Here is a 112,063-nt window from a genome sequence, read left to right on the forward strand (position 1 = left end):
TCACTGGATTGTGAAAAACTGGAACGGGAGCCGATCCGTTCATTCCTGACTAACTCCATCGTCGGTGCTAGTAGCTTGTTACATTTATTCTTTCGATGCAATAATATTTTGATACACAGTGCGAGCGATATAGGATATGTACACAAAACGTATACTACATTATACATAGCAATCTTGCAGGCAAATCGCTTATTATTTTCATCGTTTTTTTTATTATTTCGCTATATCAATACACCATGAGGATAATTTATATTACTTTGTACGAAATTTGCATAAAATGTATTGTTTTCTTTAACCTCGGAGGTCAGGTTGTCTTTGTGAAGAATAAAGAACAAAACCTTAAATTCCTTGTATGCGTTTCCATTACTGCAAACGAGTAGAGTATATTCGAAGTTAACAAAAGAGAACTTTGGGTTGTGTCACTAACAAAAACTTGAATGAACAAAGAACATTATTGTGCTGTCATTTTTCTTCAATGTAGGTAATCTTAGGGAAACAAAAATACCTCAAAAAACTGCACGTAGAATAAGTGTAGGAAAAATGTCCTCACGTATACACTAATTTTGTGTTGAACTAATTTTCTACACTATTCAATACAGCAGCTAACAATGTATCCCAAAAAACAGTAGTCGGCGAACTGAGATATACCTACTACCTATGGAGCGATATACAATTAGAGCGGTAATAGTACATTACTAGATACCAGTGAAGGAATTTGATGTTTCGTTTCCAGATGATTAAAAGTACCTCGGACTGAATACTTTTACTAATCGTGATACGAAATATGAAATTATTTTGCGGGATTCTTTTGAAAAGTGACAATCGAAATCGGACGCATCTTCCAGTGGATTTGTTTTTTAAGGTCTTTTTTCCATAGGAAAAATAGACCTATTGTGGGCACTTCATCTGTCATCTATGAGCAAACCAACACCAGGCAAATCAATTATTATTTGTTATCTGGTAATCGATCGCTCGTAGCAGACATTGCAATTTGAAAGTTTGGTAGTTGTTGGTAGTTGAACCCCCAAATAAGACGAAGCTGATGAACAACGTATACGGACCTATCTCTTCATCTCTCTTTAATTTCATTAAACAAGTGTGAGGATATGACTACACACAACATCAACAATACTATACTAATTGATAAAACCACTATAACACTCTCTCCGTAAATCTCTTCTTTTCCCTTTTTTCTTTGTTTAAAAAAAAAATTTTGTGCATATAGTCCAACATGAACAGAATATTCTAGAATTATATAATCATAGGCTAGGAATAGTAAATAACAAAATGTATAAAAGTAGGACACAGAAAGAATTTTAGTTAGTTACATACAAGCTGATGATGGCAAATATGCCGAAATGCATCCAATGCTAATAAACCAAATTTGTAAGATCAAAAAACGGTGTTTTTTGTAACCCTTCTATAACTAATGGTAGTTGACTACCAAAGTGGTAGTTGACTACCAAAGTGGTAGTTGACTACCAAAGTGGTAGTTGACTACCAAAGTGGTAGTTGACTACCAAAGTGGTAGTTGACTACCAAAGTTGTAGTTGACTACCAAAGTGGTAGTTGACTACCAAAGTGGTAGTTGACTACCAAAGTGGTAGTTGACTACCAAAGTGGTAGTTGACTACCAAAGTGGTAGTTGACTACCAAAGTGGTAGTTGACTATCAAAGTGGTAGTTGACTACCAAAGTGGTAGTTGACTACCAAAGTGGTAGTTGACTACCAAAGTGGTAGTTGACTACCAAAGTGGTAGTTGACTACCAAAGTGGTAGTTGACTACCAAAGTGGTAGTTGACTACCAAACTAATACGGATGTTGTAGAGATGTTTACTACTTGAGAGTTGCACACCGACTGATAAAAAAAGGCGGCTCGCTTGCCTATTTATAATTCGAGAATTTGGTAGTTGAATATCAAAGTGGTACTTGAATGAGTACCAAGCTAGTAGTAAACAGAAATTAAAAAAAAAATATGAAAAAAGACCTTCAGCCTGTCTATTCTTGTTAAATTCTTCGATGCTTGTGCGACCAGTGGCGGATGTAAGGAAACCGAAAACATGCAATTTTTTTATAGAGTTTTCTCGGGTTACATGCAATGTGCAGGGTCGAGTGGAGTGTCATTAGAAAGGTGATTGAACGTTCTTTCGGGGCAAATAGTCGATCATAGGGGGTAGAATTAACACCTGACGAGTTATGAGCAGTTGAAAGTATTGGTAAACGTTTGATTATTTCGGCGAACTTCTAACGGTTCCACCGCAATCAAAAAGAAACAAAAACAACAAAACACTGTCCCCTAATTGCTACTGATCTTAGCTTTCGAATGACACCAAACATGCATGGATGAATGTGGCTTTGAAGTGTAAATTATGAATATTATGAACAGTGGACAGATTTATTCTGGTTAAATTGTGGTGGCTCACGGTATGCTTCACTAAAAATATAGACAGATTCTGGTTGAATTGTGGTGGCTCACGGTATGCTTCACTAAAAATAGACAGATTTACGAAAATCTGTCTATTCTGGTTGAATTGTGGTGGCTCACGGTATGCTTCACTAAAAATAGACAGATTTTCGAAAATCTGTCTATTCTGGTTGAATTGTGGTGGCTCACGGTATGCTTCACTAAAAATAGACAGATTTACGAAAATCTGTCTATTCTGGTTGAATTGTGGTGGCTCACGGTATGCTTCACTAAAAATAGACATATTTTCGAAAATCTGTCTAGTGAACAGAATGTGTCAAACTGTCAAAAGACTAGTAATCTCTAATCAACTTAGATGTGAAAAAGCAAGCAGTTCGCAGTTATAAATTATAAATGGTATAACTAGCGAACTAAAAGATCCAACATTGAAGAATAAATCAAAGGAAGTAACAGATTTTATGACAATATATAAGATTGAAGTAAGGTCTACGTTTACAACAAAGAACATTGAGAAGAGCCAGAATTGCATTTAGGGCGCCCTGGGCCATTTTAAAACGATAAAGGACTCACACGACTTTCGAGATTCTTTGACCGAGCTATTAATCGGATTTAGTGATGGCAATATGATCAACAAAATGTTTTCCAGGTTATCAGTAAAATGCAATTTTTTCGAAAGTAATTCCTCTCAAGTCTAAATCGGTGAAACGTCCTCTATACCTATACGACTTCCATTAACCGTTTTAGAATGTGTACTCACGTCACCGTACCGTTTTTCCATGTTTGAAACGGTGATAACCATCAGTCAACCGAGATGCTTGACAAAAATCGTAAGACATTCACAATCGTTTCGCTTAGCATTTGAGTAATGTATTATGAATGAAAAATAAGCGGTTTGCATTGAAATGAATAAACCATCAGTTTTGCACCTGTGCGACATTCTCTCTTGTGGATTTTGTTGTGTTTTTTTATCAATGCAAAACAATCTTTTTTATCAACGCCAGAGTTTAAATCTTCTGTTGTGTTGCATTTCTAATATGGAATATGATGATGCTGCTGATGACCTACTTCAAAGGACAATGTGATTTGTCTCGATCGTAACATTGGGTTTAAAATGTTTATAAATACGAATACAAAATGCACACCCAGGGTCAATGCATATATACAATTTGTGTGTACCAGGCGCACATATGCTTCGATAAATTTATCGACGTTGCAATTAAATGTTTATACAAAAGCTAAGAATTCCGTTTCGCGTTATAACATTTGAACGAAATTTTTGCGGGTGTGTCTCAAAAATTGCATGGTTGATATGTGTGCTGAAGGGCAGAATTGAATATGATCGATGAAAATAATGTATTGTTCGGGATAGGGTATGCGTAACATATTTGCGCTTTTGGCTAAAATTAAATACAAAAGAATGTTGTGGGCCTCTCTTCTCTCAACATTATATGACCGCGAAATAGCTGTTAGCCCCTCTTCTACGTATAAGGTGTACGCGGAGCAAAATTTAACCGACAATTGTTGTTTGGTTAACAAAATCTTTAATTGAATATATATATGCACAAAGGGGGCGTGTTCATATAGCGAATTATAACAGAAATGAAATTTCATTGTATTAGCTTCATTACCAATAAGCTGACGATTTTATTTTTTTCTGAAGTATCAGTGTCAGTTTGTTGACTATTCGAAACAGAGTTAAAACTATTCACTAATTGGAAATGTTCACTTTCTGAGGGATTCTTTTGAAAAACAATATAAAAAATTCCACTAGAAAATGCGTCCGATTTCGGTAGGCGGTTTTTCAAAAGAATCCCTCATAGATAATGGATCGAGACTGGCGTAGTCCACAAAAAATTGTATCCAGTACAATCGATCCTTCATCCATCGCACACCCCTACTGGGCTTATGATTAGGCTTCGACTGTTGCAATTTTAGCATAGAGGACTGGAGACTCATTTCCATTTACCAGCAATCGACAACGAAAACTCAAATATAAATTGACCGCTGGATTTTGTTCTGTGTACACCTAACAAATATGGTGCCTACAGAAACCAAATACTCTATTAACGGTATGCAATAAATATCACGAAGAAATTTTCTGTTTTTTTTTCATCTTTTTATTCGGAATAAAATTTATGATTTTCTCGATTTTCCATTTAACACTTCCTTTTCCTAATAGCCTGCAAACAAAACTCATTACGAAAACATATTACGTTTCTATGCAAATCGACTGCAATGTTAACTTAACCGTATGGGTATGTTTCTCTGGATGATGCGTGTGGTTAAGTGAGTACGATCGTATGTTTAATGGTAGTTATAAAATGCTCTCATCGCATTAAGTTCTTACCTCCTTTAAATTCAGTTTCCACGCACTGTGTTGGGTGGAACAGGTCTACAAAGTTTCATGAGAGAGCGTTACAAATTACTATTTATTTTCTACCAACAGCAAACGATCTGTTATGACCTTTAAACTCTGTTACATGCTGTACAAAAGTTTCGAAAAGTAGGCTAGAGCTTGACACTAGATTGAATTTTATGCCCAAAGCATTTTACATCCCAAAGCACTTCAAGCAAAAGTTTTTCGAATGACAGCTGCCAAGTAGAGAACCATTACACTGCCAAATTTGGTTTGATACACTGTCCCGTTTCAGTACTCTTTTATAAGTATCATTCATGCTTGCAGTGCGTTGCACATACTCGAATTTTTGTTGTTGTTCGTTACAAAGCAGAGTAAACTAATGGCATTGGTAGGGTAATAGTAGGTACATCTATGTTTCATTCTAAAAATCACGTTATGATATTGTCTTTTAAATGTTAAAAGATGGCATACGATATTTGCCCCCTAGTTATGTAAGCGTGGTCAAATTATTATGTATGCGAACGAGATAAATACTATGGACCAACGACAATTTTAATCGTCTTCGATTATTAAAGTCATCGCAACAATCTTTGATTTGCCAATAGCGCCGTTTGTTTTTATTTTAATGCACCACATGCTTATAACAACAAATATACAAGCAATACACCACATAAAAATGTGTGGTGAGTGTATTGAGTGGTATATGTTCGAAAAAAGAAAAGACCGACAATGCATGTAATAAGATCGGCAACATTTGCAATATTGTAATGAATTTACGGAAATTAGGACAACATTAGAGTACACAGAGATCTTCCAGAGCCGGAGGCGAGTTCTGGATTCGAATTAGCCGAAATCGGATCTTTCACAGTCGATGCGTATTTATATACCGATAGCTAATGGCTATCAAAAAATTGAAAAGATAGTCAACTCGATGTGATTTTGCCCTTTAATTGAGTGATGTCAAGGTCAGCTTCGGTGCTTGAGAGTGCAATGGTCTTGATCGTTGGAAAAATACTTAAGATATTTTCTATCTGCCTTTGGTAGACAGTGCCAGGACTTCAAAAGCACTTCGAAATAAGCACTGTCAAAAGAATTGGACGGATTGAATTGAGATTTGCATTGCTACTAATAAACTAGAACTTAAATTCACGCCGTAAGTGTGCCTAAATTTTGAATTTCAAGTGAACGATTTGATGAAAAATTGAACCGAAAGGTTCAACGCTTCCTTGTATGAAAATGACGTTGCGTTAGAAAGCATTACGAACTTTCCATTTTGAATTTCGATCGCACTTACGGCGTCAATTTAAGCCTGTCAGTTGTTCCATTAGAAATTTATTCAGGCCTAAAAACAACAAACACTCAGAGAAACGATAACAGATCACTCAGAAAACAGAACCACCTGCATATCTCAGTAGTAAAATTTGCTTATTTAAATTTTCAAATTTTATTATTTTAGTAATCAAAATTTAATATTAATATTAAAAAATTATTACTTTAATAGACACAATTGATTACTTTAATAATCAAAATTAAATATTAATATTAAAAATTTACTATTTTCAAAATCGAACTCAATTATCGGAAAAATTAAATCTAATTGTTTTCAACGTAAAATTTGAATATTTCGTCATATATGATTTCGTTGAGTACCGAATGATAACATATTCAAACGATACGTTAATCCATATTCCACTTTATATTGCCGCCTCGGTGGCCCAGAGGGTAGGCGCGAAGAACTTAAGTTCATGAGATCACGAGTTCAAGCCCCCTCAAGAATTGAGTATACGTTAAGATCTTAATGTACACCCAATTCTTTTTTTTTTTAGCTATTGGAATTAGTAAAACTTTTTAAGTATTTACACAGCGCATTTTAAGCATGAGTGCTACTCTAAATAGGGTACTGAAACTCGACAGCGCGTCACACAACTGTATACACTGTGAAGAATCATTTCATACAAAATATAACGCTATTTGGCAGCTGTCGACTATGTTCTCTTTGAAGTGCGTTGATTTACAATATCAATTTCATTATTCAGATCTAAATATTAAAAAAGCCTTACACGCCATCAAAAATATGTTTATATGCATGCATACATGTGTATGATCCAATAGATAAACAACGAACGCGTATTTACGTTTCTGTCCATTTTTATACGAACAAGTACCAAAAATATGTGGTCATTTAGATCATTTAGCATGCATGTGTGCGTACGAAAAAAAGAGGCAAAACAAAAAGCGGTATCTACATTAGTACTCATAGTATATGTAAATTCACCTCAGCTTATTGTTCATGTGGCTTTGCGCTTTGGCTAAAAGTCCAAACTTCGACCTAATAGTAAAGTATTACGCACCTAAAGCGACGGAATTGATCTGATTTATATACGAAATATTTTTCCAAATTTTGTGTTGCATTTTGAGATCGTTGCTTGTTAATCTTTATTTCAAAAACGTTTACATCTGAATACATGTAAATTTTCTACATTGTAGACTAAAACTGGATGTTGGTGTAAAAGAAGATATTCGTTTACGTTTATAGTAGTAAGCAGTGGTTGCAATGAGCCAAGATCGATTGAATGACCTCCTGTATGGTCGTGAAAGTCAATTTTGTTATAAGTTTTGCATACCAAAAAAATTGAAGCGGCATCATCTTGTTTCGGAAACACAATGTCGCCAATTTTATGTATTTTTTTATCGTTATCTTTGATATCTGGTAGCCAAAATTGTTTTGCGAAAGTGATACCGTTGATTACTACTTTGTCAGCAAAATAGCAGGTTGACTCCACTAAACGATTTATATGAGTGCATGGTGCCAGATTTTCGAAATATGACTTGAAGCATACATTTAAATTAAAAACTATTGTTAGAATCATCCACCTAGTCATACCTTTTGTTTGATGGAACCGAGAGTCTCGTTAAATATCTTCAGATCATCATTTAAACCATTCTTAGAAATGAGGCGAAAAGCTGTTTTGTACTGTATTTTCTTCGCAAGCGAATACGACACATTGACTCTGCTGCAATTGTTTTTTGAATAAGTTTTCATTTCTTGATGCTTTGCTTCCAATCTGATGAAAATCGAAGATTGAATGAGTAAAATTATGTGTACAACTTTAATTTTAAAGCGAAAAAAAAGCTGCAATGCGCAACCAGTAAAAAACGATCTTTTCAAAAAACAAAGTTACAACAAAAAATAAAAATCATCAATTCTACAACGTCCCCAAAATGCAACTAGCGTTGAATTGCAATAGAAACCTTTTGTAATAGGTAATCCATTAAAATTTTAGTTAAGAAAACCGTAGGTTGATCTATTTTAGTGTGCGTCTGTGACGTACATAACTGAAGTACCTTATCGGTTAAGAACTATAAAACCCAGTTCTACCTGACAAAGATATAATACTAAAATTAAAAAATTTACAGAAATGTGGGCTGTTTTCCGAAGAACTTTTCTTTTTACAGCCAATTTTCTATTGTAGATAATTCTCGAGAAATATTGAAAAATTACATTTTTCGGCACTCCGATATTGAAGATTGGGTAGATTGGGTATCTCACAATTAACTGAATAGCCACATTAATTTACTTCTCTTAGTGAAGAGACAACCAATTCATCTCAAGTCATTGTGGGTTGTGGGATTACCCACACAAATTGTTTTTATGCTAGCGATACGAAAATCCTTGTTTTGTCAACTATGAAGCGTTGGTGAATAATCGTTTTCTCACCTAAAATGGGTGAAAACCAAACCACGCTATTTATTTTATTTTCTTCAAAGTGGACAAAAATGCGGATTTTGGCAAAACGCTAGCATGAAAAACGTTGTATTCACCTCGGGGAAAATATAGGAAATTTCACCTTGAGCTCTTGGTGAAATTTTCTATTTTCTCCACTTAGTTGACAAATAAATATTTTACAACGCATTCGAGAAAATAGTTATTTTCTCCCCTCCGCTGAAACTTCGGAAGTCTTTGTTGTGGAAAACATTCTCTTGTTTTCAAATCTACCAAAATATTTCCTCAAAAATAAGTGACCTGCATAGAGAGAGAGAGTGTATTACTCTTTTAGCATGACTTTCAGCTGATACACAAAAACAATCAAAACTGTTTATACGTTTTTATACGGTTTAACCAATACCACGCGCGTGTGTATAGCAGCTTCAACCGTATAAACAAGTAAAAATAGTTTTTTCTATTTACTGTGTTCTTACATCTGATTTAACATCTCTAGGTAAAGTTACAAACGTAAAGATTTAATCCTTTTACTTTTAAGGGACCTTAAACTGCATGACGAATACTTCTTACCTCATTGACTGAAAATATCGTAAAGGTCCATAATCTTCAATATTTGATGGAAAGTGAGTTGCAAAATGTTGCACTGGCTTTAATAAATTTTTAAACAGCTTCTTATAATCATGAAGCATAATTTGAATTGTATTCCTCAATTCCAATAAGTCATTGGGCTCAAACGAATGCAACGAACTTATATCCATAAACTTAATTGTTATGAGAACAAACTTCCACACTTCATAATCTAAATTTTTCGATTAAAATTAAAATTAGTTGAAATTAGATTTGAAACAAATGAAGTATTAAAATAGAAATATTTTAGAACAGATCTAAAATTCAAAAATATTTACCTTCATCACCCAATTGAGACACCAAATCTCCAATTAAGAATGGTAAATTATGAGCAAAATTATAAGTTTCAGAAGCGGTCATCTTAAATTTTTTTGACTTCTTTAAATTATGTTCTGTAATTTGAGCAGGCTTATTTCCACAATGAGGTTCATACGTGTGTTGCTGAATTCGTAGATTTAATTCTTGAAGGGTGAATACGCCACGTTCAATGAAACGTTTGATTGCAGGCTTCAATTGGTAATGTAAAATACCTATTAAGGAGTAGAGGATTCATCACTAACAAAGCGTTCTAGGGTATTTTTTCTTAGTTAGGTGTTGAATTTCACGATGTGATATAAATTCTAAATGCATTTTAAGCATCTTATTATGAAATTCATTAAAATTCGGATCTGTAATGGTTATCTATGACATCGAATACAAAATACTTTATTGGGATCAAGATGTGTAATTATGAAACGAGACCATGAGCCTAATAAAGTACTTTGCACATATATTCATACAACTATTTATGCAACAAAGACATCTAAAGTTTGCAATATTAATAGACCGATTACCTAATAAAACAACGTGCATCCAATCGTTGCCACAACTGGTAACAACATGGAAGCCGGGAAGGTTATTAAAGCACGACCACTCTTTCACTCCTGTTTTGGAATAATTTCTTTTCAAAACGTCCTCATTATAATTGTCGATTTTGCGTCTTTTCTCGGGAACTTCGGTCTCTTCAACCTGCATTCGTTTCCGTTTAAGTTGACAGAATCTACAGTAATAGTTTGCGACAAATGAACTGACGAAGCCGAGGCACCTATTTGCTTCTTTATTGTCTCCTAAGAAGTAATACTATGAAACTATACTTAGATTAAACAAATCCTTATCATTACCCAAAAATAGTCCACAGACAAAAAACACTCTAATTTCTCCTCCATTTATGTTAACAACTATTCCCTGCTCAGCTAGTTCAGTTAAACATTCAATGACATAAGAGAATATCTTTTCGAACCCAATTTTCTTCACATGAGTTTCTATATAAAATAAGAAAACGGTCAATACTCGAATGTTTTTCTGAGCACATGAGTTACTTGACGCATTTCGCGCATTTGTTTTGAACGGTTGATTATAGCGAAGTTTATTCAAATCAACACACCCCTTCCCCAGAAAATTCACTAAAATCAACCGTCTTAAACCGCCAATTATACATCTAGGACGAAACCGTAGAAATGCACTTGAAATAAATACGCAGCGTAACGCTACTTTACTCAAAATGCAAAACAAATTTTGACTGCATGATAGCATGCAAGTTCTACCTACCATGGAATAAAGAACCAACAAAAATATTTTCGAATCGACCTTGAAATTTTGTGGGAACTGTCGGAAGCATAATGTAATTAAAGTTCTCTAATCCTTTTTCAGTGTGAGGCCCTAATGGATTGTTAAGCTGTGCCCCGTCCACATAAAAATGATATGGAATCACAATGTCATCATCCTTATAGCTTTTGAGTTTTTCTTTCCATAATTTTCCGGTAATGAAATGATTCAGTTTGTTTTCTTTTAGTATGTCCTCAGTATTCTTTGTAATTTTTTGAAATACGTCAGGCAATTCTAAAAATGACTTCAAATTGAATGCTAGTGGCATAAGAATGGTTGTTAACGGTTTGTGAACATTTGGATGTGGGATCACGTCAACTTCATCATTAACATCTTCATCAGCATCACCAGATTCGTCATCTTGTTCCTGTTCGTCGTTGTCTACATCACTTTCATCACTTTCGTTATCGCCACTAGCAACGAAATCATCAATGTCAATATCATCAGCATCGGGAGTGACATCACAAGTCGCAAATTCATCTGTCAGACCCATCATTCGCAATACTTTCTTCAACTTATATTCCGTATTAATGTGACTGAATGCGGTTTCAACGACCGAGATGAACGCATTTAGAGTAGGTTTGTGGATGTCCGGTACGCATGGTGTGATGATTTCAATCATGGCTAATTTGGAAAGATATTTCGTTTCATATTTTTAAGCATGGTTTCCACTCAACAAAAAGTACTTCGTCAGAGAGAAAGAGAGCTGTTAAGTAATTAAAGCAAAAATTAAATTTTGTATCTCTCACGGAGTTCTTTTTTGATAAGTGGAAATCAAGCACTACTCACTCCAATCCCCCCGACAGTGTATTATTGTCACATAGAAATACTATAAAATGCTCAAACTAGAAACACAAAATTTTTACGACAAACGCTAACGGCACAGATGATCACAGTGATCTCAAATGCTATGCACCTTTAACAATTGTTCCAACAAATGCGGCGATATCCGAAACAGTTGAGTACACCTCAGACCGAGGAAAATTCATCTTTGCACCCATTTTGAGAACCAGGATAAGAGCGGCAGTGGTAAGGACTTCTTTAAAGCTTATTATGTTGACATCATTGTCTTGTCCATACAAAACGTCGTAAACTTCTTCCTCATGGGCAACATCAATCTGTCCATCACTGACCCTCACATTTCTTTGAGCAAAGCAATTTTTAACATGTCTTTTAAATCTACTTGAGTTTGTGAACGTATTGAAGCAAATAGAGCAAACATGTTCGGATGTACCACATATTCCGTGGAAATATTTCACATGAGAAAAAAAAACTTCTAAATCGGTAAAATCCTTTGGACATTTAAAACACTTCATTTTTAAGCTCAGCTCAGACATTGTAGACCAATATTTTCTCAGACTACTTGTACATAATTCGAAACAAAAATGACATAAATGTTAATCAATAAGAATATAAGAATAAGGTGCCCGCTGTACTGAGTAAATAAAAACAACGACATAACAACGCCCACATAAAGTTTTTCACACATACACCCACACTATTCACACACATTTGCTTTATCATTCAGATTCGTATAAATTCGAAATAATTTCGCCGCTTCGGTGGCGTAGAAATTGCACCACAGTCTGGTGTGTGAGAGGTCACCGGTTCGAAACTACTCCCGGTTAGACCCAAAGACCACGGGTGTGCATTAAGATCTTAATGCCTCAAAACCTTTTTTTTTTTTTATCCTGGCAATATTTTGTATGGTAGAGGTGTTAAAAATTATTTATTTTTTTACTGACTAGCGAAAATATCAAATTTGGCTTCAAAGGACGACTGTTTGTTTCTGCAATAACATATTAGGAAAATTCTCATTCCAATCAGGCACCAAATGCTATCGAGAGGTATTTTTCTCGGCACGTTTATAATCATTTAGTTTGTTTAGACGTTCAATCCACGGCACAGCAGATCTACAAACGCTCCGGTTTACTTAAAATTAGTACAGTAGCATGTGAAGAATGTATTGTTATGTTTGTTTAAGGACATTTTACTGATTTCAGTTATTTTCTCAGCTCAGTGCTTAATAAAACATTTACTGTCGGAGTCATACAACGTTTTTCTCAATAAATGCACCGAAAATTTTCTCGTATAAGTCAGTCACCAAAAATGTCGATTGAAAATAGGTTTGTTCCAAGGCCATATGAATTGTCAAATTTCATCCATAGAACCATAACCTCAATAATATCTCTGTGTAAATCGCGTAGGCGACGTTGCTCGATTTGTATGAAATATCAGAGAACGACGTTGCTGTGGATGAACTTGTCGTTGTTCGGGTTGTCAAAGTTCGTGTTTACAGTTACTTGGAACAAACATATATTCAAACCAAAGATGACTGACAGAATTGTGCAATTTGCTCCAAATTTTTACTCTAGCTAATCGTATGGGTTTCACGAACTTACATTACTAACTAACGAGCTAACTAACTTGAAACATATATTTTTGAGTGTAAGCGTTGGTTACCGGTTTTGCAGTGTTGATTAACAGAAATTGGATTCATGACTCATTAATTAAACGCACATCATCTTTCTTCAAAATCTGGCAACGTTACGCGTCAATGTTGCAAGTACCAATTACCAATGGATTTCATGCATAATTTCTGCACCGATGGAAATCTCACAATATTGTTGTTGCGTATCAGTCGCGAACAGCCTGTGGACATTTGAAAGCTAAAAGTCTGAATTTCGACCGCTCATTTACTTTGAGAAGAGTGAACTAAATTCCTACACATGCTTCCTCGATTGCCTCAGCACCATTTTCACTTTCAAGCAACCCTATGAAGCGCGTTTTTGAAAATTTTTGTTACATCAGTGGACGTCAGTGAAATTTAGAGATAAAACCTGTTATTTCAGCTGGTCCACTCAAAACAAATAAAACTGCTTATTCTTGTTTATACCAGTAGATGCAACCATGCGCGTGGTATTGGTAAAGCCGCGTAGAGCGTGAGCAGGTTTTGTGTTTATGAGAGTATACGTACAAATACGTCTTGGTACGTACAAATACGTCTTGGTACGTATGCATACGTCTTGGTACGTATGCATACGTCTTGGTACGTACAAATACGTCTTGGTACGTACAAATACGTCTTGGTACGTACAAATACGTCTTGGTACGTACAAATACGTCTTGGTACGTACAAATATGTCTTGGTACGTAGAAATATGTGTTGGTACGTACAAATACGTCTTGGTACGTACAAATACGTGTTGTTACGTACAAATACGTCTTGGTACGTAGAAATACGTCTTGATACGTACAAATACGTCTTCGTACATACAAATACGTCTTGGTACATACAAATACGTCTTGGTAAATACAAATACGTCTTGGTAAGTACCCACACGTATTGGTACGTAGAAATATGTGTTGGTATGTACGTATCAAGACGTATTTGTACGTACCAACACGTATTTGTACGTACCAAGACGTATTTGTACATAGCAAGACGTATTTGTACGTACCAAGACGTATGTGTACGTACCAAGACGTATTTGTACGTACCAAGACGTATGTGTACTTACCAATACATATTTGTATGTACCAAGACGTATTTGTACCAGTGCCTATTTTGAATCAAATTTAAATCAAACCAGTGCCTATTTTGAATCAAATTAAAATGAAACCAGGGCCTAGCTTGAATCAAATTTAAATCAAACCAGTGTCTATTTTGAATCAAATTTAAATCAAACCAGGGCCTAATTTGATTCAAATTTGAATCAAACCAGGGAATATTTTGAGTCAAAGTTAAAACAAACCAGGGCCTAATTCGATTCAAATTTGAATCAAACCAGGGAATACTTTGAATAAAGTTTAAAACAAACCAGTGCCTAATTTGATTCAAATTTGAATCAAACCAGGGCCTAATTTGAATCAAATTTAAATCAAACCAGGGAATATTTTGTATCAAATTTAAAACAAACGGGTCGTACAAATACGTCTTGGTACTTACAAATACGTCTTGGTACGTACAAATACGTCTTGGTACGTCCAAATACGTCTTGGGAAGTACAAATACGTCTTGGTACGTACACATACGTCTTGGTACGTACAATTACGTCTTGGTACGTACAAATACGCCTTGGTACGTACAAATACGCCTTGGTACGTACAAATACGTCTTGGTACGTACAAATACGTCTTGGGAAGTGCAAATACGTCTTGGTAAGTTCAAATACGTCTTGGTACGTACACATACGTCTTGGTACGTACACATACGTCTTGGTACGTACACATACGTCTTGGTACGTACAAATACGTCTTGGTACGTACAAATAAGTCTTTGTATGTACAAATACGTCTTGGTACGTACAAATAAGTCTTTGTATGTACAAATACGTCTTGGTACGTACAAATACGTCTTGGTACGTACAAATACGTCTTGGTATGTACAAATAAGTCTTTGTATGTACAAATACGTCTTGGTACGTACAAATACGTCTTGGTACGTACAAATACGTCTTGGTACGTACAAATACGTTTTGATACGTATCCTCTGTCTGAGGTGTACTCAACTGTTTCGGATATCGTCGCATTTGTTGGAACAATTGTTAAAGCTCCATAGTATTTGAGATCACTGTGATCATCTGCTAAGTTAGCGTTTGTCGCAAAAACTTTGTGTTTCTAGTTTGAGCATTTTATAGTATTTCTATGTGACAATAATACACTGTCGGGGGGATTGGAGTGAGTAATGCTTGATTTCCACTTACCAAAAAAGAACTCCGTGAGAGATACAAAATTTAATTTTTGCTTTAATTTCATAACAGCTCTCTTTCTCTCTGACGAAGTACTTTTTGTTGAGTGGAAACCATGCTTAAAAATATGAAACGAAATATCTTTCCAAATTAGCCAAAATAAATACAAATATGTCTAGGTACATACAAATACGTCTTGGTAAGTACAAATACGTCTTGGTAAGTACAAATACGTCTTGGTAAGTACAAACAGACGTATTTGTACGTACCAAGACGTATTTGTATGTACCAAGACGTATTTGTACGTACCAAGACGTATTTGTATGTACCAAGACGTATTTGTACGTACCAAGACGTATTTGTACGTACCAAGACGTATGTGTACGTACCAAGACGTATGTGTACGTACCAAGACGTATTTGAACTTACCAAGATGTATTTGTACTTCCCAAGACGTATTTGTACGTACCAAGACGTATGTGTACGTACCAAGACGTATGTGTACGTACCAAGACGTATTTGAACTTACCAAGACGTATTTGTACTTCCCAAGACGTATTTGTACGTACCAAGACGTATGTGTTTGTTTTAACTTTGACTCAAAATATTCCCTGGTTTGATTTAAATTTGATTTAAATTAGGCACTGGTACAAATACGTCTTGGTACATACAAATATGTAGGTACAATTTTTTTTTCTTGTTTTCTTGGTGAAATTAATCGAAGTCAAAAAGTTAGTCGAATTTTATCTGGCCATTTTTGTCAGTCAATTTTGCACTTCAGAGGTGTTAAAAAACAAAATAAAAAAAGTGACTGACGCTGGCACCGAACTCGGATCATCCGAGTGAAAGTAAAATACTTTGTAGCTGCGCCATTGAGTCAACTGAACCGGAGTTTTATTTCATAATTTGACATGTTAGAGTAGTAATCATAAAAGGTGAATGTTTTCAGCTGAAATCAATTTTTTATTTTCTGCAAATGAACATGGAAGTTTAAACCAAACTGTGAACTAATAAATTAAGACTGGCTCACCTAGTTTGTGTATATTACGTAGGTGGAAGCACGGGGTTTCAGGGGGTTTCGAACATTTAGTTTTTTCATGTTGCAGATATTGCAGTGTCAAATTCTGTCCAAGATGTGACATATTTGCAAGGTATTGGCCTTTTTCACAAAGTATAATCAGCGTAACCTTCGTAAAAAGAATCTTGAATCTGACAAGAGCACGTGTGCCAACGTGTAAAAAACAAATGTTCAAAACCTCCTGCTGAACCGTGGCGATCCTCTTGTCAAACGGACAGTACATAAACAAATTCCATCATTTATTTTCCCACAAAATTTTGTGAAAATTAAGCCTTGAAAATCGAAAAATTATTCTTTTGCCGACGGATTGACGAGTTTCATGAGCAAATTCATCATAGCCTTACTTTGTTCGGCTTCGGCCTCCGCCCTTATGCGTTGAACCTCAATCTCCTCTTTCCTAATTTTCAATTCTTCTTCCCGAACGCGAAGAATTTAAATTTAAATCAAACCAGGGCCTAATTCGATTCAAATTTGAATCAAACCAAGGCCTAATTCGATTCAAATTTAAATCAAACCAGTGCCTATTTTGAATCAAATTTAAATCCAACCAGGGCCTAATTCGATTCAAATTTGAATCAAACTAGGGCCTAATTCGATTCAAATTTAAATCAAACCAGTGCCTATTTTGAATCAAATTTAAATCAAACCAGGGCCTAATTCGATTCAAATTTGAATCAAACCAGTGCCTATTTTGAATCAAATTTAAATCAAACCAGGGCCTAATTCGATTCAAATTTAAATCAAACCAGGGCCTAATTCGATTCAAATTTAAATCAAACCAGGGCCTAATTTGAATCAAATTAAAATCAAACCAGGGCCTAATTCGATTCAAATTTGAATTAAACCAGTGCCTATTTTGAATCAAATTTAAATCAAACCAGGTCCTAATTCGATTCAAATTTAAATCAAACTAGGGCCTAATTCGATTCAAATTTAAATCAAACCAGGGCCTAATTTGAATCAAATTAAAATCAAACCAGGGCCTAATTCGATTCAAATTTGAATTAAACCAGTGCCTATTTTGAATCAAATTTAAATCAAACCAGGGCCTAATTCGATTCAAATTTAAATCAAACCAGGGCCTAATTTGAATCAAATTAAAATCAAACCAGGGCCTAATTCGATTCAAATTTGAATTAAACCAGTGCCTATTTTGAATCAAATTTAAATCAAACCAGGGCCTAATTCGATTCAAATTTAAATCAAACCAGGGCCTAATTCGATTCAAATTTAAATCAAACCAGGGCCTAATTTGAATCAAATTAAAATCAAACCAGGGCCTAATTCGATTCAAATTTGAATTAAACCAGTGCCTATTTTGAATCAAATTTAAATCAAACCAGGTCCTAATTCGATTCAAATTTAAATCAAACTAGGGCCTAATTCGATTCAAATTTAAATCAAACCAGGGCCTAATTCGATTCAAATTTAAATCAAACCAGGGCCTAATTCGATTCAAATTTGAATCAAACCAGTGCCTATTTTGAATCAAATTTAAATCAAACCAGGGCCTAATTCGATTCAAATTTAAATCAAACCAGAGCCTATTTTGAATCAAATTTAAATCAAATCAGGGCCTAATTCGATTCAAATTTAAATCAAACCAGGGCCTAATTTGAATCAAATTTAAATCAAACCAGGGCCTATTTTGAATCAAATTTAAATCAAACCAGGGCCTATTTTGAATCAAATTTAAATCAAATCAGGGCCTAATTCGATTCAAATTTAAATCAAACCAGGGCCTAATTCGATTCAACTTTAAATCAAATCAGGGCCTATTTTGAATCAAATTTAAATCAAACCAGGGCCTATTTTGAATCAAATTTAAATCAAACCAGGGCCTAATTCGATTCAAATTTAAATCAAACCAGGGCCTATTTTGAATCAAATTTAAATCAAACCAGGGCCTATTTTGAATCAAATTTAAATCAAATCAGGGTCTAATTCGTTTCAAATTTAAATCAAACCAGGGCCTAATTCGATTCAAATTTAAATCAAACCAGGGCCTAATTTGAATCAAATTAAAATCAAACCAAGGCCTAATTCGATTCAAATTTGAATCAAACCAGGGCCTAATTTGAATCAAATTTAAATCAAATCAGGGCCTAATTCGATTCAAATTTAAATCAAACCAGGGCCTATTTTGAATCAAATTTAAATCAAATCAGGGCCTAATTCGATTCAAATTTAAATCAAACCAGGGCCTAATTCGATTCAAATTTAAATCAAACCAGGGCCTATTTTGAATCAAATTTAAATCAAATCAGGGCCTAATTCGATTCAAATTTAAATCAAACCAGGGCCTAATTCGATTCAAATTTAAATCAAACCAGAGCCTAATTTGAATCAAATTAAAATCAAACCAGGTCCTAATTCGATTCAAATTTAAATCAAACCAGGGCCTAATTCGATTCAAATTTAAATCAAACCAGGGCCTATTTTGAATCAAATTTAAATCAAATCAGGGCCTAATTCGATTCAAATTTAAATCAAACCAGGGCCTAATTCGATTCAAATTTAAATCAAACCAGGGCCTAATTCGATTCAAATTTAAATCAAACCAGGGCCTAATTCGATTCAAATTTAAATCAAACCAGAGCCTAATTTGAATCAAATTAAAATCAAACCAGGTCCTAATTCGATTCAAATTTAAATCAAACCAGGGCCTAATTCGATTCAAATTTAAATCAAACCAGGGCCTATTTTGAATCAAATTTAAATCAAATCAGGGCCTAATTCGATTCAAATTTAAATCAAACCAGGGCCTAATTCGATTCAAATTTAAATCAAACCAGGGCCTAATTTGAATCAAATTTAAATCAAATCAGGGCCTAATTCGATTCAAATTTAAATCAAACCAGGGCCTAATTCGATTCAAATTTAAATCAAACCAGGGCCTATTTTGAATCAAATTTAAATCAAATCAGGGCCTAATTCGATTCAAATTTAAATCAAACCAGGGCCTAATTCGATTCAAATTTAAATCAAACCAGGGCCTATTTTGAATCAAATTTAAATCAAATCAGGGCCTAATTCGATTCAAATTTAAATCAAACCAGGGCCTAATTCGATTCAAATTTAAATCAAACCAGAGCCTAATTTGAATCAAATTAAAATCAAACCAGGTCCTAATTCGATTCAAATTTAAATCAAACCAGGGCCTAATTCGATTCAAATTTAAATCAAACCAGGGCCTATTTTGAATCAAATTTAAATCAAACCAGGGCCTAATTCGATTCAAATTTAAATCAAACCAGGGCCTAATTCGATTCAAATTTAAATCAAACCAGAGCCTAATTTGAATCAAATTAAAATCAAACCAGGTCCTAATTCGATTCAAATTTAAATCAAACCAGGGCCTAATTCGATTCAAATTTAAATCAAACCAGGGCCTATTTTGAATCAAATTTAAATCAAATCAGGGCCTAATTCGATTCAAATTTAAATCAAACCAGGGCCTAATTCGATTCAAATTTAAATCAAACCAGGGCCTAATTTGAATCAAATTTAAATCAAATCAGGGCCTAATTCGATTCAAATTTAAATCAAACCAGGGCCTAATTCGATTCAAATTTAAATCAAACCAGGGCCTATTTTGAATCAAATTTAAATCAAATCAGGGCCTAATTCGATTCAAATTTAAATCAAACCAGGGCCTAATTCGATTCAAATTTAAATCAAACCAGGGCCTATTTTGAATCAAATTTAAATCAAATCAGGGCCTAATTCGATTCAAATTTAAATCAAACCAGGGCCTAATTCGATTCAAATTTAAATCAAACCAGGGCCTAATTTGAATCAAATTTAAATCAAATCAGGGCCTAATTCGATTCAAATTTAAATCAAACCAGGGCCTAATTCGATTCAAATTTAAATCAAACCAGGGCCTATTTTGAATCAAATTTAAATCAAATCAGGGCCTAATTCGATTCAAATTTAAATCAAACCAGGGCCTAATTCGATTCAAATTTAAATCAAACCAGGGCCTAATTTGAATCAAATTTAAATCAAACCAGGTCCTAATTCGATTCAAATTTAAATCAAACTAGGGCCTAATTCGATTCAAATTTGAATCAAACCAGGGCCTAATTCGATTCAAATTTAAATCAAACCAGTGCCGATTTTGAATCAAATTTAAATAAAACCAGGGCCTAATTTGAATCAAATTAAAATCAAACCAGGGCCTAATTCGATTCAAATTTAAATCAAACCAGGGCCTATTTTGAATCAAATTTAAATCAAATCAGGGTCTAATTCGTTTCAAATTTAAATCAAACCAGGGCCTAATTCGATTCAAATTTAAATCAAACCAGGGCCTAATTTGAATCAAATTAAAATCAAACCAGGGCCTAATTCGATTCAAATTTGAATCAAACCAGGGCCTAATTTGAATCAAATTTAAATCAAATCAGGGTCTAATTCGTTTCAAATTTAAATCAAACCAGGGCCTAATTCGATTCAAATTTAAATCAAACCAGGGCCTATTTTGAATCAAATTTAAATCAAATCAGGGCCTAATTCGATTCAAATTTAAATCAAACCAGGGCCTAATTCGATTCAAATTTAAATCAAACCAGGGCCTATTTTGAATCAAATTTAAATCAAACCAGGGCCTAATTCGATTCAAATTTCAATCAAACCAGGGCATATTTTGAATCAAATTTAAATCAAATCAGGGCCTAATTCGATTCAAATTTAAATCAAACCAGGGCCTAATTCGATTCAAATTTAAATCAAACCAGGGCCTATTTTGAATCAAATTTAAATCAAACCAGTGCCTAATTTGATTCAAATTTGAATCAAACCAGTGTCTATTTTGAATCAAATTTAAATCAAACCAGGGCCTAATTTGAATCAAATTAAAATCAAACCATGGTTAATTCGATTCAAATTTGAATCAAACCAGTGCCTATTTTGAATCAAATTTAAATCAAACCAGTGCCTAATTTGATTCAAATTTGAATCAAACCAGTGCCTAATTTGAATCAAATTTAAAACAAACCAGGGCCTAATTTGAATCAAATTTAAATCAAACCAGGGCCTAACTCGATTCAAATTTGAATAAACCCAGTGCCTATTTTAAATCAAATTTAAATCAAACCAGGGCCTAATTCGATTCAAATTTAAATCAAACCAGGGCCTAATTCGATTCAAATTTGAATCAAACCAGTGTCTATTTTGAATCAAATTTAAATCAAACCAGGGCCTAATTCGATTCAAATTTGAATCAAACCAGTGCCTATTTTGAATCAAATTTAAATCAAACCAGGGCCTAATTCGATTCAAATTTGAATCAAACCAGGGCCTAATTTGAATCAAATTTAAATCAAACCAGTGCCGATTTTGAATCAAATTTAAATCAAACCAGGGCCTAATTTGAATCAAATTAAAATCAAACCATGGTTAATTCGATTCAAATTTGAATCAAACCAGTGCCTATTTTGAATCAAATTTAAATCAAACCAGTGCCTAATTTGATTCAAATTTGAATCAAACCAGTGCCTATTTTGAATCAAATTTAAATCAAACCAGGGCCTAATTTGAATCAAATTTAAAACAAACCAGGGCCTAATTTGAATCAAATTTAAATCAAACCAGGGCCTAACTCGATTCAAATTTGAATAAACCCAGTGCCTATTTTAAATCAAATTTAAATCAAACCAGGGCCTAATTCGATTCAAATTTAAATCAAACCAGGGCCTAATTCGATTCAAATTTGAATCAAACCAGGGCCTAATTTGAATCAAATTTAAATCAAACCAGTGCCGATTTTGAATCAAATTTAAATCAAACCAGGGCCTAATTTGAATCAAATTAAAATCAAACCATGGTTAATTCGATTCAAATTTGAATCAAACCAGTGCCTTGGTACGTACAAATACGTCTTGGTACGTACAAATACGTCTTGGTACGTACAAATACGTCTTGGTACGTACAAATACGTCTTGGTACGTACAAATACGTGGTGGTATAAATACGGACACTTTTTGTGTTTAAAAGTGGCAAAGTATGTAATCGATGAGTATTTGTTTGATAATTTGATTTTCTACCGTTTAATTTGCTAAAAAAAAGCTAATAAAACCGAATATATCGTATCTTGTAAAACAGCATCATTTTACCTTTGGCGATGAAACAAAGCGTTAATATACACCTTCAAGTGATAAAGGGTACATCATATATACTCAAACACGTTGTGATACGAAAGAATGAATGTGTATGTACGTTATGATTTAAAGTTGTGTTTATGCTTTGTTTTGGCGACAAGCGTAAAATCATATGATCGAATATTTGTTCTCTATCTACAAATGTAGAGGTGAAAATGTTTGTAGACAGTCTTATGATAGAACTATAAACCGAGTAATGACATCGATCCCAGTGGATCGGTGTGATAGTCGGTGGATCGAACATTAAAAATGGACTTCGTGAGCCAGGTTCGAATCCGGTCTTCGTAATTATTCAGTACTGAGTAATTACGAGGACTTTTTTTTCTATACAGTAATTTACACAGCACATTTTATTACATACAATAGTCCAGTATCCATCTAGTTTTAACAGAAAAGTAATGATAGAATCTTGCAGAAAAAAGTGTACGCTTTGAATCTTTAACAAAAATTTACAACTGTTGTGATAAGGTTATAGGCGCTGGTCTGGTGGTATGTCTGGTCTAATTTTATTTGAATTGAACCGAGGCTCTTTAGCTGAGGTTGGCGTTCGTCGTTTTGTATTTTACAAGAACAGTTTGTCTATCAGTCTGTAACTTTATTCTTGTTACATCTAAAGCCGAAAAATAAAACGAAGCACTCGTCTGAACTGTGTTCGATCTGACTAAAGCAAAGTATGTTCATTGATTAATTGATTCATTGATTTTTAAGGGCGTAGGCCGAAGCCGAACAAAGTAAGGCTATGATGAATTTGCTCATGAAACTCGTCAATCCGTCGGCAAAAGAATAATTTTTCGATTTTCAAGGCTTAATTTTCACAAAATTTTGTGGGAAAATTAGTTCACAGTTTGGTTTAAACTTCCATGTTCTTTTGCAGAAAATAAAAAATTGATTTCAGCTGAAAACATTCACCTTTTATGATTACTACTCTAACATGTCAAATTATGAAATAAAACTCTCCGGTTCAGTTGACTCAATGGCGCAGCTACAAAGTATTTTACTTTCACTCGGATGATCCGAGTTCGGTGCCAGCGTCAGTCACTTTTTTATTTTGTTTTTTAACACCTCTGAAGTGCAAAATTGACTGACAAAAATGGCCAGATAAAATTCGACTAACTTTTTGACTTTGATTAATTTCACCAAGAAAACAAGAAAAAAAATTGTGCTTGATAACGAGTTTTTGTTTTTTTTTTTTAGTTTCAGTACTGAAAAATTACGAGGACAGTGGCCCTCAGCAGGCTCGAACATGGCACACGAAGTCCATTTTCATTGTTCGAAGTCTGCGATAAACACACAACGCCATCCAGTCGCATGAATGTATAACAGAAATAGCAGATTAGTGCGCGGAGAAATTTTCAAATAATACTCTCTCAAATTTACTCTCAGTAAGCATTAAGGTTTCCGTTAATGTAATTTGCTGACGCTTAGTACGTACAACTACGTCTTGGTACATACAAATACGTCTAAGTACGTACAAATACGTCTTGGTACATACAAATACGTCTTAGTACGTACAAATACGTCTTAGTACGTACAAATACGTCTTAGTACGTACAAATACGTCTTAGTACGCACAAGTACGTCTTGGTACGTACAAATACGTCTTGGTACGTATAAATACGTCTTGGTACGTACAAATACGTCTTGGTACGTACAAATACGTCTTGGTACGTACAAATACGTCTTGGTACGTACAAATACGTCTTGGTACGTACAAATACGTCTTGGTACGTACAAATACGTCTTGGTACGTACAAATACGTCTCGATACGTACAAATACGTCTTGGTGCGTACAAATACGTCTTGGTGCGTACAAATACGTCTTGGTGCGTACAAATACGTCTTGGTACGTACAAATACGTCTTGGTACGTACAAATACGTCTTGGTACGTACAAATACGTCTTGGTACGTACAAATACGTCTTGGTACGTACAAATACGTCTTGGTACGTACAAATACGTCTTGGTACGTACAAATACGTCTTGGTACGTACAAATACGTCTTGGTACGTACAAATACGTCTTGGTACGTACAAATACGTCTTGGTACGTACAAATACGTCTTGGTACGTACAAATACGTCTTGGTATGTGTATTTGTTACGTAGCAACACGTACGTACGTATCAACACGTACACATTGTACATATTTGTAGAAATACGTCTTGGTACGTACAAATACGTCTTGATACGTGTAATTGTACGTACCAACACGTACTTACGCATCAACACGTATATATTGTACATATTTGTAGAAATACGTCTTGGTACGTACAAAGACGTCTTGGTACTCTTATATTTTGCCTCGTATTTTGCCATTTCGATGCTGAGATTTTCGGATTCATTCACTTATGCTTTGTTCTATATCTTAACTTAAATGGAAACCTCAATGGAAAAGGAGTGAAGAATCATGTTCCCGATTAATGAAAGTAAAACCATTTTTTATAATGTCACTGTGCAACAGGCATATGAGTCACCACTCTTAATGTGAATAAAGTTTTCACTGAAATTACGTCAGGAATGGTGACTCAAATGCTTTTTTAGTTTGGGTTTTGTTTTTTTTTAGTTTTTTTTTTAGTTTTGCAGAATCTGGAGCATAATCGCTTTTCTTCTCCTTTGACATCTTTAGATACTTTTTAGAAACGTTAAGGAACAAAGTGTAAGTGAATATCACGAAAATCTCAGCATAGAAATGGAAACATAAATATATGGGACATTCTTAAGTTAGTTAAAAATGTCGTATATTATGAACCACTCAGAGGAAGCTGTTGACTAGGCCCGTTTTTGTTTCTTCAGAAAATAAAATAAATTTTAGCTTCATTTCCAATTGTTTACTCACCTGACCCACCCAAGAGGTGGACCTAGTCATGACATAATTGAGATATTATATGTATAAAATCAAAGACAAAATAATGAATAAAATCCTGACAAAATTGAGATATTATCCAGATAAAATTGAGATATCCGGATAAAACTGGGATCTTCTCAAAAGGAAGTGAAAGAAAGATTGGGCACTTTTGCGTTGTACCAACAATTAATGTCCATTGCTTAAGGCATTTTAAATGAATGGATTTTAGAGCAATTAATATTTGTCCCATAGATATTTGAAGTACTAGATTAAATTATTTTCTAAAAGTAACTTTACGTTTCTAAAAGCAACTTTACGCGTAACTTTATGTTTCTAAACGTAAATTTGCGTTTAGAGAAAATCCCAAATGCTCAATTAAAATTCATTCAACCGCACCGTCGATATTTTATTCTGTAATTTCAAATGTTAAGACTAAAATGGTACTATAAAAATCGATGCAAATCTACAGATTTCATTTTCTATCTGCTATCAAATAAAGCATAGTAAGAATTGTTTGTTCGTTAAGATCTTAGTGCGCACTCAATTTTTGAAACACACTGTTTATCTTGTATCGTTTTCACTTGGACTCATTATACTAGGATATTATACGGATAAATCTGGACTATTGTCATGACATAATTGATGTATTATCTGGATAAAATTAAGACAAAATATAAAGATATTAACTGAATAAAATCCTGATTGCTTTGATTTTTTCCGAAATACAATTTCGGGTCATCAGGTCATTTTGGGTTATTTCAGGTCAGGTCAAATTCAATTTCTATTTCAGGTCAACTTGACCTGACCTGTGGTAAGCCTAACTCAAGTTAGAGAATAGACAGACGTACATTTTTGTAATCGCTGATTTGGTATCTCTGGACAACCACAACAGGTCCACTTACTAAGGGAGTCGAACTCGACGCGTTACAAACGTTTTTACAAACCTATAGGTCCCCAGTACTTCGTACTCGAAATTGAATTTTCAACTTTTTTAAGAAAAATGAAAAAATCTAAAATTAGCGAATGGTTTCTGCCACTGTACAACACTCGTACGTGCTTTTGTTAAGAAAAAATCTAGGAAAAAATCATGTTTTTGAGTGAACAAAAAAAAAACTACTTTCCTTCATACATTTATCAAAAATTAGGAATTATCACATTTTCGTTTTTGTATGTTTTATCTATTGAAAATGGAAATGTGATAATTCCTAATTTTTGATAAAAGTATCTAAACTAGGTCCCACCTGTTGGGTGGGTCAGATCCCTTGACTGTTTGTCTGAGCTTCTCAATAGTATTTTTATAGGCAATGGTTTATTGATTTATTTCAATGAAATGTAATTTTGTATAGTATGTTGATGGCCACAAAAACGCATTTAGAAGAAGAACTACTAGAACGGTCTAATAAATCTCTCATTGATGATTTAATTCTGTTTAGTTTCCCTGAAAATCTTCGAAACTTTGTATATAAAATGACCTGGTAAAGAATGACGTACGTTTTCAATAAAATTTAAACTCTTTAATTTTGGTTCTGTTGATTCGGTTTTGTTTACAAGGCTTACAAGGTTTACAAGACTCCAGATCGTTTTAACAAAGAGTAGAAAAGGCTTCTTTTGAGAACTACTCCCAGATGGTTGAACCTATACCACACATTTTCGAACTTGACCTGGGGATTTCAATACTTCGTAAAATAAAAAAAAGTTTTTGAAAATCGGTTGAACTTTGCTCCATTTATCGTGTTAACAAGGAGCAGAAAGGGCTTCTTTCGAGAAGTACTACCAGATGGTTGAATCGATACCGCCCATTTTCGAACTTGACCTGAGGATTTCAATACTTCGTCGATTAAAAAAAAAAGTTTAAAAAAATCGGTTACTCAAGTTATCGTGTTAACAAAGGGCACAAAATTTTAACATTTAACGTTTTTTCATCACATTTCCATACATTTTTAATCCTAGTGAACGTGTTACGTACGATGTATTTTCTTTTGTCAAGGAAATAACTAGTAATTGAAAACTTAGCCTCAGTGACCTATGAATATTGCTTTAACTAGCAGTCTACCAAAACTGAAAAAAAAGAATTTTTTGAAAAAAATAAAACTGAAGGACAATATGGATCAATCTCGAGATAAACCATTGGTTGAATATTCCGACGACAGTGGGGAAGAGGTTGAAGATAATGATAATGGAAATTCCTCGGATGCACCCCCGGGCCTGATCACAAGCTTTAATTTACGGAATGTACTAAGATGCGAGGAAGGATCCGAAATCAAAGAATACTACTCAAAATACGAAGTGCTTAGTCCAAAAATGGCAAAAAGATTGTGTATGCTGACCGTGAATTATCTTTTCGATAACAAAATAACTGGAACCCGCCCACTTTTCAAGGAAATTTCAAACGAAATCAGCATGATTTTTTTGAAAGAGGATCCAGTATGTATTAGTTTTGATAATTTAAAACTTATCGTAAAAGTCTTTTATGCTAGCTAGGGATTCTTTTTTCTTTATCACATGTGACCATATAGGAAAATGGTTTAGCTTTCGAAAATGCGATTTTTCTAAAGTAATTTAAGAACCAAATTTTGCCGTTGCACAAAAAATTGTTTAAAAAAATTATCTTGGTTCGTTCTTACTATGTTCATAGACAACGTATTACCTCAAACAAAAGGGCGATAAAAATCCTAGTGGAATGCTTTATACAACTTATTACAATGAGAAAAGACAAAGAAAATTACGTTTAGAACGGAGAGAAGCTCAGAAAAGAGATTTACATGGAACCAGTGTCGAACCTATTCCTGATGAACCTGATGTAAATGTTAATTTAGCAGGTAATGTGTAGCTCTTCAACTGTTGATCGTATCAGGAAGTAAGTGTTTTAGATTTTACGGAGGAAATACAAGAAAGCGTTCGATACCTTTTTAACGATGAAACGGAACACTTATTGGATGAATCGACTGTCTGTGAACATTGGGAAATAAGTTACTCGTATCGCTGTAAAGTAATTAAAAAAGAAATGTACGGGGATGCCGATAAAATCCTTCAAGCTTGGCCTCATCTTTTTGAATCATTTGGAAGTTCATTGGTAATTAGAATTTCAATTAAGATCGATATAGTTATTTGAGCTGACGGAGGCTTACGTACAGATTAACATTGACTTTGAAACCGAGCACGGTAAACCCACTTCTACTTCTTTGGTCAACAATTGGAATTCATTTTTTGAAAAAAAGTTGAATGTGCTCATTGGACTTGTAAATAACCCGGAGAAAAGAAAAAGTCTGTCAAACGTTCTAGAGATTACTGGTACGAAATGTATATCTTAAACTTGATTATTGAGCAACATTTAATATGCACTTTGTCACATTATAGATGAAAATAACAAGAACATCGTCATTGAAAAATCTCTGCATTACTTGATAAGCCCTGGTTCGAAGGGACATACAAATAAATGGTTGCCATCTATGCCGTCTTCCGAGCGTACCATTTACAAATTTGTTCAGTATTCGAGTATGATTTCTGTAGAGTTGGACAAACGAGTGGTGGTATGTAAAGAAAGGAATTTGCAAGAGCATCCCTTAATTTTTGGAGTAGGAGAAAACACAGATTCCATTGATGAGTTTATCGTAGCCTTTAAGAATGTCCGATACGCATTTAACGATTTTTTGTTGGCCCTTGATGCTGCATTTAAAATGTACCATTTTTTTGGTATCGATTTCCCACATGAATCTACGAAAGTATGGGTCATTATCAATGAATTATTTTACAAACTGAACATGAAGGAAAAGGCAACTGGAAAATTAAATTCCATTGTTCGTAACCTGCTTCTTTAATGAAAGGGTCTTTCAATATTTTTTTTAAAAATTACTTTGTGTTCTCACCTGTGAATATTTAAAATAAAAAGGCTTTGAGTCATTACGATCTTAATGTTGCTCGTTGCTTATTTGTAATTTACTAGTGATAGACTTTGGCCGATAAGAGTCTTACAAGATATGCACGTAGTCATTACTATATTTCATCAATTGATAAAGTTACCAAAAACATCAAATTTATGGTTAATTACAGCGTTATTATTATTATTTTATTTTTTTTGAAAATCTTTGAACCTGTCTGACCTCAATCTGTAACTCTATATCTCATTATATAAATGATATGATTTGAACATAATAAATTATTGATTTTAACACCAGTTCCACTGAACCTAATTCGATAGGATATAAATTCAAAAAAGACTTGACGATATTTCTATGGTCAAACGTTTCAGAGCAAGAATCATTTTATCATATTTTTGTAGAGTGGAGGACTTTTTGATGAAAAGCGATTTGATTATTTTTTGTGGTTCCTGATTTTGAAGTATTTTGAAGCGAGGAACGGGTCGGGAGTTGTTTTGGTAGTGTAGTCGGACACTGGTCTCAAACACCTATCTATAAAAACCCAAAAAAATCAAGCGCCCTCAGACAATTTTTAGGCTACTCTGGAAGATAGGTGACCAATTGAAGTGGTTTGTTGAACTCATCGTGTCTGCCCACCCTACCACATTACCTCCGCCTCGATTCCGACAATTTTCGTTTTGTCAACCTGCCTGTCAGCCCAGACAGGGACCTATGCAGAAGTGATTCATCCTCATTACTCAAGGCACCAAACTCTATTCGTCAGCCGCGCATATTTGCCGTTTTGTGGTCTACTGGTTTTTCTTGTTTTCTCCGTACATGGAATTTATCCACAAACAAAAGTAAAACACAAATATGTCGGTTTCAGACTTCCATGACAATAACTGGAATATTTTACAAAAGTTGGATGTTTTGTGCCCAAACAAAAAATGTAACTATGAGCCCCTTTTTAGAAAGCTTAACTTAACTCTGGCGGATCCAGATAATTTCCTGACACAAATTTCGATCAGCGAAAGGATTGCCATTGATCAGTAATAATCCGCACGAATTCTAAAGTTTATAAAACCAATTTTTTGCTAGACTTAAAATAATAAAAGGTATAATTAGTATCCTCGAATCAAATGGATGAAGAACGTAAGAGTTTCATCTCGGTGGTGTAGTTTAGGTGCGTAATACTTTACTACTAAGTCGAAGTTTGGACTTCTAGCAAAATAAAAATAAATTCTGTCATACAAATTATAAAATAAAAATACTGAACAAATCCTGGAATTGAACCCGTGGTCTTCAGATTATTAACCCAGCACGCTATCCACAAAGCCACATGAACAATAAGCTGAGGTGAATTTACATATACTATGAGTACTAATGTAGATATCGCTTTTTGTTTTGCCTCTTTTTTTCGTACGCACACATGCATGCTAAATGATCTAAATGACCACATATTTTTGGTACTTGTTCGTATAAAAATGGACAGAAACGTAAATACGCGTTCGTTGTTTATCTATTGGATCATACACATGTATGCATGCATATAAACATATTTTTGATGGCGTGTAAGGCTTTTTTAATATTTAGATCTGAATAATGAAATTGATATTGTAAATCAACGCACTTCAAAGGTGACCATAGTCGACAGCTGCCAAATAGCGTTATATTTTGTATGAAATGATTCTTCACAGTGTATACAGTTGTGTGACGCGCTGTCGAGTTTCAGTACCCTATTTAGAGTAGCACTCATGCTTAAAATGCGCTGTGTAAATACTTAAAAAGTTTTACTAATTCCAATAGCTAAAAAAAAAGAATTGGGTGTACATTAAGATCTTAACGTATACTCAATTCTTGAGGGGGCTTGAACTCGTGATCTCATGAACTTAAGTTCTTCGCGCCTACCCTCTGGGCCACCGAGGCGGCAATATAAAGTGGAATATGGATTAACGTATCGTTTGAATATGTTATCATTCGGTACTCAACGAAATCATATATGACGAAATATTCAAATTTTACGTTGAAAACAATTAGATTTAATTTTTCCGATAATTGAGTTCGATTTTGAAAATAGTAAATTTTTAATATTAATATTTAATTTTGATTATTAAAGTAATCAATTGTGTCTATTAAAGTAATAATTTTTTAATATTAATATTAAATTTTGATTACTAAAATAATAAAATTTGAAAATTTAAATAAGCAAATTTTACTACTGAGATATGCAGGTGGTTCTGTTTTCTGAGTGATGGCTCTGCGCTGGCCCGGCCGGGCATATTCGTTAGTGTCAAACCCTGTTTTTTCAGCAACTACTTCAAACTGTTAAGCATAACGTTGAAAATATCGAATGAACTGACTGCTTAAGCGGCTTAAGCCATCGAGAAATGATCCTCTCACTTCTAGGAGGTGCAATGAGTACATCTATGCTAACTAGTCTTATCATTCATTACATATAAATAGAGCCAAACTCTATGATCGCACCGCCAGTGGTCAAACGAGAGATCTATTTACTTGTGTTTCACAAAATGTTGTGCCTATCACAAAACAGATGGTCTAGGTTTCTAAGCAATTTTGTGTTTTTGAAGAAAGTTAGAGATGCACATCAGATTCGGTTATATTACCTCCGCCCATATAATCTACCTTGCATTTTCCCTACATAAAGGTCTATTCAGAACCAAGTAAACATCGGGCTTCCTTATGCAGGCGGCTGATTATCACAGTCATTACACGAGTGTCATAGAACTGTTCGAACTGTTATACATTCGCACATGGCTCTGAAATGTCAATGTCAAAACTTTAAAACACATCGTGCTTTTGTTGCTGTTCAATTGGAGTACAAAAACATTGAGTAAACTTGACATTCGTGAAGTGAATTACCACAATCATTACAACAATGACCAGAATTTTCGTTGGTAATTTACCGACGGATATCGTCGAGAAGGATGTGGAAAATGAATTTGCGTCATACGGAACCGTTAACAAAGTCGAAGTGAAACATAAACGAGATCCGCTGTCCAATGACATCATGTCAACATTTGCCTTCGTTACGATCATCATAACGGACAGTCTTCTCAATCAATGTAACTAATTTCGCACGATTGTCACATGTCGCCAACTACAACGGCACCAAATATATATTTCTTCATTCAGGTTTGGAAGAGTTTAAAAACGAAAAGTTTCGCGGCCGATTTCTGACGGTCTCGGTGGCCCGGGAAAGTTTTATGGAAAAACTGAAACGAGAACGAGAAGAGTCAACGCAACGGCCATTGGAAACCGATAAATTGCCAGTCAATCCGAAGCCCATCGTTGTCAAAAATCCGTTTCGGCCGACTGTCCAGAACAGAACTGTGCGAACATTCGACTCTGATAACGTCGAGCCGAACACTAGTGTTACATCGACCATCGATCCGGAAGACTGCATCAAGAGAAAATCGAAATTGTTCACCGAAAATGGAAAGGTTAGGACGGCACCCGGTTGATACACAGGAAGTGCTGTCATTCCGATTGTTTTTCAGATTAAAATTCCATCGTTCAACGAGGTCGGTAATGCGGCAGTGCAGACGGCGACGAAGATTGAACGGAAAGTGTTTGATGAGAAATCAGAAAAAGCTGACAGGAAACGGGTGGAGTCTCTGATCAATATGAAGAACACGTACAATCAGCAGAAGAAGACGGTGCAGGAAGCGTTGGCCAACTTGGTAAGTTGAGATGCATTTTAGAGTTGCCAGTAACCTGTCAAGGGTAGAAGGTTTTGCTGCTCTTACAGTCAGTGCATCCATGACAGCTCTTACAGTCAGTGCATCCATGGCAGCTCTTACAGTCAGTGCATCCATGACAGCTCTTACAGTCAGTGCATCCATTGCACCCGTGGAAAGTGGAGATTCATAGTCACGTTTAATCATATTTGATTTCTGTTGTCCAGGGACCGGCAACAAACAAGAAAATCATTTTCGAAGAACCCGCAACTGAGATTGGCACGAAGCCACCGAAGAAATCCCAACCATTGTTCGACCAGGATGCCGATGACGACGACGATTTTGATTATGCGAAGAGTTTCGAAATGAAAAAGCAGTACGAAGGTGAGAGTGGAGCCCGTCTGCAAAAGCTTCAGTCTAGATTCCAGAACGATCAGCGATTCAAAATGAACGAAAACTTTCTGGACGAGAACGACGATGCGAACGAAGCGGAAGAAGTTGTGGAAGCTACCGATTCACCTTCGGACGAACGAAAGTGGCAATACGACATGTTGGAAAGTGTCATGGGGAAGAAACTGCAATCGGAGGCCAAGAAGAAGTAAATTTGAAATGAGAACACGCCCCCTCCATTGAATGTGTCCACTTCTAAACTCAAGTTCATTACAGATCCGACAATCTGATGCTGCGATATGATCCAACGAAAAACGACCACGAGAAATACGAAAAAGCTGCAAAGAGAAAGAGTCGCAACCGTGAAACCGACGCGGCACCAACGAAACAACAGAAATTGGAAGATGACAGCGGCGCATTCCAAGTATCCAAAGAGCAATTTTTCAATGTGACAAATCAACTGACTTCGGCACTGAAACCAACGTCTGAGGGATTCAGTCTACTTTCCATGTTCGGACGGGATAATGACATCGTCGACACGAAGCCCAAGAATCCGTACCAAGAAATTACCTTGTCGAAAGGTCAACAAAATATTCTACTAAACAGCAGTTCCGCCTTCCACGATGACTCGTCCGATGAGGATTCAGTGATCGGTAAAACGGAAAGTAGGTCGACGAACGAACCGAAGCAAAAGAATGCAAAGAAGAATTCTAAGGCGGAAATTTGGCACGAACCGTTTTTCATCTTCGGCAGTGATGTACGATTACAAGGTAAAGTTTCCACTTCCGTTGCTGGAGATTTCGTTTAACAAAATTTCTGAATTCCAGATGGACTCTCATTCTTCTTACCAAATTCGACGGGTGGTACTGGTGCGGAAGACTTCGAAAATAAGCAAAAAGAAATGCGAACGATTATCAAGAGGAAGATCAAGAAATCGATAAAACGTGTGCTACCGCGCGGTGCTAAGCCAAATAAAAGATTTGGAAGGCTTGTGAGGGATGTGGCCTAATAAATGTGTCGACAGTCTCGATGGAAATTTGAAATTTTATTTGAAGGAGAGCGACAAGTCAACGGGCTGCCGATAAAAGAAAAACCTTTGCCGTCCGAGTACTATTGAAGTGATATGTTAGTTCTTCATGGTCAACCGTCTTCTCAATTCTGGAACTTTGGGATTTTGAAGGATTTTTGAGATTTTTTTTGGGTATTTTTCTGGACTTTTGCTATTATTGAGGTAGGAGCATGTTGGTGCTCAATATTTTAGAACTCCTTATGGTCCACCATCTTCTCAGTTCTAGAATTCAAGGAATTTGACGGAATTTTGATAGTAGGTTGATTCTTAAGATGCCTGAATAGATTTAGGGTACCAAGTAGCCCAGTTCACGTCAAAAAAATGTGTGCAAAACTTTCAGCAGAATGTCGTTTCCGTTTCTTTTTCCAATAATAAACAATTTCCTAGAACATCAAAATCAATAAAAAAAATGTTTAGAGGTCGCGCAATGCCTTCGAAGTTTACATGTAAACGCATAGCAACCTCTAAACATTTTTTTATTCATTTTGATGTTCTAGGAAATTGTTTATTATTGGAAAAAGAAACGGAAACGACATTCTGCTGAAAGTTTTGCACACATTTTTTTGACGTGAACTGGGCTAGTACCAAGTGATTTTTTACTAATTTTCCATTTATTTGAAGGGTACTTCGTACGGGTTGTCATAATTGCGCTGTGTTCAATTCATAAGATGAACTGTTTCTGCAGGGTAGTTAAGCAGGCAATAGAGCTACTCACTTAGGATTACGGACACAATAGGTTTACGGGTCGTATGCGATTCAGTTGCCGCTTTTTTGGAATTATTTTCAAAGTTCCGAAGGTTACGCCACTTCTCATGGTCCATCTTCTCAGATATAGAGCTTTAGGATTTTGAAGAATTTCTGAGGTTTTTTTGAGTTCTCTTCTGGACGTGTGGTATTATGAAGGAATTAGCATGTTGGTTCACAAAATTCTCGTACTCTTCATGGTTCACCATCTTCTCATTTCTAGAATTTGGATGGATTTTAAGGGTTTTTTGGTGTTCTCCTCCGTTTTTTTTGGAATTGTTATGATGGCAAAAAATTGGTTCCTAAGACCGAAGTGTCCTATCGTTCTCTGCTCATTTCTTCCGTTAAAAGACTGTTTACTTGTAAAACTAAGATCTTCGCAAAAAACGCACAACAATTCACTTAAATTTTCTAAACACTCGAGGCACCCGGCACGGATTCGATAGATCTAGTACTTCACAGAATTCATTTATATTTGTCCGCATAAATGGCCACTTTTTTGGTGAGCCTCTTACATCCGGAAGTTGAGTAGAGCTTCTTGTAGTACGTCACATAGTTGTTGCTTATCTCTCTGCAATTACGAATTTCTGGGTAACAGACGTTCACCGTCTCAAACTCAAACCAAAAACTTACTCAATGTCATCGTGTGTTGGTCTGTCAACGCCGAACCGCATAAAATCCGATAGAATGCACCTTTCGATGTGACGCTTCTCCAGTGGCAGAAACGGTATGAAATGATCAATTAGGTTGGCTTCAATTATGCTGGTCTTGCGTAGTCCACCTGTGAGCGAGAATTTCGTTTAAAATTATTTTCGAATAAAATGTCAGGTCGACGTGACGTCACAAATTTTGACCTTGAACCTGGTCTTGAATTGTGTCAACTTCAGATGGCGTGAAACCTGATCCGTTCTCAGCTTTACATTTCTGCCAAAGAAGGTCTAATACATACCAACAATGTTGTAGGCGGCCAACTCTGCAATCTTTTCGAAATGATACAGTTGGGTCTCCTCCCGCAACATGCCATTTCCGGTTATTTCCAGCAGCTTGTCGGTTATTTCCGTTCCACCAGCATTTGACAGGAAGATGAATGTTGCGTGCCGCAAATTTACGCCATCGACATTGTGATGATGATCGAGAAGTGAGGTCAAAGCCTCGAAAACTCCGGAAGGAATTTTATCCACCTCGTCGAATATGAAGAGGGAGCGTGGACAGATTTTGATTGCATCCACCACAGCTGACCTTAGGGTTAACTGTGAAAGAATAAGTGGCGTAAGTACAGCAAGAACCGAGTATAGTCGCCACAAACATCTCTCTCTCTCTCTCTCTCTCTCTGAACTTTGTCCACTGCGACACTCACCCGGTAATAATTCACATCGGATTCCATTGGAAAATCCGTTCTTCCCATGAACCTTCGGATAAAACTACTGTTCGTACCATCCCTGTACAAATGCTTAGCAATATGATCGGCGACATAATTCTTTCCGGTTCCCGGCGTACCATGGAAACTTAACACCAACGGCTTCGTTGACTTATCTAATCCAGTGTAGTGCGATCGCAACGCAGACACCAGCTGTTTGTGCACAATGTGCTGACCGAAAACGTTTGCTTCAAGATCGAGCGATAGTTCTGAGTGGAAGGAATGAAATGTTAGAGGTTTACTGTTGAATGCGTTCATTCACCATCCATCCATTCACCTGTCATATCAGCTGGAATATGTGCATCGATGCAACATTCTGTGAATTTGCATACCGTTAGCTCTTTCACTACGTCCCGTTTGTACAGTGCAGATAGAACTGCTCCGCCAGCAATTACACTGAGCGAAATAGGGTCGAGCAAACTATGCGCAACATTGCAAAACGTCAAAATTGTCAACGAGGAAAGGATGAGACGAACAGAAGAGCGAGGCTTGCAAGGCATCGTTTGAATTAGTATCCAAAAAAAGTAAACAAAAATAAGGAGCAGAAATTATGTCAACATTGCGCTAAACAGACTCTGACAGTTCTAACCGGTATATGTCAAACTGTTCGAATCGAAAGCCATCTTTCGATGACAGCCGTCAAACTTTTTTGACATTCACATTTTACTCGAAGAAAGTGATACCAATGCCGGTAGGACACTTCAATTCGTACGGCAACACTGCTGGAATAACCGCATGCGGCATCGCTGAGATTTTGTTTTGGTAAAACGTAAAACGTGAATGTCAAACGAGTTGTGCGGAGTACTTTTGTCACCCGAGGAAAAACAAATCCAAACTTTATCGGTTCCGTTACAGCAATTTATTTCCCCAAAATTGGTGACGGTGCCACAACCGTCCCGCAAAAAACACTTCGTCAGAATTTAAATTTCGTTTACGTAACACATCGATCATCGATCATCTGCTGAATTTCATCATTTCGGGCAGATTTTGCACCACAGGATATACAACAGCACAATGGTAGGTCCTAGTTGGTAGGCTGACCGTTGATTGTCATCTCAAATCAAACTGCAATTTATCCACCAGAGTTCGGTCATTCTCACCGGTCTCGGTCTAGCCGCAATCGGTTTCGGCGGACGATACGTAATGCGAACGATGCCACAAATGTCTCAGAAAGTTGCCGAAGCAATGAAGTCCCTACCAAAATTCGATGCTGAATCAATGGCCTCGTCCAAGTACTATAAGGGAGGATTCGACCAGAAAATGAACAAACGAGAGGCGGCGTTGATTTTGGGTGTCAGTCCGTCAGCGTCGAAGGGCAAGGTAATTTTGTCCGAAATTATTGTACTGGATAACCGAGCACTGACTTTCGGCACTTTCACAGGTGAAAGACGCTCACAAAAAGGTCATGCTGCTGAATCATCCCGATCGGGGAGGATCACCGTACCTTGCATCGAAAATCAATGAAGCCAAGGACTTTATGGATAATGCGAAATGATTGGATGCCGTTGAATGGCTATGTAAATATGTTTCAGTGGAAAGCGCTCGATGAAGGTCGCAATAAATTAGTGATTTTGTTCAATTGTATACCGTCTTTCGTCTAGCTTACCAATCGAGACAAGTTTCAGCGCAAAATTTGTGTTAAAGTTTTAAGTTCTTAAAACTTCCCACTTTAGTTAGAAGGCGCTAGTAGCACTCAAAGAGCTAAAGTGCCCGAACGAACATTTTTGGACATAGCTAGTGAAACAATACGGATTTGTCCTGATACTTTTGAATCGATGACAAAATGTTCACTTCAACTACTTCAAATATACTAAGAAATGACATCCAATGAACGTCAACACAAGGTATGGTCGAATGTCAAACTTTATTAATAAAATTGTTGTATTGCTTGGTCAGTAATTCAACCTTGACAAAGTGTTGTATTGCTTTGACTTGACCAAAATTGTTGAAAAAATTTCTTTTATTCAACGAAGGGCGAACGAAACGTGTTACCGTTTACAATTCGTGACGAAACGTTTTACCGTTTACAATCATAATGCGGACGAACAACAGGACCAAACAATGCTGATTTCGGCGTATCACGCCATCATCAGACGTTTCGTTCGCCCTTCGTTGAATAAAAGAAATTTTTTCAATAATTTTGGTCAAGTCAAAGCACTACAACAGTCAATGTCAAACTTTGTATGGAGCGGAGGATATAGCGATTTCATTTAAACAAACTCACCTCTCATGAGAGTCGCCATGTCCTCTGGTTTGTATGAACAGACCATACCTGGTTTGTACATTCATCGATGACATCAGCCACTAAAGTACCCATGGCTTACGATTAAATGATTACAAAAGATTTTTGACAGCGCAGGCGAGAAAGTAGTCATTTCCTCACCTTTGCTGAAACTTTGTGAGCATTTTTTGTGATAACGAAGAGACACTTCAATTGCGAATATTGATCTGTAGAACGATATAGTTGGTCCAGAATTACCGAAGTAACAGCCAAGATGGTACTTTTTTAACACAGACGATTACAGCGTCATCTTTTTGTTGTTTTGTAATTAGGAAATATAATTTGCAGATCAGGCGTAGTTCAACGAAAATTTAGGATTTTTGTTTTCTTAAATCGGACTAAGAATGGATTTTTCAATAGGCTGTGAGGAAAATGCGTTTTCTTGACGACGTTCCGAATGACATTTCTAGTCCCGTGGGGAGAAAATAGAACTTTTCTCATTCGAACTGTCACTTTGTTTACGTTTTCGAAAATGGTATGATGAACTGATGAGGTCGTTTCGTGGAGAAAAACGGCAAACATACCATTCACGCATGAAAAACGTTGTGTTCACCTCTGGGAGAAATAGGAACTTCGAGTGAAATTACGGATCTCAATGGTAGTAGTAGTCATTTTTTCAGCATTTGTTGAGAATAACGTTGTGTGACATCGAGAAAAAAGTACTAATTTTAACTCTCTCGGGTGACAGCAACACACTCGAAATGAAATTTCCATTTTTTTTTCTTGGTGAACAAGAGTGTCATTTACATGACAAGAAATAAAACGTTGAAAAGTAGAGTTTTTGTGTGAACTTTGTTGACGCGAGTCGAAGCTGAGGTCAAAAAAACAAACGAAAACTAGACTTTTCACCTTTTCCCGAGTGTTGTAATGGAAAATTCATGCTGCGATTTCCCGAGCAAATTATCTTGTGATGTAATGTAATGTAATGATCAATTTTCGACCCTAGGGAAATGAAAAACATGTAAAGTTTATGAATTTCTTTGAATATCAACGGTACAATGAATTGTGTAAAGCACTTTTCAGTTTTCGACGTTATCTTGGACTACAGCGCCATCTGTCACTAGAAAACTTGAAGCAATGGTCCAAAATATTTGTCTGAGCAAAGCTTTGGTCTGAGTGGTCTGAGTCCATCTTATACAATATTCGATCAAAAAAATGATTTTAACAACCCGAAATGATAAAGACCCTCCAACAGAAAAAACGACCAGCTGGAAAATACTACTTCCTAATGGACAAAAAAAAAACCCAAAGGGCGCATAGTAATATTGGTCTGATTCGCCCATATAGCCAGTGCGGCACTGGAAGCAGTGATAACAGTCGATGATATTCCATAACACACCTTTCATAAAAACTATTATCCATTCCATCATTATACCATAACTTACCACGCAACGCATACATTATACAAACAAAAAACTCATCTTTTTTGATGACACGTCAGTTTGACGTTTTCATTTCAGTCTCGGAACTTCGCATACGTGTTTGGTGTGTTATCATTTCCTTTTGGGTTGATTTTTCAGTTTTTTGTTTTTAATTATTATTTTTTTCCTCATTCAGTTTAATCTGCTGGTAAGTCAATATCTGCATTGAATGAAAATTTATTGAGAATCGTATTTTCGGTGCAACATGCTAAGTTAACATTCACATCGGATCGATGTGGTGTGTAAACGATGTTCGATTTATTATTAGGACTCGAATATATAAGTTCCACTGTAGAAATACGGTACTAAACATATCAAGTCAATTTTGTCAATCTCTGCAGTAATTTTGGTTTCATCCGCTCAATTTTTAGATATAACCCATCCATCCAGTCACTATTAGAGGTGGTGGTTAAACGATTGATAGTGTAGGGTGCTCGCTTGAGCTACTGCTTTGTAAGAAGTTAACAAAGATTAATCAGAGACTTATAGCTCGGTACAGTCGTTAAATGTTGGTTTCGATGTAGAATCACACTATCAATGCCATGAGATGCTGGAAACTCGTTCTTGTGGAAGCTAGTTGTTAGATCCTTCCAACAAATAACTGGCTAGATTCTTCCTCAGTGGCACATCTCACAAGACTAAACTTTCAGCCTTCTGCAAATCGAGATTTTCTACTAAGGCCTGAGGGATTCTTTTGAAAAACATCCTACCGAAATCGGACGCACTTTCCAGTTGACTTTTTGTTATGTGCTTAGAATAGTAGTCGACCCAAGAAGCCAAAACCACTTTCAAAAAAAAATCTTCGAAGCTTGTGTGGCTAGTGGGAGGTGGTCAAAAACCAAAAACTTGCACTTTTCTTGCAAAAATTTCTCCAGTTACACGAGCCGTAGAGGGTCGTGTGGGATGTCATTAGAAAGGTAATCACAATAGAGACTTATTGGGTGTAAAACTCATTGACACTGAAATATGTGCAGTTAAAGTTTTCAACCGAAGACTTACACTGTTCTTACTGAAATTTCTCGAGGTACACTGAGAAAAAAGATTACGTCTGACACGTATAAAGTGTGGTAAGGTAGTTATACACCAGTCACGTATGCATACTTACACACGACACGTACTTCCATACATAGTCACTGTATAATATACGATGACTAACGTAAGAAACGTGACACACGTATTTTATACAAGACGTATGTATAACAATACGTGTCGTACGTTAGCACGCATACGTGTCTGGCGTATAACTTCCTTACCCCACTGTATACGTGTCAGACGTAATCTTTTTTCTCATCAGTGTGCACAAAACATACATGGTCGTTTGGGGTATCATTATTGAAACGTAATTTTATGTACTTTTGGGTTAAATAGGGTCTTATGGGGTTTGGATGCATATGCGATGAAATATGGGCGTTAGACATTTTAACTTCTATTTCGTTGTTAATGCATCCAAACCCCATAAGACCCTATTTGGGCCAAAAGCACATAAAATTACCTTTCAAATGACACCCTACACGACCACGTACGTCTTGTGTACCGTGAAGAATTTCTGTAAGAACAGTGTAAGTCTTCGGTAGAAAACTTCAACTGTACTTATTTCAGTGTCAATGAGTTTAAAACCCAATAAGTCCCTATTCGGCTCAATAGTACATGTGATTACCTTTCTAATGACACTCCACACGACCCTGTACGGCTCGTGTAACTGGAGAAATTTTTGTAAGAAAAGTGCAAGTTTTCGGTTTTTGATCACCTTTCACCAGCCAGACAAATTTAGAAGAATTTTTTTGAAAGTGGTTTTGGCTTCTAGGGTCGAACTTCTTTCTAGGCACATATAAAAAAGTTCACTGGAAAATGCACCCGATTTCGGTAGGCGGTTTTTCAAAAGAATCCCTGTATGCGCTTTAACTGGGGGTAGCGCCAAATTGTGTATCAATACTATAATTTTTGATGGCTTTGTTGGTAGGATCTCGAAGTAGTGTCAGTTCTCACTAGTTTAACCAAATCAAATAATGAAAAAAAACGAAAAATTTCTAAAAAAAACATTTGGTTCACGATTCGATTTCAGCAACAATGGCACGTCAATTGAAAGGAAAGCCGACCAAAACGTACAAACAGAAAAAGGAACGACGAGAGGAGAATCGTAAAATTCAAGAGCAATTGACCACTATCGTTCTGCCTATTGTCGGTGTGCTAGTGGCTGTTTTGGTTACATACGTTTTTTTCGCTTCGAGACCATCATAGAGATCCGATGATCTCGCGATCCCACATATTGACAATCGAATTTATTAATGGATGATCGATATATCTATGCAAGCGTTAAGATAAATATTGAACATAGTCTACACGGCCGGTCTATGTTTTTAATATCATAAATGGTCGTTTTCCGTCTATAAATAATTTAAAGAAAAATTAATTAATTAAAATGTAAATGCAACTTAAGAGAGTAATTATTTCCTGTTTCAATTTGAAATTGTGTACAAAATGGAATGTTATTTAGTGTTTTATTGAAATAAAAATTTATTGGATTCGTCAGAGTGTAAGTAGCGTTTTGTCTTATTATTCTGCCTTTGAATGTACAGCCGAGAAATGCGTTTTTTATCTTATCTGGTTCTTCTGCGTTGAATAAATTCTACAGAACCAATGACTGCCTGGAGTACAACAAACTTACCTTCACGTGCGATTGTATTTAGAGGTAAAGGTGTTCGTTCAGAAATATTGCAGTTTATAATGCATTATATTATCAACGACGCGAATATATGATATGTGTCTTTGAGGGCCATAGTTAGTGAAACAATAGCTATGGAACAAATCCACACCTTACGGTGAATCCGTGAATTAGGTATGGTTTCCACTCAACAAAAAGCACTCCGTGAGATAGTGAGGTATCAAAAATAAAACAAGAATAGACCGGCTATAAGCCTAGTGAGGTCTTTTTTCTTTCTCTCAATTTTCTCACTTCTCGAGATACCAACTACCAAATACGTGAGTTACAAATAGGCAAGCAGGAAGAATAGTTTCTTCAGTCGATATCCAGCTGTTGAACAGTAAACATCGCCACCATCGTTCTATCAGTTTCGTAGTCAACTACCAAACTCAACTATTCAACAGCCATTTTGGTATTCAACTACCAGTTTGGTAGTCAACTACCAAATTCTCGAATTATAAATAGGCAAGCAGCCTAAATAATTTCATCAATCGGTGTGCAGCTCTCAAACAGTTAACATCTCTACCCGCGTGTGAAAATTCACCCTATCCGCGGTATCCTAGATACCGGGAAATCGTTTGGCAAAAATTACAGATACCGGGAAATAAAACCACTGCCGAACAAACCCACCGGGAAATGTATGTACCGGGAAGTTCCCTTTAGCTTTTTGGCTACCGGGAAATTTTGACTCGGATACCGGGAAGAAAACATCATTTCCACACGCGTCTCTACCACCTCTCTATCAGTATGGTAGTCAACTACCAGTTTGGTAGTCAACTACCAGTTTGGTAGTCAACTACCAGTTTGGTAGTCAACTACCAGTTTGGTAGTCAACTACCAGTTTGGTAGTCAACTACCAAAAATTCAAGCTTTAAATAGGCAAGCAGGCAGAATAATTTTGTCAGTCGGTGCGCAGCTCTCGAATAGTAAACATCTATGCGAAAATTACGTTTGGTAGTCAATTATAATATTGTCAGTCAGCTACCAACTACCAAATTTTCGAATTGCAATGCTAACTATGAGCGATCGGTTATCAGATAACAAATAATTATTATTTGCCTGGTGTTGATTTGCTCATAGTGACATTGCATTATCAAATAATATGTTCCAAAATTTTCATAAAGTTGGAACACCCGACAGACAGACAGAGAGACAGACAGACAGACAAAGTGTCCACAATAGGGTATTTTTTCCTAAAAGACCTAAAAATTGTCGCCCACACATCGGCAAATTTCAATGACAGCTGCCATATAGAGCCCAATTTTTTATTAAGTAATTTGCACATTACAGCGCCAAAATTTGTTTGATGCACTGTCCATTTCCAGTACTCTATTCAATTCAATTATCTCTCAAATGAAACAAAAACTAGCAAAATCGGATGAGATTTACTCGATTTATGTGCAAAAAACACTTAGGGCCGAGTAGCGGCCTTAGACCAAGGGCCCAAATTTGAAACTTTTTTCGCCATCATTCTATTCGGCATTCAATTATCTCTCAAATGAAACAAAAACTAGCAAAATCGGATGAGATTTACTCGATTTATGTGCAAAAAACACTTAGGGCCGAGTAGCGGCCTTAGTCCAAGAGAGCAAATTTGAAACTTTTTTCGCCACGTTCTTTTCAGTATTCAATTACCTTCCATAAAAAACTAAATCTAGCAAAATCGGATGAGATTTACTCCATTTATGTGCAAAAAACACTTAGGGCCGAGTAACGACCTTTGGGCCCTCCCAACAAGCCCGCGTTGCATCCTACACAAAAACAATGTTCAGCAACTTTGCTCTACTCGTCAATACCTTTCATTTGTTATATCACAAGCAGCTATTGCGTGCGTATTTCGGTAGATATCATCGAAAGACTGAAAAACACCTATAGGGCCCTAGCTCTGGAAGGGCCGACCCTACCATGTCCATTTTCGAACTTCTTCTTCTTCTTCTTTTTCAGCCTGTTTCTATCCACTGCTGGATGTAGGCCTCTCCAACTTCTTTCCATTTCGTACGATCCATTGCCATTTGCTGCCAGTTTGTACCTGCAATATTCTTAATTCCGTTTGTCCATCTCTCTGGTGGTCTACCTATAGCTCGTCTTTTATATGGTCGCCAGTTCATGATCTTTTTGGTCCAACGTTCGTCTGTCCTTCTTGCAATATGTCCCGCCCAGCTCCATTTCAGAGATGCTATTCTTTCCATGACATCAACGACCCTGGTTTGTTGTCGAATCCATTGATTCGTCATTCTGTCTCTGAGTGTTATTCCAAGCATACTCCGTTCCATGGCTCTTTGTGTCACTCTCAATTTATCTTCGGATGCTTTTGTTAAAGTTAACGTTTCCGCTCCATAAGTGAGCACTGGAAGGACACAAGTGTCGAAAACTTTACGTTTCAGACAATTATTCATTTTGCTTTTGAAAATTAGTCTGAGTTTTCCGAACGCTGCCCATGCAAGACCAATCCTACGTCTTATTTCTGCAGTTTGGTTGTCCAGACCTAACTTCAGTTTATGTCCTAGATATACATAGCTGTCGACTCGTTCAATGACAGTGTCACCAATTTTGATTTCTCTATCGTCCCCGATGTTGGTCATGACTTTTGTTTTCGATAAGTTCATCTTGAGGCCAACTTTGCTCGCCTCTTCACTTAACTGTTGTAGCATAAGCTGAGCCTGACCTAGATTCGCTGCTATCGGTACAATGTCATCAGCGAAGCGGAGATTGCTCAGGTACTCTCCATTTATCTTTAATCCCATTTTACTCCAGTTTAACTTCCTAAAAATACTCTGCAGAATCGCCGTGAATAATTTCGGTGAAATGGTGTCACCCTGCCTTACACCTCGGCCAATTCTGAATTTCTCCGTGCTCTTATGAAGTTTTATACATGAAGTAGCATTTTTGTACACATATCGAATTGTGTTGGAGTACCTTGAGTCTACTCTACATTCGTCTAATGCGTCCAATATCGACCATGTTTCCACTGAATCGAAAGCTTTTTCGAAGTCTATGAATAGCAAGACTATGTCGATGTTGTATTCACGACACTTCTCAATAAGCGTTCTCATCACCTGCAAATGGTCGTTTGTGCTGAAACCAGATCTGAAAGCAGCTTGTTCAACAGGTTGGTAGAAGTCGAACTTGTTAGTGTTCCTCTTCGTAATGATTTTCATAAACAACTTGTAGAGTGTTGACAATAGGCTTATGGGTCGGTAATTTTCCAGCTTTGTTATGTCTCCTTTTTTATGCAGCAATGTAATTACCGCATTTTCCCAGGCTTCTGGTACTTCTTCCCATTGGAGACATTGATTAAACAAAGCCGTGATTGCCTTTAATAATGAGTCTCCACCTAGTTTAATGGCTTCCACTGGAACACCATCTTCTCCGGGAGACTTTTTGTTTTTCATCTCGGCTACTGCAGCTTTGACTTCATCAACAGTTATGTCGGGCATATCCTCCGATCCCACGTTTCTTATTATTGGTCTATCTTCGGTTTCTTCCGTTGGGCTCTGTCTTGCTGAAGAAAACAAATTCTCATAAAATTCTGTTGCAATGTTTAATATCGCATTTCGATCCGTTTGAATCGTTCCTGTTTTGTCTCGTAATTTGAAGATTTCTTTTTTGGCGTTTGTCATTTTTCTCCGTAGGACTTTCATATTGCAGTTAGCTTCAATTATGTTTTGAGCCAATTGGACATTATATTTTCTTTCATCTGATCTCCTTGCTTTGTTGATACTTTTAGACAGGTTCCGGTATTCCACCGAATCTCGTCCTCCGTTTTTTACCAACTCTGCTCTGCTTGCGATCAGGTCTAATGTTTCTCTGCTGAGTTTTGATTCTTTCCCTTGGACGGATTTGCATTTGGATTTCATGAAACCCATTATTGTATCGACGATTTTGGTATTCAATTCGTCCAATGTTTCACATTGATTGTTGACGTTATCTAATTCGGCAGTCATTTTCGTAGCAAATTCTTCATTTTGTGTGTAAAGCCGTTGTACGTCAATCCTTTCACTTTTCTGAACTAGTTGTGATCTTTGAAATCTGGTATTTAACGTGACTCTTGCACGAACCATTCGGTGATCACTACCGGTTGAAAAATTGTTTAGGACCGTAACGTTCTTAACGGTTGACTTACAGCCAGTTATGATGTAATCGATCTCATTTTTCGTTACACCATCTGCACTAGCCCAAGTCCATTTCCGTTGAGGCTTTCCTGCAAAAAATGAATTCATTGCGTACAAATTGTGTTGCTGTAAGAAGTTGAGTAAAGTATTTCCACGCTCATTTCTTCGAACTTGACCTTACTTTTGTCGATAGCAATTGGGGAAAAAAAGAATTTTGAAAAAAGGTTGTGATTTGCTCAAGCTAGAGGGGTCACGGACAGACGGACGGACGAATAATAAATAAATTCAATTTCCACTCCGTTTGCGTGACAGTTCTTTTGTTCTATTTTACAACTGTCATGTAAACGGAGGCTAAACGGAGTGCTCTTTTTAAGTGGAAACTATACTTTATGAATAAAATTCTGCAAAAGGTATCAACAAGTTTTCCTCACATTTTGTAGAAGGTACAAACAACCCTTTCCCGCAACACTTGCGAGAAGCGTTGAGTTGGAAGAAGAAAACGTAAAATTAGACCTTGTGTGGACTGCACAGTGTTAGAAAATAAATGAACATGAAAGTCTCAAAAGTAGGCATATTCAATTCCCTGTAAATTCACCACTGTGTTGTGTTGTCAACGATGGTTCGAATATTTGATATGAAATGCGAGATTTGTGTCTTTGCTAAACTTTGGGCTTTGCTGAAAGTTTTCCTTTTTTGAAATCAATCGATGGCACCATGCACTTTTTTCAAATTAGAAAATTCAACCGGAACTGTTCGAGCCCAAAGTATTCGATTTTGTAAAATTTTTGTCAAAGTTAGTTCAGCAAAATCCTCAGTAATGGCCTTGAACAAGAATATGAACAGCAAAATTATGGATCTCATGATGGACTTGGTGAACCAGCGAGATGGCAGTATAGGACCACAAAAGTATCTACCGCAAAATTTGTTGTTTTATTCATATTATGATATCTGACTGATTTGGTTCAAACTTCCTTCAAGTTTTACTGTTTATTTGGCAAAAACAACGACGGAGAACAAGAAGATAAACAACCGATCAATAGAATCTGAGAATGTGTCCCATCGACCTCAGAATTTAAGTGAACGATCTCCACAAAATTCGACTTCAGAAGCCAGAGGTAAAATTCCTCGCCTATCACGGAAGAGTACACATCAGCCAAACGAGCACCTCGTTCGTCAATTGAATGTAGCCAGGAATGCTACCACGCATTCATCACAATTACCACTCACCCTTGAACATCCAAATGATTTCGTGCCACCGAAAATTGTTCCCATTCGAAAAACTGATCCTAGACAAATTGCCGCTAAAATTGAATCACAGCGCTCTAACGTCCGGCTAACATCTGCTGAAAGGGAAGCGCTGATTTCGAGAATTCTGACTAATGAATTGGAGATCCAATCAAAGCTGGCTGCACAAGCAAAGGAAATTTTTTCATCGCCAAAAACTGAGCCTTTTCAACGGCAAACCGTACCATCGAAACAACGCAAAAATAACGATGAACCAGTGGCCTCGCTCATGGAAAAGCGATTACAAATTGAATCTATTCGCGCCGCTCAAGAACGATTACTATTCTCTCCGACATCCGCAGTTCAACGAGAAACTCGAGTTGTACCACCGACTTTCGATATCACTTCTGATAGCACAACACCTACAGAAAAGAATAGACTCAATCATGACACAAGTCGATCACGACCCAGACTGCCAGTTGGAAGTCAAACCAGACAGGCCCACCAAAACTTTGGAAGAGCGCTCACACCCATTCCAGAGACTAGGTAACAATTCAGCCCCTATTCATGTTTCATTGTTGATCAAAAAAATAAATAATTTACTCCAAAGTGAGCCTCGAGATTCTGCAAGGGATAAACGGAATTCTAAAGGTATTAAATGAATCCATAGACAGAGAGCCTACCTGATTTTTTGGTCAAAAAATTTCCACTGCTTTTCGAACTTCATTTAATTTTCACGTTGGCTCTCCGTCTACGGGAAAGAATAGAAAACTGAAATGAAATTTGATTCTCAGGGAACAATAGAAACGATATGGAGTCTATATTAGGCAAGGAAAAAAGGCGACAACAACATATGGAATCTAGACTGCCCAGCGAATTGATTCAGGACATTGAAACGAGTTTACTGCTCCAGTGCAGTGATGAATCAGATTCTCTAGAAGATCTAGTCATAAAAGATTTCGCCATTCGTATCGCAGCATCCGAAGCAGATCCTGCTACTAGTTCACTGCCAGTTACTGAACAAGTGATACTAGAAAGCAACAAACTAAAAGAAATGATCGAGTCGGTCAAAGACAGGTTTCAGATTAAAGTTGCCAGAGATAAATTTGCAGAACGAGACAAACAGAATAAACGGCCACCAGATACTCGAATGAAAGTTCCAGCTCAAGGCATAGTTGAACATAACGGAAACAAGTCACAAACGCTCAGTCCAACTCCTAAGAATGATAAAACACCTTCCACTCGTACGAAACCAGTCAACATTCTTGATTCGCATAATTGGGGAAATGTTGCATTGCCGCAACCGCTTTTTACCGATGATGTCTCCATTGGACCTAGTAACAGCGGCATGGACGAAACTGTCCTCAGTGAAAGAGACATGCAATTCGACGATCTTTTCGGTGTAGACAATGTGTCAGAACCTGTAAGTCTCAGGGACATACCGCAGCATCAACCACCGCTAAACAATGGCATAATTGGTCAGAGTCAACGAAACACCGAACCATTTCCTGATTCGATTGGAAATATTGAAGATCTGGAAAGTCCACGATTCAGTGACCTTCCATCGGATGTATCTGTTCCCAGCATTCGAGAGAAGTACGAGAGACTAGAAGATTTGGAAGATCCACAACATAGTCCTGACGAAACTACGAGAGGTAGATCAAATGCATTGAAACAACCTCAAATCAATATCGAAAGTCCGAAACATCGAAATGGAATAGAGTTAGCTGTTGTTGAAACGGAACATGAAAAGGACATTGCAAAATTGAAGGAACTGATCGATAGTGGCGCACTGACATCATCGATTATGAATGAGCGATTCGAAGAGGGTGTGTTGGATCTCTTGTTAAGACAAACCGATAGTTTGTGGGATCCCGTTGATGGCATTCCAATCATCTACTTCATTCCTAGCCGAAATTACGAGCGCGGGCTCTTAGACACATCAATTAAAGAGTCGAATCTGGGATCGCCTTTGATAAAGCAACCGGAGGATAAATTGCCGGAGTTTATGGCATCGCTGGAAAACGAGTGGACTACGAACATCGAAAAGAATGATGACGACGCTGGAATAGACGATAATAATATTGACTTTGTCGAAAACGACGAAAGCGTGCTACTTCCTGGAATACCCAAGTTTTCGTACAAACCAGCACCGGAATATCTTTACCGGAAAACGAATATCATGGACAGTAAAGACGAATCGGTGGATGATTATGACATACTTGACGACCAAGAAATGAATTTCGATGATTTGATCGACAATGCAGCCGAACCGACGTATGACTTTCAAAAGGCTAAAATTATGGACGATCTGGAAATCAAAATGAGAATAATTCGTCGAATGGCTGAAAAACGTACCGTAGCATCTGAGCATTTGAGACTGCCACGAAACGTTGGAATAGGAACAGATAAATCGTCACCAAACAATCCATCAGCCAAACAAAGCACTCAAAATCAATGGGAGCCGGTAAGAAATCCAGTTAAAATTCGTAAATCGGTTAGCTTTGCTAACAGTTTGCAAGATATTGAAGCTTCAAAGCATGATGAAAATGTAAGAGGCAATGATAAATCGGCTGCAGCATCACAGAAAAATATTCCTGAATCTAGTGAAATCAAAAGATGGACAACCCTTACCATGGCAGAAGTTAAGGATTTAATTGAACATGCTCGATTAGCTCAGGCTAAACGTGCGGCCACTAAAAACAGTCGTATCCAGTAAGTGATGAACAGGGAGTGAATAAAAATGCCATTAATAACTGTGATTGGTAACGATTGTTTGAAATTTTGTCTACTTGTCGATTCACCACCAAATGGCTGATAGAGGAAAAAGATCAGATTCCAATACTAGGTCGTCCGCTAACACAAAGGAGTGTGCAAATTGAAAAAGAATTGATTTTATGATCTGTATAGAATGCTGACCCAAAAAAACCCTAAGGGGTAAAAGTGTGACGCAAGTCCCTGTTTCTACTTACAAAATAACTGATATCGCTGAGGGTGACGCATTCTGCGCCTCAACGCAAAAGTGTTATCAACAAACAATTGATTGATTGAAACTATTTTAGAAAGAAATAAAAAAAAAATCGTCACAAAATTTAGGAACCAACCTCGGAACACCTCACTTATATCGAAAATAACCCAATTCCATCGAAAAATCCGACGGAAGTTAAGAAGTGCCAGAGGAATCATCTCTCATCCCAAAATTTAGGAACCAACCTCGGAACACCTCACTTATATCGAAAATAATCCGAATCCATCGAAAAATCCGATGGAAGTTAAGAAGTGCCAGAGGAATCATCTCTCATCCCAAAATTTAGGAACCAACCTTGGAACACCTCACTTATATCGAAAATAATCCAAATTCATCGAAAAATCCGATGGAAGTTAAGAAGTGCCAGAGGAATCATCTTCTTCTTCTTCTTCTTTTTCAGCCTGTTTCTATCCACTGCTGGATGTAGGCCTCTCCAACTTCTTTCCATTTCGTACGATCCATTGCCATTTGCTGCCAGTTTGTACCTGCAATATTCTTAATTCCGTTTGTCCATCTCTCTGGTGGTCTACCTATAGCTCGTCTTTTATATGGTCGCCAGTTCATGATCTTTTTGGTCCAACGTTCGAGGAATCATCTCTCATCCCAAAATTTAGGAACCAACCTTGGAACACCTCACTTATATCGAAAATAATCCAAATCCTTCGAAAAATCCGATGGAAGTTAAGAAATGCCAGAGGAATCATCTCTCATCCCAAAATTTAGGAACCAACCTCGGAACACCTCACTTATATCGAAAATAACCCAATTCCATCGAAAAATCCGACGGAAGTTAAGAAGTGCCAGAGGAATCATCTCTCATCCCAAAATTTAGGAACCAACCTTGGAACACCTCACTTATATCGAAAATAATCCAAATCCATCGAAAAATCCGATGGAAGTTAAGAAGTGCCAGTGGAATCATCTCTCATCCCAAAATTTAGGAACCAACCTTGGAACACCTCACTTATATCGAAAATAACCCAATTCCATCGAAAAATCCGATGGAAGTTAAGAAGTGCCAGAGGAATCATCTCTCATCCCAAAATTTAGGAACCAACCTTGGAACACCTCACTTATATCGAAAATAATCCAAATCCATCGAAAAATCCGATGGAAGTTAAGAAGTGCCAGAGGAATCATCTCTCATCCCAAAATTTAGGAACCAACCTTGGAACACCTCACTTATATCGAAAATAATCCAAATCCTTCGAAAAATCCGATGGAAGTTAAGAAGTGCCAGAGGAATCATCTCTCATCCCAAAATTTAGGAACCAACCTTGGAACACCTCACTTATATCGAAAATAATCCAAATCCATCGAAAAATCCGATGGAAGTTAAGAAATGCCAGAGGAATCATCTCTCATCCCAAAATTTAGGAACCAACCTCGGAACACCTCACTTATATCGAAAATAACCCAATTCCATCGAAAAATCCGACGGAAGTTAAGAAGTGCCAGAGGAATCATGTCTCATCCCAAAATTTAGGAACCAACCTTGGAACACCTCACTTATATCGAAAATAATCCAAATCCATCGAAAAATCCGATGGAAGTTAAGAAGTGCCAGAGGAATCATCTCTCATCCCAAAATTTAGGAACCAACCTTGGAACACCTCACTTATATCGAAAATAATCCAAATCCTTCGAAAAATCCGATGGAAGTTAAGAAGTGCCAGAGGAATCATCTCTCATCCCAAAATTTAGGAACCAACCTTGGAACACCTCACTTATATCGAAAATAATCCAAATCCATCGAAAAATCCGATGGAAGTTGAGAAGTGCCAGAGGAATCATCTGTCATCCCAAAATTTAGGAACCAACCTCGGAACACCTCACTTATATCGAAAATAACCCAATTCCATCGAAAAATCCGACGGAAGTTGAGAAGTGCCAGAGGAATCATCTCTCATCCCAAAATTTAGGAACCAACCTCGGAACACCTCACTTATATCGAAAATAACCCAATTCCATCGAAAAATCCGACGGAAGTTAAGAAGTGCAGAGGAATCATCTCTCATCCCAAAATTTAGGAACCAACCTTGGAACACATCATTCATGACGAATATAACCCAAATTCATCAAAACACTTTTTCCACTGTGCCGTCCTTGACAACTTTTTTCTTTTTCCTTCCAGCCCAAGCCACTTCTTTCCAAGCGATTCTCAGCATTTTTGAATAATAATGGCGTTTTCAGCGAAGATTAATGTTGAGGTGCTTTCTCCATTAGAGTACCGCGACTGTGGGTCGTGAACCTGAACAACCAAAAATTTAATTATTGTCCAAATATGCAAAGGTGGTGGTATACAGTTTCAGATACAAATTTTGGACAGGTTATGGGCCCAGACGACGTGGAATACTGGGAGAGAAAATTACAAAATAGTAAAGCACAAATTTGTGATAAATGACGGGATGGTGATTTACAAGTAGAAATGTACATTTGGAAGTTACAATTGGAATAGTCGATTGAAAAAAAAAATGCAGAATGCGAGGTTTCATTGGAATTTACGGGGGAAATAATGTTTTTGTACTTGAAGACTGAAATTCGACGGATTAGGACACGCATTCTACGATCGAAAAGTTTAATTTTTCTGTACGTCTCAGAGAGAGTTTTTTGCGGCCAAGAAAGTACTTTCTCGAACGCCCTCTCCGGCCGAAAATGGATTTTGTTGCTTTGTTGTTGAAATGGCTGTAGAGTGATCTCCATGTTAATGGTGTTGTGGTTTCGTCTCATTTCAGTTTTAAAGTCCAAAAATCGTCGTTTGTGACTCGTGATGAAAGCTGAATTTTTCAGTACACGTCGTAAGCTTGTCCTAACGAGGCGGAGCCGAGGACAAGCTTACGACTAGTACCGAAAAATTCTACTTTTCATCACTCGTAACAAAATGTACTATTATTGGGCAAGAATATGAAACAGAAATTAAGGAAAATTTTGGCACGTGCCAAATCGTAATACACGTGCTAGGAAGTCTTACAACGATAACGGTATTCCCTCATTACGATAGTTACAATCGATAAATTCAGAGAAGAATTAACATTTTATTATACGTATCAGAGCCTAATATTTGGGAATCGTTTTTGAGAATTTTTGGGAATTTAGGGAATTTTAGGGAATTTTGGGAATTAATTCCCAAAAATTCCCTAAAATTCCCAAAAAATTTCTTTTCTTTGCATTTTTATAATTAAATGATCGTAAAAGATCAGGAAAAGTTCAAAAACCTTTAAAAACGATGAACAAGCAAAAAAAATGGATTTTTTTTGAATTTTAGTGAACTTTTGAGAATTGGTTCCCAAATATTATGCTCTGAAGGATATAATTCTCGTCGATGTACTCGCACCAGCCAGGGCGTATACTCTACTTGTTGGTCTCTCCAAAGCCGACATTAGTACAACACTACAATAATTTAAGAGCAATCTACACTCCGACCTCCTATGAAATACATTTTTGATGATAACTTTTTATTCGAATTATTTTTGAAAAAAGTGGCCTCATCGTTTGGTGCCAGAACATATATGGTTTCGTTCGCTACTGGAATTGTCCAGATTGATGTAGTGTAGAGACGGAGAAATTCAGAATCGGCCGAGGTGTAAGGCAGGGTGTAGCTTATGCTACAACAGTTAAGTGAAAAGGCAAGCAAAGTTGGCCTCAAGATGAACTTATCGAAAACAAAAGTCATGACCAACATCGGGGACGATAGAGAGATCAAAATTGGTGACACTGTCATTGAACGAGTCGACAGCTATGTATATCTAGGACATAAACTGAAGTTAGGTCTGGACAACCAAACTGCAGAAATAAGACGTAGGATTGGTCTTGCATGGGCAGCGTTCGGAAAACTCAGACTAATTTTCAAATGCAAAATGAACAATAGTCTGAAACGCAAAGTTTCCGACACTTGTGTCCTTCCAGTGCTCACTTATGTAGCGGAAACGTTAACTTTAACAAAAGCATCCGAAGATAAATTGAGAGTGACACAAAGAGCCATGGAACGGAGTATGCTCGGAATAACACTCAGAGACAGAATGACGAATAAATGGATTCGACAACAAACCAGGGTCGTTGATGTCATGGAAAGAATATTGCAGGTACAAACTGGCAGCAAATGGCAACGGATCGTACAAAATGGAAAGAAGTTGGAGAGGCCTACATCCAGCAGTGGATAGAAACAGGCTGAAAAAGAAGAAGAAGAAGAAGAAGAAGACTGCATCAATTTTGACAATAAACCGCGAGCCTTAGTCCATATTATTTATATTTCAATGAACACATCAAAAACACACTGAAAATGTATATTGATATTGGAAAAGTGGAATTTGAAATTCTTAATTTCAGTTTAAAAAGCCGCTCCAATTTTCAAAAAATCTCGCGCTTTCGTGACTTAACAAATTGGGATGTTTTATTTGTTGACAGTTTGTTTTAATTGTGATCACCAACCAAAAAACCAACACTAACAAACAAAATATTCCTATCAGCTGACAGATACGTAATATCACATTTCGATTCTTTAGAGTTTCCGTACGTGAGTTCATCATGGCAGTGATTTTTTTAATTAATTTCTATGAAAAAATATAAAAAGTGTTCATAACAAAACTAAACTTTTATTAAAAAAGGCTCGCGGTTTATTCTGGTGGCTATCGAAACTTTATATGTTGTGGCACCAAACGATGAAACCACTTTTTTCAAAAAAATATTCTAATAAGAAGTTATCATCGAAAATGTTTTTCATAGAAGGTCGGAGTGTAGACTGCTCTTAAAATAATTATTTTTTAGTTATAGCCGCAAAAAGGTATTCGGTACCCTCTGACATGCCTTTGTACTTGTACACTTTAACCGAAAATTTAAAAAAATGTTCGAAAAAAATGAAAGATACGATTCTCTAGAATTGAAGACGAATCTATCACTCCTTAAAATCGGAGACCACTTGTTCCCCTATCACCATCACCTCCAGTTTTGGCGATATGCCGCTTAAGCTCAATTTACTGAATATATTGAATGTTCTGAAATATTTGTTGTATTTTTTGGGAATTTTATGGAATTTTTGGGAATTTAGGAAATTTTTGGGAATTTAGGGAGATTTTGGAAATTTAGGTCATTTTTGGGAATTTTTGAGAATTTTAGGGAATTTTGTGAATTTTGGGAATTTAGAGAATTAATTCCCAAATATTAGGCTCTGATACGTATGCACTGGAAGCAGTGAAAGGGTTGCAGGAATGTTTTAAATAATTGAGGAACGATACTAGTAGTCTTGGGTGTAGCTGAAGCTATAGTTTAGCTACTATCTGTGGTAGAAGAAGTAGGGTATTCGATCTGAACTAGTTATTAGAAAGTGGATCTGGAAGTTAGATCGGAAGCTATGTTGTTGTGTTGCTCGAGTTTTTCCCGTTGGAATTTTAAATCAATTCTCGTCAAAATATTTCACCAAAAACGTTTTCTCAATTTTTAATGTTTTTTTTTTGTCGTTTTTATTATTATTTAAAAAGAAAACAAACAATCAAATATCACTCACAGTTTCGTTTCATTTGTGGTTAAAAATTCTATAAATAATCACGAACGCTACGACTATCATGTTTTTCGTTTAGCTTCTAGGGTTTTATATGTACAACGTTTTGGGCATTACAAAATTTCTAATTTAATTCAAAAGAAAATCGTAACGCAATTTCAATTTTTTTTTTTTTTTTAAATATTATGTGACTAAGGATTGAAGCGGAATGACTTCGACCCCCAGATAGGTAAAAAATGATCCAACAGCTTCACGCCGAGATCTGACAAAATCATTCCATTTGACCCTCGAGTCACGTCGGCTATTTTTACATCCGGCCAATCCAATAAGGTAGATTTCGATCAAAAAATAAATATTTTTTTCATCAAAATTAATTAAAGAGAAGAAGGAGGTCTGAAATAGGCTCATTTCGTTTCTGGGTAAAAAAAAAACTATTTTTGCTCTAAGAGCAGTGGACAACGAGAAGCTGATTCCGCTCGAAGGGCAATAATAGATAGCCAATGAAAAGTGGGACGAAAAGAGCCGTTTTCATCACTACCTTCCGGGGGCGGGTGGAAATCTTACGTTTTTCGACCGACTGGATATAAAATAATCTTAAGACATAAGAACTAAACTAAAAGTTTTTTTCGATTTGGTGTCATTATTTTGAGCATAGTTACCACTGGTGCTTCGAAGGAAAGCGAAACGATGAACGAGAGAATATATGATGCGACCACTTGACCGAAGAATGTGATTACCTACGACAGAATTGCGTAAAATCGTTTTTAAGTTCTTTGATCATTGATTTGTCGAGATCTTTTTCATTTACCATGGAATCCGATCCAAGATGAAGCGGTGCATCACTGTTCAAAGCTAGCAATCGAATAACAATCGGATGGACTAGATACGCACAATAGGTGACTCTAGAAAATGGATATATGCATGGAGCCGACAGCAATGTATTTATGTATCCACCATAGCCCGTTGAGCATGCAACAACGATCCATGCCAATGCTGCTGCCCAAGCCGAATGGCTCAGTGAACTGAACGCTGCCGCGTAAAATTGCGGTAGTTCGGTGTTGTACAAACCATAAATTAGATACAATAAAGTGGCAGCAGACAATATCCATCCGGTGATGATTGTTGGCTAGAATGGGAACCGGAAGTTAATTTTTTTTTCTCATTCCGTTGGTATAACACAACGCGTTCTCCGCAACATTACCATTCTCATGCGAATCTTGCAATTCGTTTTGAACAACAACCAGCCGACACACATTCCAATTAGATATGGTCCCAATCGTGTCCACGGTTTGTCGTAGATTTTGTCGAACAAAGCAAGAGGATCGTCACTGTTCGGGCTGTGATTGTATGAAAATGCTATGTAGCCCGTTGTCGCCCATGACGATAGCATAAACACCACTAACATGCTCAAGGCTACTTTGAAGTGTCTGTAGAGGTCAGGGATTCAGTCACGAACAACGGATATATTGAGTGATTGCCTAACTTACCGAACTGCAACGATCAAAATAACCGCTCCTATCACATAGAACTGGGTGTCGTCAGAGAGGTACCAGCTCCATAACATGCACTGAAAACAATATTGGAGCGGTCATCACATAGAGCTTCTACTGAATTTCTTCTAGACTGACTACTGACTGTCAGCTTGAATAAAGGTTAACCTGTCACAGACGGCAAGCATATCAACCGTTTTACTATTCAAACTATTACTTCATTTGATCGAAGATTTTCAGAGATTGATTTCAAAAATCTTTTACTTCATTTGTTTTGAACATGATTTTTGCTATTTAAGACCTCATCAGTCAGAGAAGAAGACTCCGAAGTTTCTGTTGGTAGTTTTAGCAACGACCAAAGAAATGAGCGTGGAAATACTTTACTCAACTTCTTACAGCAACACAATTTGTACGCAATGAATTCATTTTTTGCAGGAAAGCCTCAACGGAAATGGACTTGGGCTAGTGCAGATGGTGTAACGAAAAATGAGATCGATTACATCATAACTGGCTGTAAGTCAACCGTTAAGAACGTTACGGTCCTAAACAATTTTTCAACCGGTAGTGATCACCGAATGGTTCGTGCAAGAGTCACGTTAAATACCAGATTTCAAAGATCACAACTAGTTCAGAAAAGTGAAAGGATTGACGTACAACGGCTTTACACACAAAATGAAGAATTTGCTACGAAAATGACTGCCGAATTAGATAACGTCAACAATCAATGTGAAACATTGGACGAATTGAATACCAAAATCGTCGATACAATAATGGGTTTCATGAAATCCAAATGCAAATCCGTCCAAGGGAAAGAATCAAAACTCAGCAGAGAAACATTAGACCTGATCGCAAGCAGAGCAGAGTTGGTAAAAAACGGAGGACGAGATTCGGTGGAATACCGGAACCTGTCTAAAAGTATCAACAAAGCAAGGAGATCAGATGAAAGAAAATATAATGTCCAATTGGCTCAAAACATAATTGAAGCTAACTGCAATATGAAAGTCCTACGAAGAAAAATGACAAACGCCAAAAAAGAAATCTTCAAATTACGAGACAAAACAGGAACGATCCAAACGGATCGAAATGCGATATTAAACATTGCAACAGAATTTTATGAGAATTTGTTTTCTTCAGCAAGACAGAGCCCAACGGAAGAAACCGAAGATAGACCAATAATAAGAAACGTGGGATCGGAGGATATGCCCGACATAACTGTTGATGAAGTCAAAGCTGCAGTAGCCGAGATGAAAAACAAAAAGTCTCCCGGAGAAGATGGTGTTCCAGTGGAAGCCATTAAACTAGGTGGAGACTCATTATTAAAGGCAATCACGGCTTTGTTTAATCAATGTCTCCAATGGGAAGAAGTACCAGAAGCCTGGGAAAATGCGGTAATTACATTGCTGCATAAAAAAGGAGACATAACAAAGCTGGAAAATTACCGACCCATAAGCCTATTGTCAACACTCTACAAGTTGTTTATGAAAATCATTACGAAGAGGAACACTAACAAGTTCGACTTCTACCAACCTGTTGAACAAGCTGCTTTCAGATCTGGTTTCAGCACAAACGACCATTTGCAGGTGATGAGAACGCTTATTGAGAAGTGTCGTGAATACAACATCGACATAGTCTTGCTATTCATAGACTTCGAAAAAGCTTTCGATTCAGTGGAAACATGGTCGATATTGGACGCATTAGACGAATGTAGAGTAGACTCAAGGTACTCCAACACAATTCGATATGTGTACAAAAATGCTACTTCATGTATAAAACTTCATAAGAGCACGGAGAAATTCAGAATTGGCCGAGGTGTAAGGCAGGGTGACACCATTTCACCGAAATTATTCACGGCGATTCTGCAGAGTATTTTTAGGAAGTTAAACTGGAGTAAAATGGGATTAAAGATAAATGGAGAGTACCTGAGCAATCTCCGCTTCGCTGATGACATTGTACCGATAGCAGCGAATCTAGGTCAGGCTCAGCTTATGCTACAACAGTTAAGTGAAGAGGCGAGCAAAGTTGGCCTCACGATGAACTTATCGAAAACAAAAGTCATGACCAACATCGGGGACGATAGAGAAATCAAAATTGGTGACACTGTCATTGAACGAGTCGACAGCTATGTATATCTAGGACATAAACTGAAGTTAGGTCTGGACAACCAAACTGCAGAAATAAGACGTAGGATTGGTCTTGCATGGGCAGCGTTCGGAAAACTCAGACTAATTTTCAAAAGCAAAATGAATAATAGTCTGAAACGCAAAGTTTTCGACACTTGTGTCCTTCCAGTGCTCACTTATGGAGCGGAAACGTTAACTTTAACAAAAGCATCCGAAGATAAATTGAGAGTGACACAAAGAGCCATGGAACGGAGTATGCTTGGAATAACACTCAGAGACAGAATGACGAATCAATGGATTCGACAACAAACCAGGGTCGTTGATGTCATGGAAAGAATAGCATCTCTGAAATGGAGCTGGGCGGGACATATTGCAAGAAGGACAGACGAACTTTGGACCAAAAAGATCATGAACTGGCGACCATATAAAAGACGAGCTATAGGTAGACCACCAGAGAGATGGACAAACGGAATTAAGAATATTGCAGGTACAAACTGGCAGCAAATGGCAATGGATCGTACGAAATGGAAAGAAGTTGGAGAGGCCTACATCCAGCAGTGGATAGAAACAGGCTGAAAAAGAAGAAGAAGAAGAAGTCAGAGCTTGCCGTTTATTCTTGCGGTCGTTGTCGATAACAGATGACAGCCGTCTGTAACAGGACAAACGATTTCCATTTCTCTTTTGTATATCGGAAACGTTGACTAAATACGTCAAGACAAGACTTAGGATGCTGGTCTTGACTGATGTTGTTTCTCGCAGATTTACAAAATAAAAACAAAAACCGAATGGAGGTCTGACGACCGTGTATGGATCTTATATGAATATTATTGATAACATACCATGTCTTCAACCGGAAACAGTGTATTGATGTAGAGTACGTTGCGCCACCAATATTGCGGACAATTGACATGATCCAATGTCGGCGGTTCGAACACGGAATGGTGTTCCGAGTATTTCATTGTCACTTCCACCACTCCCAGTACGAACATGTACGGTGCCGTTAATCTGTTGGCGGAATAAAATGAGGACAAATTGCATTAGCATCAAGAGATCCCAGTGTTTCATATCCATCAGACCTAATAAATCGGTAAAAGATCAATCCAAAGAAATGGTACGTTCCGGCGGTAACTTCGCTGACACCTTGCGACAATTTCTCAAGTTTGCCTTTGGCATTCGTGCGGAAGTAGATGTAGGACACCAGGAAGCCACTTTGGAGAGGAAAGAAAATGTTTTTTTTATCGTTTGAGTTTATAAGGAATGTTGCGCAGGGTTTTACCTGATGAAAAAGAAAGTATCGACACTGTACGCACCATTGGTTATGGTTTGGAATAGAAATTCCTTTTCCACAACTTTCCTCAGCTCCATGTTGTCAGAGTACTTGAATACGATAATGCAGGTGTGACCTTTAGATCAGAGAAAACAACATTGAACAATTGTCCTAAAAAGACGCGAGAGCAACTGTTGATGCCTCAGCCAATAATATTTTGTTAAGAGCAATAGACTCTTTGCAAATTTGTAGCCTACATTTAGGCGGAAAATATTCGTTTTTTGTTGATTTCTCTGAACCACTGTTTTTGAAAAAGCAAAACCATTCAAACTACCAAAAATGTGTTGCTTTTAAGAGGAATGAATCTATACACGGCTAAATAGTTGCCTACATTTTGGGGCAAAATTTTGATGATAATTTTGGACTCGCATCCTTTTTGGAAAAAGTACGACCATCGTTAAAATGTGTTAGCTTTTGATAAAAATTTAAATGTTTGTGGTTTGCGGCATATTCTTACAACGACTGACATTCATTCCGAAGTAACTACAATTACATACCTAATATAACCCAAGCCATAGAGATGGCTCTGAGACCATGAATAGATGGAATTGTATCGCTGCCAACTCGTCTATCACAAATTGCATTAAAATTGGTCACAATTGAAAACGACAGCAAAAGTTCCGACCAAACACCTGGAAAATGAGAACTGATTTCTGTTTGTTCAAAGAACAACAACCCAACTGTAAGCAATTTGGATCTCTTTATTGAGCCAAAGTCTTAGATCAGTAGGGCAGTAAACGCAAAATTTAAGTTTTGCAATGTTGCTGCACATTGGTGGTTGTCATGTGATCAACATTATCGATTTGTGCAACTTAACAATCACGAATTTTCGCGTTTCTGACGCATCATTATACTCACTCAATTTCACATCATCAGACTCAGAAATAACTGACGATTCGGCAGCCAAATTCTCGTCGGAATTATTGTTGTTCATATTTCGCGGTATAACAATGCCAATGGGAAGATCGTTCTTGTTGGGCACTGCATCTGTTAGATCGTACGTCGTACAATTGATTCCAGATGACGAATCCGATGCTATTTCCTTGGTCATTTTCTTCTTTCGTCTCAGCTTCAACTGATGCCTTAGCACCAATTCATAGACCGTTCCCCAAACCAATAGTGCGCCAACTATTGACGAGACCACACTTTATGATGCGAAAGAGAGAAATTAGTTTTAAAATGTTCCTCAGAGAACGAAGACCAACAATTATTACACCAAAATAATGAACGTGCGGTCCGCTGCATAGTTATAAGGAGTTTGTGTAGGCGATCGGACTGTCATTATGGTCACTTGTTGATTGGACTGCAATTTTTGTGAAAAGTGTCCCATGACTTTGACATCATTGTCGCTACATGTAGATGGTAGACATAAGCCTACGTAAACGATGCGAGACACTGGAACAACTGATGTTGCATTGACTAGCATTTTTAGGACGAAAAATCCGGGCAGAAATGGTGGATTTTCAAATGGAATCGAACTGGATGATGGATTGTATACGCCGCTATGGCTTAGACCATCTTTACGCATCTCATCTTTTTCTGAAATAAAGAAGAAGTTTACACCTTCCTAATTTGCAGTAGTGGCAATAACTCCAAGCAAACACGAGACGTAACGGAAGGTTACATTGGATGCTGCGAAAGTAATTCATTACATGAGGTAACAAGGTTGTGATAAAAAAAAACTCCCACTGGTGTTTTTGAGTAACAAGCTTCGGTAACTGTCTTTACGACACAAGTTGCTCAAAAACACACAAGTAAATTTGGGAGTATCAGAAAGTCGTTTCCGAAGTAATGAAGTATACGTAGCAGCATCCAATGTATTCTGGACTTTATTACTACCTGTCCCATGCGAAACACTGAAAATAGTCCATAAATAATGGATTATTTTCGCAGGGGTTAACTTGCTACGTAATGGTCACCTTTCGCATGGGATAGGTAGAAAACTTGTTTACTAGCAGGAGTTTCACTTGTAAACAATTTGAGATTTGCAGTGTTTTGCTACAGTTGGTTCCAGAGAAATGATAACAGATGGCGCTGCGCTCTATAGACACTTGTTGTCATTTCTCTGGTTGGTTCACAAGCACCCACTACTAGTGTACAATAATAGTTCACATTATGTGTTGAAAAGGCTGTGAACGTGAACAACTTACGAAAAGTGTCTTCATGGAAATCAGTCCGATGAATACTCATACACAATGATAATGATCCGGTAAAGTAGTTATTGCCGTAGAAGAATCCAGTACTATGCCGGCCAGATGCATCGTCCACTGAAAGTAGATAAACATTCTTAATAACTAATCGTCATTGCATCAACAATAATGTAAAGTGAAAAATTAATATTGATTCTAATATGCCACAGAATAAATAAAATCGTGCCGTGTGGGTGCGATAAAGAATTTTTTTTATTTTTTTTTTAAATTGATGTGCAATCTGCATTTAACGATTCCACTTTGCTAATAAAATAAGACAACATTCACTAGAAGAACGTTTAATAGATGTTTTACAGTGAGGGCATTTTTCGCATTTTGAAATACCTTCATATCCTCGAGCATATCGTTGTACCTCCTCTTGCGATACTAATTTTTTGGGACTGTTTACTATTGTCTATCAGTCGTTTCGGTTTGTGGACCAGCTGATGCTAAGATGTGGTTGCACATTTATAATCGGCCAATAACGTCAGATAATATCGTTATTAGACGATAATATCGTCAGATAATATCGTTATTAAACGATAATATCGTCAGATAATATCGTTATTAAACGATAATATCGTCAGATAATATCGTTATTAGACGATAATATCGTTCAAAAGCGATATCTAAATTGTAAAATTATAAAATATTGCTTCGACGATACGATCGTTTTCCGGACGATATTGTCGTTGAAAAAACGGTAGTATCGTTTTTGAGGCGATAAAAATGTCCGCTTAAAAAAAAACCCTCACAAATTGGATAGATTCACAAAATGCATCTCTCACGATCTTTTTGAACAAAATAAAAACGATTTGTTCTTTACTAGCAAAATGGATGAGGCGAAGGCTGCATAAATTACTTTTAAAATCTATTCAATTAAAAGACCACCACCAAATCATCACCAAATCATCACTCGCTCATCACATCCATTCAAAATAATTATGAGAGCCAATAACGCGTATTCGAGTCAATTATTAGAATTGAGTCAATTATTAGAATTGAGGTATGGCTACAATGCAACACAGCCATCAGAGTAATCAAAAATGTCTACTTCAAGCTATACAAATTGTCACAGGGTACGTAACAGATTCTCCAACTGTCCTAGTGATGATCTAGCCGTCTACGAAAGGTTAACCTGTTGCAGATGGCAAGCATATGACCACTATTATTATCGGGTCTGTTACTTCCATCGATCAAAGTATTTTTATTCTGTTGATTTCAAATCTTGTACTTCAATTTTTTTAACGTGCATTTTTCTATATAAAAGACTATATTACTCAAAGCTTGTCATTATTATTGTCGTCGTAATCGATAACAGATGAATAGCCGTATGTAACAGGTTAACAGAAATTTTTAGCTTGCACACAAAAAGATCATATTTTGTACACTTCTAATAATTTGCATACGAGGTTCTGAGGTTACGAGCGACCTTGTATTACTGTTAACTGATGTTGACTTTTGACTTGCCTACATCTTATTGATTTTTTTTTGTAAATTTGTAACACTTAAGAATAGAGTTAGTCTTATGACATTTAGATGGTCAGCAGAAGATGAACATAATTTTTTGAGTTCATTATTCAAACTGTCTGAATGGAATTTGCAGATAATTTTCTTGCAACTGTGTCATTATGCAAAATAATTAATTTTAATGAGCTGGAACATTAATATGATTCGAATTTTCATTAAATTATTTATGATAAATTCCAATGCAAATAGATATCGGTGTGGGATATACGCAGGCTGTATCATAGCCCTACGTCAGTGAAGGGCCGTGACACAAGTCCGTTCACACTGAAAAATTTGACAAAAATTTGTTTCCGTAGGACTGAGGAACATATATACACGAACTTTTTGACTTTTCCCCCTTTGCTCCTACTACCCCCCCCCCCAAAGTATTTTATTCGTAATATGGGCGTCCATACGAGTTCAACGAGCTATCACACGCCTCATAAGGTTAAGATTTGGCCGAGATATTAAATTTCAAAATTTGGAAATTCGTATGAAGAAATGGATTTCCATACATTCTGAAATAGATGAATTTTACCAACCTTTGTCACTTTGTCCCTTTGTTACAACGAAACTTTTGAATTTACCGGTGGATTTAGCTGAAATTTTCAGGGTATGTCAAGGACGTAATTCTAAGAAAGTAATTTGAAGGGATTGTCATAAACTTTTAACTTCGGAGCTATGAGCGTTTTAAGCTATTGAGTTATAGGACCCATAACTCAGAAAATATTCGTTTAAAAGACAAATTTAGAGTTTCAAATTTCAGTCAACACGTGTTTCAGTGTTTTCAACAAAAATCTACCATTTGGGAGCTATGAGCGTTTTAAGTGCGAGCTATGTCAGCCATAACTCGGAAAATGTGGCAGATAGAAACCTCGTATAAAAGACAAAGTTATAGAGTTTTAGATTCTAGTCGATGCGTGTTTCATGGTTTTCGTTTATTTGGGAGCTGTGAGCGTTTTAAGTGCGTCAAATTTTCCAATTTCATCAACTTATTGATTTTCGTCAAATTTTCAATTTTCGTTAAATTTTTAAATTTCGTCAAATTATCGAATTTCGTTAATTTTTTTTATTTTCGTCAAATTTTCGATTTTCGTCAAATTTTTGAATTTCGTAAAATTTTCGATTTTCGTCAGATGAAAGCTGGAAGGCTCAGATCAAAGAGAAAGTTATACACTTTTGTAAGAAGAATATTTTCGTTCGAACTGCACAATATAATTGTCTTTTATCTGCGACCAAATTCTAAAAAATCGCGACTTGCAAAAGAGCTGATTTCGCCGAAAACCACTTACAGTGGAGGTGTGACGCAAGTCCTGCTATCCACTTACAAAAGAACTGATATCGATGTAGGTGACGCTTACAGAGTCGACACGCAAAAAGATATGCGTCACAAATGGCAGCTGATGAGGATAGTACGCGAAAGTTTGATCAACAAAAATTTTACCAGAAAAATTTTAGGAAGAAAATTATAATAAAAACGTTTGCGTCACAAGTGGCAGATGTTGAGGAAGGAAAATTTTTATAATTGTGAAATATATTGCTTTAAAGAACGGAATTCAGACGGAAGAAAGCCGAAGCATCTGCCACTTGTTGACGCAAATTTTTTTGTTATAATTTTCTTTCTAAAATTTTTCGGGTAAAATTTTTGTTGATCAAGCTTTCGCGTGCTTTCCTCACCAGCTGCCATTTGTGACGCATATCTTTTTACGTGTCGAATCTGTAAGCGTCACCTACACCGATATCAGTTCTTTTGTAAGTGGATAGCAGGACTTGCGTCACACCTCCACTGTAAGTGGGTTTGGGCGATACACATCTGCCTGCAACTGAATTGTTTTTTCAACAAAGAGCTTTACCTACCCAGGAAAAATGACTCATTACTTCATTGACATTATGATTTTTAAAACTAATTTCCCGATGGCTTAGTAAGTATAATAACTTGTGTGGCTGCACCCCTCGCCTTCAGCTCGAGTTGCAAACGCCACACTTGGCAAAATAAAAAGTTCAAAACAAGGATGTAATCTACTTTAATTAACTGATTGAAGCAGGCGGAGGATCTCGAACAAAAAATGCGATATTAACACTTTGAAAGATCTTTGACTTGAGCGACATAAATCGGTATATGCAGTCTGTTTTGGACACGCAAAAAGCGCATTTATGTTTTGAAACAGAGGAAACTTGGATAGGTCTGTTTCAAGGTTATTTGAGCTGTCAGAACGTCATCCACAGTCATAACCAAAAAATTGTTGTTGACAAAATGTTTGCGAAAGATTTAAATTCCCTAAGATTCCCTGAAAAACAACTAAAAAAAGGCACACAAACTACGGACTAACAGATAAAGCGTGAAATAGGCCCTGAAGCGAAGCCAAGTGACTTCTAGGGTGGGACATATATCACCAAGACCAAAATTAACTCGTCTAATGCTCAATATTTTTTGTAGCTCAGTTCAACACCCAATAAAAATAATAAATTTCAGAATAGATCAGTTGCATCGCATGGACCGAAAAATCAAACAAATAAACCGAAATGAAACGGTTAATGTTTCCAATCAAAACTGTTACGGTGAAAGCATTACGTAAGCTGTAGAGAGTATACAATGTGTATGTAAAGGAAAACACATAACAAGTTTGGTGCTATGGTCTAGTCATATATGAACCTCAGGGCATACCTGTCTGCGATGAACGAAAACAAAACAGCTGGAAAAAGTTTTTACTTTTTACATGTCATCGTGCGGTAAAGTGCACTTTACATCACCGTTTGTAACTGTGAAGAAGTGCATACCGGACGCTAGCATGTAATAATATGATAAGCACTTGCAGGAAAATTTACTTATCCACTCTAGGGTTATGTACACACTTCCTTCTCATGAGTAAGCAAATTTTCCGGCCGGTGCGTAACATACTATTTCGTTCGCTCTCTGAATACAATGTGAAGAAAGAAAGAAAAAATTAGCAGAAAAAAATGTTACTCGTCAGATTAAACATTGAGTTGATGAAGTGATGAAGAGTTTTTCGAACTGGCGATTTGCGATGGTTTATGTATTTATGTAATGTCTGATCATGCGGCTCAAAGTCAACGAACAACGAAAGTGTGATAAAAAAAACTGATATTTGCTGAAGAAAGTGAAAACTCGTTGATATGGGCTTGGGTTAGGTGAGGTGAGTTTGGTATGAGTGTAGCTGGCATTCGGTTTTTTTCGTCATTCTTTGCAGTTTATTTAAAGAGATTGTTTCAATAATTTCTCTCACCTTGTAATTTATGTTAAAATAAAATTCAATTCAAAAGCCTCCTTCTTTTTTGATAATCCGAGAGCAACAGCAAAATAAGAGCGAATGAACAATTTGGTCGTATAACAGCAAAATGTATGCGATGGTAGGTTACATTGGATGCTGCGAAAGTAATTCATTACGTGCGGTAACGATTTTGTGATTAAAGCAAGATATCAAATGTGTTTTTGAGCCAGTAACTGTCTTTTCGACAACAAGTAAGAGATTCAACAATCCTGGTGGTGATATGCTTCAGTTTTTAGACTCACGTGCTGTGTGATGATCTTTCTCGACTGGCAATATCAATTTTTAATTTCGTATCTCAGGGTCGACAACAACAGATTCGTTCGAAGATCATTCCTCCTTTGAAACGAAACTCAAATTAATTGTATACAGACAGAATACAGAACGGAGATGCAAAAAACCAAAATTTTGCGACGAAACGAATTTTGTGAAAAAAAATTACTTTGAAGTAAAAACAGGTTACTCGAAGTATTTTTCCATTTGTAGTCATCCTATTCTTCTGCTTAAAATAAAATTGTCATGCAAAAAATTCTTCAGACTTTGTTAATACCTTTGGACATATTTGTTTACGTTTTTTTTGGAGGGACAGTCAGAATCAGAATTTATGAACTGTGTATCAGGTTAAGGTAATAAATTATTTGCTGGTGATTTATTGAAAGCAAAAAAGAGAGAACAAACGTTCCTAACGTTTCTGACCGCGGTTTCTTCTCTTTGTGAATTTTTTACGTTTATTTTCGAGCAATGATTTTTAGTATGTTACGTCACCGTTTGTAAATATTTGTTTAGGCAAGTGTGAGGTTTGTGGAACGAGCCGAAGGCGAGTGGAGTAATCACACGTGCCTAAACAAGCATTAAAAACCAGTGACGTAACACATTTTACATGTTTGTGACCGTTCCTCTCAACTAATTTTCTGCAATTTCGACACTGTCAATAATTAAATTAAGGACCCTGTATTTTCTACACAATAGCTTCTTTGGAAATTTTTGTTCAGAATTCAATTCTCTTTAACTTTCTAGAAGAAAGTTTTTTTTCTATCTCTCTCGATTCTCTTTATATAAGTGAAAATGTATGAAAAAACTCAGATTTTGAGATGGGAGCGGCCATTTCTCAAAATTGACCCATATTTCAGCTTGGCACCCGAACTATTCTTCATCTAGGAGTCGAACTTTACCGAAAACCGCTTTCAGATGCTCCGGACATATGTTTGCACACAGGATGTTCCATGGCTCCTATATTATGAGACATATGCAGTTGAAAATAAGGAAAAAAATTTGGCTAATTCGGCGAACCTGTAACTGTTCCTCTTGAAAAGCAAAAGAAACTCCAAAATTTTCTTGATTGCTACTAGCCTCAACTTTTAAACGACACCATGGGTAGTGAAGTGTAGATTTGAGATAAGGTTCCTGTGTGCGGAAAATGAGGTGATATCCGGTGTTGATATCTGGGAATGTTGAGAGTGTTTTTGAAAAAACATGTTCTAGTAGAATGTAGAACTTTGAAACTCTACGAAACCGCCAAAGGTTCCTATGCTCCAAAAGAAGTCGGTGGAGACACTGCAACAGGTGCTGTAGAGTTGAGACACCTTGGCCAGTAGATATATACACATTATTTCATGACAGTAACTGTACTCTTTTACAAACTATTTCTGATTTTTCATACTGTGAAATGTAATGATGAGGGTGGGAGAAGCGCATAGACATTCAGTTAAAGAAACGCACCAAATTTTGTATGTTTTGCTGGCTCACATAAATATCCCATTCATGGCATGACACATATCACGTCTGATATGACACAAAAATGGTTGTTTCAACCTCCAACAAGCTACATCAGCGTTGTATCCAGTCAACGTAAATGTTATTACGATAGGCCGAAAGATTCGTGATCAAACTCTTTAATTATTTATAATTTCTGCAATATTTTGCATAAAAAAACATTTTTCTTAGGAAAATGAAATTCAAAAATTAATTTTTACAGGTGTCTTTAGTCTTGCTCATTGCAGGCGATCGTTTGTAATTTCATATAAATGACCTTGTAACACTTTGACAAAGAAGTTGATGACTACGTAGTATTCACAAAAAAAAACAAACTCAACCGATTGCAATGATCGTTTATAAGTCATACACATCATCATCGTTTACCATACCTTCGGTGTCATCGTTGTGTATTGTTGAATTGTCATTGACTCAATTCGTGTAATATTGCACATCGAAACAATAAAGACGAGCATTTATCGTTTGATAGATCATAATCCAATGGATTGCATTGCAGGCTACATACCACTTTGGATGTCTTGAATGAGTAAATCAGCTGCTACTTGTTTGCCAATTATATGTATTACTCAATTAGTTGATACTCGCAAAAAACTGGCTATTCATCTGTTATCGATAACACCGACGAAAAAAATGGCAAGCTCAGGGTAATATGGTCCTTTATATGATAAAATGCATGTTAAAAATATTGTACAAGATCTGAAATTAACCGATTAAAAATACTTTTATCAATGGAAGTAATAGACCCGATAATAATACTGGCCATATGCTTGCCGTCTATAACCAGATTAACGACACAATTTCTAAAATGGTTTTCAAATTAAGTTTTTATAGTTGTGTAGTACATGTAGAGCAGGGCCTATTATCTGTAAATTTATTCAACGAATTTATTGAAATTTATCAAAAATTTATTTTAGGTGATTTTAGGTAGATCTTCGGTTTGGTTTGGTAAATTTCGATAAATATTATGTAAATTTCGCTAAATTTTGGTTAAATTTGGTAAATTTAGCTAAAATTTGATAAATTTTCGGTAAATGTCAGTAAGTTTTGGTAAATGGTTTGGTAAATTTCGGATTCGGTAAATTTCGAAAAATTGACGTAAATCTTTAATAAATTTCGGTAAGTTTTGGTAAATATTCGGTAAATTTTGCATTCTGTAAATTTTAGTAAATATTCGGTAAATTTCAGTAAGTTTTCGTAAGTTTTGGTAAATATTCGGTAAATTTCGCATTCGGTAAATTTTAGTAAATATTCTGTAAATTTCGCATTCGGTAAATTTCAGTAAGTTTTGGTAAATATTCGGTAAATTTGGCATTCGGTAAACTTCGGTACGTTTTGGTAAATATTCGGTAAATTTCGCTTTAGGTAGATTTCAGTAAGTTTTCGTAAGTTTTGATAAATATTCTGTAAACACATTCGGTAGATTTTGCAAATTTGTAAATTTCGGTAAACTTTGGTAAATTTATGTAAATATTCGGTAAATTTGGCATTCGGTAAACTTCAGTAAGTTTTGGTAAATTTCAGTAAGTTTTCGTAAGTTTTGATAAATATTCTGTAAACACATTCGATAGATTTCGCATTCGGTAAATTTCGGTAAACTTTAGTAAATATTCGATAAATTTGGCATTCGGTAAACTTCAGTAAGTTTTGGTAAATATTTGGTAAATTTCGCATTCGGTAAATTTCGGTAAGTTTTGGTAATTATTTGGTTTGGTAAATTTCGGATTCGGTATATTTGGAAAAATTGACGTAAATCTTTTATAAATTTCGGTAAATATTCGTTAAATATCAGCAAATTCGGTAATTCGGTAAATTCATCAATAATAGACCCGCTGTACAGGCATCTTCACGTACGTGAGATTTAAGGTATTTATTTTTAACAGATCCATGTGAATCATTTAAATTTCGTTACGATTATGACTATTGACTTCTCGACTATTTCTATCCTTCACGATTAATAAATTTTATTGCACCTTTCCCAAACAAATTCTCAACTTCTCGATAATTTGAAAACAAACATCACACCGACCGACCATCATAATTATGCGATACACAGTACGGTTTTGTTGTGACACTCACCAGAATTGTGTTGCAGCACTCAAATTTAACATAAAATTTAATTGTTTTTCTGCTGTGGCAATATTGTTAATGACCCGCTATTATTGTTCTAATTAAATCCGAAACCAAATAGTAAACAATGCAAAACGATGTGGGCTCTTTTTCAATCCGAAAATCGTTGGAAATCATTCCAAGTGAATTGAATTTACCTTGAACTTGAGAGAGTATACTTGCGACAGTTAGGTGAGTGTGTCATCTTTTATAGACTGTTACGGCAAAAGTAACCAGTGAGGTCTATGTTAGTGCTTAGAGCAAAATGTGTATTAACAACGCACTGCAAACCAAACACTAGAAGATAAATTAAAAATGGTCTGGTTCGACGCAGTAGTCAGAATTTCTCATATAAATACAGTTTCTAATGTTGGTGTTAAAGGGCTAAATGACCGTTAAAAAATTCTGTTCTGGTGGCTGATTTGTGGGCGGCAATATTAAATGTGACAGTTGGGATCAAAAGTCGGTCTATTCCATCTGTCAAAGTGACGTTTCAAATGTCAAACCAAAAAATTTTAGCCAAATAAACACAAAATCGTTTTTTTTTCTATGAGTCTATTCCACTGATAGAATTGAGGAAAAATAAGCGAGTTCGTAACTGCTTTGCATAAAAATTTTGGTTTGACGTTTAAAACGTCACTTTGACAGATGAAATAGACCGACTTTTGATCCCATCTGTCACAAATGAAGTAAAAGATGTGGTTTTAAATGATTCTGTTGAAAATATTTAGAACAAAGGTAGGTATAATGATTCAGGTTCTACGCCAAAGTGTGGAAAAATTTAAGAAAATTATTATTGAAAAACAAGCCCTGGCAGAGCCGACTTGATAAGAAGAAACTGACGTCGTTGAATAAAAATTCGAAGAGATCTCACCTAATTGATGAGCTACATACGATGTGAAATGTGAAAGCAAATGAATTTTGTTTAGGAAAATCCACAAGTCTCAAGTCTCAGTCTAAGACCAGGGCTAATTTTTTGGAATTTAACTCGTAACTCCTAAAAGTAGGGCCTGCCTAAGACTGAAATATTCTTCAAATTAGTTGCAACTTCACGTAATAGTATTACATCTGGTGAGACATTGGTTGGGCGGCTATTATGCACGACTTTCGATAAAATCTAGTACTTCTAGTAGCTCTGGGTGAAAGAAATCGAAAGACAAAATCAAGTCCAAATTAAGTGTCTTTCGATAATTTGGCTGGCTGTAACTTTGACAATTACCTCTGATGTTAATGATTGCCTTCTGTGGAAGGTTAATTACACGTCTGGTGTAGTGCCACAAATTGTCGAAATTCTTGTGGCGAATTTTTAACGTACCGTTTTAAGTTTCGATTTCATTCTCGTCGACTATAACCGTATCTGTTTAGATATATACATATGCAACACTTTCAGCGGTATAATGTACACACCGTATACCGACTATACCATTTATAGTCATTCCATTCCATCGAGCTGTTACAAAATCATTAGCAATTATTTTGATGTACCCACAAATAATGTACCTGACTGAAATGTTTGATGTTTTGTTTTCATGTCTACACATTTACCTAAATCATTTTTAAAAACAAAAATTTGTGAACTACTTCACATATAATGTACTATACGCCGTATAGTACACTCTAATTGCTATATTTATCATCGACCGACACAATAACCTGGCACACGAAAGAAAGAAAAAATCGTTTTTTTATTGTTAAACGATAAATACAATTAAGCGGACACACATGATTAACTTACAGTTCTTAAAATGAAATATTTTTTTGTCGTCGATGAATGCTTTTGTGGATAACATAACAAACATTACATCAGCGATATATTGTTACTCTCGGTACTTTTTATTGGCTCAATTGCCGCAAACATTCACTTTTGTTTACACAAATGCTAAGAGTTACACACATAACATATTGAAACGACGACGATCTATTTACCACTCTTCTCGCTTATTTGTCCAGTTCAGAGACAAAATAATTCATGTTCGCAGTACCTTTCATAGGTCTGGTAAGCCTCAACGCGAATGTTTGAAACTTGGTCAGTGTGAGGGTTCGATTCTAGTGTCAGACAATTCCACATGGCTAGCGCTGCTATCTCATTGGTAACGTATTAAAGTTCAAATTTAACGATTTTCTTACCAAAATTACCAAAATTTAAAGAAATTTTTTCAAAATTTACCGAATGAAGCTTCATAATTTGAGTAGTGTAGTGTGGGTAGTGTGACTGGTGGCTGCAACGATGTACACACTGAATGACTCATATGACGTCACCCAAATACGATAAATTTGTGTGCATGTCTCCAAAAACCGTTAATGGAATGGATTAGGAACAAACATTCGGAACGCAGGATGTACACATGCGAAGAAATTTTTCCCGAGGTCAGCTGCTAAATGGGCTGAGGATCTGCTTACCAGACGCTATGGGCTGAGGATCTGCTTACCAGACGCTATGGGCTGAAACGTCACCTAAGCAAGCTGCGGCTCTTGGAGACTCCTTGGTGTTATTGTGGACTGGATAAAGGGCCGGGCACATTATATGTAAAGGTCCCAAGTTCCTTAAGCTAAGACGATCACTCCTAGGAGATTATGTGGTAAAGCCTTCCGAAGTCTGTCATTTTAGATAGGTTCCTGGAGAGGAAGGCTGCTGTGTTTTAAATCATGATGGGGAAAGAAACAAAGGATCACAAGATCTGTGTTGTAAGATCAATAAGTTGATCGTCACACCCTGATAAATCTAAATCTAGCGCCCAACTTTCCTCAGAGAGTATTTGCATACTCAAACAAAACCTTTTTCCAATTTTTTTTCAGTGCCAAAACTATATGATACACTGTTAAGTTTCAGTACTCTGGCAAAGTACTAGAGGAACAGTGGACAGTGCTGCACACCAGGGACGCCGACTTGTGTTTGGGAGTAGTGGTGCTCATACAACAAGCGAATCTGGGAGTAGTGGTGCTCTTTCCAGTAAAACTGGAAAGATGTAGTGGTGCTCATCATTCGAGTAGTGGTGCCCGAGCCTCGCTTGTCCTTAGAAGTCGGCGCCCCTGCTGCACACAGCCCCAAGCATTTTGAATGGAAAACTTTTTTTTTCAATTCCGCGAACGAATCACATCTGAGATTTGAAAATTACCGTGAAGGTCTCTGGTTGTCGTATCACTTCGTCATATAGTTTACATTCATCTTTCGCAACAATCATCATGACAAATTCATTACTAAACACTTTCGCCGGATTATTTGATCTTCAACGGCGACATGATGTGTTATGCTATGTCCTCTAGATTTATTTGTAATTACTTAGTAAAATCGTATAATGCAAATGATTTTCCATTTATTAAGGGAAATTACACATTTGACTCAAGTCGATAGCGATTACAATGTTAGAGTAAATATAAATAAATGCGAGTGAACAGCATGCAAATACTTCAGATCACAATGTGTCGACAAGGTTTCCAAATAGAGGAGACAGAAAAAAAAGAAGGCTAACCAATTTAATAGTAATAATGAGATGTGAACGCTTTTTTTTCTTTCAGTTTCTATTAAAACATTATAACTTGATTAGACCGGTGATAATTGATCCGTCATGAGGTGTAATGTAGTCGCGGCCTTCGGTTAGATGTCTCGGCAATGTGGCGCAGGTCCGGGTTCTGATGAAATAACTTCACTCTGGTAAAAATATCCATGTAATGGCGTAGCAGTGAAGTTGGTTCACAAAAAATAGAACGCTGACATTACAGTGTGTTCATCTTTAGAAAACACAATTTAAGATTTTTTTAAAGAGTTCTAAGGGTCATCGATGGTTTCAATCAATTAATGCTTCTCAGTCTATGATATTTGGCGCAAAATTTAAATTCGCTTTAGCTAACTACAAAACGAAAACATGAGCGCTGTGATCGTTCGTCTTAAAAAAACTGTAACTTCAGTAATTCTGTAATTTTTGAATTATGTATATAGCCCACACAACCACATACATCCATTTTTCAAAAATGATGACGCCACAAGTTAAAATAGCAATAAAAATTAAAATGACATAAAATATCGGACATTACACTCATACTGAAACACTTCTAGAGAATTCAATTGCAAATATGTTAACCACCACAATTGGTCCAAAAATTATAGAAATCACAGCCGGAATGGTACTTTTGTTAAGACGGCCGATCTCAGCGCTTAAATTGGATTAAATAGAGATTTTGGAAAGCATTTTTTTGTTTTCGACGCCATCTTGAAACCATAGTCCAAAATATTTGTCTTAGTCCATACAACAAAATTGGATCATGAAATTGCTCGTAACAACCCGATCGTGAAAAGCGCGACCAGACTATATTACATTTGACATTTAGTTACCAATCAGCACTGCCCCGTGGGCCTTCTCGGTCTACATGACCAGTAAAATTATCGAGTCTATTACTTGATGACATTGAACACTGATTTTGTTGTTGATTGAACTAGTTATTTTCATACCTTGCGTCTGAATTTGCGGAGAAACCGTTATTTATACAACCGAGTGATAAACTACTACTACTACTACAGGCCGAGTGTGACAATATACATCGTGTGCCTAAAAAAGCATTTATCATTGAGTTGTATACAACGTTTTCGCAATAAAGGCAATGGAAAATCCTACTTTTCGTCACTTGTTGCGAAAAAGGTTTGTATTCCCTAGAAAATCCCTTTAGCATGCGTTAGGAAAAATGTATTTTTCTCACGTCAAAGGTGTGTCAACCTGAAGAACTTGCGTCACAGTATCATTGGAAAAATTAAAAATGGAATCAGATTGGGAACACCACATCAACTAGATTGGGTTTCCAAATTTTAATAAATTTTCATGTTCACGAAAATCTGAGGTGTAATTGAAACAAAAATCAATTGTAAACTGACTCTTCGTCGGAATCAAATTTTATTTTACTTTCACTTTAATTCCTTACAGTCGTTGCACTACATAAACCGATAAATTATTCTCTGTTCAATCATTATATTGAATGATCACCGTGTTCAGTTTTCGCATGAAACAATGAATTAGCAAATGCAATTTAAAATTACTTTCCGGCAACAACTTAGGTGATAGCTATCACTGTCGGAAGCATTTATTGCTAAAGCTGCAATGCGTATCGTAGAAGAAGCAAACATTTTGTTGAATTTTAATAATTTGCGGCGATGGTTGTACTCGGTATCAATCTGACCTTGCAACAGAAGGATAATTTCACTTTCAAGTAAAACTTATTTTACAAAACTAAACTTTCTACCATTTCAAGGCTCTTTTTTCGATTGATTGTTCGTGGACTTGCTTAACTCGCCTTAAATAAAATAATTGTAATTAACGTAAGACATGCTGGACATGTTAGTCCAGTCCCTTTTGTCATTCGGTTTACGTTTTATAATTATTTTCTTTTTCGTTGACTGCAGCCTTTACTTCTTCAACAAGTATGTGAGGCAGATCTTCTGATCCTACGTTCCTAACGACTGGTCTGTCTTCTTCTGTCGTAGAATTCGGGTTGGGACGTTTCGATGAAAACAAATCTTCGTAATATTCTTTGGCGATATCTAATATCGTATTTCGGTCCGATTGAATCGTTCCTGTTTTGTCTCGTAATTTGAAGATTTCTTTCTTCACATTCATCAGTTTGGATCGTAAGACTTTCATGTTGCAATTCGCTTGAATCGTATTTCGAGCCACGAAATGAAAAACAAAAAGTCACCTGGTGAAGATGGTGTTCCCATCGAAGCCATTAAACTAGTTGGAGACTCCCTATTAAGTGCAATAACGGCTTTGTTCAATCAGTGCCTCCAATGGGAAAAAATCCCAGAAGCATGGGAAAATGCAGAGATCACATTACTGCACAAAAAAGGGGACATAACAAAGCTAGAAAATTACCGGCCCATAAGTCTTTTATCAACACTGTACAAGCTATTCATGAAAATCATCACAAAAAGGAACACGAAAAAGTTCGACTTCTACCAACCAGTCGAACAAGGTGGATTTAGATCAGGTTTCAGCACGAACGATCATTTACAAGTGATGAGAACGTTGATTGAAAAATGCAACGAATACAAGATTAGCATAGTCTTGATATTCATTGACTTCGAAAAAGCATTTGATTCAGTCGATATGGGACTCATTGGACGAATGTAGAGTGGACTCAAGGTACTCCAAGGTGCTCCAATATGTGTACGAAAATGATACGTCATGTATTAAACTTCATGAGAACACGACGAAATTCAGGCTAGGTCGAGGTGTAAGACAGGGTGACACCATCTCACCGAAACTGTTCACATCAGTCCTGGAGAGTGTTTTCAAGAAATTAGACTGGAGCAAAAAGGGAATTGACATAAAAGGAGAATTCCTTAGTCATCTCCGTTTCGCAGATGACATTGTCCTAGTCGCACTAAATCTATACCAAGCACAAGTCATGTTAGAAGAGTTAAATGAAGAGGCTAACAAAGTTGGTCTCAAGATGAACTTATCTAAAACGAAAATCATGACAAACATTGACGACGACAGACAAATAAAAATTGGAGATACAGTTATTGAAAGAGTCGACAGCTATGTATACCTTGGTCACAAACTGAAATTAGGTCTAGACAACCAAACTGCAGAAATCAGGCGTAGAATTAGTCTTGGATGGGCAGCTTTCGGGAAACTCAGCCTGATTTTCAAAAGCAAAATGAATAATAGTCTAAAACGGAAAGTTTTCGATAGGTGTGTCCTTCCAGTGTTGACATATGGAGCAGAAACGTTAACATTAACCAAAGCATCTGAAAATAAGTTGAGAGTGGCACAAAGAGCCATGGAACGAAGTATGCTTGGAATTACACTCAGAGACAAAATGACAAACCAATGGATTCGCCAACAAACAAAAGTCGTTGATGTCATGGAAAGAATTGCGTCTCTAAAGTGGAGTTGGGCAGGACATATTGCAAGAAGGACAGATGACCGTTGGACCAAAGCCATCATGGACTGGAGACCCCCCACAACAAGACCTGTCGGAAGACCACCAGAGAGATGGACAAACGGAATAAAGAAATACATCAAAGGTACATATGGACACACGAACTGGCAACAAGTGGCAATGGATCGTACAACATGGAAAAATTTAGGGGAGGCCTACATCCAGCAGTGGATACAAACAGGCTAAAGAAGAAGAAGAAGAAGAAGAATTATTTTCTTTATCTCTTATTGGGCAAGGAAAACTGTGGAACAAACGAATAGACGAATAAAATTCAAATCAGTATCAGAGATTTTTTGAAAAGACTTTATTTTCGTGGAACGCCTGATCAAGTGTCAACATTTCGTGGATTTTTTTTTAGAGAAACAAAATGGCGTCGATGTAGCCATTTTCCTAAAAAAGTGACCCGGAAAATCCCAAAACTTTAAGGCCAATTCGAAACCAATTTCATCAGATGAAGGCTTTTTGGAAAGGTAACGTCAGCCTTTCGAATAGTACCCTAGTCGTTACCGTGAAGTTAAGATTTCTAGGTCAAAATATGACAGCTTATTCTACCAATATACTCAAAGAAACGTTTAGTCTCCTGTCACTATTTAGCTGAATGAAAGGCCGGAATAATATCAGAAAATCTTACTTCTAGGAAGCGTGGAAATCCTTGCCTGTATCTCAACAACCAGACAACAGAGTAAAGTTCGCTTCGAAGGCTTAACAAAAAGCTCTAACTTGATAAAGTCAGTTTCGAATTGGCGGTGTGAGGCTACCTCAAAGTTTTGGGATTTTACTGGCCATTTTTTGGGAAAATCCCTGTAGCGAAGCCATTTTGTTTCGCTCAAAAAAAGTTGTTCCACAAAATCTTGGTCAGACTTTCAAGGAAAAAAGAATCGAAAAGTTTGTCTCGTTCGATATTTGAATTTTAATTTTTTTTTTTCATATAAAACGCTTTTTCGGTCGGTAAAGCGATTATCTATTTTCCATGCCCAATCCCATATGGGATAAAGAAAAAATTTAAAAAAACCTAAAGCGATCGGATCTACTTTTTCCGACACAAGGGACTGGACTATGCAGTAAATTCGCTAAACTCTGTAAAAACTACACTCGAACCCACCCATACAATTACATTCACACGAAAACGACCAAACAAAAAAAAATTCGACAAATTACTCTTTTCTCAACAACTATAATGCTCCATCAATTTCGACATTAAAAATGCAACACTGCGAACAAAATGCATCTGCCCACACAATAAAGATAAAAGTTTGTTGATGATTTGCCATCTTAAAAGTTCATTTTCACATTACACATCTCGTTGCCTCATTGTGTAAGCACCGATGATATTTCAAATTAACTCAAGGGAATTCATCATTGAATTGGTATACTCATCTCTTAAACACCTGCTGCAATGATGGGTGAAATTTTCGCATTTACATAAATCAATTACGATTTTGCGATGCAGAGAGTATACGTAATGTTACAGCAGCTGGCTTTATATCATTTGGTTTCTTATACAATTGCGATTATTGCTTAAAAAATTCTCTAGTAAATGGCATGAAGTAAACTACAAAAGTGATGTCTTGAACAGTCTGGAACGTGCCCTATTATGGACTGTAGATCGGCAATTAATAATAATCAATTTAACGCGTCTTTTGTCGAGATGAATACGTCATTCAAAATACACGATGGCATTTGTACGAATGTACTGTAGTCATTTCACTACTGCTCTCATTCATCTTTTTTTTTTAGATCATACGAAGCTATGAGTCGCTATTTGTTTACATGAAGGAGACAACAAAACAGTATAGAAGATGCTGTTACCAATAAGTCTACTGGGTAAAAGAAAACACGTAATCACTTCGCTGTTGACTAAATAAAAGAAATTGAGAAATATTGAAAGACCGCGATATGCAATGCCATAATTCGTTGGTCTTTAGTTTCATACGGAGTTTTTAAACAAAATTGGTTGCTTATGCAGCTTTTAAAGGTTTTTCGATCATAACTGATGCCCCGAACCTTCAAGTCTTATGCAAAAAATTCGATTCGAGGGGTAAACCACCACCAGAATGAGTGGGACAGGTCCATAGAATTAAATTGGTACCGAGTGGAAAAAAAGTTGGAAATTTCATTTCGATGGTGTTGTTAGTGGCCAGAGCACAGCGAGGACGACAAGTCACCCGAGTATCGGTTATTCGTTTACCAAGTGGCGAAAATTTGAAATTCAAACAAGTGCTTCGCTTCGATTAACAACCACAATTCGCTCGAGAAGGAATTTATTATTTCTTCCCAAGGTGAACACATAATTTTTTTCCCGTGCGTGTCTCTCCACAAACAAACACATCAATTTGTTTCACCATTTTTCAAACCGAAACAAAGTGACAGTTGCAAAGCGAAAAAACTCTTGTTCACCCAATGGGAGAAAGAAGAGTTGAGAAAATGAAAAATTTTCCCACCCGAACTTTCATCAGGGAAAGCGTCAATAAAATGCCATCTTCTCACCGCATTTGAGTGGAGAAACTAAGGTTAATAAACTTTCCTATTTTTTTACAACGCAATCGGCTGAAACTTCGGGAACCTTTTTTGTAAAATAAATTGTGTTGACGTTGACCTCGAAAAAAAGTGGAAAATTTCATGTTCTCTGGTCTCTCGAAAAGAAATTGACAGAAATTTCCCCATCGGTGAACAAATAACTGTTTCCTATGTGCTGAGTGATTTATCTTATTTTCTCTACTCAAAAGGCCGTGAGAAAAACGCGTCTTGTTGCATTTCCAGTGAATTTCCCGTGGGGAGAAAATAGAAGTTATCTCACTTGAACTGTCAGTTTGTTTATGTTTTCAAAAGTAGTATGGCGAATTTTTTGTTTCGTGGTGAAAAACGGTAATCACACCTCGCACACATGAAAAACGTTGTCTTTACCTCTGGGAGAAATAGAAAATTCAAACTCGAGCAAATTTCATATTTTCTCCGCTCGGTATACAAATAACTATTTTGTATCCACCTCAGTTACTTCGACAAATCTTCTTCTTGTTGATAAATGCATTTGAACTCTGAAGCGACGAAACATTTTTGTCCATCTCATCAGGCCAGTGGGAAAAGAAAAACCAATTCAAATGTTTGGTGATTAACCGTTTTGAAAGTTTTCTTTCATTTCGTTATGATTTACCAAATGTGTGCTTCTACATTGAACATATACATCACGGTATTACTGACACGAATTCTCGTAATTTGATTGTAGAATTAGTGGCACAGTTTTTACCGACTGCATATTTCCCCTCTAAACGGTCTCAAAATATTTTATTATACGTTGTCCGCCGTGTAGTCACAGGAAATAACGTTGAACATTTGGATGATTTCTTATTTTTACAAAATGTTTACGTAATGTCTCTCATTTTAAATGTAACATGAATATTGCTGCGACAGGCTATGTTATGGTTATTTATGTCAATGTGACACTGGTTGACTGTTATTGCACATTATTTTTGTTATCATTTTTTTTATGAAATAATTTTTGTGAAAATGACCACGGATGTAAACGATGCACGTAATATTGCAAGCCGTAGATTTTAATAGTATTCAGAAGGTACACACGTCGTGTACTGCACGGTGTGTAACGATATTAATATACACAGAAATTCAATGCCTTATTGGTAAAAGTTGCAAGTTCATTGTTCCTTCAGTCGTACGACCCATATTTTATTATGACAAATTACATGATCGTTTAAATATTGAAAAGATCTTGATAACTAAAACCTTCGAAACCAATTTTTTTTTATTATAAGATAATTCCTGTTATTAAAAGCTTCCTCATTTCAAAAAAATTGTAATTAAAGACAAATGTAACTGACTCTGGCATGCATGGCGAATGATATCGATAAAAATTGGAAACAAAATCTGATTTCATTTGAATCAATTAAATAACATTCAGAGCTTTGTGACGCCTCATAACGCTGTGTGAATGTAGATAGAAGAAAATTAAGTTGACGTGACAAGCTATCTATAACATTCGGTTTAATGTTTGTTTGTCTCTCAATTTACGCCGTAAGAGCGGTCAAAATTCAAAATGGAAAGTGCAGAGGTCTTTTATAACGTAGCGTCATTTTCATATAAGAAAGCGTTGAAATAACTATTTAGGTTCACTTTTTCATCGAATCGTTCACTTAAAATTCAAATTTTAGGCACACTTACGGCGTGAATAGGAACCCAGATCCTAGAGACCTGGCATCATAGAGTTACACTCGAGAAGGTGCCAAGGTGGCGCTGTCATTATTTGAACATGTCTGGTTTACCATATATTTTTGTGGTTTCCTTTGATCGACAGCGCCACCATGCCACCTCTCTAGTGTAACTCTATGCTTGGCATACTCAGGAAAAGTTGGTAATAATTTCGCGCAATTTTTCTTTCAGTTCCATGCGTTGACGCGTGATTATTCGCGTTTGAACAGCGGAACATTTGACATTATTAAGATTCTTGAAATGTGAACATTGTTGACACGTGACACGGCAGAGTAAAAGTAACCCAGGCAGGAGCGCTCGTTTGACTAGGGACCTGAATAATCTAGTAGGCCTATGTTTTTTGCGAATTAAATTTTTCAACTTATGTCAGTGTTCATTTGAGTTCATTTCCATACAAAGGATTAGGTCCCTCATTTGACGTTTCCATAATGAACCGCTCCTGCCAAGGTTTACTTTTACTCTGCCGTGCACGTGAACATTGTTGACATATGAACATTGTTCGCATCTGAACATTGTTGACACATTGTTGACGCGTGAAGATGGTTGACATGTGAAGATTGTTGACGCATGAACATTTTTGCCGCGTGAACATTTTTGCGGCGTGAACATTTTTGACGCGTGAACATTTTTGACGCATGGACATTTTTGACATGTGAAGATGGTTGACACATGAGCACTGTCCCGAGCGAAGGCGGAGGTACTCCACTTGTCACTTATAAAAAGTAAAATTAAATAAAGCAAAAGAGAAAAAAAAAATTACGCCGATCTCAGTTTGTAATAGAAAATCAAATCGTATAAGCGAAAGCTTTTGAAATTCTGATTTCACAATTTGCATACGTTGGACATTTTGTTTTCTTAAAATTATTATTTTTTGCCAAAGTCTGTTATTGTGTGTAAACCAAAACAACACGTCTGGTTTAGCATATTTATTGTGACGAACCAAGTGATATTGAAAGATAATTTCAATAATTTATGAATATCTTATCAATATATACGAGAAAATCGTTTTGTTTCCTTTTGCTGTTCATGAATTCGATTTATTCGAAATCAATAATGACGAACCGAATGTAGGTATCTTGTGCACCAAGTGTGAAAATGTAGATTTTTCAGCCCTAGTGCAAACGAGCGCAGCGAGTGAGGAAAATTGAGGACGTGTGCTGAAGACAGGCATGTCACAACGGACAAAAAGAATTCATAAAATATTTTCGAATCCAGTGACGATGGAAGGTTTTTTTTTCAAATAAAACTACTTTTCAAGTAAAGTAACCACAACAGCGCGGGAATGAAAAAGCAGCGTGGAAATAAAAAACCTGCTCCGGTAAAATCTTACATTTACACACTCAAATGAGCTACCGAATATGTCGCATTGTGACACTCTGTTGGAGAAATATGTTGTCACACTCATCTTCACAACATTCAAAAGCAATTTTTAATATAGATCATTGTCAATGTCGTTTGAGCTGTCAAATGAGTTGTCATTTTCACAAAGCTAACCTCAAATCGAACAAAAAAGTATTGGATGGTGAGACGCCGTACAAATTTTCATACATTTCAAGGGGCGGCTCTGTGAAAGAAACATCTTTTGAGGTTAGCTTTGTGAAATTGACAACTCATTTGACACTTTTTGAGAGAAGAAACCGCTATTTGACACTGATCTTTCCATAAAATCAGAAGCTTGTATTGTTACGATGACAATATACGGCTATAGAAAGAATTCTCATCGTAATGATGAGAGAAATAGATTTCACACATAAACGACCTTGGATCATAAATCTTTAACAAAAGAAGTAAATGATTTAGTGATTGTCCAGTCATTATGCTAAATCGTTTGGAATACATTAATGAAAAAAAAAACGGATTCCACTAATAAAGGAAAAACACACATTTCACCAACTCAAATTTTCATTGAAATTCGGATTTTCAGAAGCATTGCGGAGCTTCAATAACATTTCAGAAACAGTTGACAAAATTAAACGGGAAAACAATACTAAGCTTCATTTACTCGGGCTACAACCATATCGAAATGAAATTTCCAATTTTTGTTCCCTCTTATAACTAAAAACTATTTACTGCCTACCCCATTTGAAAGTTGACCATTCCATAGCAATTTCCGCCATGCGAAAATGATCCATTACATGTGGACTATTTTCGGTGGTTTTTTTTTCTTCTCATGTGAAATTTAATGGCAGGGCTTATTATTATGAATTTCAATTCTGAGAAAATTTGGAAAAATTCGAATTCCAAATAATTCTGACAGAATTCCGAAGAAAACAGCATGTAAAATCCATCACATGACTAGAGAGAAAAAGATGAAAAGTCTCGTTTTCGTTTGTTTATTGATCTCGGCTATGTCTTGGATCGTCTTTTTATTCCTAGTCCTGCAAAATACTATGTGGTAAATCCTGACAAGTGTAAGTTCAAGCAGGAAGGAGCTTTTTCGGTCCCTCAATTGAAATGTGATAAACAGATCCAACAGCACCGAAGATTACCATGATGTATAGCTTTGGGGCTAGACAGAACATTGATCTCGTAAAACGTTCTTATGAAGCTTCTAGACATGCTATCAAATAACCAATGCCCTGATGATCACTCATTTGGTGATTGAATTACAAGAATGCTAATTCGCAACCACATGACATTCCTGCACTATAATTCTATCAAATTGTTTTTTTTGGCTGTCAGAACTGACCAGCCAATAACTAAATATACAATTTGTAAACAAATAATTTCGCAAAAAAAAACAAACAGAATTTATATAAAAAAGATTCGAGTTTGGTCGAACACAATGGTCACAACAAATTGAACAGGTTCGTTGGTTGAGACTTTTTGATAGGCTAGATTCGACAAGATTTCCTTGAGCTGTTGAGGTTTGCTTTTTTTATGTTTCTTCAAAATGATTGTTCGAACGCGTCATCATGGTTACGGTATGCGTTGATTCGATAACTTTGTTTTTATAGCATGGCTATCTGTTGAAAGGTCAATATCTTATAAATCTACGAAAATGAGAGGATGTCTACCATGAACTTGTTCAATAATTTATTTAAGGTTTTTTTAAAGCATTTTATGCTTTTAATGTGTAGGGAGACAATCGATAGTTGTTTCGATGCTTATGCTATGAGATAATCAAGGTAAAAAACAACAACAACACGAGAATCAAAAACGGTCATTTTAACATCTTCAGCCCTTGAATGTTGTAAACTTTTGTTTGATTAACTTTCAGAACGACTGCCTCCGAAATGAATTGAATTTTATTTTCAATTTTTTTTAAAAAAGTAAAATCGTCGGCAATTATCTCAATTTCTTCATAAATATTTATGAATTTTACGCAAATTGGAAATTCGAATTTTTCAATGAGCTGTGATGGTTCGATGGCTTGCTCAGTATTATTCGTAGTGTTTGTCGACATCGTGCAGGAGTATTTCCGTTGAATGAATATAGCAAACAAAAATGATGTAAAACGAATGGAAATTTGAATTTTGACCCTCTATGTTTTGAAAAATTGAAATACTGTAGCTTATTATTAGACCAACTGATCGCTCTTCGCAGTCCCTCTATTTACATATCTGTGTCCAAGTGACAAGCATATGCCGTGTACATAAAGGGTACACTATAATGTATAGGTTAGAAAATCATTTGGATTCCTTCCTAGCCACTCTAGCTTTGAGGGCAATGAAATAGCAGATGAATTAGTTAAAATTAGAGCTCTTAGTTCATTTACTGGCCCGGAACCAGTCATAGGCATTCATATGTGTTCCTGACTCTCTCATTAAAGCAAAAAATACGAAAATAAGAGAAAAAGCATTCACACAATATTGGCAGAATATTCCTGGGTGCCGTCAAACTAAACAGTGCATCAAGGATATGAAAGATTTTTGGATTCCCTCGGGAACAGTGTCCGCCATTTCAGGTTTCGACTAAACCATCAATGCCAAAAAATCGTAAAAATTTGCTACTTCGAAAACTAGTAGGTGACCCCTAGCGCCCTCGGCATCAATATGAATGCGAAAAACTCAAAGTATCTGATAAATTCGACTAAAATTATTCATTAGAGTGATGCAAGGACACTGTGGCTTCTAGGAACACTGGAAACATTGGAAAACGTATTGTTTCAAGCTGATTTTTCGGAGCATCTTCAATCGATGGACGAATTTCCAAATAATCGGCAAAATATTAATCAAATGTTTTATCGATAATCGACAAATATCAACTGATAATCGAATTATCAGTCAATATTTATCGAATTATTAGTCGATATTGATCGATTATAGATAAAACATTCGATCGATACTGATTTTTTTGAACAAATCGACAATCGATTCTAAGGGAAAAATCGATAATTTATCGATCGAATGCATTTGGTGCAACTTCCAGATATGCAGTAGGTTATACACAGAAAACGATTGTGTTTTATTATCTAACGATGTAATTAACCTAAAGGCTAAGAGCCTGGTGTTTATAGCGTTTCTTCGTTCAACAATAGTTTCATAGAATTTATGTTAATCACGCAAATGGTTACGTACACACCGACAACTCAATATGCGCAATAAAGATAAATTAAATGATGAAGTGGCTTCTTCTGATTGAATAGCTTTTTTTGCGGCTGAACAAACCATAATTTTCAATTATTTTTGACGATTTTTTTTTCCATATTTCAACGTCTGGTTTTAGTGTAAATAAATTCTGAACATTACGAACGCGTTCGTCGGTATCACGACAGACAGCCACTGCCACATCCGGATAATGAAATTCCGTTGAATTTGGAAATCTACGTCTGTTTGTCGCGAAACCGACGAAACGGCACAATACGTATGGAATCAAGAGAAAAACTTACTTTTAACAGCCCACATCTTGCCCCCTTCTAACCCTTTGATATAATCAAATAAATCATGCGAACAGTTTTGATTGACCCGATTCCGGAACGAGCTCCATGCCGCTCCAATATTCTCAATCCGGAACACATTCAAAATATCACCGATCCGAATCAAATTGGTTATGTTGTAATTGTTGTCGGTTGCGAATGAGTGGTCCATTTTCAAATTGACACCACCCTTACGCGTGTCGAACGTATTCGATGATGCGTTTGTGGTGACGATGGTGGTGGCATTGTGACCGATTCGTCGTATTTCAACGGATTCACCGTTGGATATTTCGCAGAGTATTGGTGAAATCAATACGATCGTTATTGTGGCTAGTGCACTAATTATCACTTTCATGTTGAGTTGTTGGAAAAATTTTGCGATTTATAAATTCAAAACACCGAATGTGCAGCGTGAAGGTTTGTTTAGTTTCGTCAACCACTTTTAATTGAAATATTAAAACTAACTAAAGTGTTGACGCGAACATTAATTTTTTTTTGTTGTTGTCTACAACAGCTTATCAAAGCTCTTGTTGTCCGTACAAATTTCCGTATTGCACCACATTTTTTGTTTTTTGTTGAATTTCTCGTGTTAATGGTGTGTAGACCTTTTTTATGTCAGTTAATGTCGCCGATAAAAACGAAATCACTTTCTTCTGCGATAATATTTTTTTGTCTGAATCCGGTGCGAAACCTTAATTTTGTTTAACTGGACAGCAACACAAAAAAAATTTAAAAAAAAATATTTTATTAAAAAAATAATTCAAACAAACACACCACATGCAATCCGTAACGGTCAACTAAGAACATAACCGATCAAATAAAAAAAAATTAATTTTCATTTCAAAGAGATTTAATTTATTGAGTAAAGGAAAAATAAATACATCGCGCGATTACCGCATTTTGAAATGTACCAATAGTTAAGCACACACAGGCCGCACAACGTAACCCGTTCACTTAGCGTTTTATTTTATAATAAATTTTAAAATGAAGAAAAAAAAAACAATTTTCTGTTTTACTCAGCAATAATTATTTAAAAAGTTGCGCTAAAATAACAATTTTGCACATAATATAATATGACTTAACTAAACGACGAATGAAAGCAGACTGTGACTGCAAATTTGGTCTTCTGTATGGTAAACCGATCCATCATACACGCATTCTTCTTACCATTTTTCTTTTCATTTTAATTCGAATGCGATATATATTAAAAGGTAGATTCAATTCGGTGCATGTCGTTGGGCCTCCCGATATTTTGCGTCAGACAATCGATATATATCGACTGATAAGAATCGAGTGCTAATCGATTGGTTTGTCGATAATCTATAAATGCCAATATCAATCGATTGTTTTATCGATATTAGGTGGTTCCGAAACCGTTCGGGAATGTTTGAATGAGAAAAGTGTTATACTAGTAAACTAACTGATAGGAGAGCTGATTATCGAATGGTTTGTCCGACAATCGATAAATATCGGCTGATAATCGAATGATTTTTCAATAATTGATAAATGTCAAAATCAATCGATTGTTTTATCACTCATCGATAAATATCGACTGATAATCGATAAATGTCATTATAAATGTTTGATCGATAATCAGTCAATATTTGTCGATTGTCGATAAACCAATCGCCTGAAATTGATTGTTTGAAACATCGATAATCGATTCCAAGGAAATAATCGATATTTTATCAATCGAACATGTCTACGTTTTAGTGGACCTAGCAGTTTAAATTCGAGAATGAGGCGATAGAAACGCATTATAAGATCCCAATGATCGTCATTGGAATACATATCGAACGTAGCGCGTTGTTCCGTCATGTAAATTTCAATTAGAGAACAGAGATGACATCGCGCACTCACTTGCGATATTGACAGATTTGTATGTCGCAAAGTTATGTATTGGATAGAGTTAGGCCGCATAATGTTTATACACTCGCGGAATTTTGAAAACCGACTCATTTTCTGTTTCTGTGTTTTACTTGAGCCTCTCCATATAAAAATGAATGTAAAATTTACAAAAAAAACAGTAAAACACAAAACGAAAAAAGTATCGACTAATAATCGATTGGTTTGTCGATAATCAATAAATGCCAATATCAATCGATTGTTTTATTGATATTCGGTGGTTCCGAAACCGTTCGGTAATGTTTGAATGGAAAAAGTGTCATAGTAGTAAACTAACTGATGGTAGAGCTGATTATCGACTGATTATCGAATGGTTTGTCGACAATCGATAAATATCGGCTGATAATTGAATAATTATTCAATAATTGATAAATGTCAAAATCAATCGATTGTTTTATCGACGATCGATAAATATCGACTAATAATCGAATGCTTTATCGATAATAGATAAATGTCAATATCAATCGATTGTTTTATCGACGATCGATAAATATCGACTGATAATAGAATGCTTTATCGATAATCGATAAATATCATTATCAGTCGAATGTTTGATCGATAATCAGTCGATATTTATCGATTGTCGATAAAACAATCGACTGAATTATCGAACATAACTAGCAGTTTAAATTCGTGAATGAGACGATAGCAACGCATTATTATCATCTCAATGATCGAGAACAGAGAAGGGATCGCACTCACTCTGCGATATTGACAGATTTGTATGTTGCAGACTCGCGGAGTTATGTATTGGATAGAGTTGGGCTGCATTCAAATGTTTATATTTATGGAGTTAATGACAGTTCAAATTTTAAGATGAGTAAGCCTTCATAGCCACAATATTTTTGTTCTATTTCTATAACTCGCCCGAGAAAAGCTCTCCGAGAACATCAACGTATCAACTGAAGATGTAATTGCGCCACATAATTTGAATGAGCAACGCACTTCAAGCAAAAGTGCTATTTATGACAGCTGCCAAATAGAGTACTTTTTGTATGAAATTTTATCCCCACTCTTTATACAGTGTAAAATTTTGTATGGAGCACTGTCAAGTTTCAGTACCCTATTTAGAGTATCACTTTTGCTTGAAGTGCGTTGGAATGAGGGAATTATCGTTTTCCAAAACACATTCGAATGCAGCACTAAATACCGAAGGGTATGACAACATGCACTGTATTGAATGGACTGTTAGCTTTATATCTACAAACTTGTAAGACACATTTATTGTGGTGTGCTGAACGAGAAATGAATTGAGAAATCATATTGTATTTATGCATGTGTATTACCTGGTTGTTTTTGATTAGAGTCTTTTACATAAAAATATGGGTTGCTCATGTGTAGCATGTTATGTTGTTAACACATACGACAAAAAATGTTTCGATTTTATTTGCCCACTTCCAGGACATAAAATCAGAGATAATATTTGAAGTAAATACGCTCTTCTGTCGAAAATGAGAGAGGTGATGGGTTGAACGAAAAATATAGGAAAAACCAGACTAAAAACCCCAAATCCGGAACAGCTTCACTCTGGTTATCTAATTCATGAAAATTCCGTCAGGAGAGGAATGACAATTTCTTTTTAATTAGATTATCCTCTTACTAAGCTAATGTACTCAGGGCGTGACCTAGGCAATCCTCAATAGGCTTGCTGGTGAGTCAGATGTGACATTCCACCTGGGCACCTCGGATGTTTTTACGAACATTTGGATTACCACATCTCATGTGGAAATGGCGACAGTGGCAAATAGGCAACAAATGGTATGCATACATTTTTGGATGTACTCATTTGGCGAATCTTAAGTCTTATGAAAAAAAAGAACTTTTCAACAACAACGAATGCAAATTACCAGGTATGGTGTAATGTCACCGCGGAGGGCGTAACGTCTTTGAAAACGGTCTCAAACGCAAAGTATATAAACACTGAAGGTAATGCAGACCCTCAGCGGATCAGAGAAATTACGGATCCAAACTTTCAGGTGAATTCATTTTCGTATGTTGTCTACCTTAGACTTGTGCAACATGACGGCCCTAAATCATTCCAATTCACCACTTAATACAACTTGACGCAAACGAATTGTATGTGTGTGCTACAAAACGCTGCTAAGTCGTTCCAAATTCACCACTAGATGCAATACGTGTGCAACATGACGGAGCTAAAATTCACCTAAAAGTTTGGATCAGTGTGTAACTGTGGATTTGCATCACCTTTAGTGTTTATATACTTTGCTCAAACGCACTTATTTTCATCATGTCCGGAACGACAGCGGAGGACTTGACGCAGTCTAATCCCCCAAAAAAAGAACGAAGAAAATTTTTGAGACGCCGCAACTATGTATATGCGAGAATTCTACTTTCGCCAAAATGTCCGTAACCAAATTATTTATAAAATATTCTCACTTGAAATACAAAGAAAATGAGCTATCATACGCCTATTAAAGTGCTCGGGAACCGGAGATATTGCGTTTTCCAAGTCGTCAGTACAAATACATGAAAAATGGCATTCTCCAAACAATTAAAATCTTTCAACTTACTCTGTATGTTTCTATCTATCTATCTGTCTGTCTATCTATCGATGGTCGATCTCGGAAAATCCGCAGCCAATCCCCATGAAACTTTGCAGGAACCTCAGTCAGGCCATTAGAACTTAAGTTTCAATCATCATTATCCCAGGAAAAATCACAATTTTATGGAATTAATTAATTAATTTCCGGGACAATTTCACTCATATAAAAATGTACAGCCATTTTGTGATGATAGTGTTGTGATGGTTGTTGTGAAGTTGGTTGTAATTTTGTAGAATATTTTTATTCAAAATTTTTGGAATATTATTTGAATATTATGGTTTACATGGTGGGCAATTAGAAAAATTTGATTACTTTCGGTGTATGTTGGGTAGCTGGAAATATTTGGTCACTTTCAGGGTAAGTTGGGCAGCTGGAGATATTTGGTCACTTTCGGGGTAGCTGACTTGCACCAAATTTTCGATTTTCGTCAAATTTTCGATTTTCGTCAAATTTTCGATTTTCGTCAAATTTTCGAATTTCGTCAAATTTCGATTTTCGAATTTTGGTCATGTTTTGTGAAATTTTCGAAAATTTTTCGATTTTCGTCAAATTTTTTAGCTTGAACTTCCAAAACGAGTGATATCCCAACAAAATCTCAACGACGCAGTCTTTGTAGTACAATTTCTAAAATGAATGATGTCACTAGCACACTACAAAATCTTGTACTTCATCTGTCTTAACAGAAATTATTAATTGTCTTCGTTCAACTCGGAACAAGCTACCAATTGTTCATTTCCACAATTGAAAAGTGTGGATAGAAGAAAGTTTTACAATGGAAATGGCTGTTCTGCCATGCTAAATGGTTTTATTAACAAAAAAAAGCCGTTTGAAACAATATGCCGAAAGCACTCAACAAAAATTTATCACACCTCAGTACCCGAAACACATAAACACATAAATGCAATTCGGTCTGTAACATTTATTATTATGCTAAATGAATGTTATACATTCCCTCCGCTTCGAGACATTATCTTTTATGTTAAATTTTCGCTTTTCTTATTAATTGGACTCCATCCACTCTCTGTCATATACTATAAATTGTGTTGGTTTATTCTATTATACACTACATTCCAAGCGTCTCGTATATTGATTTTAACAATAACCTTTTACAACCAAAATATTCGCAAAATTGTCGATTTCATTTCAAAAATTTACCATAAAAATCTCTTTGACCTTGTTTTGTAGACTAGTAGACCAGCAACGTGGTTTACACATTTTGCGCAAAGTAACTCTGATCGTAGACGGCATTAAACGTTCTGGAGCGATAACCGGCCTTGTCGAAAAGTAATTTCTTTTTGAGGGACAACCGTAACACTGTTGTGAGTACAAATGAAAGAACAGAAGGTTGTCGGAATGAAGCAAGTTCGATGAGCGAGATAACTTATGTTCGGATACGAGTCCCTCAAAGGTCCACGATTTTGAACCTGCGATATTGTTAAAAACAGACAGATATGAACAAACGCTTGAAACGACTCTCATCTCCGTTTAAACTTCTAATTTGTAGTTTTGAAGCGTTCAATGGGCAATTTAGGTGTAAGCTGGTATTCGATACATTATTCGCACTGTAGATGGCGTTAATTTTACATGAAGAAGCAAAGAGAGCAAAGATCACGAGCTGTCATCTCATTTCTCTATCTCTCTTTCTCTATAATTTTTCCATATATTTTTGACGTATCGTGATCTTTGCTAATAGTGTTGCCAGCTTACATCTAAAGTACCAATATGTGTCCAACATTGGCATTATGAGAGTTTGAGAGATTAATATACACATAGGCTCTCGGTCAACAATTCAAGTTTCAATAAATGTTGATGGTTATCCTTGGAGACATTCACATTTAATTTTATCTTTTCGCCTGTTCTCGGTCAGCATTATGCAGACACGAATGTTAATCTGTACAAATACCTATTGTCGACATAATGGTTCTTGATAATGGTGTGCGGAGACTTTCAGTCCAAATGTAGTAATGGGAAAGTGTGTATTCCATCTTCCAGCACAAAGTGAATCCACGATGAATCTCGGGCTATGTTCAAGAAAATCTCATATAGGACAGGTACGCGTACTCTTATTATTACTACGTACACACGAAGAAATGCATTAATCATGGACGGCAAAATTCATTTATAAAGTCCATGATCATGATGAGACGACAAATATAAAGCCAAAACTTATATAATCTGGTACACATCGTAAAATGCGATAATCAACTTTTTTTTTCCATCAGAAAAAAAACCGTCAAACCGAACTACACCTTGTTGAATGAGACTTTTTATTTGTGACATTACGAAGATCATGGTATATATATGAATGAGGCATAAAAATGTAGAAAGTGAAATGATTTTCTTTTCTGCTTTTTTTTAAATGTCCGGACTGTTTATAAGTTCCTATATGTCGTATGTATCGTATGCACACACGGTTATCGGTGTAATGTAATTGAGTAAAAAAAACGACAACATTTCGTATAATTGATCTTCGGACAAAAAGCACGTATGTAATTCATGTGTACCTATGGTACCTATGGAATTGAGTCATATACATTAATCTATTAGTAAACACTTGTTGTATCGGCAGGGACGGTTGCTTTTTTATTAATTAATTAATTTTGAGTCTTCTACAGCAAGACGATGTTTGACTATTTGAATGTACATATTAACTGGTTGATCAACACTTTTCAACCAATCTTTCCAGTGATATCGATCCTGATATCTTTGAGTGCGCTTCAGCCTTTTGATCCCTGGTACTTACACCTGCGCCACGTTAACAGGTTTTATTACGTACTAGGCCCCACTTTTTGGGTCAGGTCCCTTGACTGACCGCTTTTCTCAATAAATTTTTACGACTGTTACAAAAATATCACAAAACTGGTCCTCGATTCTAATGCGATCGTGGTTCAAAATATTCGTAACTTGGTAAAAATGCCCACAAAAACTGTCAAGTTACGAATTCTTAAAATTACGAACGTGCGTGAATCGAGGACCTGACTTAATTTCTGATAAATTTCGCATTCCTTTTTTAATTCAAAACAAAATTTCAGAAAAAAGTATGTCTTACATTTCAAACGATTGATTGTGTGGATTACGGCCCTCGCTTCGCTCTGGACGCAAAGTTCACACCCTTTAATGTTTTTATAATACAAACAACTACCACGAAATCACTCATAAAATTCTTTTCGGATTCCGTAATTTTGAATTAGATTATACTCCGACACTTTCCATTAAGGTCCTTGGTCATACATTCATGCATTTTCAATCATAGTATTGAACATTGTGTGATAAACATTTTAGAGTGTTTATTCCCTTCAGGGTCTTATGCCGGAAAATACCCTAAAATGTTTGTTCCAAAGGTTGTATGAAATGTTATGAAAAACGGAATATTTGTCCCAATATTTTGCTTGTATACACGATAACTTGAGTAATTATCAACCAATTATCAATTTTATTTTTTTAATCGACGCAGAATTCAATTCCTGAGGTTAAGTTCGAAGATGGGCTATGTGGGATTAAGGATCTGGAAGTTATTCCAGAAAAACAGTATTTTACACTGTTGGAAATTCAATCAATCGAAAAAGATTACTTTGATGAAATTTGATTTTGTCGGTTAGTTATATCCAGCTATCACGGCGTGATAATCACGCATAGTCAGCTATCACGGTGATAGTCAACTATCACGGTGATAGTCAGCTATCACGGTGATAGTCAGCTATCACGGTGATAGTCAGCTATCACGGTGATAGTCAGCTATCACGGTGATAGTCAGCTATCACGGTGATAGTCAGCTATCACGGTGATAGTCAGCTATCACGGTGATAGTCAGCTATCACGGTGATAGTCAGCTATCACGGTGATAGTCAGCTATCACGGTGATAGTCAGCTATCACGGCTGATAGTCAGCTATCACGGTGATAGTCAGCTATCACGGTGATAGTCAGCTATCACGGCGATAGTCAGCTATCACGGTGATAGTCAGCTATCACGGTGATAGTCAGCTATCACGGCGATAGTCAGCTATCACGGCGATAGTCAGCTATCACGGCGATAGTCAGCTATCACGGCGATAGTCAGCTATCACGGTGATAGTCAGCTATCACGGCGATAGTCAGCTATCACGGCGATAGTCAGCTATCACGGCGATAGTCAGCTATCACGGCGATAGTCAGCTATCACGGCGATAGTCAGCTATCACGGCGATAGTCAGCTATCACGGCGATAGTCAGCTATCACGGCGATAGTCAGCTATCACGGCGATAGTCAGCTATCACGGCGATAGTCAGCTATCACGGCGATAGTCAGCTATCACGGCGATAGTCAGCTATCACGGCGATAGTCAGCTATCACGGCGATAGTCAGCTATCACGGCGATAGTCAGCTATCACGGTGATAGTCAGCTATCACGGTGATAGTCAGCTACTTTAATGCTGAAAACAAACGAGGCATTCAAAACGTGTTTTAGTCCTTGTTTTCATGACGAAATTGTCACAACTGTCAAATAAAGTTAGCAATTTCTCTATCGAAAATTGCGATTGCTGCATTTGTTAATGAAAACTAGGACCAAAACACGTTTTTAATGTCTCGTTTGACGACTCGGACGAGTGAGAGGTTTGCGGCCAGAGTGAAGCGAGGGCCGTAATTCCCACGAGTTGTGATATTTCATTCATAATTGGAGTTGTGTGAATGTAGTAAGTATCGAGGGACTTCCTTTTCGTACATAAGTGTAAGAGAAGAACATCATATCGTACTTTTTTATTTTGTACTAAAGTGAAAGAGTTCTCTAATCGTTCTACATTCGCATCACTTACTTAACTTAGCGTTAACAATAAAACTATGTAACAGAATAATAGACAGCTCATACGAGTGGGAAGTTTGCGGCCAGAGCGGAGCGAGGGCCGTAATTCACACGAGTCGTTGTATTTAATTTATGATTTATGGTTGATTGAAATTGAGAATACAAAAAGTAATTTTCCAAAGAATTTGGACTCAGGCGGAGGTTTTTGTGATGCTTCGAAACAACGAAAAATAAAATGAAGTTGATTTAGAATATATTTATAAAATTGTCAGTCGAGGGACCCGACCCGCCCAAAAGGTGGGGCCTAGTCATCCGTAAGACCCATGACTTTCAGTCTAGGGAACAAGATAAATCAATTACTTCGACTTCGACCAATTCGCGAGCACAATTTTTGACAATGGTAAAACGAGCGATAAAACACCAGGTCATAAAGATCGGAGGACATATATGGAGTTTTCAGATTTTTCACATCAAGAAAGAGGAGAACAAAATGATCTTAGCTTAAACAGATAACGAACACCCTCTTTAGAGTATACAAAGAGATAGAAAACATTCTTTGCGAATATGTACGCAAATATAATATGATGAGTAAACACTAAACACATGCTTGTAGTCAAGTAAACATTTTCAACACAACAGATAGTTTATTTAGATGCTCGTGTTTTTCTGGTGTTCGTGTTCATTTTTTGCACATTCGTTAAATTTTCATTGTGTTGTTTTTCATCTTTTGAAAGAATTTTCGTTGATCGCTGAGGGAGCTGCGGGAATGGAACAACAAAACCACCTTTTAGACAATTTAGACCACGACAGAGTAAAGTTAACCAGGCAGGAGCGCTGATTTGACTAGGGACCTGAATAATCTAGTAGCCCTAAATTTTTTGCGAATAAAATTTTTCAATTTATGTCAGTGTTCATTTGAGTTCATTCTCATCCAGTGGATTAGGTCCCTTATTTGACGTTTCGAAAATGAGCCGCTCCTGCCTGGTTTATTTTACTCTGCCGTGTTTAGACACAAATATATTTTAGGAATTTAATTTAATTAACTTGAAGTGTACTGGAGAAACTAGATCATGTGTGTCCAAAATATAGTACACTGGCATCTCTTATCTTTTACAATGACAACATAGTAGGGTTGCATACGCAGACCCCTCTTGGAAAATCTGTTCTACTGCTTGGTTGCAGATGCAATGACCAGACCCATATTTGAATGTCTATTGTGCAGAGTTTCACTGAATTTTTTAAAACAAACTAGGCACGTCCCTGTTTGCACTGTCTGACTACATCACACCACAACGAGTTTTCAGATATATTCGTAGCGCTTCCTTAGCGAGCTATCCCATGTTATTCCCTTGGTTCCCTTGACTGAACGTCATGGGTCTTACAGCATAAAGTACACCTTAAGCAACACGATGATTAATCCACTTGGAGAAAGCTTTGCAGAATACATAAATTTACACAATCTGCAAAGATTTCTGCAAGTGGGTGAAGTTACGACCCACAAACCAATTTTTCGTTTAAAGGTAACACATTTTTGCGTGCTTGCGTGGTTTTAATTTTACAAAAGATTTTGGTTCAGAGAAATCATAAAAAACGAAAAAAAAATCGCCATAATGTAGGCTACGAAGCAAAGGGTTTATTATTTTTAAATATAAAACGATAACTTGAGTAATTCTCAACCGATTTTCAAAAAAAAAATTATTCTATGAAGTATTGAAATCCTCGGGTCAAGTTCAAAAATTGGTGTGTTCTGCTCATTATTACCACGACAACTGGAGGAATTCTAAACCGATTTAAAACTAATGGTTTGGTGAAGAAGGAGAATTTTAAAGGTTAGGTGGTTCCAAGATAGATTATATATTGGTCTAACGATGTAGCTTCTGTTGCTAAGTGAATTTTTGTATCTATTTCAATAGTATTTTTATTGTTATTTGATTTTTACTTGTTCACGAAATCGAAAAAAACGAAAAGAAATTAACGAGTTTGAAGTTTTCGACCAGAGCGTAGCGAGGGCCGTTCTTCACACGAGTTTAATTTTTATTGAAGACTTTTTTTAGCCGATGAATTTTAGAGACAATAGTGCTCGAATGAAGCTAAAATTAAGCTAACACATTCGTGTTCGTTATTGCGGTCGTACATTAAAAAAAGGATTCTGATGAAAAGATATCATCAAAAATATAACAGGAAACACAACAAGAATAGACCGGCTAAAGCCTGGTGAGGTCTTTTTTCTAATTTCTGTTTGGAACTACCAACTACCAACTATTGGACCTACCAAAACTACCAAATTTTCGAATTGCAATGTTAACTGTGAGCTATCGGTGATCAGATAACAAATAATTATTATTTGCCTGGTGTCGATATGCTCATGGTGGCTTTGCAATTTTGAATGTCAATCCAGCTCGAAACTACCAACCACCAAAAATACCAACTACCGACTGAGAGCTACCAAAACTACCAAATTTGTGGAACAGACAGACGGACAGACAGACAGACGGACAAGACAGACAGACAGACAGAAGAAAAAAGACCTAAAAATGTAGGCTACAATTTTCGCTAAGCATCCATGCCTAATGTGGTCCAATTTATTGTGTTGCACTAAGCACTGTCTATCTTTGTTTTCTGTGCCCGAAAAATGGGGTGATGCAGGAAAGAATTTCATTTATTGTAACCGCTATGATTCCTCTTTATCAATAGTAATGTCCTGGGAAGTGTAAGCAGTCGTTATTTGACATTTACAAGAGAAATTTATCATTCTCCTACGTCTGTTTTCTCCATAGATTGACGTTTTCACACGTAACCTCATTAAGTTTCGTTATTCGTTCATTCATTTTTGGGATTTTTTTTAACGTGGATGGCATTTCTTATCGTGGATGGCATTTCAAAACGGTCTTGAAGATGATATATAGGATGGGACCTTAGTAGACCTCGATGCTTCCCAATGTCCATAATCTACTAATAGTTCGGGCTACCGCTACAGATAAGACCTTGACAATTGCAGATAATGTTTCAATATACTATCAAACAGAATAAAATATTTTTTTTAATCCAAACATAAGGTTGCTTAAAAAAAAAATTCTCGAGATAATTAGCTTGGTTACTAATGAAACATTTGCACAGTTGGTAGACTTGTTTTTTTTTACTTTTGAATGTTTTCATACCAGTCGCTGTAGAATAACTTTTCAAAGCAAGACTACGCATTACATATTGTCTTTGAAATGTAGAGAACACCGTAGATTTAAAGTTAAAAAATACGAAAGAAAACTTTGAAATAAAGATTTGACTCCTTGTAGAGTGATGTAGACCAAAGAACCTGATCACTGTCCAACTTATGAAAAGTTTTTAGCCCCGTACGAAGTACATAGGGGCTTATAGGATTACGATGCCGTGTGTAATTGATGGAATTCGAAGCAGACGGTAAGGGCAAAGTGTTTGCCTATGTTCATAGATGACGAATCTGCAATAAAAATTTTGTCTGTCCGTCTGTCACGTCGATATCTTGAGTAATTCAAATCCGATTTCAAAATTTTTTTTCCCTGAAAGATAGTCGAAATAGTGAGGCTAAGTTCGAAGATGGGCATATTCGGGTCGGCCCTTCGTGTTCGTGAGTTAGGGCCACCTAAGTGATTTAAGGTCTTTTGGTGATATTTATGGTAAAATAAACGATGGAAATGTAAATGACACAGCAAATAATAGGTATTGTCAATACCAATCCAGGAAAAAAAAGTTTTTTAAAATCGGGTGAGTGGACCGTGAGTTAGGGCCTTAGAAGTGAAATGCTACTAGGGCCCTATGTGTATTTTACATAGAACTCGAGTAAATTTTATTCGTTTTTCGTAATTTTTGTTTGATTTGGAAGGTAATCGAATGCCGAATAGAATGTTGTTGAAAAAAAATTAAATTTGGGTCCTTGGCCTAAGGCCGCTACTAGGGCCCTATGTGTATTTTACATATAACTCGAGTATATTTCATCCGTTTTTCGTAATTTTTGTTTCATTTGGAAGGTAATCAAAGGCCGAATAGAATGTTGTTGAAAAAAAAATTAAATTTGGATCCTTGGACTAAGGCCACTACTAGGGCCCTTTGTGTATTTCACATATAACTCGAGTATATTTCATCCGTTTTTCGTAATTTTTGTTTCATTTGGGAGGTAATCAAAGGCCGAATAGAATGTAGTTGAAAAAAAAATTAAATTTGGGTCCTCGGACTGAGGCCGATACTAGGGCCCTATGTGTATTTTACATATAACTCGAGCAAATTTCATCCGTTTTTCGTAATTTTTGTTTCATTTGGGAGGTAATCAAAGGCCGAATAGAATGTAGTTGAAAAAAAAATTAAATTTGGGTCCTCGGACTGAGGCCGATACTAGGGCCCTATGTGTATTTTACATATAACTCGAGCAAATTTCATTCGTTTTTCGTAATTTTTGTTTCATTTGGAAGGTAATCAAAGGCCGAATAGAATGTTGTTGAAAAAAAAATTAAATTTGGGTCCTTGGCCTAAGGCCGCTACTAGGGCCCTATGTGTATTTCACATATAACTCGAGTATATTTCATCCGTTTTTAGTAATTTTTGTTTCATTTGGAAGGTAATCAAAGGCCGAATAGAATGTTGTTGAAAAAAAAATTAAATTTGGGTCCTTGGACTAAGGCCACTACTAGGGCCCTATGTGCATTTTACATATAACTCGAGCAAATTTCATCCGTTTTTCGTAATTTTTGTTTCATTTGGGAGGTAATCAAAGGCCGAATAGAATGTAGTTGAAAAAAAAATTAAATTTGGGTCCTCAGACTGAGGCCGATACTAGGGCCCTATGTGTATTTTACATATAACTCGAGCAAATTTCATTCGTTTTTCGTAATTTTTGTTTCATTTGGAAGGTAATCAAAAGCCGAATAGAATGTTGTTGAAAAAAAATTAAATTTGGGTCCTTGGACTAAGGCCACTACAAGGGCCCTATGTGTATTTTACATATAACTCGAGCAAATTTCATCCGTTTTTCGTATTTTTTGTTTCATTTGGGAGGTAATCAAAGGCCGAATAGAATGTAGTTGAAAAAAAAAATTAAATTTGGGTCCTCGGACTGAGGCCGATACTAGGGCCCTATGTGTATTTTACATATAACTCGAGCAAATTTCATTCATTTTTCGTAATTTTTGTTTCATTTGGAAGGTAATCAAAGGCCGAATATAATGTTGTTGAAAAAAAATTAAATTTGGGTCCTTGGACTAAGGCCGCTACTAGGGCCCTATGTGTATTTCACATATAACTCGAGTATATTTCATCCGTTTTTCGTAATTTTTGTTTCATTTGGAAGGTAATCAAAGGCCGAATAGAATGTTGTTGAAAAAAAATTAAATTTGGGTCCTTGGCCTAAGGCCGCTGCTAGGGCCCTATGTGTATTTCACATATAACTCGAGTATATTTCATCCGTTTTTCGTAATTTTTGTTTCATTTGGAAGGTAATCAAAGGCCGAATAGAATGTTGTTGAAAAAAAAATTAAATTTGGGTCCTTGGACTAAGGCCACTACTAGGGCCCTATGTGTATTTTACATATAACTCGAGCAAATTTCATTCGTTTTTCGTAATTTTTGTTTCATTTGGAAGGTAATCAAAGGCCGAATAGAATGTTGTTGAAAAAAATTTCAAATTTGGGTCCTCGGACTGAGGCCGATACTAGGCCCTTCAAAAAAATAAAATTTTAGGGCGATTTGAAATTTTTGTTTCATTTGAAAGGAACGTCGTACGGGGCTTCGTAATTGCGCTATGCGCAATTTGTAAGATGTACACATTACATAATAATTTTACTTTAACTACATTAACCGGCGCAATAGGCTTACGGTCAAAGTAGGGTGACAGACGCACTAGGGTAACGTACGCAATAGATATACGGGTTTGTACGGGGCTCAGTCGCAGCAAACGCTCCGACTGTTCTGATGGCTCGTTTTTTACTTACTTTGATCAGGATTTGAACTCGTTTTTTTTTACTAGTTGCGTAAATAGCTATTGTGTACACGTTTTAAATTGCTGTGTGAATATCTCGAATATTTGCACAGCTAAACTAATTTCTATTTTAGAAACAAACAGTTTCCAGCCTGAAAGTTTGGTTGCCTAAAAGTTTGGTTGGGTGCCTAAAATTTGAATTTCAAGTCAACGAGTTGATGAAAAAGTAAAGCGAAAAATTCATTTCAGCGCTTCCTTGTCTTGTATGAAAAGGACGCTGCGTTCGAAAGACTTGCGTGAGAAAGATTTTGACCGCACCTACGGCGTGAATTATGCTGCATTTTCCTGTGCTATCAAATATTCACCACAAACAATGGAAAACGCCGCATAATTGTCGATTCTATCTGTGAGTATCATTTTTGTGCCTGCATTTTTCTGAGTAAGTTGGCATATCATTCACTCATAGTGGTAATGATAAGGTGGTGGTTTCAAAACGTGGCCTCATGGTAAATGTCCGCAAAAATGTACAAAAAAATGTCCAAAATTAACGGATCCCAATTACAAGTTCTATTAATTTAGATTAATTTCGGTTTTTTACATTAAAAAAAACTTTAAAACACGCGCTTTCATGTTTGTGATGTAAAATTTTGATCACTTTTACCAAATCTCACGAAATAAATGGACAAAATGTTCAAACGCAATAATAATGGGTTTCTATAATTAATTAACAAATTTGAGATCATAAGAATTGTTGCGCGTGTCTTAAAGTTTAATTTAGAATTAAATCCGAATTAAATTGCTTTTAATTAAGCGACTAGTTAAGATTTCGATCAGATTCGACCTGATACCGCCCAGAATCGGTAGATTTGTTTACTTTTTGGTTCTTTGCATGTTGAACAGATTGATGTAGGCAAAGGCTCTCGGTGTATAAATCATTGCTCTCAGCGCATATTACAATAACTTTATGTGATTCAACGAAACATGTTCCATGTTACAGAAGTGCAAATAATTTATGCAAATTTTCGAAAATTATATCTCTCGGTTCATGTATCTTATTATGAATGTATGTAGACACCACTGAGCTTTCCATTTAATCTGCGAAAATCTGCACTCTCGAATGAAATTATGCAAGCGAGTACACTCAACACACACCATTTATGTGCATTTACTTATACAATGGTTGTGATCAGAAGTTTTTCACCTCGATGACTCATTAGAGTTTTTGTGGATTCGCAACCGAATAATGAGTGTCAGGTCAGTTTCTTCGAACCGAGTAGATCGTTATTACAACAATAGTTCTCACTGTTAAATGTACTTCAGTTGTACTTTCAAATGATATGCACTGGAAAAATCAGAATTTTTATTTCAATCACAAGTGATTTGTGAAAATAAGATTAGAAAGTATTCTGGAATTAAGGGGCATGAGTTGAATGGTAATCTGTGTATCGGCAAAACGTTTTCAATTTCACTAACAATCTGAAACTTTAAATTTACATGCAAGGATGTAAGGGTCTAGCTTATGAAAAATTCATGAGGATCGCACAGAATCTCAGATCTTTAAAAAGGGTTTTTAACTTCTTGGTAATAAAGGTTAAAGTCTGGCTATGAGACGAGTCCTAAACGATCAAGACGGTGACATTGCATCAGAAAAATGGATTCCATAAACGGTCTGACAATGGAATTTTTCGTCGAAAACAACCGACTATAGATCATTTTCATTATACGGTACTCGTCAACGTAACCCCACTTAATTTTTCGTCAAGTAGTCCTTAACCTCAATCAATTGACGGTAACTGCGTTCAATTTACTGGTTTTTGCATGAAAATCGTTCGTTCAATTCATTCGATATTTTTCGACATGTCTGACAGTTGGGATCTTGTCTGACGTTTACAAGGTCATGAAAATGATCTATTGAAGTAGTAGACTTTGTATTCTGTTTGAATCCATCGTTTCATAAACATCACGTTTTATTTATTGTACCTGCTTTTATTCCGCACCACAAATTGGATCTTCTAACGGGTTATGGGCGCAGATCGGGTATATGGTAGTGGAGAGTAAACGCTAAAGATGGAGTAACGGATCATGATTTGGAATGTGAAGCGAAAGAACATGAACGAAAGAAACTAAAGGAAAAGAGACGAGAACCGAATTCGAGGAACAGAGCTTGAGCGGAATGACAGTAATAGAGCTCGAGCAGAGAGCAATGGAAGTTGGAAGCAGATAAAGAAGTAGAAGATGATGATAAACATGAAAACGAACAAAAATAGAAGAATTTGATGATATACAGAAGAATACGATGATGATTCAGGAGAAGAAGAAGAGGGTGGTAAACAGAAGATGAAGGTGGAAGGCAATAGGATAAGGAATAGCAACGAAGGAAGTTTCATATGACAGAATTTAGGAGAATGAGAAGACGAAGAAGTAGTAGTAGACTTAGCATTCCGTTCCTTTGAATTCTGATTGACTATTCATTCTGTTTGAATCCGTCGTTGAATAAGCACCATCACATTTTCAACTTCAATCTTTTTCGTTCAAACTAGCCTAACAATTGTCTGATTCATCAGAAACAACTTCTTGTACAAAATGTCTTCACTTATTGAGAGAGGCCTTAATTGCCTGGATTTCTCATTCTATAGAACGATTTTCATTCTTATCGAAAGGGGCCTTCAGTGCCACTAATAGTTTTGTCAAAAGCAACATTTCCTTTTTCTTTTACTGGTCTAACCAATAAATAATAGATTCTACGGCTTGACTTACGACCCACTAAAAAAAACTCCACCTAATGATCCGGTTGAAACCATTTTTATAAACTATTTTCCCTCATTGTAATCGTCAAGCTAACAAAAGTTGGAAAATTGTCAAGGCAGCCGCACAAATAACTATTGATTTCCATTGGAGAAACGACCTTATATAGCGATACACTATATATGGAAGGCATTTCACTACATATATGCGTTATTGCTATATAATTTACCACTATATCGTATTGATAGAGAAAACGCACTCGTTTTCAATTTCATTACACTTATTACATCGTGGTGTAAGATGTTGTAATTTCGTCTGACGTACCAATATAATGCGTTAAGCAATTTTATTTCCTAGAAAATCTACACGCGAGAAAAAAAAATGAAACTCATAATTGACTGCGAGAATTTGGGTCACTTGAACCTGTTCCGAGTTTATTATACATTTTTATCGAATGTAGCTGCGAAAAAGTCAGTGAATTTTTGCATGGTGATGTGTGAGGTCTCAGGTCATCGTTTACTTATGGTTCGGTCGTATACATGCTGGATTTTCTTTTAAAATTTATTTAATTTTAATAACCTTTGATTAGACTTGTGACAGAAAATTAATTTCGTCATATTAAATCATAGTGTTGTTCATATCTACCAAGGTTCATTATGACGGCATTTTATGGCTGTCAAACCGAGACGAAGCTGAGGTTGGCAAGACATCTGGGCAAGATCGTTTCGTAGAGATGAAAAAATGAATTTACAGTGAGGGAAAGGTGAAATTCGACATGTTTTCTGTTTTGGGAGTTGTTGTGATTTGTAAATAGTTCCACGCAAAATTCGTTCAACAAATGAAAATCTAGATTTTTTATTTTAGTATTTCTTGTTGCGAGCTCCTTCCTAACCAGAATACCGAAAAAAGACTAGATTTTCATTTGTTCAACGAATTTCTTATGTATACAATTACAAACCACAGCAACTCTGAAATTAGGAAACGTGTCAAATTTCCCTTTTCTCTCGCAGGGAGATGCAGGAAAGGCGTTAAACTTCTTGATTTTTATAAACATTGCCGTGTAAAGTCGCACACATGAATCGGTCAAAGAAAATTAAAAAGAAATTAACGTCTTTCCTGCATCTACCTTTAGGTGTAGTAAGTTAAGAAGGAAAATTCCCTATGAAATGTAAAAAAATCGACGAAAAATCTAAATTTTAACTGATCAAATAAGATTAACGATCAAATGTGACATTTGGGATCAAAAGTCGGTCTATTCCATCTGTCAAAGTGACGTTTTAAACGTCAAACCAAAAAATTTTAGCCAAATAAACACAAAATCGTTTATTTTTCTATGAGTCTATTCCACTGATAGAATTGAAGAAAAATAAGCGAGTTCGTAACTATTTTGCATAAAAATTTTGGTTTGACGTTTAAAACGTCACTTTGACAGATGAAATAGACCGACTTTTGATCACATCTGTCACAAATAAGATTAGCGCTACATGAAACGCTACAAAAATGATAAATTTTAGCAAAAATTTCTTAAAACTTCATCTAAAAGCTATCAATTTCAATAAATGCGAGTTCTTTTGAAAGGTATCGACGAGCTCTGTGAAGTAGAATGAAATTCACGCTGTAAGTGCGGTCGAAATTCAAAATGGAAAGTGCGGAGGACTTTTTAACGTAGCGTCATTTTCATACAGTGAAGAGTTGAAATGTATTTTTTGGTTCACTTTTTCATCGAATCGTTCACTTAAAATTCAAATTTTATGGCGTTAATTAGTGATCAGTGAAGGAAAATATTTGCAAACGCGCTAAAAATGGCAAATATGTCAAAAATATCTCAAAATTCTTAAAATTTCATCTAAAAGTGTTCAGAGGACTAGTTAGAAAGACTTCGTCAAGGAAGATGGAAATATACAAAGCTTGAAGCGAAGCTAAATCGAAAATTTGACGATTTTTTAAATTATTATTATGAGTTACAGTGCCAAGGGCAGCGCTACAAAAATGCCTGAATCTTCGTTCTTGCTTCATGCATTTTGTTTTAATTAAGTCAGTGAAAGTATACACAAGACAGCCCCAGTGTAAGCATAGTCTTTGAATACCACACAGTCTTTTCGATGAAGGGAGAGTACCCCATACAAATAAAACACCTTTCACGTAGATTCTCCAGTACAATTCAAGTTGGAGGATTGATAAAAAATTGCAAAAATATGAAATTATTGGCTTACTTGTCCCGCAACTCCCTGACAATTTTTCATTATTACTGTTACTGTTAAAAGTGCAGAAATATGGCTGATAACGTTCAATCGATGACGAGCCGAATATTTGTCTTTATAATGTTTAAGGAGCTGTGGAGTGAGATTGGGGACGGTTGGAATATTTAGAGCTTTGTGTCAACGAATTTGCCAACACAAAAAGTGAAGTACATAATTCACATCAGTCTTTCACACGAGCAGCGACAGCAAGATGCGAGGTTATAAAAAAATGAAGTAAAAGATTTGGCATCAATGCACTCGATGTGATAAGATCCTTGGTCTTAAACTAACACAAACTGTTACAAGTGTATCCCTTTTCTGAGCAACAAGCTTCGGTAACTGTCTTTTCGCCAAATGTAGAGTTTGTGTATCCGAGCCGAAGGCGAGGTATCCAACTGCACTTGTGGAAAACAGGTTACCGAAGCAAGTTTCTCAAAAGCACATGGAAGTTTGCTTTTGTCGCAAAATTTTTACACATGCGACGGTTGAATTTCAAATGAAATTTCACGAAAAATGAATCGGAATATTCCACCATGTAATGGGTCGTTTTCGAAGGGGACATACTGCTATGTAATGATCAACTTTCGCATGGGACAAGTGGTAAAATTTTATTGCCTATAAAGTAGGTGAATTTATTATTCAATCAGTTTAATATGTCTATGGATTTTGGTGACTTTGCTGCAGATGTAAGCCCGAAAATTGAGTTAAGAATTAAAAATAGATTAACCCAAAATTGAGAGATGTAAAAAGTGGATTAAAAGTTATTTCAAATCAATATATAAAGTTGCGTATGTAGTCTAGCCGAAATAGTTAGTCATGCAAGTCATCATCTTTCATAAATCTACCGTGTGCAGGCACGGCAATAATTATGCCACTTATGAAATTACCGATATTTTTCTTCAATAAAACGAAAGGGAATCGATTATGTAAAGCTATAAAATTAATGAAAATGATCGTTTCCACATACAAATAGTCGCGCTCGGTCTAGTCGCTCCATAGTTTCCTTTCTTTATTTTCGTTTTAATTTTATTTTATTTTCTTGAAATGGCGTGTGCATATAAGTATACATATTTTGCAAGTACCTGCAATTATATTGTTCAACATAACTTAACGTTTGAACATTGAACAATCCAAATTTGTTCTTCGCTTATTTATGTATAGCTGCTGGTCGAGTAATATTTTTCGAACAGAAAAAGTAAAGTGTAAATCAAAAATTCTTGACGTGTTGCGTATGCATATTACTAGTTACAAATACCATTGACACTTCAGTCTAATTGAAGTTAGTAGCATCTCATGCTTTACCATTTTGACTACAATTTCAGGGACCATTCGCATAGAAGCACTGGTGGAAAGAAACTCTTCTCAGGTGGGAAAATTTTATTTACGTGATGCCAAGTTAGCACAAGAGAAATGCTGCTGAACTTTATTAGAAGACGCAAGACTGAAAAATAGGATTTTTTAGTACATCTAAACGTCAAAAGATCATAAGTCAATACCCTCTCTAGCAAACAAACTTCGTTTTGACGCTGTCAAAATACCACCTTATTTCTTTGTTTGTAGAATCGTACACTGTTGACTAATTTCTAATTTTACATGTAAATTTCGAAGGCTACGTTGCATTTTTACCACCTTAATAAATGTAGTTAGGTTGCTAGAGAGGGTATTGGATGAGAACATACATGGAAGCAAAATTGACTGAAGGGCCAAATAGGCAGTACACAAATCCCATTTAAATTAAGAGCAAGGTTGCGCTCGCTAACGACTTTTTTACCGAAGTTAAAGCAAATTAAAGAAAATGTTAGTGCTGCTTATCCGCAAATCAGAAAAAAAAACGTTAGCGCACTAGTAGATGCAACTTTAAGTAAAAGCACGCCAAATGTTATGCCATCATCATCGGTAGCACCATAGCACTGCCACTAGCATGAACACGGAATTAGCAAAGCGTCAAATTCAAAGGTTTTAGTGATGAGTGCTAAAGTTTTTAGATATACAAACAATCTTAAAGCGGTATGTTTCATACAACGAGAACAATGCAACTATCTTTACAACAGAAACATATAGGGCCTACCCGACTCTTTTATCAGCCTTCGAATATTTTCTATGTTGACGCTGGGAATGTGCACAGAATTTATAGACAAAAATATTTTTTTTACGACTTGTTCTATTACTGGTCATAGTCTCAGTGTTCGCCATTCGACTGAAATATTCATACGAAACGCATTTTTTCGTTAAAGAAAATATTGGAAACCCTCTTGGAATAACTTTTTTTTAAAACAATTGAGAAAATATCTTCGAACTTGTTTGATAGGTTTGTTCCAAATAACTGTAAACACGAACTTTGACAACCCGAACAACGACAATTTCATCCATAGCAACGTCGCCTACGTGATATTTCATACAAATCGACCAACGTCGCCTACGCGAACACAGAGGTATTATTGAGGTTATGGTTATATGGATGAAATTTGACAATTCATATGGCCTTGAAACAAACCTATAGATCTCTTCGTTTGGTGAAACTGATGACGGAAACGTGGGGAATGGTGGGGAAAAGTGTGCAAACTAATTGAAACCAACTTCACAATTTCACATAGTAATGAATAAGTGAGTGCGTCCAATTCTTTGAAATGAATGTAAATGAACTAAATACGGGGAATTCCCTTAGAAGCAAAGTTGGTTGTCATTAGTTTGCACACAAAACCGAACTGTCGATCGTCACGCCAGCGGTCATTTTAGTGATCTATTGCCTAACGATCGAGCTGCAAACTTCATAAATTAACCCTTCACACTAAAATTAATTGCGCGTTGCACGAGGTACTAGAATTAGCGCCATAATTGAAAAGTTTGAATTTTTCACATTGTTTTACATCCAGTCAAAGGCAGTCAATTTTCAGCATAAATTTGCTGCAGCTGTTTTTCAGCTGATCCACACATACAATCGAAACTGGTTTTCCTTGTTCATACGGTTGAAGCTGCTACACGCACGCGCATGATAGTGGTAAAACCGTATAAAGACGTATAAACGGTTGTGATTGTTTGTATGGATCAGCTGAAAAACAGCTGAAGCTAATTTCTGCTGAAAA

General features: G+C 36.3%; 6 protein-coding genes across 7 annotated transcripts; 4 read left to right on the forward strand and 2 right to left on the reverse strand.

Moving 5' to 3' along the window:
* Nucleotides 1–32,200: 32,200 nt before the first annotated feature.
* Nucleotides 32,201–34,537, forward strand: LOC119074336 (probable RNA-binding protein CG14230). Its single transcript, XM_037180427.1, has 6 exons — nt 32,201–32,496; nt 32,567–32,874; nt 32,932–33,114; nt 33,339–33,709; nt 33,778–34,271; nt 34,329–34,537. Exons 1-6 carry the CDS (start codon nt 32,310–32,312, stop codon nt 34,508–34,510), a joined length of 1,725 nt encoding a protein of 574 aa, XP_037036322.1. The 5' UTR covers nt 32,201–32,309; the 3' UTR covers nt 34,511–34,537.
* A 1,137-nt stretch (nt 34,538–35,674) lies between these two features.
* Nucleotides 35,675–37,328, reverse strand: LOC119074344 (torsin-like protein). The gene is made up of 5 exons (XM_037180437.1): nt 37,009–37,328; nt 36,672–36,940; nt 36,264–36,564; nt 35,948–36,095; nt 35,675–35,885 (listed from the first exon to the last, which is right to left on the reverse strand). The coding sequence occupies exons 1-5, from the start codon at nt 37,229–37,231 to the stop codon at nt 35,780–35,782; spliced, it is 1,047 nt and encodes a 348-aa protein (XP_037036332.1). The 5' UTR covers nt 37,232–37,328; the 3' UTR covers nt 35,675–35,779.
* Nucleotides 37,329–37,448: 120 nt separating this feature from the next.
* Nucleotides 37,449–38,315, forward strand: LOC119074354 (mitochondrial import inner membrane translocase subunit TIM14). The gene is made up of 3 exons (XM_037180458.1): nt 37,449–37,748; nt 37,815–38,051; nt 38,113–38,315. Exons 1-3 carry the CDS (start codon nt 37,746–37,748, stop codon nt 38,224–38,226), a joined length of 354 nt encoding a protein of 117 aa, XP_037036353.1. The 5' UTR covers nt 37,449–37,745; the 3' UTR covers nt 38,227–38,315.
* Nucleotides 38,316–40,397: 2,082 nt separating this feature from the next.
* Nucleotides 40,398–42,927, forward strand: LOC119074355 (single-pass membrane and coiled-coil domain-containing protein 4 homolog). Its single transcript, XM_037180460.1, has 2 exons — nt 40,398–40,581; nt 42,496–42,927. The coding sequence occupies exon 2, from the start codon at nt 42,501–42,503 to the stop codon at nt 42,669–42,671; it is 171 nt and encodes a 56-aa protein (XP_037036355.1). The 5' UTR covers nt 40,398–40,581; nt 42,496–42,500; the 3' UTR covers nt 42,672–42,927.
* Nucleotides 42,928–47,839: 4,912 nt separating this feature from the next.
* LOC119074322 lies at nt 47,840–51,226 on the forward strand. The gene is made up of 4 exons (XM_037180397.1): nt 47,840–48,152; nt 48,225–49,016; nt 49,081–49,121; nt 49,265–51,226. The coding sequence occupies exons 1-4, from the start codon at nt 47,953–47,955 to the stop codon at nt 51,187–51,189; spliced, it is 2,958 nt and encodes a 985-aa protein (XP_037036292.1). The 5' UTR covers nt 47,840–47,952; the 3' UTR covers nt 51,190–51,226.
* Nucleotides 51,227–56,957: 5,731 nt separating this feature from the next.
* On the reverse strand, nt 56,958–89,905 carry LOC119074328 (O-acyltransferase like protein). 2 transcript variants are annotated; one of them, XM_037180409.1, is made up of 13 exons: nt 89,700–89,905; nt 88,779–89,511; nt 64,080–64,196; nt 63,144–63,468; nt 62,788–63,074; nt 62,427–62,561; nt 61,879–62,005; nt 61,679–61,810; nt 61,442–61,607; nt 58,480–58,559; nt 58,194–58,419; nt 57,801–58,118; nt 56,958–57,729 (listed from the first exon to the last, which is right to left on the reverse strand). In XM_037180409.1, the coding sequence occupies exons 2-13, from the start codon at nt 89,158–89,160 to the stop codon at nt 57,601–57,603; spliced, it is 2,424 nt and encodes an 807-aa protein (XP_037036304.1). In that variant the 5' UTR covers nt 89,161–89,511; nt 89,700–89,905; the 3' UTR covers nt 56,958–57,600. The 2 variants fall into 2 exon arrangements, with proteins under 2 accessions (XP_037036304.1, XP_037036303.1); XM_037180408.1 differs by having other exon boundaries at nt 88,779–89,905.
* Between the last annotated feature and the right edge of the window lie 22,158 nt (nt 89,906–112,063).

Source organism: Bradysia coprophila, unplaced genomic scaffold, assembly GCF_014529535.1.
Source record: "Bradysia coprophila strain Holo2 unplaced genomic scaffold, BU_Bcop_v1 contig_151, whole genome shotgun sequence".
Classification (NCBI taxonomy): domain Eukaryota; kingdom Metazoa; phylum Arthropoda; class Insecta; order Diptera; family Sciaridae; genus Bradysia; species Bradysia coprophila.

Coding starts and splice junctions, on each gene's coding strand:
- LOC119074336 (XM_037180427.1), top strand. CDS start 32,310: ATGACCAGAATTTTCGTTGGTAATTTACCGACGGATATCGTCGAGAAG. Junction 32,497..32,566: donor GGACAGTCTTCTCAATCAAT/GTAACTAATTTC, acceptor TTCTTCATTCAG/GTTTGGAAGAGTTTAAAAAC. Junction 33,115..33,338: donor AGGAAGCGTTGGCCAACTTG/GTAAGTTGAGAT, acceptor TCTGTTGTCCAG/GGACCGGCAACAAACAAGAA.
- LOC119074344 (XM_037180437.1), bottom strand. CDS start 37,231: ATGCCTTGCAAGCCTCGCTCTTCTGTTCGTCTCATCCTTTCCTCGTTG. Junction 36,941..37,008: donor TATTCCAGCTGATATGACAG/GTGAATGGATGG, acceptor CCTTCCACTCAG/AACTATCGCTCGATCTTGAA. Junction 36,565..36,671: donor CCGATGTGAATTATTACCGG/GTGAGTGTCGCA, acceptor ATTCTTTCACAG/TTAACCCTAAGGTCAGCTGT.
- LOC119074354 (XM_037180458.1), top strand. Junction 38,052..38,112: donor CGTCAGCGTCGAAGGGCAAG/GTAATTTTGTCC, acceptor GCACTTTCACAG/GTGAAAGACGCTCACAAAAA.
- LOC119074355 (XM_037180460.1), top strand. CDS start 42,501: ATGGCACGTCAATTGAAAGGAAAGCCGACCAAAACGTACAAACAGAAA.
- LOC119074322 (XM_037180397.1), top strand. CDS start 47,953: ATGGCACCATGCACTTTTTTCAAATTAGAAAATTCAACCGGAACTGTT. Junction 48,153..48,224: donor GGCAGTATAGGACCACAAAA/GTATCTACCGCA, acceptor ACTTCCTTCAAG/TTTTACTGTTTATTTGGCAA. Junction 49,017..49,080: donor ACACCCATTCCAGAGACTAG/GTAACAATTCAG, acceptor TTTACTCCAAAG/TGAGCCTCGAGATTCTGCAA.
- LOC119074328 (XM_037180409.1), bottom strand. CDS start 89,160: ATGAAAGTGATAATTAGTGCACTAGCCACAATAACGATCGTATTGATT. Junction 62,006..62,426: donor TATGGCTTGGGTTATATTAG/GTATGTAATTGT, acceptor TCTGATCTAAAG/GTCACACCTGCATTATCGTA. Junction 57,730..57,800: donor ATCTTGGATCGGATTCCATG/GTAAATGAAAAA, acceptor ATTCTGTCGTAG/GTAATCACATTCTTCGGTCA.